General features: G+C 48.5%; 4 protein-coding genes across 4 annotated transcripts; 3 read left to right on the top strand and 1 right to left on the bottom strand.

Annotated features, from left to right (window-relative positions):
• The first annotated feature begins 6,412 nt into the window (after positions 1–6,412).
• RAD54L (RAD54 like) lies at positions 6,413–33,111 on the top strand. Its single transcript, XM_036754830.1, has 18 exons — positions 6,413–6,494; positions 6,625–6,711; positions 9,531–9,650; positions 14,280–14,340; positions 15,658–15,793; positions 20,600–20,669; positions 20,822–21,110; positions 21,426–21,550; positions 24,802–24,952; positions 25,648–25,774; positions 26,735–26,809; positions 27,326–27,456; positions 27,988–28,098; positions 29,870–29,993; positions 30,815–30,893; positions 31,635–31,814; positions 32,091–32,254; positions 32,470–33,111. The coding sequence occupies exons 1-18, from the start codon at positions 6,492–6,494 to the stop codon at positions 32,669–32,671; spliced, it is 2,235 nt and encodes a 744-aa protein (XP_036610725.1). The 5' UTR covers positions 6,413–6,491; the 3' UTR covers positions 32,672–33,111.
• LRRC41 (leucine rich repeat containing 41) lies at positions 33,041–44,687 on the bottom strand. Its single transcript, XM_036755454.1, has 11 exons — positions 44,478–44,687; positions 44,106–44,385; positions 40,989–41,075; positions 40,644–40,714; positions 38,884–39,880; positions 35,190–35,441; positions 34,500–34,664; positions 34,288–34,386; positions 33,911–34,033; positions 33,748–33,823; positions 33,041–33,659 (listed from the first exon to the last, which is right to left on the bottom strand). Exons 1-11 carry the CDS (start codon positions 44,685–44,687, stop codon positions 33,434–33,436), a joined length of 2,586 nt encoding a protein of 861 aa, XP_036611349.1. The 3' UTR covers positions 33,041–33,433.
• Positions 44,083–51,570, top strand: LOC118846374 (cytochrome b-c1 complex subunit 6, mitochondrial). The gene is made up of 4 exons (XM_036754829.1): positions 44,083–44,736; positions 49,944–49,991; positions 50,517–50,678; positions 51,335–51,570. The coding sequence occupies exons 1-4, from the start codon at positions 44,686–44,688 to the stop codon at positions 51,365–51,367; spliced, it is 294 nt and encodes a 97-aa protein (XP_036610724.1). The 5' UTR covers positions 44,083–44,685; the 3' UTR covers positions 51,368–51,570.
• A 2,019-nt stretch (positions 51,571–53,589) lies between these two features.
• Positions 53,590–62,889, top strand: NSUN4 (NOP2/Sun RNA methyltransferase 4). The gene is made up of 6 exons (XM_036753324.1): positions 53,590–53,844; positions 55,536–55,912; positions 58,484–58,638; positions 60,125–60,276; positions 60,787–60,911; positions 62,184–62,889. Exons 1-6 carry the CDS (start codon positions 53,746–53,748, stop codon positions 62,458–62,460), a joined length of 1,185 nt encoding a protein of 394 aa, XP_036609219.1. The 5' UTR covers positions 53,590–53,745; the 3' UTR covers positions 62,461–62,889.
• Positions 62,890–106,873: the final 43,984 nt, after the last annotated feature.

Below are 106,873 nucleotides of genomic sequence, written 5' to 3'. Positions count from 1 at the left end.
TGTATCCTGCTAAAAGGCACCATAAACAATTAAGCAATATCAGTATTTAGTATATATGCACCAAGTAGTATAGCATGCTAATTCTTAGAGGGAAAGTTAAGGGAGTTACAGGAAGAAATAGACAGCAAAACCATACTAGTGGGGGAGCTGAACTTCCCCCTCTCTGAACTTGATAAATCTAACTTCAAAATAAACAAGAAAGAAGTTAAGGAGGTGAATAGAATTTTAGAAAAGGCAGATATGATAGACCTCTGGAGAAAACTGAATGGGGATAAAAAGAAATATACTTTTTCTCAGCGGTACATGGCACATAGTCAAAAATTGACCATGCACTAGGGCATAAAAACCTCACAATCCAGCACAGAAAGGCAGAAATAATCAATGCATCCTTCTCAGGTCATGAGGCAATAAAAATTATTTGTAATAAAGGACCATGAAAAGACAAACTAAAAATTAATTGGAAACTAAACAATCTAATCCTAAAGAATGAGTGGGCTAAAGAACAAATCATAGAAACTATAACTTCATTCAAGAGAATGACAATAATGAGACAACATACCAAAACTTATGGGATGCAGCAAAAGCAGTTCTTAGGGGAAGTTTTATATCTCTAAATGCATATATGAATAAAATAGATCAACGAAATGGGCATGCAACTGAAAAAGCTAGAAAAAGAACAAATTGAAAATCCCCAATTAGATACCAAATTAGAAATACTGAAAATCAAAGGAGAGATTAATAAAATTGAAATCAAGAAAACTATTGAATAAAACTAAGAGCTGGTTTTATGAAAACATCAATAAAATTGATAAACACTTGGTCGATTTGATTTTAAAAAAGAAGAAAACCAAATTACCAGTGTCAAAAATGAAAAGGGTGAATTCACGTCCAATGAAGAGGAAATTAAAACAATAATTAGGAATTATTTTGCCCAATTGTATGCCCGTAAATTTGACATCCTTAGGGAAATGGATGAATATTTACAAAAATAGAAATTGCCCAGGTTAATGGAAGAGGAAATAAATTACCTAAATAACCCCATCTCAGAAAAAGAAATTGAGCAAGCCATCGATGAACTCCCTAGGGAAAAATCTCCAGGGCCAGATGGTTTTACATGTGAATTCTATCAAACACTTAAAGAACAATTAATTCCCATACTTTATAGACTATGTGGGAAAATAGGTGAAGGAATCCTATCAAATTCTTTTTACGACACAACTATGGTACTAATATCTAAACCAGGAAGAGTCAAAATGTAGAAAGAAAATTATAGACCAATTTCCTTAATGAATATTGATGCAAAAATTTTAAATAAAATATTAGCAAAAAGATTGCAGCAACTTATCAGGAGAATAATACAATACAATTAGGTAGGATTGATTCCAGGAATGCAAGGCTGGTTCAATATTAGGAAGACTATCAGCATAATTGATCATATCAATAACAAAACTAGCAGAAACCATATGATTATCTCAATAGATGCAGAAAAAGCCTTTGACAAAATACAACACCCATTCCTATTAAAAACACTAGAAAGCATAGGAATAAACAGAGTCTTCCTTAAAATTATAAATAGCAACTACCTAAAACCATCAGCAAGCATTATATGTAATGGGGATAAGCTAGATGTATTCCCAATAAGATCCGGGATGAAACAAGGATGTCCGTTATCACCCCTATTATTCAATTTGGTACTAGAAATGTTAGTTTTAGCATTAAGAGAAGAAACAGAAATTGAAGGAATTAGAATAGGCAAAGAAGAAACTAAACTATCACTTTTTGCAGATGATATACTTAGAGAATCCTAGAGAATCAAGTAAAAAATTACTTGAAATAATAAACAACTTTAGCAAAGTTATAGGATATAAAATAAACCCACATAAATCCTTGGCATTCCTATACATTACTAACAAAGCCCAACAGCAAGAGATAGAAAGAGAAATTCCATTTAAAGTTACTATAGACACTATAAAATATTTGGGAGTCTACCTGCCAAGACAAACCCAGGGCCTGTATAAACACAATTATGAAACACTTCTCACACAAACAAAGACAGATCGAAATAGATGGAATAACATCAGTTGCTCATGGTTAGGCTGAGCTAATATAATAAAAATGACAATTCTACCTAAATTAATTTACTTATTCAGTGCCATACCAATTGAACTATCAAAAAATTATTTTACAGGGGTGGATAAAATAATAACAAAATTCATCTGGAAGAACAAAAGATCCAGAATACCAAGGGAATTCATGAGAAGAAATGCTAGAGAAGGTGGCCTAGCCATGCCAGACTTCAAACTGTACTATAAAGCTGCAGTCATCAAAACTACCTGGTACTGGCTAAGAAACAGAGTGGTGGATCAGTGGAATAAGTTAGGTACACAAGATGCAGTGGTCAACGATTATAACAATCTGCTCTTTGATAAACCCAAAGAATCCAGCTTCTGGGTTACAAATTCACTATTTCACAAAAACTGCTGGGAAAATTGGAAAACGGTAGGGCAGAAACTGGGCATAGACCAGTATCTTACACCGTATACCAAAATAAAGTCAAAATGGGTTCATGATTTAGAAATAAAGGCTGATACTATAAGCAATTTGGGAGAGCATGGAGTAGTTTACCTATCAGATTTATGGGAAAGGAAAGAATTCATGACCCAACAAGACATAGAGAGCATTACAAAATACAAAATGGATAACTTTGATTATGTTAAATTGAAAAGTTTTTGTATAAACAAAGCCAATGCCACAAAGATTAGGAGGGAAGCAGAAAATTGGGAGAAAATTTTTACAACCAGTGTTTCTGATAAAGGCCTCATATCTAAAATATACAGGGAACTAAGCCAAATTTATAGGAATAAAAGCCATTCTCCAATTGAGAAATGGTCAAAGGATATGAACAGGCAGTTTTCAGAGGAAGAAATTAAAGATATCTATAGGCATATGAAAAAATGCTCTAAATCACTATTGATTAGAGAAATGCAAATCAAAACAACTCTTAGGTACCACATCTCTCCTGTCAGATTGACTAACATGACAAAACAGGAAAATGATAAATGCTGGAGACAATGTTTGAAAATTGGAACATTAATACATTGTTGGTGGAGTTGTAAACAGATCCAGCCATTCTAGAGAGCAATTTGGAACTATGCCCAAAGGGCTATAAAAATGTGCATATCCTTTGACCCAGCAATACCACTCCTAAGGCTATATCCCAAAGAGATCACTCAAGTGAGAAAGGGACCTGTATGTGCAAAAATATTTATAGCAGCTCTTCTTGTGGTAGCAAAGAATTGGAAACCAAGGGGATACCCATCAATTGGGGAATGGCTGAACAAGCTGTGGTATATGAATGTAATGGAACACTATTGTGCTATAACAAATGGGGAAGATACGAACTTCATAATAACCTGGAAAAACCTACATGATCTGATGCTGAGTGAGAGGAGCAGAACCAGGAGAACATTGTACACAACCACAGACATATTGATTCTGTGATAACTAACTTTGATAGACTTGGGTTTTCTCAGCAATACAAGGCTCGAAGATAGCTCCAAAGGACTCATGATGGAAAAAGCTATCTACATCCAGAGAAAAGAACTCTGGAGTCTGAATGCAGATTGAGGCAAACTATTTACTCTCTTTTTTGGTTTTGTTTCTTCTGTCTCATGATTCATTCCATTGGCCATAATTTTTCTTTACAACTTGACTGTTGTGAAAATTTGTTCAATTTGAAGGTACATATAGAATCTATATCAGACTTCATGCCGTCTTGGGGGCGAGGGGGAAGGGGAGGGAAGGGAAGAAAATTTGAAACTCAAGAACATGTAGAACTGAGTGTTGTAATCTAAAAATAAAAAAATCTAATTAAAAAAGAAAATAAAATATATCGATACAAATCTATTTTTAAAGAAACATATCGATATCTTTGGATAAGATCTTTGGTAAATGTTTGATTTATTTCAATCTTTAATCCCTTCATCCAGAGGATGACAATGTATAAGTTAGAGTCATGGAATAATAGATAAAAAGCTGGAAGAACCATCCTTCATTTTGCAGCTGGGGAAATTTTGACTCGACATGTGAGTAAACTGAGGCACAGAGAGATGTGAATTACCTAAGGTCATAAGGTGACAAGTGCAAGAACAGGTATTCAAAACCAGGTGCTGGACTGAACAACTGTGATGTCCAAGAGAATAAATAGGGCAGGACTCAGGAGGTGGTAAAAACTAACCAGTACTCTGGTGTTCTCAGAGTCTGAGACCCCTGGCAGTCCCCAAAGGCTTACAGACTTTCAGGAGTAGCACATGTACAATAGAGTGGAAGCGCAGCCTCAGGTAGAGTCATCCAGGGAAGCAGATTGACTGCAGTCGTCCTGCTTTGCTTCTGGGAGATGTTGCAACATAAGTCTAGAAGCGGAAAGAACCTTAGAGACCACCTAGTCCAATCTCCTCATTTAACAGATGAGGAAACTGAGACCCAGGGAGGTGAGGTGATTTGCCCAAGGTCACACAAATGGGATGTGTTAGTGAAGGGACAGAACCCAAGCTTCTTTCCAGGTAGCCCTGCCTCTCACGTGTTATCCTAATTGTCTCCCTAGGGCCCCCATAATTGCCTGGCAAGGGGACAGGAGGGAAGGGCATGGAAAGGAAGGAAGCCTCTGTTTTCTGTCCCATCTGTGGTGCGAAATAGCGGCGGCGAACGTTCACAGGCCCGATTGGGCCAGCAGGCGGGTGAGCCTCTCTGCAAGGACGCTTTCCAGTCTAAGTCTTCCCGCTCCTCCTTTGGCCATAGACTAACGGGAGTTTCCATCTGCGCCTGCGCATTGGCATCCCCACGGCTCCACCTTCGTCCTTAGCTCCAGCGCAGAGCGCCTTCGGCCCCGCCCCCAGCCGTTACGTTTGCTGGAGACGCAGCCAATAGGCGGACGCGCTGGGTAAGTCGCCACCCGATTGGCCGGGCTCGGCGGGGACGGGAATTCGGCCTCTGGCGGGTTCTGCGGCTTGAAGCGGTAACTAAGGGGTGCGGGAGCCGGAAGCGCGGGGCGCGATGACCCCGGGGTCAGGGCCGGGCCTGGGAGCGGACCCAGAGCGGGACCAGGGCTGAGACCTGGACCGAGACCGAAAGCAAGCCTTGCTTGGCTAGGGCTGCGGGCACATTTTACAGAGAGGGAAACTGAGGCTGCAGGGTGAGGGAACGTCGTGGGGGCAGAGGTCATCGAGACCCTCCCCCCTTGCTGCGGAAACTGAGGCACTGAGAGGGAAAAGAGCCTGATAGCTGCTTAGTGTCAGAGGTAGGATTTGAACCCAGGCCCCATCCCCTCCTTCTACACACCACCTACCCCTGCCAGCGCCCTAGACCCTGGTCAGCCTGAAGGCCTCAAGAGTTGCCCCAGCCCCCGGGGCGGGCAGGACCCTCTTCCCTGAAAGAGGCCGACAGTCTGCCTACAAGCCCTGATTAACCACCTATTGTGTGCCGGGCACTCTGTTAAGGGATACAAAAACAGGACCTGCCCTGGAAGCGTTTGGGATCTAATGGGGACAACATTGGAACACCTGTGTACCTATAAAATATGCAGGACAAGTTGGGGGTGCTAGAGTTAAGGGGGATTTTAGCCTAGACTGGAAGGAAGACAGGAGATGGAGGGACGGTGCTTCAGGCAGGGGGCACAGCCAAGGAAAATTCCTGAGCTTGGAGATGGAGAGTCCAGGATGACTCTTAGGCCGGGAGCCTGAGGGCCTGAGAGGAGGGAGTCTTGGACACACCAAGTTTGAGACGTCTTTAGGACACCCAATCTGAGATTCCGAGCAGGCAGCCCCAGCTTAGGGCTGGATAAATAGACCTGAGGCTCTTGCGTATAGACATGGGGGGCTGATGAGATCACCAAGTGAGGTAGATAGCACAGAGGGGAACCATGACCCGAGACAGAACGTTGGGGGATGCCTGCTGTTAGCCAGTGTGACCTAGAAAAACAGTAGGTGCTTGAGAGCATTGGTTTTTCAGTCAGAACATCTGAGTTCAAATCTTGCCTTTGGTACTACCTGTGTGAGCTTGAGCAAGTCTCTTAGTGGATTAACTAGCAAATATTCAGTGCCTTTTATGTGCCAGATACTGCCCTAGGCATCAGGGATACAAAACCTCCAAGCAATTTGCATTTATCTGTAAAATTAAGTGTCTGGACCAGGTAACCTCTGAGGCCCCTTTAGCTCTGAATATCATAATCCCAGGAGCCTTAGTGCCTGTTCATTGATTGGTTGCTGTCCAGTTTGCTGATAACTCAGGAGCCAGTGATTCTTCCCCGTCTTCATCTTTCCCTGCATTTATTTTTCTCTGCCCACGGTGCCTGAATGCATATCTCCTTAGTGGGATGTGCCTCTTGCCAGCCACCGTTGTCATCCCTTCTTGTAGGCCCAGATCTGCCAGCACCTAGACTCCTCAAGGCCGTCAGATCCATGGGGACCTAAGGGTCCGCTGAACGTGGAGTCAGGATGGTGAGTATTGATCATGCAGGTAGCTGCCCTGTCTTCCCTGGAGAACCTGAATTCATCAGTTTCCTTGCCTTACGGTGACTCAGGCAGAACCTGGAGCCTTGTGTAGACCGATGTCCTTTTCTCCTTGCAGAGGAGGAGCCTGGCTCCAAGTCAGCTTGCCAAGAGGAAGTCCGAGGGCAGCGCCTCTGATGAAGAAGACTGGCACCCGGAGTCGGTGGTAAGGCCTAGCTCCTTTGTGCCCTTCTCACAAGTCATGCCCTGGGCATCTGTGAACATCCACAGGCTGTGCCACCCTGTGCCACAGAGTCAGAAAATCCAGTCAAGATAGAAATTCATTAAGTGCTTACTTTGTGCCAGGCACTGTGCCCTCAAGGTGTTCACAGTCTAACGGGGGAGATGAAATGTAAATTCTGGCAGAAGTTTGAGATAATCTTAGACTGAGGTACTGAGACTAAAGGGGAATGGAGAAGGCTCCTTGTAGAAGGACGGAGGGACTTTACTTGGAGGAAGCCGGGGAAGCCAGGAGGCGGCAGGAGCAGGGAAGGCATGCCAGGCATGGGTACTGCCTGAGAAAATGCCTGGAGTTGGAAGGTTCCGTGTGCCAGGAAAAGCAATATTTTCTGAATATTTCAGAAATTTTTCAGTTTCTGAAAGGCATTGCAGTGCGGTGAAAGAAGAACTGGACTTTAATCCTGGCCCTCAGTCAGTAGGCATTTATTAAGGTATTGTGCCTGGGGACACAAAAAGAGGCTAAAGACAGTCCCTCCTTTCCAGACACTCGCAGTGTAAGGGTAGACAACATGCAAACACCTTCATAGAAACAAGCTATGGACATGATTGTGGGCACCTAGGTGTTGAAGTAGATAGAGCTCTGGGGCTGGAGTCATCTTCCTAAGTTCAAATCCGGGCCTCACATACAGACTAGCTGTGTGACCCTGGGCAAGTCACTTTAGCCTGTTTACCTCAGTTTCCTCATCTGGAAAATGAGTTGGAGAAGGAAATGGGAAACCACTCCAGTACCTTTGCCAAGAAAACCCCAAATGGGGTCACTAAGAGTCAGACATGACTGAACAGCAAGCAGCCACCCAGACAGGATGAACTGGAAAGGGTCAGTGGAGGGAAAGCATTAGAATTAAGAGGATTAAAAAAGGCTTCCTGTAGAAGGAAGAATTTTAACTGAGACTTGAAGGAGGCCTGGAGGCTTGGCTTGGGTGAGGGGCAGCCGAAGAGAATGCCTGGAGCCAAAAGGTGGAGGGTCTGGTTTGTGGAACAGCCTGGAGACCAGGGTATCACTGGATCTGGGAGGTTGTGTAGGGGAGAAGACGGGAACTGGAAGGGAGGGGAATTGGGTGATGGAATGAAGAGCTTTGAATGCCAAACAGAGGGTTTTACATTTGATCTTGGATTGAGTAGGGGTGATGTGGTCAGACCTGTGTCTTAGGAAAATCATTTTTGTGGTTGAGTGAAGGATGGATTAGAGTGGAAAGAGATGTGAGGCCTGGAGACCCTTCAGAAGGCTGATCTTTGTGAACTGATGAGGGCCTAACTCAGGCTGATGGATAGAGAGAAGGGTTCGGATGGGAGAGATTTGGAGATGGCAGGATTTGGCACCTGATGACTCTGTGGGGGGAGGGGGAGGGAGGGCTCTAGGAAGGGGGAGGGGGCAGAGGACTCTAGGAGGTGGGGAGGGAGGGAGGGCTCCAAGAGAACACAGGGTTTGTGGAGCCCAGAGCCTGGAAGGATGGTGCCTTTGGCAGAAGAGGAGAGAATTGGGGAGGAAGGAGAATGTGTTCAGTCTGGACATGTTGAATCGGCTCTACCTCCTGGATGTCCCATAGCAGCTGGTGATAGTGGGACTGAAGGCCAGGCAGAGGCAAGGGCTGGCTGATGGGGATACAGAGAATGGGTAAAGAGGAGGCCTAAGGCCGAGCCTTTGGGAACATGCCTGATGAGGGGCTGTGATCTGGAAGATGAGCCAGTGAAGGGGATGGAGAAGAAGCAACCAGGGAGGGAGGGCAGGAGGTGCCCTAGGAGTCAGGTGAAGCATCTGGGAAGGGCTCAAGGCAGGAGGCCTCGAAGGATGGTGAGAGCAGAGGAGTGGGAGGGCATTGCAGGCAGGGTAGACTAGAAGAGGCACCAGGGGAGGTCCAGCCTGGGTGACTAGTGAGGACCAGGAGGAGAGCTTGGGCTAGAATGGGGATGTGGTCCAGGAAGGGGCCAGACTACAGAAGCTCCCATCTCTCCTGGGCTGTTTGTACTCCACCATGGACCCCACTAGGCTTCAGGATTTGGGCAATCTCTTGGTCCCTGCTTCAGCATAACCCTGCTCACTGCAGAAGCTGCACAGTAGCCATGGGTTGGGTTGACTTGATTCTGGCCAGCTTGAAATCGAGGCAGCTTTAGGTTCTGGCTGGCACCCACACCTGGTTTGAAATCCCTGGGATGTGTAGGTGGATCACAGATTCATGAACTCCATGCCAGGAAGAGGGCTGGGCTCTGACACTCAAGAGAGGTGCATTGATGAGAAATCCTATGGGAAAGTATCCTGTATTTCCAGGAGAGGGGGGCAGCCTGTGCAGAGCAGAGCACCTCCATGGGGCAGGTGCTAAATAAAGGGTGAACTGATGAAGGAACGTGGCCTCCTGGAAGGCTGAGGCCCCTCCTGGGCATGTGTCGTGACTGTCGGGGATCCAGGCAGCCCTCAAAGGGAAGCTGCCCCCCTCAGCAGCTGGGCAGTGCCCCCCATCCCCACCCACCCCCAGCAGCCGCTGCTAGAACTCAGGGCTGGACGGGTGGGTGAGCATGGAGTCCTTGTGGATGCCTAGAATGAAGGCCCTTACTCTTATTTTCTTGGTTTAGATCTTGTTAACTCTGATTGATGTCCCTGCCCCATGGAGCTGACAACAACAGATAGGGGAACCCAGGGCTGGTGCCGACCATTTGTCCCCTTCTGGCAGCTCCAGTTCCTGACTTGCTACTTATCGAACATCCCAGTCATACACCGGGCCCATTGGGGGCCTTGATTTCCTCTTCTAGACTCCCAAGAGGCGGAAATCGAGCAGTGAGCTGAATAGCCGAGACTGTTTCTTGTCACCATTTCGGAAACCCCTGACCCAGCTAACTAATCGGCCGCACTGCCTGGACAGCAGCCAACATGTAAGTCATTTGGGGAGGGGCTTCTGACTAGGCCACAGGCAGGAGCTGGGGGAGCAGAAACATGAGGACCTTGGCTTTTTTATCGTGTGTGTGTGTGTGTGTGTGTGTGTGTGTAGCATGTATGTAGCATGCATGTGTGTGTAATGTGTGTAGTGTGTATAATATGTGTGTATATGTGTTTTGTGTGTGTATGCACATGCACATGGGAACATGGGGACCATGTGTATGTGGTATGGGTGATGTGGGGTGTGAGATGTGTAGGTGTGTGTGTTTGGGCCAGGGGTGATGTGTATAATGGTAGCCCCCTGGTGCTCTGTTTCAGGGCTGATTGGGTACCATGTTGAAAGACTGCCTGCTCACGTGCCTTAGTGATCCTGGCCCGGAGCCCCTGACTTTGTCCAGCGGCCTGGCCAGTGGCTGACAGTGATCTGACTTTGCTGCATTATCATTAGACTTGTGACCAATCGGGGCTCCTGAGCCCTGACCAGGGCACTTCCTTCCTGGGGGCTTGGCCTTCTCTGCTGTAGTTTAGTGAGAAGGGCAGGAGGCAAGGCTGAAGATGTGCATTGGGCACGTCAAGCCTAGACAGTACCTGCAGGTTCTTCATTCAGAGACAGAGGGATGCTATCTATGCCTGGCTCCCCCCTAACCTGACATGCTGAGGGCCTGAGAGAAGGGCTCTCTGGGAGTCCCCCATCCCCCTAAGCCAGGACGGCCCAAGCACTCTGCCATGAGAGCTCCAGCTCCAGGCGCCAGAGCTGTCCTTCATCCCTCTCCTTCCTCAGACCTTCCCAAAGCTGTCACCCTCATTACTTCTACCACCCCACGCGGGTGTCTCTCCCGTCATTGTGCTGATGAAATGAGGAAGTCACTCAGGAGAGTTGTGATCCTCCAGTCTCCCCTGGATGCTTGTGCTGTGTGACTTGCCCAAAACTCTTCCCTGTTCCAAGATCTCTGAAATTTCCCCTTCAGCACTCAGCAGTAACAGTGCTTCCCCTGTCACCACACCCTGAGCACCAGCCCCGCTTTTCGTCAGCTGGCATCCTCCCTGCCTCTCTGCAGCACTCCATGCTGTTGGCCTCCCCTCATTCTTCAGGCCGCCTTTCCCTGCTTGGTTCCTGGATCCTTGGTCCTCAGCTCCCGTGGAGCTAACTCTCATCTCTACATGTCTGGTTCCTAATTCTGTATCTCATCCTTTCGGTCACCCATGTTCATATCCTAGGAGTTGTCTTGGACACCTCTCACCCAACCGGCCCCTCCAGAACCAAGCTCTTGCCACAGCTTGTCCTTTCTACTCATACCACGAGGTCCCTACGTCCTCCTCTTAGGCCTCTCTCTAGTCCTGCTTTCCCTTCTTAGGTCTGTTCTCTGTGAGCTGCAGGCTGACCGTGGCACTCCTCCCCTCAGGAAGCTCCTCATAGGTCCCAAGGCAGGGCTTGCCATCCTGGGGTAGGCGCACTCCCAGAGGCCACAGGGAAGATTAGGAAATAATTCTGTTATCCTGTGGAAATCCATCTCGATTTCTTTTGTGCATAGGTGTGGTAAAGTGAAGAGTTTTCTTCCTCTCACTGAGCAGAGGATGGGGTTGGGTTACTGAAAACTGAAGAGAGTTGGCATCCCTGCCTTAAGGTCATATACAAACTCTCCTGCCTGGCACTTAAAGCTCTTCTCTTTCCAGGCTGATCACCCACCTCCCTTGTTCACTCATGCTCCAACCATGCTGACCTCGTTGGTGTTCTCGTCACATGACGTGCTGTTTCCTCACCTCTTTGCCTTTGCTTGCACTGTTCCCCCTACTTGGGATGCTTTCCCTTCTCATTTTTGCCTGTTGGGACCCCTACCTCCCTTTGACACTCAGCTCACCTTCCCTACTTCCCCCCAGGAGTTGTTCCCTGTGCCACCCCTCCCTCACTGCACTTATTTTATATGGGTCTGTTGTTTTCTCAATGCAGAATGTAGGCTCCTTGAGGGCAGGGGCCGAGTCCCTCTTGCACTGAGCACAGTGCCTGGCATGCTCACCCCATGCTTGCTGATTGGTTGCTGCTGGTTCTTAGTGTTCCCCGGCAGGACACTGATGGACTTTGGCACTGCTTGGCCACAGGGCGGTGAATCTGGGGGCTTGACCTTTCTTGAGGAGCATCCATAAGTCATAGGGGGCTCAAAAATCTGTGTTGTGGGGAGGGCCAGGTGGAGGAGCCCCCTCCCTGCACCCACAAGCCCGGAATCAGTGCCGCCTTGGCAGGCCTGCAAAGTTAAAATGCTGCTTCTGAACAGGAAACGTGAACCGTGGCCAGTGGTGGCCAGATTGCAGGGGGATGGCGCCCCCCCCCCATTGCTATTCATAATCTTAGCAATCATGTTAATTTCCAGAGCGAGCATTCTGCCCTCCCCACTCCCCTTCCATCTCTTAGTGAAATATATTCATGACTTTGCAGCAGCCGTTTAAAATGCATTAGCTTACTAGAAATTCATGAAAATCAGCGCCTGTCTGCCGAGAGGAGGGCTGCAGTACAAAGGCAGGAATTCCTCTGTGACACAGGCTCACTTTGCTGTTCCTGAACTACCCTCTAGCCGAGAGGAGTTTTTTTTGCCTATTACCACTCTGGACCATACTTCATTCTCCTTAAAAATCACTCTTAGGGCTTCTGCTCCCAGGTCTTCCATTACCGGCTGGTTGACGTGCTGGAGCAGGGCTCCGCTTCATTGAATATTGTAATTACCCCTGGGGTCAGGGTGGGCACAGAGCCAAGCCCTCATTTGGAGCTGCTGCTCCTGGAGAGGCTCCACCTGGTCCCAGTGAAAAATCTGTGTCTTGGGGCAAAAGGTGGTAATTGATGTGCTGAAGCCTGGCATATCAGGAATGGCAGCTGCTAGACATGGAGCCAGCAGGGGAATCTGTGTTAAACCAGCCGTGCACACTGTTTAAGAAGGTTTATGGGCCAGCCCCTACCAGCTTGCTCTTCTCTCGGAGGGTCCTTGATTGGAAGTGGAGAACTTGGTGGGGAGGACAAGGTTGGGATTTGCAGATGTGTGCTTCTCTTCCAAAACTCCTGCTGCTCCCCCCCCCCCCCCAAAAAAAAAAACGGAGTAGGGTGAGAGGTCAGACAAAGCCACATTCTCTTTCCATCTTGCATGTGAGAAGAATGTGGCCTTGACCTTCATGGCTGTAGCAGAACAGGTTTGGAAGGAGCCTTGAGGAGTTGTGGAGGGATGGAGCTACAAGCAGTGAAATTGGATGGATTCACACAGCCTGGGAAGGTGCACCATGGGAGTGAGTAACTGAGGACTAGCCCTTCCAAAACCATGTCAGGTTGTAGAAACCAGCATTCCCACCAGCCTTTCTGTCACTGCTTCTATAGAGTCACTCCCATGTGCCCATGGACGGTGCCCATCTCTGGCAGAAAAGGTCCGGGGTGCTGATGGACAGTGCCTATCTTCCAGAGAAGAGGTCAGGGGTGCTGATGGACGGTGCTCATCTTCCAGAGAAGAGGTCAGGGGTGCCGATGGACGGTGTCCATCTCCCACAGAAGCGGTTGGAGGTGCCAATGGACAGTGCCCATTTCCTGCAGAAGCGGTTGGGGGTGCCAATAGATGGTGCCCATCTTCTGCAGAAGAGGTTTGGAACAGGGTTAGGCCAGACCAGGAATTCCATAAGTACCTACCGATCACCATCAGGTGAAGCATGTTAAGCACTTTGCCAGCGTGGGAGCCCATGTGAAGGGCAGGCAGCTGTTGTGCTTTGTGTCCCCCTGAGAGGTGATGCCATCCAGGCATGGCGAGGAGAGGGGGAGCAGGGCTCAGCAGGGTCAGCTACCTCCCAGGGACGGAATGGAGGCAAGGAGAGGCTGAGTCGGGCTCTGTGATGGCTCTGCTGCCTCCTGGGGGGCCTTGAGCACATCTCCCCTCTGTCAGATGCCGGGGCCGAGGTCCCTTCCCACTCTCACCTTGAGAGGTTGAGGAAGCCACCTCTGGAATACTCACTTATTTGTTGAGTATTATAAATAATAACACCAGCTAGTATTTACATGGCCCTTTGTTGTTTCTCCTTCATTCTTGAAGAGGACTGTGACGTCGGAAGGTAATGTCATGACTTGCAAGTGAATTGGATTTAAGTGAGGGAGGGCTGTGCAAAGTTACCAGCCTCACTCTCTCCTCTGGAGCCACCTGGGTCTAGTGGCCAGATATAGATCAGGAGGATTGAAGATGGCCCTGGATTACGTGGCACTTTAAGGTTTTGCAAAAAGCCTAGCAAATATCTCTTCCAAGCCTCACAACAACCCTGGGAGGTAGGTGCTCCATTTTACAGATGAGGGAACTGAGGCAGGCATCAGTAAGGTGATCTGCCCAGGGTTACACAGCTAGTAAGCATCTGAGACTAAATTTGAGCTCAGCTCTTCCTGACTCCAGAGCCTTCGCTTGGCTCCTTGCACCATCTGGCTGAAACATGAAATACATCGAAGGTCCCGGAGAGAACCAGATATGTTTGCGTTTGTCATTGCATTTTGCTGGTGTGCTTGGAAAGCCGCAGCTTGGGCCAAATTCGCCTGGCCTCACTGCATTCCGTGCCCCCTTTCAGGAGGTAGCTGTGACCAACCACTAACATGCCGTGTGCTCCTCTTCCCCCTTCAGGAGGCGTTTATCCGAAGCATCTTGTCGAAGCCCTTCAAAGTCCCGATCCCCAATTACCAAGGTAAACTGGAGAGTGTGTCAGGTGTGCTGTGTCTGTCATGTGTGGCTAGCACAGATGCACATGTGTGGGGACCCTGCCTTTGTACTGGGCTTTTGTCATGCGAGGGTTGTGGTAAGGATGCCGACTGTCCTGCAACTGCCTTTACGTAGCCGTGTGTCCCCACATTCTGTCCACACTGTAATGTGCTGGAAGCTTTACTCCTCCCCATTTGAGGCAAGAGTGGGAAAGAGGAAGGAGGCTTGGGCTCACAAAGACCACAAATCCTGCCCTGGATACTAATTAACTGTGTGACCCTGGGCAGGTGGTAGTTTACAAGAGGGTTGTGCATCTAGAGGTCATTGAATCCAGTCCTCTTGTCTTACTGGGGACAAAAGTGAGGCCTAGACAGGGTAGGAGACTGGCTGAGGATCCCACAGTAAATCACAGAGTAAAGACTTGAACAGGGCCTTGGACTCATTAAAACCTTCACTGCCTCCAATGAACTCAGTTTCCTCATTTGTGAAGTGGGGATAATAATGATACTGCTGACTTCCCAGGGTTGGTGCTGAAATAGATATTCATGTAAAGTCATTGCACATTGACCATACCTGTATTCAGGTGGAAGGAAGCACCAGCCCACCTCCCAGAGGCCTCTCTGCTGTGGCTGAGGAGAGTCACGCCCACTCCCCTTGTCCCTTCTCCCATGTACAATGGGGCGGGGGCCGCCACCCCACCTGTGCCTCTTCCCCAGGGTTAGCTCGGCGTTGGTGGGCCCCTCCTTGGCCCTGGGAGAGCCTGGGGGGAGGGGGCAACACTTTCCTCAAAGTGAAGTGAGGGTGCCTGTTGGCATGGGAGAACAATGGTGCCATCCTCCTGTAGCCTTGGGCGTTCTTTGTCCTTTCCCACTGTTGGGCATATCCCAGCCCCAGATCCTCCAAAATTATCATGGCCTCCCATTTTGTGGTAACAAGACACAGGAAACAGGGAATGCTGATGAGTGGAAAATGGCAGACTGAGGGGTGATGAGGCCTGTGATAACGAATGCAGGGAATCCCGTGAACCTGGGAAGGGAGGATGCACATGTCTCTGTTGAGAGGTGAACTGGGGCTGCTCAGTGTTGCATAGACCTTAAGTCCTGTGTTGATTTGTTTTTCTTTGTTAGGAGGGAGAGCACCATGATGGGGGGTGGGGTGGGTGTGCAGATACTGGGGAGGTAACTGATACTGAAACCAAAGGCACGTGTGAAATGTTAAAGGATGGCTGCTGGCCCAAGCCTGAGAGAAGCCACCAAAAAGCCTCCCTGCAGAGTTGGTGAGTGTGGACTGTGATTGCTTGCAGGTCCTCTGGGTCTCCGGGCCTTGGGCATCAGGCGGGTGGGGCTCCGGCATGCCCTTCATGACCCATTAGAGGAAGGAGCTCTGGTCCTTTATGAGCCACCGCCTCTGAGTGCCCACGACCAGCTGAAGCTTGACAGGTGAGCCAACAGGTGGAGAGGGCGGGGCATGGCACGTAGTGGGGTGGGAGCCCATGATGAGAGCCATGGTGTTTGTTGGGCCTCTGCTCTCTGAGGCCAGGGCACTGATGCTGGGGCCATTGGGTGGCCTCAGGGTGTTCCCACTCTGTGTGTGCCCTCTGGGCAGTCTGGCTCTTAGAGCTAGTCCTGAAAGCCTCTTTGACCTTCCCCGGGGGTCTTATGCCCCTGTAACGCATGCTGGTCCCTGACTAGAGTGCAGCATCTTTGTGTAGACACTTCCTTGCTGCCTGGGAGCTCCAGGGGGTGGGGGCCATGACCTGATTGTCTCCCTAGCACTCGGCCAGCTGCTCTGTCTCCACTAGGCAGAGAGAGAATCAGTGGATGAATGATGTGTGTAGTGGCCAGGACTAGGGAGGACTATGAGAGGGGGAGGGGCTATCTCAGAGGATGGGGGTCCTAGAAGCAGGCCAGATACCTGCTTTCAGGAGAGTCCTGTGTGTGCAGCCTGATGCCACTGAGGGCTGAGACTTGGGTTCAGAGGGAGGTGGGGTGACTTTTATACAGCATGTGGACCCTGTGGCTTCCAGGCTCCCAGTCTGATGGGGGAAAGAACCACAATAAACAAGCCATAGGCAGGGTAAAGTGGGGGTAATAGCAGGAAGGCACTAGAATTAAGGGGGATTGTAAAAAGCTTCCTGGAGAAGGGGGGATTTTAGATGGAGACTTGAAGGAAGCCAAGAGGTAGAGATGAGGAGGGAGGGCATTCCAGGCAGGGGGCACAGCCAGAGAAAATGCCCAGAGTCTGGAGATGAAGTGTCTTGTGGGAGGAACAGCTAGAAGGCCAATGTTACTGAGGATCTCTGAGTATGTGGTGGGGATGTAAAGTGGAAGAAGACTGGAAAGATGGGAAGGGACCAGGTGATAAATGGCTTTATAAGCCAAACAGAATTTTCTATTTGATTTTGGAGGTGGAATGGAACAACTGGAGTTGATTGACTGGGTGAGAGTGGGGAGACAAGGTCAGAGCTGAGCTTTAGGGGGATCAGTTTGACAGCTGAGTGGAGGATGGCCTGGAAGGGGGAGAGCCTGGAGGCAGGCAGGCCCCCCCCAGCAGCCAGTGTACTAGCCCAGGCTTGAGGTGATGGGGGCCTGCGCCGGGGTGGGGACCGTGTTAGAGGAGAGGAGATTTTACAAAATCTGGTAGGATTTTGCATCTGCTTCCATATGGAAGGCAAGAGAGACCAAGGAGTGGAGGGCGACTGGCTTAGAGCCGGGGCTGGGAGGATGGTGCTGCCCCCGCCAGTCACAGGGAGATCAAGAAGAGGGGAAGGTGTGGGGGAAAGTTCAGTGTGAGGCATGTGGCGTTCAGGATGCCTGTGGGACAGTCTGAGATGCCCAGTAGCCAGTTGGAGACTGGACGTCCGGAGAGAGGTTAGGGCCTGATAAGTAGGCCTTAGAATCGTCTGTGTTGAGACAATCATTGAATCCATGGGAATGATGAGATCCCCAAGTGAAATAGTCTAGGAGGAGAAGATGGGGGGGTGATTCTCTGCCTGTCCCCGCCCCCCCAGTTAAAGGAAAGGCAGCAGAATGGCTGTATGCCACCAGGATCTGGCCAGGCAGCAACTGCATGTGGTCTGGGGAGTGGCTGGGGGTGTGCTCTCAGCCTGCTCAAGAGGGGCCGGGGGGCAGGGATGACGCAGCGTCTCCTGCCCAGTCAGGGCTCTGGGGCTGTGACTGAGAGAGGACGGGAGCCCAGGGGAAGGCAGGTTGGTATTTTTTCACTTTCCAGCCATTAGTGCAGTGCCTGGCACACAGTAGGTGCTTAATAAATGTCTACTGACTATTGACAAGTTTGAAAAGAATTTATTTGTATCAGGGTCTTAATACATGTGATTTTTAAAAATTCAATTTTACCTTATTTTTAGATCTCTATTCTACCCACACACACACACACATACTTCCCTCTGTCCTCCTTCAAATCCATTGAGAAAGATGGAAAGACAAAACCCTGGTTACAAACGTGTGTTGTCCAGCCAAATCAGTCCCTGCCGTGACCGCGCCCCAAAGAAAAGCCCCTCAGCTGTCTCTGTGGAGGCGGAGGCGGTGGCGGGTTCCATCAGGAGTCCTCTGGCTGCCCCTGGGGTGGATGAGCGCCACTGAGTCTTTCAAAGATGTTTGTGTGGTATGACTGAATGATCATCGTAGTGGTAACAGTAAGCATTTGTATAATCATACTACGCCTGTGTACATACCATGTAATAAATATGTAATATATAATCATATATAATACATTCATATTATATATTAAATATATATCCTAATAGATAATCATATAATAATCACAGTAATAATAGCCAGCACTTATACAGCACCTACTATGCGCTGGCCACTATGCTAAGTGCTTTGACAATTATTATCTCATTTGGTTCTCACAGCAGCCTTGGGAGGTAGATGCTGTTATCTCCATTTTACAAATGAGGAACCCGAGGCAAACAGGGTCACACAGCTAGGAAGTGTCTGCAGCCTGACTTGAACTCAGGTCTTCTTGACCCCAGGCCCAATACGCTGTCTGCTCTGCCCACCTAGTGGCCAAAGTGGCATCGGCTCCTTTCAGTCTTTCTGGGTCTCTGAAACCATCCCCTTCCTCACTTTTTTACAGCACATTCACAGGCTGTCACTTGTTCAGCCCCTCAGTTTCCGGCTTTGGCTACCATGAAAAGAGCCGTCATCAATATTTTTATGCAGATGGCTCATTTCCTTCTTTCTTTGGTCTCTTTGGGGAAGCGGGGCTCACGAGCTTTGGGGCCAGACCGCTTCCCAGCTCCGCCAGCGGTGTGTCGCTGTGCCTGTTTGCCCACAGCCCCTCAGCATCTGTCTGTTTCCTTCTCTGTCATCTTAGCCAATCTGAGGGCTGGGAGGTGGTGCCTCAGAGTTGCCTTACTTCTGTAATTATGGGTGACTCAGCATTTTTTCATACGGTCACTGATAGCTTGGATTTTAAGATTTAAGGCAGGGACAACTGGATGATGAGAATGTCAGGGGAATACAGACCAGAAATCGCAGGTTAGGCTTAGGTGGGGAGGAAGGCCTGACATGGATAGGGAGGAGAGAACCAGGAGGTTTAGCAGGAGAAAGAGCTTTTTACCTTGTTAGATGGGGCCTTGGAAACGTAGGCATTGATTAAGGAAGGAGGATGTAGCACCACCGTTTGGTTGGGGCTCCTCACGTCTGGGGCTCTGAGACAGCAGGAGGCATCCAGTGCTTCTCTCTCAGACTCCAGGAAAACTTTGGTGACTGGTTTCCCCAGGGGGTGCAATCGAGCTCACCCTTCGCTCCGGTTCCCTTCTCCTTGCATGATAGCAGGGAAATCTCCCAGCTAGAAGTGACTGTGTACCTGGAGAGGCCCTTGACTCTTGCATATGAGCCTGGAGACAGGGTACCTGCTGGCAGTGAGTCCTGGCATTTGGGTACTTCATGGTTTTGGACTTTTCTCAGCTGGTTCAGTGACTTAGGGGGTTATAAGGTAGTGTCTCCACATTTGGCAGTGGGTGCTGGAGAGGTGAGGTTTCTGGTCCATTCCCTGGGCACTTGGGTCAGGAAGGGGTTGGCTGGAGCATTGTTTGGACACCAGGACAGAGGAGATGCCACCTTCAATCTTCTTCCTCAGAGGCCAGCTGGCCCCGTTGTGCCAGATGCTGCCTGTGTGTGTCACTGGGGGGTGTTTTGGGAGAAGGTCCCAGCCCTGTTTTCCAGTAGGGAAGGGATCTAGTCCAGTGACTGAGAACAGGAGGAAGCTCTCTATGCCACCCACCAAAGGACAGTCCTGCAGGAACTCTGAGCTAGGAGCAAATGCTATGGGCTCTGTCTGTCCTGGGGGAAGGAAGAACAGAACGTAGACAGCTCAGCTCTGCGAACATCTGGGCTGGAGAGACCAAGGTACACAGTGGCCCAGGCCCTGCCTTCATGGAGCATACAGTCTAGCAGGCTTGGTCATCAAGGCCACAGTCCCAGGCAGAGGGTAAGTGGCCAGAGGAGTGGCAGTGAGCTGCCCAGAGGAGGCCATAGCAGGCACAAGTTTCAGCACACAGTCATGTGAGGAGTATGTTTTAGGTGAGACATGGGCAGGGGTTGACCGATCCCCTCCAGTGAGGCTACAGCACGGAGTGGTAAACAGAACCAAGATGGGGCAATGGAGTCAGACTGAGGGAGTCCTTGATCACCAGGCTGTGCCATCAAAGTTCATTCTGCCTTATAGGCAGTAGTAGAGCTTACCCAGTATTCAAGCAAGAGAGCTATGTGGTCCAGCCTGTGCCTGAGGAAGATGAATGTGCCAGTGGTGGGAACGATTTTGACTGAGGGGGGTGGGAGGAAGGCAGCCCAGGCATCTGCAGAGAAGCAGTGAGGGCCTTTAGCTCTTGGTGGGAGTGTGAGAGGAAAGGGGAAAAAGGATGGGAAAGAGGTGGGTGGGGTGTGGTCAGTAGTGTGAACCTCATCCCCTTTGTCTTCAGTCGTCAACGGGAGGTTGCTGTGGGGGCAGGAGGAGGGAGTGGCTGTCTTAGCATCAAAGCTCCTCAGTTTGCTCGATGCTCTGAGAGGACACTGGAGCAGGATGTAGCCTGTCACGTAGCAGTGACCAGCCTTCCTCCATTCCATGGGAGAGAGCCTTGGATAGGGCATGGTCAGTGGCCAGGGTGTTGGGCAGCCTTGCTCGGGGGCCTCTGGAGCAGTAGCCATGAGAACTCATGGAGGCTTCTGGCCCTGCTCACATCCTCACTCTGTATTTTCTTTGACCTGTTTTCTCAGGGAGAAACTCCCTGTCCATGTGGTGGTTGATCCCATTCTCAGTAAGATCTTACGGCCCCACCAGAGAGAGGTGAGTGAGGGGAGGCTGCCCTGGGCCTGGGAGCTGAGTCTGGGAGGCCCGCTGGGATGCTTGGGAGTGAGAGGTCCCCATTGCAATGCTCTGCTTCTGGGCCCTGGCTCTTGTTTTGAGCAGCCCAGTGACAGGGCGCCCATCTTCCTCAGGGCGTCAAGTTTCTCTGGGAGTGTGTGACCAGCCGGCGTATCCCTGGCAGCCATGGCTGCATCATGGCGGATGAGATGGGCCTGGGCAAGACCCTGCAGTGCATCACACTGATGTGGACCCTTTTGCGCCAGAGTCCAGAGGGCAAGCCTGAAATCGACAAGGCTGTGGTGGTCTCCCCCTCCAGCTTGGTCAGGAACTGGTCCAATGAAGTACACAAGTGGCTGGGGGGCCGGATCCAGCCCCTTGCCATTGATGGGGGCTCCAAGGAGGAGATCGACCAGAAATTGGGTATTGACCGAGCACATGCGGTGCGGTGTGAGGCTTGTTCTCCCAACTTCCACACATGCTCTTTGACTGGATGTCCCATCCCTCTTGTTTGGGAGGTGGGGGTGGCAGCGTTGAAGGTGGGGAAGACTACAAGGGGAAAGAGGGATTCTAGAAACAAGACATTCTCACGCTAAACTAGCTCTCTAGCAGTTTTCCTGTGAGGCTACTTTGACACGAGGACAATGGGCTGTCCATGAATCTTCTAGGATTCACGTTGTGCTCTTCCTCTGACTGTACCCTCTCTCTCCTCCTTTGCTCCCCACCCCCCACCTCCAGCCAGCTTCATGAACCAGCGGGGCATCAGGGTCCCATCTCCCATCCTCATCATTTCCTATGAGACATTCCGCCTGCATGCTGAAGCCTTGCAGCGAGGAAGTGTGGGGCTGGTGATCTGTGATGAGGTAGGTAACGCTCTCTTCCGGATGGTATCGCGCTTTCCAGACCCCTGCTGTCCAGGGCCTGGGTCCAGGGCTGTCCTCAAAGAGTGTACGGGCTGAACTTTGGGGGGAGATGATACATGACACAGCAGGGAGTGACATGACCATGCCTAAGGGACATCTGTTTGACAGCTGGGTGGAGGGTTGTTGAGCAGAGTTGGGGGTGGGGGCAGTTATGAGGCTCAGATAGTAATGGGTTAGGGTGGTGGCTCAGCGAGTGAAGAGAAGGGTTGGCAGGTGACAAGCGATGTTGAGGAGGACTCATGCATAGACTTGAATAATTGGGACGTTAGAGGGGAAGCTGATGATGTTTGCTTTGGATGAGCTGAATTTGAGATGTCTGTGTGGCATTATGGGCCTGGATGTCAGAGGCATTCAAGGGGTGGATGTGTAGATCTGGGAGTCTTCCTCAGAGATGAGACTTGAACCCGTGGGAGCTAAGGAACCCGCCCCCCCCCCCCCCCTTGCAGGGGAGAGGCCTGGGTCACATAGCTCTTGAAGGCAGGAACCATGTCCATGTTGGTATTCCTCTGGACCCTGAACAGGATGTCCTGTGCAGAGAAGGCAGATTCCTAAGAGATGTTGGCATGGGTCATTTCCCACCATTATTCAATTAGAATAGAATGTTTTTCCCCCCAGTAAAATTCCTGCCAGAATAATTTAGCAATCTCACTTTTCCAGAATGGGCTGGGTCCAGTCCAGTCCTCCCAGACCTGGGATTTCCCTGTTTGCTCCAGGCCTTCTTCTTGGTTGGCTGGACGTTGGGTGCTTGATCCAAGGTGCGGGGAAGAAACCAGGTTGAGTTTGGGGGGTTTTAATGGGAGGTTCCTGAGCCAGTCCTTGGCTCCAGGTTTCCTTTCCAGCTCTTGTCACATTGAGCTTAAAACCCCCCAAATCTTGTTTCAGTTGAACTGAAACCTTCCTCGACTTATTTTTTTAAGTTAATTTATTTTTAGTTTTCAATATTTATTTCTATAAATTCCCACCCCCCCGCCAAATTGGCCTGCAATCTGTTATAGGCTGTTCATATACATTCCTGTTAAACATATTTTCATATTAGTCATGTTGCATAGAAGAATTATAACAAATGGGAGAAACCATGAGAAAGAAAATAACAAAACCAAAAAAAAGAAAATAGTCTGCTTTGCTCTGCATTCAGACTCCATAGCTCTTTCTCTGGATGTGGATGGCATTTTCCATCATGAGTCCTTTGAAATTGTTTTAGGTCCTTGCATTGCTAAGTCTATCAAAATCAGTTATTGCAGACTGTGGCTGTGTACAATGTTTTACTGGCTCTGCTCACTTCACTCTGCATCAGTTCATATAAATCTTTCCAGGTTTTTCTGAAGTCCACCTCTTTGTCATTTCTTAGCACAATAATATTTCATTACATTCATATACCACAACTTGTTCAGCTATTCCCCAATTGAAGGACATCCCCTCAATTTCCAGTTCTTGGCCACCACAAAGAGAGCTGCTATAAATATTTTTGTACATATGGGTCCCTTTCCCATTTGTGTGATCTCTTTGGGATAGAGTCCTAGAGGTGGTATTGCTGGGTCAAAGGGTATGCACATTTTTATAGCCCTTTGAGCATAGTTCCAAATTGTTCTCCAGAATGGTTGGATCAGCTCACAGCTCCACCAACAATGCATTAGTGTTTCACCTTTCCCACATCTTCTCCAACATTTATCATTTTCCTGTTTTGTCATGTTAGCCAATCTGACAGGTGTGAGGTGGTACCTCAGAGTTGTTTTGATTTGCATCTCTCTAATCAATAGTGATTTAGAGCATTTTTTCATATGACTATAGATAGCTTTAATTTCTTCCTCTGAAAACTGCCTGTTCATTACCTTTCACCATTTATCAATTGGGGAATGACTTGTATTCTTGTAAATTTGACTCACTTCTCTATATATTTTAGAAATGAGGCCTTTATCAGAGATACCAGTTGTAAAAATTCTTTCCCAGTTTTCTGCTTCCCTTTGGCTTTGTTTCCCATTGGCTTTGTTTCTACCAAAGCTTTTCAATTTAACGTAATCAAAATTATCCATTTTGCATTTCATGATTTTGCATCTCTTTTTGGGTCATAAATTCCTCTGTTCTCTATAAATCTGACAGATAAACTATTCCTTACTCCCCTAATTTGTTTATAGTATCAACCTTTATATCTAAATCGTGTACTCATTTAGACTTTATTTTGGTATATGGTGTAAGATGTTGGTCTATGCCCAGTTTCTGCCATACTATTTTCCAGTTTCCCCAGCAGTTTTTCTCAGTTCTTATCCCAGAAGCTGAGGTCTTTGGGTTTATCGAACAATAGATTGCTATAATCACTGACTACTGTGTGTTGTGCACCTAACCTTAACCTATTCCACTGATCTATCCCTCTATTTCTTAGCCAGTACCAAGTAGTTTTGAGGATTGCTGCTTTATAAACAACTTAAGATCTGGTATGGCTACGCCACCTTCCCTAGCATTTCTTTTCGTTAATTCTCTTGATAGTCTGGACCTTTGGTTCTTCCAGATGAATTTTGATATATTTTTCCTAGCTCTACAAAATAATTTTTGGTAGTTTGATATGGCACTGAATAAGTAAATTAGTTTAGGAAGAATTGTCATTTTCATTATATTAGCTCAGCCTAACCATGAGCAGCTCATATTTTTCCAACTATTTAGATCTGACTTTATTTGTGTGAAAAGTGTTTTGTAATTGTGTTCATATAGTTCCTGGGTTTGTCTTGGCAGGTAGATTCCCTAGTATTTTATAATGTCTACAGTAACTTTAAACAGAATTTCTCTATCTCTTGCTGTTGGGCTTTGTTAGTAATATGTAGGAATGCCGAGGATTTCTGTGGGTTTATTTTATATTCTGCAACTTTGCTAAAGTTGTTTATTATTTCCAGTAGTTTTTTCCTTGATTCTCTAGGATTCTCTAAGTAGATCATCATATCATCTGCAGAGAGTGATAGCTTAGTTTCTTTGCCTATTCTGATTCCTTAAATTCCTTTTTCTTCTCTTATTGCTATAGCTAACATTTCTAGGACCAAATTGGATAGCAGGGGTGATAATGGGCATCCTTGTTTCACCCCGATCTCCTTCCCTGTCTTAGGAAGCTGATTTTTTAAAGCCCAGTATCAGACTGTACATTTGCCCCAGTCTTTGTTTTTTTCCTGAATTGGCCCAGTGTGGAGAGTCACCCGCTTGTTTTTCAGGGCCACAGACTCAAGAACTCGGAGAACCAGACATACCAGGCCCTGAACAGTTTAAACACCAGCCGGCGAGTGCTCATCTCGGGGACCCCAATACAGAACGATCTGCTGGAATACTTCAGCTTGGTGCACTTCGTGAATTCTGGCATTCTGGGTAGGTGCCTTGGGCCCTCCCATAACTCCCTCTGGCACAGGGACCCAAGTGGCTGTGCCCAGTTGCCACCAGTTCCCTGGCATAGCTGGGCGAGGAGGAGCAGAGGAAGGGTACCGGCCTGCATGGGGCCTTGGCCTCCTAAAAGCACGTATGCTCTCTGTGCTGGGGGCCTGGCCTCAGAGGAAGGCTGGCTGCCTCTCCCGTAGTGGGCCCCTAGGCCCCTGGGCCAGTCTTGGTGGCCCTCCCACTGGAGTGTAACCTCTGACCAGCTCACTGTGTGGTTGAGGGAAAGGGCATCAGAGGAGCGGAGCTCAACCCTGTTTCTGCTTCTCGCTTCTGTGGGCTTAGGCAAAGCTTATTTCTCACCTGGAGGATGAGGGAGTTGGCTCAGGCTTTCAGGTTCCTTCCCATCCTCTGGTCCTAAGAAAAGGAAGGCCGCAGGGGAAATCTCAGAAGGGTTGTGGCTTCCTGCACCTTGCTGCTGTTCTGATGGGGTGCCACAGGACTTGGGGCTGTTCTTGTTCTCCTGGGCTGTGCATTGATGGTTGAGAGGGAGGAAGAGGATGGGATCTTGTCCAGTCCTGCTGTCTGTCTGTCTGTCTGTCTTCTCAGAAGCCTGGGGCTGAGGTGCATGTCAAGAAGCCCCTTCGGGGCCCCCAGCTGACGGGATTCATCCTGCTCTCCCCTGTCATTAGGGACAGCCCAGGAATTCAAAAAGCACTTTGAGCTGCCCATTTTAAAGGGCAGAGATGCTGATGCGAGTGAAGAAGCCAGGCAGAAGGGGGAGGAACGTCTCCGAGAGCTTGTCAGCATCGTGAACAGGTGATGTGCCTGGGCCTGCTCACCGGACCCAGGCAGGGGCCGAGTGTCTGTCGTCTCTGGGGGCACCTCCTGGCAGGGTGGGCCAGGGTGAGCATGGGTGGTGTCCTCCTGAGGGAGGAGTAGGTAATGCTCGAGGCCAGGGTGAGCCTGGGCGCCATCCTCCCTGGGGAGGAGCAGGCTTGGGGAGGCTCTCCATGGCTAGAAGTGAACAGGTGTTGGCAGAAATGCTGCTAGAGCTCTCTGGCCTGGCCTGCCTTGTCTTCCAGATGAGGGGTACCGGGGCAGTGGGATGACCCTCCCCCTGCCCTGCCAGCCTGGGCTGTGTTCACTGCCATAGCACCATCTCTCTCGAGCTGGCCCAACCCCCTCATTTCACAAGTAAGGAGACTGAGGTCCATTTATTAAGTGCCTGCTGTGTGCCAGGCACTACAGGAACTTCTAGCGGGGCAAAGAAAGGCAAAGATGGTCCTTGCCCACAGTCTGGCAGGGGAGACAAGGTGGAAACAGCTCTTTATCTGCCTCAGCAGGTGGTGATCTCAGAGGGGAAGGCACTAGCAGATGGGGCCTAGAGAGAACAGGGGCTTTAGCAGCTCCCAGCCCTGCAGACGTGGCTTTTTTGGATGGCAGTTGGGGCAGTGTGGGGTGGTGGGTAGTGTGCTGGACTTTGGATCGGGGGAGACCCAGGCTTGGGACCTGCCTCAGTGGCCTTAGTGTCTCAGGCTGTAATCTCTCTGAGCTTGGGCTTCTTCATCTGTAAAGCCACAGGGCCTGGAGTGCCTGTACTGGGTGCTTTGTGAGGGTCAAAGTTGATAAAGGCTGGGGGTGGTGCCCTTTGTCGCTGTCACTGGGGAAGGCTGAGCTCTGGGGGCTTTGATTGTCCCAGACCTGGGGCAGCCCTGGAGCTGAGGCAGAGGCCCCCCACCCTGCTGCTCTCTGATGGTCCTGATGTCTCTATTGTAGGTGTCTGATCCGGAGAACTTCGGACATCCTCTCCAAGTACCTGCCCGTGAAAATTGAGCAGGTGGTCTGCTGCAGGTATGCTGTGTGCCAGGCCCCTACAGCCCAGGCCTGCTGTCCTGGAGCCCACAATCCAGGGGGCTCCTTTGTGCTGCAACCTGGGGCAGAGTGCCAACCACTGTGGGCTGGGATCGCCAGGGCTCTGGAGTCCAGGCTCAGCCATTAAGCTGGTGACCATCCTTGGCTCCAGCTCTCCATCCTATGGGCCCAAGACCATCTTAAGAAAAAAACTCTGCTCATCTCAAAGTCTAAACACAGATACCAGTGTCTGTGAATGATGGAAGAGGGGGTAGAGGGTTCTCGTTCTGTGCTGTGTGGCTGTAGATCTCTGTGCCTCGGTGTCCCCTCTCCAGTTCACCAAGGCTCTCGCCAGGCCCCTGGGCACAAGGGGCCTTTGCTGCCCTCTGCTCCCTGAAGGCACGGGACTGGGCCGCCAGGCTCCTGGAGGCCCGCTGGTGCTCGGGAATGGCTGCTGTGGGGAGACCAGGGCACCACTCAGGATCCTCCCCAACCCCGAGCTCTCCTGCGCTGCAGGCTGACTCCGCTGCAGACTGAGCTGTATAGACGGTTTCTCAAACAAGCCAAGCCCGTGGAGGAGCTGAGAGCGGGCAAGATGAGCGTGTCCTCCTTGTCCTCCATCACATCCCTGAAGAAGCTGTGTAACCGTGAGTGCGCCTCCTGGCTGTCCCTGGCCCGTGGCTCTAGTTCAGCCTCCCGGCTTCACGAGCCCTCCCCCCATTCAGTACAGATCTCAGCAGCTCTAGCTTGCAGCCCTTTCCCTCTACTCCCATAACTGCGGCCTCAGCTCAGGCCCCCATCACCTCCTGCCTCCAGCCTCCCTCCCCTCCAGTCCATCCTCCACACTGGTGCCACAGGGATTGTCCTTAAGCATGGTTCTGAGTGTGCTGTTCTCTCCCTGCCGCCCCCTTCTCAGTCAGTGCCACTGGTTCCCTGTTGGGCCGCTGAGGTGCCCTTGGCAGAGCTTCTGTGTTGGGGAGACAAGTTTGAGCCACAGAAAACACCTTCAGTGGCACCAGATGGGGTGGGGCTCAGGGCTTGGGGCTGGGGCATGGCAGCCAGACTCTGAGCACTGCGGGCCTCCTGATGGGCCTTCTCCAGGGGCAGGGGGGCTGTGCCTGTGGGCACCTGCTGAGGGGGATGCTTCTGAACACTGGGTTGGTGTTCTGGATTCTCAGACCCAGGCCTGATCTATGAGAAGTGTGTGGAGGAGGAAGAAGGCTTTGCGGGAGCTCTCGACTTGTTTCCCTCTGGCTACAGCTGCAAGTCGGTGGAGCCACAGCTCTCAGGTAAGTGCTCCCCTGTCCCCTGTCACCTTGAGGAGGCCTGAGGGGGCAGGCAGGGGGCAGCCTTGCCTTGCATCATCCACTTCAAGGACTGTCTTGCTGAGCAGGAAAACAGGTAGGGTTGAGGCCTGGATGGGGAGGCAGCTGGACAGAGCCCTCAGTTCAGATTCTGGGGGCCTGGGTTTGATTTCCAGCTGTGCCCTGTGTGGTCTTTCCTTCCACCTCCTCTCCCTTCCCCCCACCCCCAGCTTCAGGTCCTTTTCTAAAATGGGAGGCTGGACTGGGTGAGTGTAAAGGCTCATCCGGCTCTAAGTCTGAACCTAATCACTGGCCTCCTTGGCTTTGCTTTTTTTTGCGGATGCTTCTGAGTTTTTGAATGAAAAGTCCTTAGATTTTGAAATGCCTGAACTTAAGTCCCTTCAGAGAAGAGGCTGGTACAGTTCCAGAGACAAGGTGCAGGAGGGACTGGAGGGAGGGGAGAGGCCATTGCTACAGAGGGTACAGAGGTACCACCCCCAGGAGACTCCTCAGTGCCCTGAGGCCTTGACTGCTGGAAGGGGCTTCTTTGGCCCTTGGGGAGTGGGGGGTGGGGTGGACCCTTTCGTGGGCATCACTGCCAGCCATTGTGGGCAACTGGCTTGAAGGCTTGCTTAGAGAGAGCCTCAGGGGTAGCACAGCTCAAGCCTAGAGCCTCTTGCATGGGCTGACCTTGTATATGCTCCTGGGCTCAGCGCTCTGGTTCAGACCCTTGTCCCCTCTTGCCTGGATGATTGCATTGGCCTCCTGAGTGGCCTCCTGTCCTGCATTCTCTCCTATCCCAACCCATCCTCTGCTCAGCTGTGTAAAGTGCAGGGCTGACCTCCAGGGACTCCCTCTTAAATCTCCGGCATCACATATAGGGGCCTCAGTTTAGCTTTTAAGGCCCTTCACAGCTAGGCCCCTTATTACGTGTCACTGTTCTTCCTACATACCCAACTGGCCTTTTCTCTGTGCCTCCTACACAACCATTCATCTCCCGACTCCTGGCTCTGCCCTCCTCACCTTGGCCTCCCACAATCCCTCACTTCCTCTGAGCTGTAGCTCAGGCACCACCAGCTCGATGAGGCCTTTCTGTGCCCCCAGATGCTAGTGCCCTTGATCCCTACCTCATCATTCTGGGCCTGTACTTACGTCTCCCTGAGGGCAGAGACTGGAGTCTCCCTTTTGGCTCTCTCCTTCACATCAGCCCAGCACTGGGCCAGCACACAGTAGGTCCTTAATAAGTGTTGGTTGATTTCACAGCGGAAGGTACTTTAGCGGTCCTCCGGTTCAGGAGTTCTTAACCTTTGTGTCCTGGGTCCCTTTGGCAGAGCAGCCTGGGAAAGCCCAAGGGACTTTGAGCAGAATCCCATTTGTAAATGCATAAATACTTGAAGGCAATACCCAATTTCAGTTGGAGGTAAGTGACAATAACGAGGTGACTTTTTTCCCATCCACATTCATGGGCTGCCCTCCCCCTGCCCCATCTATCGATGCCCTGACCCAGGCCAACAAGTTATTCTATAGATGAACAACTTGAGCCTCAGGCAGCCAGGAAGGGCGAGGTCATGCAGCAGCCAGGTGATGGCAGAGTGGGTGTGGGGCGCATGCCTCCCGATGGAGGCTCTGGCTTTCCTGCTGTGGTTTTCCTGAAGTTAATTGGAAGTGTTGGGTCTGGGCCCTGGACTCCTCCGCTATGGGGGCCTGGCTGTACTTGGGACCTTTTCAAGTTCCCCTGGCTTGGGTCTTTCCCCAGGGAAGATGCTGGTCTTGGACTATATTCTGGCTGTGACACGAAGGACCAGCAGTGACAAGGTCGTCCTGGTGTCCAATTACACCCAGACCCTGGACCTGTTTGAGAAGCTCTGCCGGCTTAGGAGGTGCGTCCTGGAATCCGCCTGGGCCAGGCCTGACCCAGTGGGACCAGCCTTATGCGAGTTAGTTTGGAATGGGCCCCTCTGAACCCTTGGTTCCAGGGCTCAGACCCTTCTGTTTGGCAGAACCCACTATTGTGTGTCTCATAGAGCCCATGACTGGACAAAGTGACTTCCCTATGGTCCCACTTTGCCCAGAGCGGGTCAGGTCAGGGTCCTGTGATGCCAGGGCTACATGGCCCTTCCCATCAGTGATCAGGCAGGGTCTTGTGACTGGCATGGAGCCTAGGATCTCAGGACCCACCATATCTCAGCTCACCATGACACCTCCTTCCCGGGGCCAGAGGCTCCCCAGTCTGCGTGAGCGCATTCCACTGACAGGCAGCACCTTCTGTTGTAGACTATCTGAAACCTACCTCCCATTGGTTCTGGGGCCAAGCTGAGCCAGTCTGCTTGTTCTGTGACTGCCTCAGACACTTCAGAACAGCTTTTATTTCTGGAGAGACCTCCCTGTTCTTCAGCGGCTGTTCCTGTGCCCTCCCTCTTATCGCCACACTCCTCCTCTTACATTTCTGCTTTCCTTGTGTCCTATCAGTGAAGAAATGGCAACCAGTGTCTGTGTCACCTGGCAGAGCTAGGATCGTTTATACCCTCCCAGCATGGGAAAGGACCATACTGGGCAACACGGCCCCCCCCCCCCCCATCCCTATGTGATCACAACCCGGGCAGGCTTGCCAGCCCCGGGCCAGGGCTCCAACCCCGGCTTGGGCTCTGGGCACCTTCCCTTGATGAGCTGACCTTTGTCCTTTCCCCTGCCCTGGGCACAGGTATCTCTATGTTCGCCTGGATGGCACCATGTCCATCAAGAAACGAGCCAAGGTTGTGGAGAGGTTCAACAACCCCTCGGTGAGTGGGCAGGCAGACCCACCTGGAGCTGGCCCCTTGGGGGCAGGGGGCAGTATGCCTCACCACCAGGGTGCTACAAGGGAGAGCAGAAATGTGCCCAGGCTCAGGGGCCTCCCCACAGGGACAGAGATGGCCTTGAGACAGACTGGGGGGTAATGAGGGCTGAGAGGCCAGGCTCATTCAGTGTAGTCCCAGGCTGTGGCCACTGTGGGGAGGCCAGGTCTGGGGGCATCTTGTGACTTTGTTAACAAGGCTGCAAGTGGGTGCCTGCATTTGGATCCACATGGAGTCTTTCTTGGCCTCCCCAGCTACTAGGACCTACCCCCAGATCCCTTGGTCAGGAAAAGACTGGAAGAAGATACTTGGGGGGAGGGGGCAGGGAAGACATGCAAGCTGCCTTTAATATCCAAAGAGATGTCATGGGGCAAGGGGAATCAGACATGTTCTACCTGGCCCTAGAGGGGCAGGTGGAGGCTTCATAGAGCTCTGTTGTGAGGTAGTGAGCTCCCTGTCATGGAGGGCCACAGTTGCTCTTCAGGTAACAGGTGGCTTAGATGGGAGCCCTTCCTGCTTGCTTCCAGCTGAGGGAAGGCTCAGGGGGGGATGTGACTGGCTGTGTGCTATGTTTCTTCTGTGGCGGTTGAGCTTTCTCTAGAGGGCCTTACTAGCTGTCAGTGCACCTGTGTCCAGAGGGCTCTGCAGCCCAGCATGCTGCAACAGGCCCTTCCCCTGTCTCCCCAGAGCCCAGACTTCATCTTCATGCTGAGTAGCAAGGCTGGTGGCTGTGGCCTCAACCTTATCGGGGCCAACAGGCTTGTCATGTTTGACCCCGACTGGAATCCTGCTAATGACGAGCAGGCCATGGCCCGTGTGTGGCGTGATGGCCAGAAGAAGACCTGCTACATCTACCGCCTGCTCTCGGTGAGCTCTGCCTGGCCTTCAAGGCCTCAGCCCTTGGGTGGGGAAGAGCTCTGGGCTAGGAGGCTGGGAACGCCTTGTATCAGTGTCCTCTTCCTTGGTGCCATCATGTTCCCTCTTGGCCATGAGTTCTTTGCTACTGCCCAGGCTCATGCCATCTCTGGCTGCCCTGTGGAGGTCACACTTAAGCCTCTTGATGGCCTCTGTCTCAGCAGACGAGACCCCCAAATGGGTGGGGATGGATGAAGAGGTGACTCCCCCTGCCCCCTCTACTCCCAGGCTGGGACAATTGAGGAGAAGATCTTTCAGCGACAGACTCACAAGAAGGCTCTGAGCAGCTGTGTGGTGGATGAAGAGCAGGATGTGGAGCGCCACTTCTCCCTAGGGGAGCTTCGGGAGCTGTTCACCCTCAACGAGATCACACCAAGCGACACTCATGACAAGTAAGGAGGTGGGGAGAGGAGGAGAGCCTGCCGCCTCCTGGGAAGCCAGGTCTGAGCATGGAGTCAACACTCCCCACCTGGGCCTGGGTGCAGGGAAGCCGGGATGTGCTCCTGGGGGTTGTCTATAGTCTGCCACAGGCCTGGGCTGTGGTCGGGGGTACTGTGGGCTGGGGAGGCCAGAGCCTAGCTGGTAGCACTGCATTGTGTCTTTGCAGACTGCGCTGTCGTCGCTGCGTGAATGGGCGGCAGGTCCGGCCTCCTGCTGAGGGCTCTGACTGCACCTCTGACTTGGCCCAGTGGCACCACAGTGCAGACAAGAGGGGGCTCCCAGATGCTGTGCTGCTGGCAGCTTGGGATGCTGCAGTGACCTTTGCCTTCCACCAGCGCTCACATGAGGAACAGCGTGGGGTCCTTTGAGCCCTGGGACTGGGCCTGATTGGGGCTGGAAAGCTGAGTGGCTGGACTGGGCCTAGCTCAGGGCTGGACTGGGGTTGGAGCTGGGACTGGATTGGGCCTAGGTCAGGCTGAGGCTGGAAAGCTAAGGGGCTAGACTGGGCCTAGTTCAAGGCTGAACTGGGCCTGGGTTAGGGTTGGGGGGCTGGAGCTGGGATTAGATTGGGCCTAGGCTGGGGCTGAGGCCAGGGCCAGGCTGGTCCAGTCCATTGAATGCCTACAGCCACCCAGGCTAGTCTGAACAGAAAGCCTATGCTTGCTGCACCAGAAGCCAGAGCTGCCCAGCCTAGACCACTCCTGCCATCACTGCCCAAAACTGGAGGAAGAGTCAGCTAGGCAGAATAGATTTTTTATTTTTAAAAATGTAAAAAAGGCACAAAGAAATAATAAAGGAATTAAAAACTCTCTAGTGGCAGAGTCAAGAGCAGGGTGTGGGCTCTGGGTGGATCCAGGCCACAGTCAGGTACTCCTGGGGAGGGAGGGTGGCTCTGGGGGTCACTTTTCTCCTTGATCCCTGAGGTCCTCTGACCCTGAGCACAGCAGGGCCTGCCTGCTTTCTCTTTCCCTACTGAGGATGAGGTCAATCTCCTGGGCCAGAACTTGGGTCTCTGGTGCCATACCCTACCCCTCAAGCTCTGGTGTGAGCAGGGGTTGGAGAGAAGTGTTGCTGGAATCCTATGGGCCCTAATCTAGGTTAGGGGCCTTTATATCCCAGGAAGGCCATAGTCACATCATACCAACATAGTCGGCAAAGGCCTGGGAGGAGTCCCACGTGTCACTAACCACACTGAATGTAGCCCGTAGCCGGCCAATGGCCTCCTGAGCTATGCCAGGGTCCTGATCCAGCCAGTTCTGGAAGAGGCAGAGGTGACCGAAGGTCCCACGGCTTGGGTGACTCTGCTCCAGCTGCTTGGCAAATTCAAGAAGTCCATCTGGCTTGATGCAGTTGGAGCTGGGATGGGGAGGAGAGGATTGGAGTCAGGGAGGGAGCCCTAAAGGAAGGGGAGGTGGGGCCTGCTTACCCTGCTCCCATCACATACCTGATGTCCAGCTGGCAGAGGGAAGAGGAGGAGTCACTGGAGAAGATCTCAGCCAGTGCCATGAGGCCTGAGCTCCCTGGAGAAGGAGAGAGGCCAGGTCTCCCAGGAGGTCAAGCCGCCCAGCCCTTCCTGGATCAGCCCTGGTCAGTCCCACTACACTCACCAAGGCGGTTGCCTGGCAGCCGGAAGCTCTTCAGAGTGGAATTGCTCTTCATGGCTGTGACCAGCTTGGGCAGAAAGTGGGTCCGGCGCTTCTCTAGCAGACGGCAGAAGGATAGGGTGAGCTCTGTGGGAAAGCCAGAGGGACACGTGGGCCAGCCTGCTCTCAGGCCACAGCTTCTTACCCCATTATACAGAGTAAATTTAGAGCTGAGTCCAACCCATTCATTTTACAGATGGGTAAACTGAGGCACAGAGAGGGTGATTTGTCCAAGGTCACACAGCTAATAAGCATGTGAGGTGGGGTTTGAACCCAGTTCTTCCTGACTGTAGGTCCCATGATTTATCCCCTCTTGCCCTATTCCCGGTTCTCCAGCTCACCTTGGAGGGTGGGGTCCTGGAACAGCAAGAGCACTTCCTTCTGGCAGTCAGCAAGGTTCATGTCGTGGAAGCTCAGCTTCTGTAGGGCTGGGTTGCATTCTGGAGGGTAGAGGCAGAGGGCAGGCAGCCTGTGGGGCTGAGTAGGGCAGCCCACGCTGGGGACCCTGAGTCCTCAGCACCCTGTCCATCCCCTCCCCCATGCAGGGTGATACCTCGCAGTGTCTGGAGCACCAGCCCCAGTTCCCTGGGAGAGGTGAAGGTAGCACTGTCTAGGGCCAGCTGCTGCAGGGCAGGCAATGCCTCCAGGACCCGGCACAGGCACTTGCTGGCCTGCGGCCTTCGGGGAAAGCCCAGCTCCAGCTGCTCCAAGCAGTTCTCTGCCAAAAAGAGAGGAAGGGTGGAGGGCTGCAGCCAGCAGCCTCTGCCTCCAGGACAGTCGGCCTGCAGCCCAGGACCTCCTTACACACGGGTTGGGGGTGGGACAGCACCTGCCATGTGGGCCCCCCAGGACAGTCCTGAAGCTTGGACCCTGCAGAGTTGTATAGGGGCTTAACTGGCAGAAATGATCATCAAATCACAATCCTCCATCCAAGACAACGGGGTCCCCAGACCCAGGTGGCCACCCCACCTTAGAGGCATGGAGTAGGGCACAGACCTCCCCAGGCACTGCCCCTTCAGCACTCGGAAGCTTGTTTGCTTATCTGCCAAGGGTCCTACCTGACAGCTTCTGGGGTCCCTTGTAGCTCTGGGTCTCGACTTTCCAACCATATCCAGCATTTAACACTAAAAGGGGTCTCTTGAGGGCAGAGGTCACTGTGACTCACCTTACTTGTCCTTGGTGGTGTGTTGAGGATCAGAGGCTTCTGGCCTGCCCAAATTCCCCCATTTTACAATCCCCTCACCTGGAATGTCCTCTTGCCCCGTCCCAGGACTGGAGTTCCCAGGGGCTCGGGGACTGTCATCCGGGCTCAGATGGTCAATCCGGATGGCTAGGGAGCGCAGCCTGGGCAGGACCCTGAGGGTGGTGTGGGCCAGCTCCAACACAGACAGAGGAGAGAAGAGGTCAGTGAAGTGGAAGGAGCGGAGGCAGCAGTTGGCCTGGGCTGATAGGGCCTGCAGACCCTCCAAGAGGTGGAAGATATTGGAGCCTAGTCCTGCAGTGGAAGGAAGCATTAAGCACCTACTGTGTGCAGGCCAAGCACTGTGCTAAGCACTTTACAAGTATCTCATGTGATGCTCAGAACAACCCTGGGGGGTAGGTCCCATTATCATCTCTGTTTCACAGTTGAGGAAACTGATGCAGTGAAGTGGCTCGAAGGGTCACACAGCTCATAAATGTTGGGTCTTCCTCACTCCAGGCCCAGCATCCTATCTCCTGCACCACTAAATTGCCTCAGCTGGCACCAGAGGCAAGGGTCCCAGTAGGGATCCCTTCTCTCCAGGTCCCTATGGCTACTATTGCCTGATCTGAGACCCTGATAGGAAGCATGAATCAATAACTTATTTATCCGGCACTCTGAGGTTTACAAAGTACTTTCCCCCAAACAGCCCTGTGAGGTAGGTGGTACAGCTGTCCCCATCTTACAGGTGAGGAACTGTGAGACTCAGAGGTTGGGATTTTCCCAAAGTTCACAGCCAGAAAACACTGGAGGCAGGATCTGATCTTGGCTTCTCCCTCCAGGCCCACAGAGCAGTGTCCCAAGAAGCTTCTTGGCTCTAGTCGGGCACTCTTGCCCACCTAGGATGGCAGGGATGGTCTTTCCAGGGCTTCTCTCTGAATCAGAAAGCCACTGGCCCTCAGCTCCTTGGCTGTCAGCATCCCCTCCTCAGTGATGCTGGGAGTGTCTGTGTCTTATCCACGCCCTGCCCCCCCCCCCCCCCATACATATCCCAAGCAGCATGGAAACTCCCTCAGGGCTGAGGAAGTTTTCTCTTGTGGGTTTTTTTTTCATACACCCAAAGCAGGCGTTTAATCTGTGCAATGCAAACTCTCCTTCAGGGTGGGGATCTGTGCCGAGCTTCCTACAGCCAGCTTGGAGAACCCTGCGCACGGGACCACAGAGACATCCAAAGCTGCCTTTTCAGTGTGGCACCAAAACAGACTCCTATGATCTAGCTCACCAGGCCTAGAGCTGGCTGCATGTAGGGGAGACACACGACCACCCACTCTGTGCTAGATCCTGGGGAGACCGGTTCAAAACTCAGGCAACTCACTCGGGGAACTTAAATTCTAGTGGGGAGCTGGCAGGTGGAGCCAACAGGTATCATGCCATGGCAGCCACCACCCAGAAGTCCTTATTGCCACTGTCTGAAAGAAGAAAAGTCTGCAGTGGCTGACCAAGGAGCTGTTGGGTGTGCAGGAAGGGTAGGCCTATACTTCCAGAAGAGAAGGGGGAGGAACTTGAGAAATGCCTCTCACCTCTCCAAATACTCAAGGAGAATGGAGAGCCACTTGAGTAAAGAGATGGAGGATGGACAGAGAGGGCAGAGAACTGGGAATAGCTCAGCTCCCCAACACAATTCCTACTCTGAGATGAAGGACTGAGATCATTAGACCAAGCCGTGATCAAGAAAATCCAAGAATTAGTCACAACGTGTCACCTTTCTCAGCAACGGAAGACAGGCCTATAAACACCAGGGTCAGGATCTGGCCGGGGGGCGGGGGCATTCCAGTGTGCAGGAAATGAAAAAGGACTGAGGCCATACCCCAGACCAAGAGGGTCCAGGCCCATTCAAGGGGAAGCTCGTGTAGGCTATGGGGACAGGACCAACTGGCAGCTCTTTTGTTCACTACTCAGTTCCAGGTCCAGACCCTAGGGGGACTGAAGGGGAGGGAGAGAGTATACCAGGGGAAGGAGGGATGACAGGCTGGACTGTGAACTGAGGGAGGAACAAGCTCAGAAGCCAACAGTGGCTGTGGGGCTCCCAGCCTCCAGCTCAGTCTGTTCTGTAGTAGAACACCCAGGGCAAGAATTCCAGATTGGGGAGGAGCCTGTGGTTTAGTCCCATTGAACTGGCAGAGCTTTCTAATCAGCTGAAAGTGGTTGAATCCAGCAGTAGTCTACTGGGACTTCCAACTAGGGGCAAGCCCACAGGAGGATTATGCAGACCCAACTCAGGTCAGACCAAGAGGGCAATAATTTGACTTTACTTCTAATGTGACTACCACTTTGGGAGCATGGAAAACCTGCAGGTCCCCAGCCTGAAGCCGTCCCTGAGTCCCTAGAGTAACATGAGACTCAGTATCCCGAGAAAGAAGCAGCAGGATAGTGCAGAATTTTCCCCAAACTGGGTAGAGCCCAGGCCTAACATCAAGTCCAAAGTCAGTAAAGGTCCATTATAAGGAGGATGATTGGATCTTGAAAGTCTCACTCATCAGTGGAATGAGACCCATCACCTGCATGTGGCTTTGGATGGGTAGATCTTAATCCAAAGGGACCAAACAGGTGAAGGGGGCAGCTCTGTCCAGTCCCTTCCATTCATTTTCACAAACATTCATTAATCATATACTGTGGCTGGTTCTGTGCCAAGGGATATGTGGACAAAGACAATAACTGATTGGTCAATCATGCAGACCCCTCTGACAAATCCCTTCACTTCTCAGGAGTTCCTGGCAATCCTCTGAGGCTACAAGTTGCCGGAGAGGTGCCCCCTGCATTACTTGGCAGGGGGGTGTCACCTCCTTAGGAGTTCTCTAAACTAGTGAAATCACAAGAGAAACAAAGTGGGGCTTGTTCTCAGGACCTTATTCTACTGGGAACTACAACCTAGACACAGATGAGTCTTATTTATTTTTAAAGGCAGGGTGAAGTGGAAAGCACCCTCACTCCTGGGGAACTGACTCCTGAACTGGGCCTTGAAGCAAGAGAAGAAAAGTCAGAGTTTGCTTCTGAGAGGTCATCTAACCTAGTGAAGAGGTCACCAGACTTGGCCTCAACCCACTCCCTGCCCCCTCGGAGCCTCCACTTTCTGTACAATGGGGCTAACCATACATGTTTTCCCTGCCCCGAAATCTCCCGGGGGTGGTGGGTGGGGTCGAAGGCACTCCAACCCTCAGAATGCTACAGACATGGGTGGGTCAGGCCCACTCAGGGCCTGGAGGGAGGTGAGCCAGGAACTAAAAGCAGAGAAGCCAACAGGCCCCAGACAAAGTGGTCTGACAGAAACAAGGTCTGGACCGGCATCTGGCAGCACATACTGAGACATGTCCACAGGGATGCACGAAACTTAGACATGGAGGGTGACACCATAAGCAGTGGAAGAAACAGCCTTCAGGTTCATGGAAGGAGAGCCTTAGGATCAAACGGGATGGAGTGACCCTAACCTAGACTGAGCACCCCCTGCCTTGATCATCACTGAACTGCTGCAAGAGACTCTCAGGGCCAGGGGCAGGAGCCAGATGCTGGTTCTGCTGCTTCAGCTCTTCCTGACCTGAGTGTGGGCAAGTGAAGACAGGGAGGGTTATCCCAGGGAAGGCCCTTTGAATGCTCCGGCACCCCGGAGTGTGGGGGTCCTCCTTGTGTTCTCTGCCAGCCTCCTGGGGCTTGGTTTATGACCAGTGCTCCACAGAGCATCGGCCCTGCCAGAGTGCCTTACCGTTATAGGAGAGGGTGAGTTTCTCCAAAGACACCCAGGAGCGCAGCAGGTGGCACAGGACACGGGTTGACTCTGCGGACAGCGGGATGGTGAACAGCTCCAGAGCCGAGATACTGCGGAAGCGCTGGGCGGAGTCTGGAGATGGAAGGTCCCACAGCCCAGAGGGCACAGGGTTCTGCTTCTCCTCCTGCTCCTCCCTTTCACTGCCAATGAGGAAGACAAAGTCATAGAGGTCGTCGGGCTCGGTACCTTGCCCTTGCCAGGGATGAAGGCAGGGACTTTTCCTCCTGGGAGCCACCTGGGGCTGCAGGGCTGAGCTGGCTGTAGTCCGAAGGCCTGATGATGGGGCAGCAGGATTTCCGGAGCCTGCTTCACTCAGCGTCCGGCTCTCTTGAACAAGCATGGCCTGTTCTTGAGCCTCCCTGGCCTCACTCTCCCACCGAGTGGCCATCAGGGCAGCCGCTGACCGCTCTGCAGTATCCCGGTGTGGCCAGCCAGGCCCCAGAAGGAAAGCAGGCTCATTGAGAGCTGAGGCTTGCGCTGGGGAGTCCTCCTTACACAGACTGCAAGGCCCATCACAGGGGGCTGGCTGCCAGAGCCCTGCACTCATGGTGAGGATGAGTATGAACAGTGCGGTCTCAGGCACAGGCCAGGAGTACATGGACACGTGCTGGACAACCCCATGGTGGATGAGCCGGTGCAGCAGCTTCCGCAGGGCCTGGTGAGCAGCCCCATCAGAAAAGAGCAAGTGCCGGAACTTGAGGGTGTGCAAGGAGTGGGCCAGGGTCTGCAGAACCTCCTGCTGGGCCTGGGCCACCAGCTCCCCCACTCCCTGCAGTGCATTGCAGATGGTGAGCTGAGTGACATAGGGTGCGCTGTGCTGGAGGGCCGAGAAGCGGCTGTCCTGGAGGCGCCAGTCACACACAGGGTCCAGGGTCCCTCGGAGCACGTGGCAGAAGAAGGTCTCCAGGAACTTGGTCCGCCAGCAGGGCACACTCTGCGGCCAGATGGGGAGAGACAGACAGGTAAGGTTGAGCCCCTATGGACCAGGCTGTGCCAGACAACGCCTGGCTCCCAGGGTGGGGCCACCCAATCTAGCCCCTTGCCCTGGCGCAGATCCAGTCTTGAACCCCAGCTCTAACACCTGCTGGTCTGGGCCAAGGACCTCAGTTCCTTGAGCCTCAGTATCTTCATCTGTGAAATAGAGGAAACACTGCTTAACACTCCCAAGGCATAGGGTTGTTGGAAGGAAGAGACTTTTGAGTTTGCCCTCTCCCTGAGTTCTGCTGGCTTGGACAGTGGCCCTCAGTTAAAAGCCTCAGCCCCAGCCCAGGAGTCCGTACTGGGCACAGCAACATCTGAAGCTGTGCCATGGGGCAATGTCAACTCGAAGCTCTAACAAGCTCTCATTTCCTAAAGCAGCTTCTGACCCAAACCCATGATCTTGGAGCTCCTCTGCTCATTCTCAACCCTGCTGTGTTCCCAGCCCATTGTGCAGGGTGCATGAGGCTGCCATGCCTTTGAGCATGGCCCTGGCAGTGCTGCCTTGCTCTCTCAGGGATGGATCTGTCAGTGCCCATGACTGGAGCAAAAGTATGTGGAGGAAGGGGCCTGTGTTCCCTGGAAGCTGCTATTTGGATGCATCCCTGCCCTGCCCTGAGCTGGGCTGTCTCCCTTAACCATCATCAGGCCAAATTTAGTTGGCATGGCTCCATACCACATCAGTGCCAGGAGGGGTTGGCAGAAGACCCTCCCCTCACCTCAGAACGGGGTGGCCTTGTCCTCATCACATCGTCCCAGAGTTGATGCCAGATGGCCTGTGTAGATAGGCCTGTTGGGAGCAGAAAAGCCATGCATCCTGTCACTCCCAGAGGCCCCTTAGACTTGGGCGGGCAGCTATCCCTGGTGTCCAGTGCCACTCTCTACCCACTCCATGCCCCTGCTAGTGCCTTTTCTCAGCTCCCTCCTGGGGAATGGCTATAGGGATAGCCAGGTCTGCCCCATCCATTCCAACAGCCTCATGTGCTACCCAGGAGAAGAGTATGGCTGTTACCTGCCAGAGGACAAACCCAACCTTTCAATGTGGGGTGACAATGACAGCTCACCTTTCTTCTGGGCTGTGTGCTCAGCCCTCTCCAGGTAATAGATATTGAGCAGCGGTAAGATGCCTTGAAGTATGGGACCTGGAAGAGCTGGGAAAACCAAGACAAAGTGCTAGGCTTGGAGGCAGGGCCCCTTTCCATGCATCTTGCTTCCACACTTGCCTGCTTTCAGGAGGGGGCGCCTTAGAGGGGAAAGAGCCCCGACCCTGCACCCACCTCTGCACTTGTGAAGCACCTTCAGAGGTGTCAAAAGGGGACGCTTGGCCAGAGGCCCCAGGCCCCATCCCCTCTGAGGTTCTGCCAGTCATCCTCCTCCTAGAGAGACTGCTGAGTACATCTGCACCAGCACTTTGAGCACCTACTGTGTGCTGGCACTGGGGTCATAGGGACGAAAACAAAAAGCTGCTGTGGCCTCTGCTCTCAAGGAGCTGATATGATGTGTGAACAGACACGCCAAAGCAGCTTCCTGCTTTTCCCCTCACACAACTTCCTGTCTCCTGCACCCAGTGTCTGGAATGCTCTTCTCCCTCACCTCCAACTCTCAGAATTTCTAGTTTTCTTTCGAGCTCAGCTCCAGCACCACTCCTGCATGAGGCCTTCCTTGATCTTTCCAGCTCTGGAGCCCCTCCCAGCCATGACTATCATGAAAAGCAAGAGAAGAAGGTGACTACTAAGGCCAAAGGCCTCCGCTTGATTAAGCAATCAGTAACTTCTCAATGACTTTGGGGAGAACAGTCTGGGTTGAAGGATGAGGCCAGAAGCCAGACCCAAAGGACTTAGAAGACAGTGAAAGGAAATTGAGGAGCTTAGCCCTAAAAGGATGGAGAGATCATGGGAGGGGGTTTCAAGGAGAGGGGAGACACGGCCTGTTTGTGGGCAGTAATCAGTACACAGGGAGAGACTGAAGATAAGTGAGAGAGGAAGAGGTGGGAGGGAGCAGAGTCCCTTGTGGGGGCAGAGGAGTTTGCTTTAGCCGGGAGAAGGGCCCCATCTCTGAGAGAGGTGAAGGAGACAGTGACAGAGGCATCTTTGTAAGATTACGAGGCAGGGAGAAGGAACTCTTGGTGAATGACTTCAATTTTTTCAGTAAATAGGAGCCAGGATTCTCAGCTGAGAGGATGAGGGGAAGGGGGGCCAAAAGAGGTTTGGAGGTGTAGTAGGACTGCTGAGCAGCAGGTAGGACTCAGCTGAGCTTATGTAACATAAATCTGTAGTGGACCCACTCACTCCGCTTTCATGATTTTCTCCAGCTTTGTTCAGCAACATATGAGTAGCAATAAAGCCAGTGGATGGTGGGAAGAATCCCAGTGGTTAGGGTAGGATCTCCAAAAGAATAAAGGGGCAAGGGACTCAAGAGAAAAAGTGTGAACTGGAGCACTAAGGGGTCAAGATAGGGATAGGAAGAGAGTAAGCCAGTGCAGGTCTAAGAATCAAGAGACTGAAGGACTGGAGGTATGGGAGAGGGAATCACAACAGATTATGATCGATACAAGAATTTCAGAGTTCACAAACATCACTGCCAGGTGATGGTGACATCAAGGATGTGACTGTCTTTGTGTACGGCTGAGGTGGGGTGGAGGAGGAGGGCATGGGAATTGAGTAAGATGAGGAAAAGTGAGGTTAGGGTATTTGGGAGAATATCAATACATACATTAAACTCTCCTAGTTTGAGAGCAGGAGCTGGGGAGGAAAGAGACTGTGAGGCCGGCACTGAGCTTACTGAAGAGTGGAGTATAGTGGGGTTCTGTAGACAACAAATAGCAGGATCTTGATTGGGTGACAGATATTGATTGAACGAATCTCAAAGAAGGAGATGTTACTGAGTGATGACAAAAGAGGAAGAGTGGCAAATGAAAATGGAGAGCAGGGAATATTCAGTCCCCTACCAAGACCAGTGTTGGGAAGAGATGCCAGGAAGGCTGTATAATTAGCAAGAGGGACCCAGATCTCAGTGAGTGCACTACAAGATAGGGGAAAAGATTTAAGACGAAAGTAAGTTTATTATGTAGGGAGCAGGCACAGAAGGGTTGGGGAGATTCAGAGGATGAAGTTTGGGTTGAGGGGAATGGGAATAAGAGAATGTTTAACAGAGGATGGAGAAGGAAGTTTTAAAGAACAGCAGTTGGAGGTTCAGAATCACTTTAACGGGAAAGGTATGGCAAGATGGAAGTGATGAATGAGTTCTTGTAAATTATTATCCACAGGAGCTTCTCTGTGCCTGCCTGGAGCTAGATGGAGGGTGTAGGCAGGCAGACTCAATGCTCTAGAAAACTTCTAGCTTATAAGTTACCAAGAAGGGGAAGGTGCTCTCCTGGGAGTTCCAAACACCGATGAAATCAGGGGTCCATGGCTAACCCAAACACACACATATGAAATATCCCCTCCATAGAACATCAGCTCCCTGAGGCTTCATGATTTTCCCCAGTTTTGTTCAGCAACATGTGAGTAGCAATAAAGCCAGTGGATGGTGGGAAGAATCCCAAAGGTTAAGGTAGGATCTCCAAAAGAATAGAGGGGCAAGACACTCATTCCTGCCTTTGTCATGGGGTCCTTTTGTCCATCTCTCAAACTCTGATTTTAGGACGGTCCACCCTGCATCTCAGTAGGAATCACATCACAGTATACTCAACGAGTGACTGTATTGCCTCTGGAGGCTGGGGGCTTACCCCCTCCCCAGGTAGCATCTTCCCTGCTGGGTTGGCTCTCAGGGAGGGGTCTCCCTGGAGCTTCCCCACCTTCCTCCCGGTCCTGCCCCCGGGAGCCCGGCTGATGCCCTCCTCCCCAGGGAAGTCTGCCCTGAGTCTTCTTTCCCAGGCTACACTGTGGCTCCTCCTACAGAATGGACTCCAGGCCCTTCCCCTGCTCATCAAAGCCCTCCTTTAACGGGGGGGCGTCCTGTGCTGACCACGAGCCTCCACAGCGGGAGGCCTCTTTGGCTCTTCTTGCTGGCTCCAGATTCTGGGCTCAGTCTCCATGGCAACAGTGCCCGCACTCGACACTGGCTCCAATTGGGTCGCCTCTTGTTTCCATGGGAGCGCTACTTGGAGCCCCTCGGAGGTCGCCGGTTTCCATAGTAATGGGCCATCCGTTGCCCCTCCCCCTCCCCAAGTCCTCACTCACCCCACACCCCGCTCTCCAGGACGCCCATGTTGGCGCTCACGGCCCAGCCGCATAGGACGAACAGCGCTGGGGGGCCGCTGGGCTCTAAATCGGCCGTGGGTAGCCTTTCCCCGGAAGAGGCCTCCATGGCGGCCGCCGCTACGGACTCACGCAGGTCCAGGCTTGCGCTGACGACGCGAGGCCTGGGGGCCGCCATATTGAGCAGTGGCTCGCGGCTGCGCAAGCGCGGAGCTGCCGGCCGCCATCTTTGATGAAGTTGGGGCGTACCACGGGACGCACTCTGCGGGGAGCGGGGAGCAAAAGGCCAGTCCCGCTGTTCGGGCGGCCACGAGCCTGCGAGCTCGTTCCTGGCTAGCAGGATCAGTTAGATACTCTGTTATACGTGAAATCCATCCTCTTCCTGCGCAGGGGGGGCCCCAGAAGCAGAGTCGGTCGCGTCGTCCACCCCTTTGAGCTGTGCCGTTGGAAAAGGCCACTTTGCTTCCGGTGGCGGACTGGATTTCCGGTCCGTGACCCTGGCGAGTCCTTCTCGGCCAGCAAGGAGGAGTCGGGCTTGCTGAAGCTCAAGCGGACACCAGACATGGTGTGGGGGAGTGATAAGAAGGCGCTGGAAGGCGGGAACCCCAAGAAGGTGAGGGAACCCTGCGGGCAATGGAGCCTTGGGGTTGTGGCTCAGGATCCTCATCACTGAAAGGGGTGGAATTGCACCTTTGCCAGAGCGCTTTGAGATACTTCAGGCCGTCGGCCTCTCTAACGGGAGGGACAGCCGAGGGAAGGATCCGAGGTTCTGAGTGGCCCCAAGGCGTGGGGGAACAGTTCACATTCCCCGGTCGCCCTGGCAGAGGGTCTAGGGCTCTCTCAGCCCATAGGGTGGGGGAGGGGAGAGGGCGGGGCTCGGGGCCCACAACTTATTTGGGGATCGTCCAGCCCACCTTCCCTCGCCCAGAGGCCACACAAAGAAGGCGCAGGTGGCAGAGGCGGGATGTGGACCCAGGGCCCTATAGAGGGGCAGGACGGTGAACACGGGGACGCGTGATTCGAGGCCGCGTGTCCGAAGAAGATTTGGGGGTCCTAGCAGACTGCAAGCTCAGCAGCGGGAGTGTGAGTGATCACCTTTCCCTCCCCCTCTGCAGCTTTTGACCCTGCTGACCCCGCTCTCCTCTGGGGCTCCCCGCGTGACCTTCGCCGAAGGATCTTCATCCAGGCCCTGGGTCCCTCGGGGCCCGCCCGCCTGCTGCTGCTGCTGCCCCTGGCTCCCCTCCCCCTGCAGCCCCGCCCCCACTGCAGCCCCAGCTTCCATGCGGGGGCGCGTCCCGACCTTGCCATCCCCCGCAGCTTCTCGTGCTCGTCCTCACTGGGTCCCCCGTGGCCTCTCCCCTTCCCCTGCTCATCTCCCCCGTTGTGGCTTCATTTCTCCGCCGGATTCTCCCCTGCTCCCCGTCATTTTACCATCCATCCTTTTCCCAGTCGCTGTCCTAGGTTCCTCCCACCGTTCATTTCTTTTATTTCTGAATAGGTTAAAAAAAGCCGCCTCCCTCCTAACTAAGTGGATTATGCTGCAGATTTCTATTCTGCGGTCCCAGCCAGCCCCTGCTCCCTGATTGATTCTCTCTCGCCAGCAGCTGTTCCCCGGCCTCCTCTTTGTCCTCCTTCCCACTCCACCCGTCCTCCCCACCACCAGCTGATTACCTCTCCCTCCGCTTCATTGAGAGCATTCATTAGGCTCTCCACTTCATCTCACAATCCCTCCACGTCATCTCCCATTCATTCCCTCCAGTTGCTGAAGAAGAGGTGGCCTTTCTGGTGGAGGCCGACCCTCTGCACCCTTGAGCCCATTCCCTTCTTTCTTCTCTGCAGCCCCACCCCCACTCATCCCCTTTCACCGCCGGCCCTTCTGCTTTTCCTCTACTAACTCATTCTCTGCTGCCTGAGTCTCCCCTGTGCTTAACCCTTTCTAGACCATGGTAGAGCTCTCAGCTATTACCCTGTGTGTCTCCTCCCTTTTGCAGTCAACTCCTAGAAAAAGCTGTCTGGGCTTGCTGCTTCCAGCCCCTAGTGGTCTGCCTCTGACCTCTTCACTCGGCTGCTCTCTCCAAGGTTCATGTTTTCTCAGCCAGATGTCTCCTGTTCCCTTAAAGGCATTTGATTCAGAATGGTATAGTGCAGGGTTGGGGAGCGCAGAGACGGTCCACAAGCACTGATTTAGGCACCTGCTGTGTGCTAGAGATTGCTAAATGCTGGAGATAGAACTGCAAGACAAAGAAAGCCCTTGCTCTCAAGGTGCTTACATTCTAATGGGAAGATAGCATATAAAAGGAGGCTGCAGGATGGGTTGGGGAAAGTACCTGACTGGCATCAGGGCAGAAATCAAGAGAGGAAATGTTGGCCTGGGGCCTTTCCTCAAAACGAATTTTAGAGGAAAAACTCCCTCTTGGGGGAGTGGGGGGGGGGGGCAAAGCTTAGAAGGCTTCACATGCTGAGGGCAGTTACAGAATGAGTCAGGATCTGGGGTCAGATGCCAGCTCTGCTCTTGAATGTTTGGGCAATGCTGTTTCCTTCTCTGGGCTTGAGGGTTTATCTGCAAAGTGGGAGATTGACCTTGAGGGCACTAAGTCTGTGCCCCCAAAAGTTGCTGCAAAGATCTGGGAGTTCCTTTAGGAAGCCTGGGCACCAGGAGCCTCTCCTGGATTGGTGCTGCAGTGCTCTGGGAAACTGCCTGAGAAGGGTTGGGGGTGTCCAAGATAACGCACTGGGGCGAGAGCCCCCGGTGGAGGGATTCTGGCCACACCAAGCACTGCTTGAAGTGCTGTCGAGGCTGTCCCCATGTTGGAAATGCTGGCTACACCTGGAAGCTCATCCGGGGAAGGTGTTGGTGCTGCTTCCAGTGTCTCCCCTCATGTGTTCTCCATGTCATGGGGGTGCCAGCATCATCTTGAGGCCTCCTGGTTGCTCAGAAACAAGCTCCCCAGGCTGGCCTTTTGTCTTTTTTTGAATCAGTTGTCTTGTTTCTGCTTCACATTGGTTTCCAAATATATCTCCCTTTCCCATAAGTCTTCTGTCATTAAAAAGGGGGGGCAGCAATTCCGCAGAAACAGCTTGTCAGCCCATTTGTGCAATATGTCATACTCTCGTTCCCTCCTTCTGCAGTGAAGGGGGAGGGACGTTCATGTTCCCAGTTCTCCAGAGCCAGATGGCCATGAAAGTGACTCGGAGTTCTCGGTGTTCTGGCAGTTTTAAATGTTTATAGATATCACCTTCCTTCCCCAGTGAGCCATCCTTTGTAACAAAGAATTGAGAGGAAAACAAGAAAGCAGTTCAGCTCAGCATTACTCCAGTCAACGAGTGTGTCATGTCCCCACGTTGGAGAGTCAGAAAGGAAGGCAGTGCAGTGGTTGTCTGGTCTGTTTCTCCCTCCCTCCCCCCCACCCCAGGCCTCCTGCCTCTTGAAGATCTCCCAGGAGAGCCCAGCCTGATTTGGGGCACCTTAGCCTGAATGAGTCTTTTTGGAATTTCCCCCCATGGCTTCAGGGTCTGCCCTCTGGAGCCAAAGATTCTTCTCTGATGGCCCTGCCAGTACTTGAGGACACTTGTTACCTTCCACTTGTCCTCGTGTGTCATAGACCTTCACCATTCCTGGTTGTCTTCTCTCCCCTTGTAGTTTGTCAATATTCTCCTAAAACATGTGGTGCCAAGAACTGGACCCAGGGCTCCTGATGAGATTTGATCTGATCAGGAGAGCTCAATCCCTCTTCATGCAGCCCAAGACTGAACTTGTGCTTTGGGTTTCCTCATCATACATTCATCGAGCCTGTAGTTAATTAAACCCCCAGATACTCTTTAGAATGGCCACCATCTTATTTGTTTAAAATTGATTTTCGTACCTAAGATTGACCTTCATCCCTATTGAACTTCATCTTAATAGATTTAAGCCTGTGCTGTGGCTTGTTGTCCAGTTCTGTTAGCTCTCCCAGCTTTGGATCATCTACCAGTTTGAGGAGTGTGCTCCTTAGGCTTCCCTCCAAGTTACCAATAAAAATGAGAACCTGTACCCTGGCATGGAGGGCTAAACCATTGGATTGTATTGTCTAATCCTTAGCACTTCATCTACATGAGAATAGTCTGAGATACTTTCTGGAAAGCTTTGCTAGAATGTAGGTGAAGCAACCTCCTCATCTCCCAGGTCAGAAATGAAGTTAGTCTGGCAGCCCGGAGCCTCGCTGGGAACAAGCTGGTGATTCCACAGATCAGATTCTTTCTATTTCATGGTGTTGTGGTCACTGCATAGTCTCTCGTGTTTGCTTTGTTCTGCCTTAGTTTGGGTCTTGTGCTTCTGTTTTTCTGTTCATCTCCTGTAGCACATTAATATTCCCATACCTAGAGCTACAAACAGGTCATATTGACATAATGATTTAGAGTTTGCAAAGCACTTTACAAATGTCTCATCTGATCCTCACAACTCTGGAAGATAAGTGCAGTTATTTCTGTTCTACAGTTGAAGTGACTTGCCCAGGGTCACACAGTAAGTGTCAGAGGCCAGATTTGAACTCAAGAAGATGACTCTTCCTGACCCCAGGGCCGGCCCTCTTTCGGCTCCACCACAGCTTTGTTCAGCCGGGCCCCCACTAAATGGGCATCGTTTTTCCTTTGTGGTTCTTTGCTACATACAATGGTAGCAGGCTCTCTAGATTGGTTGTTTCATCTTCTCTTCCTTGTATTGCCCACTCTTGCCACGCTAGACCCTTCGACATTCTGGCACTCAGTGCCAGAGTCAGCTGTTGCGTGGGGGGCCATCACTTGCTCCTCATCCTGCCTCTCAGAATCCTCCCTTCAAGGCTGACTTTGGTGCTGCATTTCTTGATTCTCTCACTTGTCCTTTGTTCTCTCTGGCCTCAGACCACCCCGTGCTTCCTGCCCTGTCCCTAGGAGAGTCTAGGTGAGGGCATCCATGGTCTCATTCTTGTCTGTACCTCCTTGTGTGTGGTAGGCCCTCTTGGGCTGAGTTTGACAAATGCTCTGGACTTAGGTTGCTTTGCGATAACTGTCACTGCCCAGAGCCCACCCTTTGGCTTATTCCACACACCCAGTATGGATGTTTGTCCATCCATTTTTCTACATTACCCATCTGCTTTCTCTTTGCCTGACAGACTTCTGGGCCTGGAGTCAAGAAGATCTGAGTTCAAATTTGACTTTGGACAAATGTGACCCTGGGCACTTCATTGCCTAATCTTCCTCGTCTGTAAAATGTGTTTAGCAATAGCACCTGCCTCCCAGAGTTGTCAGGAGGATCAGATGAGTCGATAGTTATAAAGCGCATGCCACAGTGCCTGGCACAGAGGGAGCACTGTAGAAATGTTAGCTGTGAGCATGGTCACGCCTTTTCCTTAAACCTCGTTTTTTACAGGGCCTCAGGAGTCAGCTTGGTTGTTGGCCTGTGTACTAGGCAGCCACTAGCTTCTGTTGAGTTTGGTGGTGACTTTGTGGCATTTGTAAATTAACTGGATACACACATTTCCTGCTCACTCACATTTCTGGCCTCTGGGCCATAGTGTCTGCCTTTTGGAACACATGTTAATGTCTGATGTGGAGGTTGTCATGGCGCGTGGTGCCTTCTGTGGCAGTGGCGGCGGGTGAGGCTTCGGGCTTTTTGTAGGCAAGAGCACAAGCTTGGGGGTTGGGAGTCAGGACCCTGGGGCTGTAGGCCTCCTTTTTGTGACTGGTTTGGTGACCAAGGATGGTGACGTGTTGTTGTGAGGAGAGTGATCTGTGAACTATAAGGTGCCATGGCAGCAGGGGCCCTGTTGAACTGTCTGCCACTGATGGCTCTCCTTTCTCTTGTAGAAAGATGAAGAAGAAGAAGAAGAGGAGGAAGAAGAGCAAGAATTGGTGGTAAGAACCACTTTACAATTGAAACCATCCCTGTAAAAGCTAAAGGTTAAAGCTGCAGTAAATGCGTTTTGGAGAGGGAACCCCTGGTGCTGCAGGGGAGAATCCTGGGAGGAAGTGTAAGACCTTGTGGCCCTCATAGCAGAACAGATGAGGTGCCTGGTGTGGGAGGGGGGGCACATGGAGCTGGAGAACGCTCGGCCAGCTGGGCCGAGGGGCATTGCCCCGTGCCAACTGCTGCTAGTGCAGCGGCTGAGGCCCCAGAGCCTACCGTGGTCAAAGGGAGCCCCAAATCCAGAGGTAACAATAACTCCAGCCCTTCCTAATAGTGCCTGCTCTGTGTAACGGACCTTGGGAGGTCCCCACAGATGGGACTGACACGCTCTTGTAGATTCTACCACCTCTGAGTAGCAGGAAGGGGAGTCCTAAATGAGGTCTCCCACCCCCGTGCTCTAGGTGAGGCCAGGTTGAGGGTGGTGGGCTGCGGGCAGCAAGGGACCACTGACTCTGCCTCTCGTGTCTCCCAAGGACCCCCTGACCACCGTGAGGGAGTACTGTGAACAGATAGAGAAATGCGTTAAAGCCCGAGAGCGGCTAGAGACATGCACGAACCGAGTATCCTCGAGCCCCCACACTGAGGAGGACTGCACCGAGGAGCTGTTTGACTTCCTGCATGCCCGAGACCACTGTGTGAGTGACAGATCCTAGCCCCTTCTCAGTGGCCCCATCCCAGGGGCTTCCTGCTGCCCCAGCCCCTCCCTGGGCCTCAGCTTCTCCCCCTGAGGTCTCTAGAACTAAGGACTTCCCTGGAATTCTGGATAACCAGGAGCAGCTGGAGCCAAGGAAGAGCTCAGGAGATGCGTGCCTGGGGAGCAGAGAACCCAGATCACACCTGGGGGGGGTCCTAGGTCTCAGACTTTTAATGTCAGCAGCTTGAGGGGCAGTGCTGCTTACTTGGGTTTTCACCTGTGTCCTTAGTGCCCAGCAGTGTCTGGCCCCAGGTAATGCTCAGTGCTGCTGTGTGATTCAGTGGTTAGAGCACTGGACTTGGAGCCTGGAAGACCTGCCTGAGTTCATATATGGCCTCAGCTCCTCTACCTGTGTGACCCTGGGCAAGTCCCCTGCCCTGAGCTTCAGTGTTTTCACCCATAAAACAGGGGTCCACATCCCAGGCACAGCCTGAAGGTCGACCAGCCTAACTTTAACTATCATTGTGTGTTTATGTGGGGTGGGGGGTCATTCCCACTGTGTGTCGGGCACCTCCTTTGAAGCACTGCCCAGCCTTGTCTTTGGAATTAGGTGCCTGTGTGGGAGCTTTGCTCACCTTGCCCCTTTCCTCCCCCCAGGTGGCTCACACACTCTTTCAAAGTGTGAAATAAGCATCCGGCCGTGCCAACTGCTCCAGGCTTTGCCCCGTTGCGGGGTGACTCAGCGGCATCATTTCCCATCACAATCACCCTGGATTGCAAACACTGCTGTATGTGTGTCCTGTTATTCTGCATGAGGCTTTGTGGCCTAGGCTTGGGCCTGGAGCCCATGTGACCCACAGAAATTCCGTTGGAATAAAACCCAGTCATCTGTGGAAGCGTCTCCTGTTGTCTCTGAAAATGGGCTCAAACCCTGGGCGCTGGCTACCCTTCCTAGGGTTCAGAGGGGGGTACGATTTCCCATAGAAACGAGAGGTCATAGGAGCATGTGGTGGGCGACATCCCCTGATCTAGCCCCAGGGAGGGGAGCAGTGGCTCCAGGTCACCTAGCAGCTGTTCTGAGGAGGCTTCTCCTGCTGGTGGCCTGCCCTGTCCTAGCTCCACCCTCCTGGGGCTTCTCTCTGACCCTCTTCTCTGCCTCTAGGCTCTCTCTCTTGGACTCCTGGACTTCAGGTCTAGTTTCCTGGGTCCCATTATCCGGGTTAATAAGCTCAGAGTTAGTGCTGGAGTGGGGAGTTAGGGAGGCCTGGGTTGGAATCCTGTCTCTCAGATACTCCAGTGGTCTCTGGGCAGTCCCTTCCCCCCATAAAATGGGGATCACGATAGCACCTGCCACCCAGGGTCATGGTGAGGATCCGCCCACATGTTTGCAAACCTTTAACATCTGAGCTGCCATCCGCTGTCTCCACAGCATCCCTCTTTCTCCATCCCCCTGGCTCCTGACCTAGGTCAGGCCCCTGTAACAGAAGCCTGACCCAGGGCAGCCACCATTTGATGAGTCATTTTTAGAGGCAGGGTGGCAAAATGGGAAGAGTGCCTGGCTGGGGATCAGCCTCAGACACTCACTGACTGTCTGACCCCAGGAAAGTCACTCCCTTGCCTCAGTTTCCTCATCTGTAAAATGGGGTTAACAATCCTGTAGAGTTGTGATGCTCAAATGAGATCTTTGTAATGCACTTAGCACAGTGCATGGCACACAGTAGGCACTAAATAAATGTCTGTTGCATTGTGTGCACTGCAGCACTCCCAGGCTTTCCTACTTGACCTCTCTTTGAACCCTTAGCATCATGGGAATGGAGTCTCCTCTGCATGCATAGAGAACACTGGGAAGGCAGGAAGGATGAAACAAGTAGTAATCACCCACTGTGTGCCAGATGCTTTACACATAATCTCTTACACATCTTTAAGGCCCCCTACTACGTGCCAGGCTTTCCCTTGATGCTCCCAATGCTCCTGGGAGGCAGGTGCTGTTATCCCCATTTTACAGGTGGTGAAACTGTGTGGGTCAGAGACCACTACTCACATTAAAAATAGAGGACGTCCTTGAGAAAAGGCAAAAAGGAATTTCTTGCTTTCTCATGAGAAATGACATACCTCAGTGTGGTCCAAGATATTGCCTGTGGGTGGGTGGGTGTGTGTGAGGCACGCTGCATACAGCTCAAAGCAAGTTACATAGAGCCTGACACAGAGTTCCCCCACCCCTTAATGGTGCCTCTTCCCATTGACTGGGTTTGCAGCTCACATGCTAAAGGCGGGATCCTTTCCCAGCAACAGAAAACAAAGAACAAAAAGGCAGGCGGGAGACGGGGGAGAAGGGAGTGCAGGCAGAATAACAGGACCCTGCAGGTGTCTGTCCCTGATGTAATTTGTTGTCTCTACTTTCTCAGCAGGGCAGTTTCTAAAAATACAGAAGGGTGCAGGGTGGGGGTGGATGGTAGGAGAGGTGAGGGCTTGCCCCGCGCTGAGGGGGCTTCGCTAGTTCAGCATTCCACTCAAACCTGAGGCACAACAGCATGTGGCCTGCCCAGGGTTGCACAGCATTTGAACTCGAGCCTTCCTGATCCCGGACCCTGTGCTGTGTCTACTGCTGCGGATTTACTAGAATCTTGGCTGCATTTTAGGGGCCCTGAGACACCGTCCCTGCCCTCAGGAAGCCTGCGGAGACCCCAGAGGGCACGTGGCCCAGGGTCTCCCTCTGAACCTCAGTTTGCTCATCTGTGAAATAGGGTCATAGCTGCCCTGCCTCCCGAGGCTGGGAGGGGCTGGAAACCGGTGGGCGTGGGGAGGACAAAGAAGACTGCGTCGGCGGCCGCCGCCTTGGTCCGCGGTCCTGACGTCATGGCCGAAGACGTTCCTCCCGCCACTAGGCGTCACGTGGGGCACGATCCTGCCCCGTGGCGCCCCCACTTCCGGCGTGGCGGGCGCCATCTTGATGAAAGCCCTCGCTCCCCGGCCCGGGCTCCAGCCAGGCCGGAACCCCTCGCGGCGGCCGACGCGCCTCGCCGGAAGCGGACGTGGACGGACGTACAGACCACGTACGCGCAGCCGACATGGAGGCGACCTGGCGCGTCCTGGCAAGGGCGCGCCAGCTGCTGAGGCGGCCCGGGCCTGAGCTGATTCCACGGAGGCTGCGGCACAAGGAGAAATGGGTGAGTGACGGGCCCCACCGGAAGTGTCCCCTGCCCGGAGGTGGACGGCCTGCACCCCGACCGGAAGTGCGCCTGCGCCTTGTCCGGGATGGGGGTGATGTGCGCATGCGCCGGGACCTCGGCGCGAACTTCTTCGGGGCTTCTTTGTCCTTGTTTGAGCGATGAACGAGCGGATGATTCGTGGTTTCCTTGGGCCTCGTGCGGAAAAGAGGGGTGGGGCCTGGAGGAGGCCGGGGGCCGTCTGCTGATCAGTAGCCACTAGAAGGGCTCCAGACTGGGCCACCTACTTGGGGGGAAGGCCTCCCGCCTCCAGGAGATCACGTGCAGCAGCATCACGTGACCCGGCAGTCCTGCAAGGGGGGAGCCCCCCGCCCTGGGCTTCGTACACCGTGTGTTTGTTGCGGACATTCTCCCCAGCTGCTCAGAGGCCTGGAGGTGCTCCCTCCTCATCTCGCCGCGGCCCCGCCCCCCCCCCCCCCCCGCTCTTCCTTCGAATCCCCCCTTAATGTGGTGCGTTCCCTTCCTTAGATCCAATTTGTCCCGGATTTATTTACACTTTATTTCTACAGAGCCCTTGACTCGTCGTCTGTCCCGAGAGACCGGGGGCTTCTTGAGGGCAGGGACCTTTTGTCTTTCTATCTCCCGCAGTCGGCACAGTGCCTGGCACACAGTAGGCCCTCAGTCAGTGCTTACCGACTGATAATAAACATTTTGCTGCTGTTAGGTCATTGTGACCCCATTTGGGGTTTTCTTGGCAGAGATACTGGAGAGATTGGACATCTCCTTCTCCAGCTCATTTGACCGATGAGGAAACTGAGGCAAACGGGGTGATGTGATTTGCCCAGGGTCACACAGTAAGAGTTTGAGAGCAGGTTTGAACTCAGGACTCCAGGCCCAGAGCTTAATCCACTGCATCACCTAGCTGCCCGGAAACAAATGCACAGCCATGTAAATACCAGACACCCCACAGGCTCTGTCGTGCTCTGGATTTCAGAATTTTCACCCATCATGCAGATAGATCAAGTCTCATCATCCATTATTCTTACCCAGACGCCATACAAAGTGGATACAGTGAAATTGGGAGGGGGGAGGGGGAGGGACTTATCTGTGTGAGGCCTTGGGGACCGGGATGGGTTCAAGTCATTAAGCACTTCCTGTGTGCCTGGCACTGTGCTAAATGCTAGAGATAAAATTAGGAGTAAACCACCGAGTCCCTGCTGTCAAGGAGTCTACACAAAACATAAAAGTTTCCACCAAAGAAGGATGGGGAGAGGGAACAGGAGCCCGTGGGCATGGTGAGGGCTGGGCCCATTGCCAAGTAGGGCAGAAAGACCTAAGGCTGGGAGCTGGACCTGTATTCATTGGTGTAAGGAACTGCTCAGGAAACTCCAACTGTCCTTCTGTCTTAGAGCGCTGCCCAGGGCACTCAGGTTTCTGTGCGAGGTCACAAAGCCAGCGCCTGGGCCCGGGTTTTTCTAGTTTTCGCTTTACCGAGTAGACAGAAATGCTTGTTGAATCGAACTCAAATTTCTCAGATTGCTTCACTTACTTGATTAGGATTTAGCACAAAAGGCTGAATTCAACAGCTGGGACTGATGTATATGGGAATTGTAAAGGGAGCATGGGCGGGGTCCAGGATAGACCCTGGAGACCTGCCTAGAGAGCCTGAGGACCCTCTCTCACCTTCGCAGGCCTCCACCGAGCCAAAGTTCTCCTCTACCCGGCTGGCCCTGCAGAACTTTGACATGAACTACAAGGTCCAGTTTGGAGACCTGTGGCCGTCCATCAGGGTCAGCCTTCTCTCGGAGCAAAAGTACGGGGCCCTGGTCAACAACTTCTCCACTTGGGACAGAACCACCTCTGAGTTAGAGCAGCTCAAGGCCAGAGATTTTGTGATGGAGGCGAAGAGAAGGGTGCAGCAGCAGGCCTTTCCTGGAGAACCCAGTGCTCCAGTCCTTCCTCCAGAGCTGGAGACACACAGCCTCCCAGAAGCCTCCTGGCCCTGTAGCCCTAACCTACGCTGTTACACGTTTAGCAGAGGGGACATCAGCCGCTTTCGTCCATCCAGGTAGGTCATTTGTCAAGCGTCCTGAGCCCTGCTCGGGGAAGGCAGGGGCGAGGACTTCAGCACTGGGGCCTCCTAGCAGCTCTTTGAGGGGAGGACATATCCTTGTCCCCATTTTCCAGTTAAGGAAACAGACTGAGAGAGGGAAGGTGCCTTGTGGCCTCTAAAGCCCATCCCCCATGTGCTGTCATGGAAATGGTGCCAGATGGATGCTGGTTTTATGGGAGTGGCACTGAGGCTCAAAGGAGGGTGTCTGGCTGGGGAACTGGCAGGTTAATTCCTAAGGTCTCTGAAAGAGGGGAAAATGCTGAGAACAAGAACATGGCTGGTGTTACTGCCAAAGAAAAGGACAGAGAGGACAGTTGGGGGCACAGGACTAAGAGCTGGAAGAGACATCAGCCTAGGTTGAGTTCAGCCCCTCCCCTTTTGTTTGGTTAGAAACCTCAGGTCCAGCTGGGGGGTGACTTGCTTAGGCCTCAGGTATTAATCAGCAGAGCTGGTAATCACACCAGGCCCCTGACGCCCAGTAATCCCTTGTTCTTGCTCCTTCTTTGAGCTCCTTTGGAAGGCCAGGTTTAGAACCCTGCTCCCCACATTCTCAGCTCAAGGCTCCACCTCTCCCTCCTGTCCAAGATTCCTGCAACCCAACCACTGGTCCTGTTTGTGGTGGGCCTGAGGCCACACATCTGAGGACCCACAGGGGTTCCTGAAGACACTCCAGGGATCCCAAGTGGGACCCATCAGAGCTGAGCTGCCAGGCCTCCTGGCACCATTGTCATCTCTCAAGCTTTCACAGACCATCAGCCTGGCTGAAGCAGCAGGGCCCCTGAGCAAGGGACAGGAGGCAGGGAAGGCACCACCGCCCCCTTGACTACTGTTCCTCCTTAGACTGTGATGGGGACAGCCCAGGACACTGAACTCGGGGCCTTGGGAATAGCAGTGCTCCGAAGATTACCAGAGCTGTGTCCAGCCAAGAGCCCCCCACCCTTTGGGAGGGGAGAAGTCACTCTAGAGAAAGAAGGGCCCCACCTTCTCATTGCCACCAGCAGCAGCAGCTGACCAGCTGCCACCAACAATCACATGGGAACAGGAGCCTGGGGTATAGCAGCATCTCCCAGACCACCGTTCTGGGGAAGTCAGTCCTATGAAGAAGGGGTCAGTCATCCCCACCAACTGCCAACCAGATGCAATCCACACGAGGCAGCTTGGCTGAAGCAGCAGCATCCTCAGAGAGAGACATGAGGCATCATAGGGCCAGGCAGGTCAGGCTGCTGCCTCCACCACCACCTTGATGCCAGTGGAACAGCTCCAGACCCAAGAGCCTGAGGAGCAGCCAGGCTTCCAGCGCCCTCTGCTGGCCTCCTGGGAAGCAGCCCCTGGGAAGATGCAGCCACAGCTACTCAAGACCCAGAACAGAACAAAGTCTGGGCTCTGTGGAAAGGACCTGAAAGAAGAGGCCTGACCCTCTGCTTGGCTGCTGCACCCTCAGGACCAGGGGATGTTTCCATTTGATGTGCAGCTGAAACCTTCCCCAGGGGGCGTCTCCCCATTAGACTGGGGGTTCCTAGGGGGCAGGGACTATCTTCTCTATTTGTATCCCAGCTACTTTTAAGCCAGGAGGTGCTGGAAAAAAACAAAAAAAACAAAACCATTCATTCATGATCAGCAGACTGGACATGTCTTCCTCATCCCACAGCATGGAAGAGCTGGAGCCCACAGTGATGGGTGTTGAATATGGAAAATTCTTTGGTTCCTTGGAACAGAACTCTGCTGGGCTCTTGATTGTAGACCACTGTCACACAATTAGGATTATACATGACCTAAAGGACCATGGAGATTGGCCTGAGCATGCTGGCCAGGGAAGTTGGGCTATCATTTAAGGAAGGGGAGAGGCATGGCTGTTGAGGGGCAGCTGCCTTGGTCTCCCCCCTGGGGAAGGGAAGGAAGGACACAAGGTGACAGCTGCTCTTTGGGTATTTCCTCCACAAAAGATATATGGGAGGGTGTGGGAAGAAGTCTTCCAGGTAAGAAGGCATCTGGTTATTTATCTATTAAAGCTATGACCTTTGATTCTTTCTGTAGAAAACTATAGCTGAGGATCAGCTGAGCCCCTGTGTCCTTTGAAACTGATATGAGTCCACCCAAGCCTTTATCTCTATGTCAATTTGTGGCCCACCCTGAGATCCCCTGAGCCTCTTGGCAGTGTCCTGGGGCCCAGGTCTGGTGGTCCCAGCTCCCAAGAGCAGCATGCAGACGTGGAGACATCTCCTTAGTCCTGTTACTTATTAAGTGACCTCAGAGAAAGAACATAGATGACCCCAGGGTGTATCCACACTGCCCTGCATGGAAATTCTTCTACAATGGTGGCCATCTGGTCTCTGCTGGAAGACCTGGAGGGAGATGGAATTTTCTGCTCCTCACAGATTACCCATCTTCCTCTGGGTCTTCTGGCGGGGGGACACCCTGCTATCTCGGGGCACTGCCCACCTCTGGGGAGCAGAGCTGGTGGCTATGGGTCTTGGCCTCCTCAGGCTCCCATTCTTACTCCTGAAGCCCCTCGGCTCTGTCTTCTAGGGTCAGCAGCCTAGGTGTTCTCGACTACTACCTCATGGATGCTTCCTCCTTGCTGCCTGTGTTGGCCCTGGGTGTCCAGCCGGGTGACACCGTCCTTGACCTATGTGCTGGGCCTGGTGGGAAGACGCTGGCGCTGCTCCTGACTGGCTGCTGCCGTAAGTAGAGATGCAGACCAGTCGAGAGCTCTTCATTCCCCACCTGTTTTGGGAGCATCAGGGTCCCCTTGGGAAGGGTGGGGAGCAGGTAGATTTCCTCCTTGCCCCAGCATTGATGCCCAGGGCTCATGAGATGGGAAAGATTGGTGAGTGACGGCTCTGGTGGGACTGTCCCCCAAAGCAGGGAGCGATTCTTCCCTGGGGAACAGAAGAGACTCAGAAGGGCATCGTGGGCAATGGGTCAGAGGATCTTAGAGCTGCCTGGGAGGACCGGAGGCAGCCTGCTGTGGGAGAGAGAACTCTGAGTGGAGGTGCAAATCTTGCCCTGACATTTGTCACTGGCATCACAGAACCTTAATTTCCTCCTTGCTCGGTGATGAGCCCTGTGTGATCCAGGGGGGCCAGGGCAGGAGTCCTGGTTGGACCACACCTGGAGTCTTGGGCAGCTGGGAGGAAGAGACACCTCAGGGGGTCATGTGAAAGGAGGATTAGCTTTGTTCTGTCTGGCCCCAGAGGGCAGAACTGGGTGGGGATGGAGGGAATGGATAGGGACAAGGAGACACACTTAGGCTGGCTGTCAGGAGGTGTTTCTCTCTATAGGGTGTTTCTAAAGTCTGGACACGTAGGCAAAAATGCATATTTTCAGGAAATGAAATGAATGAAATTTTCAACAACATCTTATTTAATTGGAATATTAACAAATAACATCTTCGATATGATTTCCATCATTTGTGATGCAAAGGTTGATGCGCTTTGCAAGATTCACATGAACTCGATGCGATAACTCTACATTGCCATCAATTTTAGCACATTCACTCTTTATGCATTCAATCAAGTGTGTTGCATCTGTGATTTTCGTTGAGTATACCTTCTTTAGCATACCCCAGAAAAAGAAGTCAAGGGGGCTAAGGTCTGTTAATATTCCAATTAAATAAAATGTTGGAAATTTCATTTATTGCCTACGTATCCAGGCTTTAGGGACACCCTGTACCCAGCAGAGCCCTTCCAGTGGGAGAGACAATCACACAAGGGAAGGAACTGGAGGGTTCTGGAAACTTCCTGGTGTCACTTGAAGGTCAGTGGTTTGAAGGGTGGCCTTTGCAGGGAGGGGGGGAGAAAAGGTAAGACCCCTCCCCCCCTACAAGATTAGGAAGCTCCTCCAAGATAAGAACTATCCTTCCCTTGTATTTCCCAGAGTGCCTAGGACTGTGCTGACTCCATTTAACAGATGAGGACAGAAGTTCAGAGAGTTGTATTTGCTATAGCCAGATTATGGATGGTCACCTTCCTACCCTCAGTCTGTGCTCACTGAGCCAGCAGATGGAACCTAGACCTTCTGCTTCCCCTGGGGTGGGGGGAGGGGGTCTTTGGCTTGGCCTCAATATCTGTATCTGGGGACTGGGCCCAGCACACCACTCCTTGGTGAGGCCATGCCTGGCCAGCTTCTTCTCAGCAGGCTTTCTTAAGTCCACTGTCTTTTGCCCAGGCCACCTGGCAGCTAATGACATCTCTGGCTCCCGAACCCAGAGACTGAAGCAGGTTCTGCACAGCTATGTACCCCAGGATGGGAGCCAGGTGCGAATCACGTCCCAGGATGGTAGGAAGTGGGGAGACCTGGAGAGGAACACCTATGACCGGGTAAGTGACTGGCTCCCCAAGACCCCCATGTCCCAGGATACCCAGATCTAGTGAGGGCTGGGCTGCGTGTGAGCTGGGTGAGCTGGGCCTTGGAAGAGCAGCTCCCTCTGCCCCTTGTGGGGAGTCTGGGTCAGAGTCAGCTTGGGGCCCTAGGCCCTAGGCCTTCGAGTTACAGAGCGGCAAGCCCACTCTGCAGGTTTTCCTGGGACCCTTTGCTGCATGCCCCCTTTGCCCTTGCCCTGTTATGCTTTGCTTTATAGTCATTTGTGTTTGTGTGTGCTGTGATTGTTTACTATGCTGGCTGGTGCCTGTGAGGAGGAGGGAGGGAAGGAAAGAGAGGCCTTACAGTTATCTCCATTTTATAAGCAAGTGGAGTGCCTCGCCCAGGGTCATTATTGCTTCCAGCCTTGGGCGGATGTCCCCAGCCTTTGTCCCTGGTGGTGGTGGGGGCGGTTAGGCTGAAGTGGCAGGTGGCCCACTGCTTTCTAAGGCTCTTCCTCCTTGGAGCAGGTGCTGGTGGATGTGCCCTGCACCACTGACCGGCACTCTGTCACGGAGGAGGACAACAACATCTTCAGGCGCTCGAGGAAGACTGAGCGCCAGATGCTGCCCATGCTGCAGGTGCAGCTCCTGGTGTAAGTGAGGCATGCTGGGGGCTGGTGCTGAGAGCTCTCTGGAGGGGAGGGAAGGAGAGCTTCAGGAGCTGGAAGTGCTGGACAGACTCGGCATGCCGTGTGTTTGAATCTGCCCTCTTCCAAGCTCTCCTTCTGTTCAATGTGGCCAATGGTTCCAGTTTGAGGACATGGGCAGTACAAATTGGAATGATGCTGCCCTATCTGGTGCTTGGCTTATTCTCATTCCTCAGGCCCTGGCTGTGTTTTCAGGGGCTTCCTGGGCAGCAGACAGGTGGCCTGCACTGAGCTGAAATAAACCACTTTTGGCCCTGTTTGAACACAATTTCTCGGACACCCCTTCCCCCGCAGTGGGAGCTGGGTCCCCAGCAATGGGTTAGAGACTGTTAGGTTGGGGCCTGGAATTGGGCAGCCACTGCTCCTTCCTTTTCCTGGGGAAAGACGTGACTCTAGACATTTTCCAGTTTGTCCTGAATGGGTAGAAGGTGACTTTGGGTTGGAGCCGGACTGAGGAGGCCTTGATTGCTGGGATCAGTATTTTATCCAATAGTCACTGATTATTCTGAATAGGGAGTCATACTTGAGCCTTAGCAAGACTATTTTGGCAGTGGCGTAGAGAGTAAGGGGGCATCGAGGTGGGTAGAGCATTAGGCTTAGAGGCAGGAAGACCTGACTTCAAATCTGATCTCAGACACTTCCTAGCTGTGTGACTCTGGGCAAGTCACTAACCCTGTTTGCCTCAGTTTCCTCATCTGTAAAATGAGCTGGAGAAGGAAATGGCAAACCACTCCAGTACCTCTGCCAAGAAAACCCCAAATGGGGTCAGGAAGAGTCGCACACAACTGAACAACAACAAAGAGTGTAGGAGGAAAGGGGTTCAGGGAGGCTGATTAGAAGACCGTATAGTAGAGTCCAGCGAAGAGCTGATAAGGACCCGAGCCAGGCAAGAACTGCGTGATAGGTGCAGGCGGGAATGGCCTGGGTTGAGTCCCAGGCCTTGGCAGTTTATTGGATGTGAGGGATGAACAGGCTTCAGCTGTGGATGGGGCTCCACTCCTGACAGGCCCTGCCCCTCAAGGATTGAGCCAATGCATGGAAAGGGAACAGACTTTCGGCTGCTTGGTGAGCTCTCTCCACTCTGGCCAGGGTCTGGGAGAGGCTGGAGATGCCATGGGTAGGGAAAGCTGGCTGCTGATCTGAATCAATCTAGGAGAACTTCCTGGGGGAGGAGAGCCTGCCAGGCTGGGCCCTTCATCTCTCTTTCTTTGCTTTCAGGGCTGGTCTCCTTGCCACCAGGCCTGGAGGGGTGGCTGTCTATTCCACCTGCACCCTCTCCCACCTGCAGAATGAGTACGTGGTAGGTGGGGCCATTGACATTCTGGCCAATCAGTACCAGACAGATGTCCAGGTGGAAGACCTGAGCTGCTTCCGGTATCTCTTCCAGGACACTTTCTCCTTCTTCCCATCTTGCCGCGTGGGCGAGCTGGTCCTCCCCGTCCTTTGGGCCAACTTTGGACCCATGTACTTCTGCAGGCTACGCAGGCTAACTTAGCAGCTCGGCTTCCTGAGCCCCATTCTGCAGCGCTCCTGTGGATTTCCAGCAGAGTCCCTAGGAGGGGCTGGGAGGGATGGATGTGCTTTGTCCAAGTGGGTGGGAGAGCTCACACCTCCCCAGTAGTGACCTGGGTGTGATTCACTTTGGTGGCTCCTGTAGATGTGGGAGCAGAGGCGGGGCGAGACCTCTGCCCAGGCAGAAGGAGGCTTTGGCAGAGTGGCTACCTCTCTCCATAGAGGCAGCTTTTCGGTGTAGGACAGAAGGTGGCCTTAGGGCTCCTTAACCGCTCCTGGCCCACTGCAAAGTGGGCTGGAGGTGCCGGCAGGGCAGGGGTTTTAACCTTTGTTTCCCTGAAGTTCATCCCTGGGCCTGGCTTGCAGTAGGCATTCAATAAAAGCATATCGATTGCTTTGAGGCTTCAGTTTTTTATGATTTTCATCATCTACTTTAGCTTATGGGTACTGAGTGTCTACCCCTTGGGCAAACACCGTGGGGTACAGGAGCCCACTTTGCAAGACTTGGTGGGGGGGGGCACTTTCCTCTAGCTGGGAAGTGTAGCCCTGTTCTGATGTAGGCAGGTGAAGTTTGGGCTCTAGCTGCTCCTCCCTCCCTCACAGCCTAGCCTGGATCCTTGTCATGGCAGCCCCTCAGGTAAGGATGGGGGATTCCAAGCTCCAATCCTGCCTGAATAAGAGTCTCCCACCAGCATCTGGGAAAGGTAACTGGAATGAGAAACTTCATCTCAGGGTTTGGGGGAAGGTTTCCTTCTGCTGTCTGGAATCAGACCAAACAAGCCCATCCCTCTTCCCTTTTGGTGTTCTCCAGACTTCGGTTCACAAACCCCATGAGAGAAACATGTTCCTGGTAGAAAAAATAAATATTTTGTTCTTGCCAAAATACTATAAACAATCCTATTTTTAGTAAGAGCAGTGTGACAGCATAGGCTTCGTTGTTTTTAATCTAGATTCAACTCTTTTGATGCAGCAATTCAGAGGTGTGCTTCTTGTATTTTTCACAGGTGGGTTCCTAAGGCACTGAATCTTTTCGGGGGAATATTATAGAATGGGTTAGAAGCTCTGTTTCCAAATTCTTAAGTGTACAGGTGTGAGTTTTTATTGGCAACACACAAAGACCGTTTTCAGCACCCAGGACCGAGTGGGTGATAGGCAGTTTCAGAGGCCGAAGAACAGTTGAGGAGGATGAGGCCTAAAAAAAGGAAGCAATTCAGCAATTAGAGGTCACTGGTAGATTTGAACAGAGCCCAGGAATTAAGGATAATGAGGAAGTGGTGAACCTAGGAGACTAGAAGGATGATGGTGCCCTCAACAGAAAGAAGTTTGGAAAGGGAGGGTGGGCTTGAGAGGAAAGTTCTCATCATCTCCAGTGCGGACCACAACCCATCCATGCCTGCACATTCCATGGTATTCCTACTGAGAAAAAAAGGTGTGGGATGGTATATTAGGAAGACAGAATTTATGATTTCAAAGAGAATCTCATATGTGCCTAAAAGGTCCGGAACCGCAGGATATAAGGAATTCCCTAGGCAGAAGGCAGGAGAACTAAAGCATGTATTTACACTCCACAGTAACAAGCCCACAAACCAGCGTCCCCGTTTTGATATTTTCATCAAAAGCTTCCAGGCCCAATAAGTCCGCCTTACAAGGGTAACCAGGAGGCCACAGAGAAGCGAGATGGTATAAGGCAAAATCGTATACATGCTTCCCCTCTACGGTAAGAAGATTACCCACTAGCCTCCAGTCAGCTCTGCTACCGGCAGCTCAGCTTCGGCTGTAGGCGTCTCTGGCTCCAACCGGAAAAGGAAGAGAGGATCTTCAAGCTGTCCTCTCCCCTCCTATAGAGTTTTTGACATCATCAAGCACCGCCTGAACGACCAGGGCCGATTGGTTCTTGACTTGGCCCCTCCCCCTAGCGTAGACCAGGTTAACATACCTCCCCTCAGCCAGCCCCATGACTCATCACACAGGAAGTTCTCTGATTCCTGGCATGGTCACTGGGCTTCCTGCCCCGGAAGAGCAAGCCCCAGTGTCCAGGGAAGCTCAATGAGGTAAGCTGAGTCATTCAAAGAAAACAAAGTCCATTCTGGTTACAAGTGGGGGTCTTTAGCTCTCCCTCCCTGCCTCCCCATTGCCTCGGGACTCCATGGAGGCCACTGACTGAAGGACTCCCCAACCTCTTTGAAACGGTGCCTCTGCCTGGGTGTTCCTTACCCGGATCCACTCAGGTTTAGGGGGGAAGTGATTGGTTGTGACTTTGCTCACTACGCCATTTCATCAAACGGCTGTACTTTGTACTAGTTGTGTCCTCTGGCGAATTGTTAAAGATAAATGCATCCAATAAAATCAACAAATATTGAGGCTACTCTGTGCTAGGCCCTGAGCATGCAAATACAAAGAATGAAACAGTCCTTTTTTGTAAGGAGACTGACTAGGGTGTGTGTGTACACACACATATATATACCAGGTAGCCAACGTGTCCTGGAAGTGGGGAGGACCTCTGGTCAGCAAAGATGGCAACGTGAAAGGTTCCAGCCAAGATGAGCTTACCTGAAAACCACCTCAAAAGATCAGCATCATTGAGAACCTTTATTCATCCAGGACTGTGCTAGGAGACGTCTAAGAAGAATAGACAACTTTCAAGCATTTCTATTGTAAGAAACTAGGATTGGGTAGAATCTTTGAAATACAAACACAGGAGGGAATTAATAAAAAGAAATTCAAGGGGAGGTGGCCTAGCAATACCAGATCTAAAATTGTATTATAAAGCAGCAATCATCAAAACTACTTGGTGTACAAGCTGAGAAATACAGTGATGGATCAGTGGAATATGTTAGGTACAAAAGACAAAGTGTCAATGACTGTAGTAATCTACTGTTTGATAAACCCAAAGATTCCAGCTTCTGGGATAAAAACTCAGTATTTGACAAAAAGCTGCTGGGAAAACTGGAAAACGGTATGGCAGAAATTAGGCATAGGCCATCATCTTACACTGTATACCAAGTTAAGGTCAAAATGGGTACATGATTTAGACAAACGGTGAAACTATAAGCAAATTAGGAAAATAAGGAATAGTTTACCTGTAAGATCTATGGAAAAGGGGAGAATTTAGGACCAAACGAGATAAGAGGACATAATGAAATGCACAAATAAAGCTAATCCAACCAAGATTAGAAGGGAAGCAGAAAGGCTGGGAAACAATTTTTACAACCAGTGTCTCTGGTAAAGGCCTCATTCCCAAAATATGTAGAGAACTGAGTGAAATCTATAAGAATACAGGTCATTCTCCCATTGATAAATGGTCAAAGGACATGAACAAGCAGTTTTAAGATGAAGAAATTAAAGCTATCTATAGTCATATGAAAAAATGCTCTAAATCAATATTGGTTAGAGAAATGCAAATCAAAACAACTCTGAGCTACCACATCACACCTATAAGATTGGCTAACAAGACAAAGCAGGAAAACGATAAATGTTGGAGAAGATGTGGGAAAATTGGAACACTAATGCATTGTTGGTGGAATTGTGAACTCTTCCAACCATTCTGGAGAGCAATTTGGAACTGTGCCCAAAGGGCTATAAAACTGTGCATACTGATAATCATTGATAATCATTTTATATAATTTTTGTAACTTCAATAAGGTCCAGAGCCTGAACTGATTAACCAGTTGAACCTAAGCTTCTTTGTTCTCTGAGTAAACTTTTCCTATGTCAACAAGGCCAGATCAGGCTGACCTAGGAGCATTCTTTCCTCCATTAGCCATTAAGGATGAGACCCTTAACCCTAGAAACTCTCTTGCTTAATATTTTATGGGCATATACTATGTTATGGAATGTTAATGGTAAATTAAAGAAATGCTGGGTTGTAGTTTCTACTGACCCTTATCAACTCTCTTATTGTATTTACAAGCTATTCCATTAAGGAAAATCCTTTCCTTGTATCATGGTTAAACATACATGGGGATCATAAAAGTGAAGTAATGCAGGCATGCTGAATTGGGACTTTAAAAAAATGTATTTAAGCCTTTCATTTCTTTGTTCAGGCAGTCAGACTTTCTCTGGCTCCAAACATGTATGTATCCGCTGGCTTTAAGGGACTAAATGAATAAGTAATATAAAATTTTCTAGCTTGTTGCTTCCTTTAACCAAACTTTCAGGTCGACAATACCCTTTGGTCCAGCAATACCACTACTAGGTCTGTATGTATCCCAAAGAGACCATAAAAAATGGGAAAAGAACCCACATGTACAAAAATATTTATAGCAGCTCTTTGTGGTGGCAAAGTATTGGAAATTCCACCAATCCATCCATTGAGGAATGGCTGAATAAGTTGTGGTATATGAATGTAATGGAATACTATTGTTCCATAAGAAATGGTGGACAGGCAGACTACAGAAAAACCTGGAAAGAATTACATGAACTGATTCTGAGTGAAGTGAGCAGAACCAGGAGAACATTGTTCACAGTAACTTCAACATTGTGTGGTGACTGACTTTGACTTCACTCTTCTCAGCAATGCAAGGATCTGAGACAACTCCAAAAGACTCGTGATGGAAAATGCCACATTCACATCCAGAGAAAGAACTATGGAATTTGAATGCAGATTGAAGCGGACTATTTTCTCTTTCTTTTGTTGCTTTTTGTTTTTTCTTTCTCATGGTTTTTCCCTTTTGTTCTGAGTCTTCTTTCACAACATGACTAATGTGGAAATATGTTTAACATGATTGTACATGTATAGCCTCTATCAGATTCCATGCCATCTTGGGGAGTGGGGAGTGGAGGAAGGGGGAAATTTAGAACTCAAAATCTTATAAAAGCAAATGTTGGAAACTAAAACTAAAATTTAAAAAGGAGTATAAAAAAGAAATACAAACACAGGAGATGAGAAAACTAAATGAGTGCATTTGAGCTATTTGAAGGGGCTAAATAATGAATTGCTTACTTTCTACCAGAAAAAGAAAAGACCATTGTCCCTTCAGAATCCAAATAGGAACAGGAGGGGAAGGGAATAAGCATTTATATGACATCCACTGTGTGCCAGAGCTTTTGACATTCAGATTGAGGGTGGGGGCGGGGTACCAGAGAACAAGACCTCAATCCAATGTGATTGGCCATCAAGGCTGCACCAGACAAAGGCCAAGGCCATTGTGATTTGTAATGCTGGGGCTATGCCCAGAGAAAAGCCTTGGCAAGCATGATTTCCACTTTAGGAGCAGCCAGATGAGACTGAAGCTAGGAACTTCAGTGGGGGAGCCAGGACCAGGACCCAGTCCTTCTAGAGCTACAGCAGGGTGCTGGCATCCGGACTCAAGGGGAGTGGGGCCACACCTAGTATTGCAGCAGAATCTCACTCTGGGACTTCAGAAAGGGACAGGGTCTCAGCCTAGCCACCACATCTTAAACTGTAGAAGGGAGCAGAGTCTGGCACGGTCAGAAAGTACCAATTCAGGAACAAAGGCTGCATACATGAGTAAACAGAAGAAAACTCATATAGTGGTGAAATAAAATGAGTTAAGGGGATCACAAGATGAAATTGCAGAAGACAGCTCTTCAATAATAACAAGTAGAACCCAGGAGGAAAGGAGTGGACTCAATAATGGACTGAAGAAATGAAGGAAACATTTAAGTGAGAGAAAGAATGACATGTTAGCATTGGGAAGGAGAAAAAACAGAAGGTGGAAAACCTTAGATACCCTGAAAACTAAAATGTAGAAAATAGAAGTTCATTAATAAAACAAGAGCATGAGCTATATCTACTATCATAGACAACTGATCTGGGAAAGAGAACTACAGGAAATAATTCAATAATCATTGGACCCCTGAAAATCATTACACAATAACTTGGATATCATATTTCAAGAAAATCAGAAAAGGAAACTTCCCAGAGGTATTAGAAGCAGAAGGTAAAGTGAAAATAGAAAGAATTCACAGATCACCACTTGAAGAAAATTCCAAATTCAACAGCCCTGGAGATACTATAGTCAAACTTGAGAACTTCCAAGTTAAAAAAATAAAAAAACAACTGCAAGCCACCAGAAAGAAATAAAAGACCAAGGAACCATCGTCAGGATCACTCAAGATTATATAACAATTAAGAGAAAAGAAAGCCTGGAGTAACCACAAAGCCACATGAAAAAAGATTGTTGTTTTTTATTTGTTTCAATCATGTCTGACTCTTTGTGACCCCATTTGGAGTTTTCTTGGCAGAGATACTGGAGTGGTTTGCCATTTCCTTCTCCAGCTCATTTTACAGATGAGGAAACTGAATCAAACAGGGTGAAGTGACTTGCCTAGGGTTACACAGCTAGGAAGTGTCTGAGGCTGGATTTGAACTCAGGAAGATGAGTCTTCCTAACTCCAGGCTGGGCACTCTGTGCATTATGGCACCACCTAGCTGCCCCAATAACTAAGATTAACATCCAGCAAAGTTGAGTATGATCCTATGGGGGAAAAATAGACCTATAATAGAATAGATAATTTTCAAGCATTTCTGTTGTGAAAACTAGCATTGGGTAGACTCTTTGAAATACAAACATAGGAGGTGAGAGACCAAGAAAGCTAAGTAGATGTATCTCAGCTATTTGAAGGGGCTAAATGATGAATTGCTTCCTTCCTAATGGAAAGAAGAGACCATTTCCCCTTCAGAATCCAGCTGTTTCCAAGGGGGAAGAAAAGGGAATACGCATTTACGTGTCATCCACTGTGTGCCAGGCACTGTACTAAGTGCTTCACATATTCTTTCATCTAGTCCTTGCAACCAATCATCAGAGTAGGTGCTCTTATTATCCCCATTTTCCAGTTGAGGAAACTGAGGCAAAAAGAGGTTAAGTGATTTGCCCAGAGCACACAGTGAGAAAGTGTCTGAGGCCACATTTGAACTCAGCCCTTCCTGACCCCTGGTCCAGGACTTTATCCACTGTCACACTAACTCCGCAGTGGCCAGTGAAAGAACAAAGAACAACACTCTTAAGGTCTGCAAAAGATTTTGCTGTTTCTTGTTTTCTAAAAGAATAAGAAATGAGAGGAGAACAGAATGCAATAGAGAGTAAATATTTCTCACAACTGAGGCAGAAGAAGAAGAATATATGAACAGGGAGGTGATGGGGTCATGGGGAACAGCCTCTCATATGAGCCTTACTTGTATCCGAACTTGGAAAAGAAAAGTTGAACAAACATACTGAAGAGGTTAGTGTGGAAATACATTAACTAGGTAGAGAGAGAGAGACAGAGACAGAGATACAGAGATGGAGAGAGAAGGAGAGAGAGAGAGAGAGAGAGAAAGAGAGAGAGAGAAGAGGGAGGTTTTAAGACTGATAGAGCCGGAAAGGGAATAGTTATGAGCAAAACATTTTCAATTATAGAAAACTGATTATATATTGTTCTGTCATTTCTTTTTATGTCATTATTCATTGTTTCTGATTTGTTCTTTGGCCTACTCATTATTTAAGATGTAGAAGACTGATTACAAAGTGGTTAGCATTAAAGGGGGAGAGAGAAAGCGTAATAGCCATTGATGTGTGTGCGTGTGTGCTTGGTGAATTGAGGAAGAGCAGAATAGTATTAGATCGCTCTAATTATCGATCATCAATATTGAGCTCCTTTCTTTTCTTTCCCTATGTTTTTCTTTGTAAAGAGTGGAGAGGAAGGGCAAAGAGAGGAAAACATAATATGTTATAAAGGGGGAAAACACTTAACAATCATAACCAGGAATATGGATGGTATGAATTCACCCATAAAATGTAGAACTATGGCTAAATGTGTTAGAAAGCAGGATTCAGCCTCAATGTCCCCACTCCAATTCATCTTCTATGAAGTATCAAAGTGATATATCTCATTATGTCAAACACACACACACACACACACACACTCACACACTCAATGTCAGTGACTCCCTATTATCTCCAGGATCAACTATAAAGTCTTCTGAGGAACATTTCAAGCTCTTAACCTGGCCTCTTTTGACCTTTCCAAACTTCTTCTTATCCCTTCTCCCAGGTACTCTCTGATCCAGCTATGCTGACCTCCTTCCTGTTCCTCTCATACAATACATAATCTCCTCTTTGTGCTGGCTGTCCTTCCTGGAATGCCCTCCTCACCTCCAGCTAGTGACTTCCCCAGTTTCTAAACTCAGTTCAAGTCCCAGCTTTTGCAGGAGGCCTTCCCTGTCCTCCCTCAGTTTCTAGTTTCTTCCTTCAGATTACCTTTCATATACTCTGTAGGTTTCTTATATGTACCTATTTATTTACGTGTCATCTTCCCCATTAGAATGTAAGTTTCTTGGGGACAAGGTCTGCTTTTACCTCCATGCCTGGAACATAGTAAGTGCTTAAAGATGTTTGTTGAATGACTGAGATGCAAACTGCAAACAACCATATGAAAGAATGTTCCAAATCACTAATAAGAGAAATGAAAAAAAGAAAAGAAAAGAAATGAACATTAAAATAAATTTAAGGGTTCCCCTTGCGCCAATCAGATTTGCAAAGGTGACAAAAGATGACAGTGACCATTGCTGGAGAAGTCGCAGGAAGACACTGCTATGAATACAAATACAAAGAGAAAGATAGTCCCTGCTCTCAAGAAACTTCCATACTAATGGGGGAAGCCCACACACAAAAGGAAGATGAAGAATTGGGGTGGGGTATGTGAAGGTACCTGGCACAGGAGACGCAGTGTTTAAATATGGAGAGTAAGAAGCACATCCGGAAAAGGAATGACAGTTGGCCGGCTTGGGACCCTCCCCAAAATGGAGGCTCCTGAAGGAACTCACCAATGGGACAAGGGGGCCGGCATAGCAAAGAGATGTTCCAGGGTGACAATGCTACAGGAGATGATTAATGAGAGGAGGGGGAGGGTGAAAAGGCCCCCGTGCTGAGGGAGGTCCCAGGGTGAAGCATGGTGTTGAAATCCAGAGAGAAGCATTACCAGGAGGGGAATGAAAGTTGGCTGGCCTGGGCCTCTCCCTAAAATGAACACTCCGGGACAGGCATACTAATAGGCTGTTGGTGTAGCTGCAAATTGTTGCAGTCATTCAAGAGGGGGATTTGGAACTCCTCCCCAAAACTCACTAAACTGTATTCTTTAATTCTATAATGCCACTACTGGGATTACCTCGATGGAGGGAAACAACCTATAAGTGTAAAAATACAGCAACATTTTTTTCTTAGAGCAAAGAGCTCAGAACTAAGGGGTTGTGCATCAGTTGGGGAATGGATAAACAAATTGTGATCTATAAATGTGACAGAATATTATAATGGCATAAAAGTGACAAATAGGAAGGATTCTGAGAAATGTGAGAATATCTGGATGAACTGATACACGTGGAAATGAGGAAAACTAGAACAGTTTAATAGCCACCATAATGCAAAAGGAAAGAGCTTTGAAAGACTTAAGAACTCTGGCTTAGCCCATTGGCTGAGATGGTTTACTGGGGTGTGGCTGCGGCATGTGCTACTGCTTCTTGGAGTCACAGGTGAGAGTTGGGTGTGTGGAAAATATTATACTATTTTATATGATTTTTAATTTCAACTAGACCCAGAGCCTGAATTAATGAGTAATTGGATGAAGATCCAGGACCTGGGCTTCTTTGTTCTCTCTAAAAGTTTGCTCAGGAAATACCCTTACCTCTGTCAACAAGGCCAGATTAGACTGACCTAAGGACATTATCCTAACCCCAAGAGAGATTACCTTGCTTAAAATTCTACAAGTATATACTATGTTATGGAATGTAATGAGACACAGAGACGCTGGGCTCTAGTTTCAACTGACTTTTGTCAACATCCTTTACAACTCTATTCCATTAAGGAAAATCCTCTTCTTGTATCATGGTTAAACATACATGGGGGTCATAAAAAATGAGGTAATACAGGCTTGCTAGGTCTGCTAAAATAACGTATATAAGTTTTCTCATTGCTTTGTTCAGGCAGCCAGAGTTTATGCTCTGACTCCTTGTACGTACAAGTAAGCTAGCTTAGCTATGCTTTAAGGGAAAATAATAAACAACATGGATTTTTCTATCACCTAGCTCTGTTGTTTCCTTCAACCAAATTTTCAGGTTTAACAGGTGACAGGTGGACACCAAAGGTGGGTGAGTGATACCTCTCACACCTGAATAAAGATCACTAGAGGAAATGGGCGTGTTTAGCCTGGAGAAGAGAAGATACAGCTGGGCCATATCTTCAAGTATCTGAAGGCCTATTTTGTGGCTTAGGGAGTAGTCTTGATCCATGTGACCCCAGAAGATAGAACCCGGATAAATAGGGTAATGCTTCAGAAGGCCTAAATTAGGCCAGATGGTCATCCCCTCGATCTCCTCATTGTTCACAGGGGCTTCACTTTCATGGTCAAGAATGCTGAAATTTCTCTGTCTGGTCCAAAGGTCCTGTCCCCCAGGGAACTCAGTCTTCCTAAATCAATAGATTACTGTCCTCTCCTGCCTCACCCAACCCTCCGTGCTCAGGCCATCACCTCCCTCCTTCCTCATCTTAATACTCCACTTAATCAGTACGACATTACTCTGTCTTCTCTGCTTAGGTCTCTTGTCCTGCCTTTAGTCAACCACGACTTGTCACACTCCAGTCTTGATTTACTCTCCCACCCCCATTCCAGCTGCCTTTTTTTGCCCTCAGTGTGCTGCTGAATGGGGAAGGCAATCCTTTTACTCGTCCCCAATTAATTCTCTCTCCCCCTTCTCTACCCCAGCAGCTGTTCCAAATCTCTCTTCAACCTCCCACACCATCCCTTCCCACTCTCTCAGCAGAGGACTTCATCTTCCACTTTACTGAGAAAATAGAGGCCATTGGCATGCATCTCCTCTTCTATGGTATATCTTAGAGCCCCCTTGGTAATGCCCCCATCTTCTTCTCTTTTGTTCCAATCACCTCAACACACCCATCAAACGACATTCCAAGGCCCGGGTCTTCCGTACTCAATAAGTGTCTGTTGTCAGTGTTGGGGAATTCTTCAACTCAGGTTCTAAGATCCATCTGCCCCAAAGGATTGCTCCTGCTACACCTCATAGCCAGCCTCCTCCGGTAAGGCATCACGGACTAATACCTTGGGCCTCTCATCTCCAGCTGGGTGCAGCATGTCCTCTGAGGAACAGCCTCTAGGGGCTGGGCCAGGTGTCTTCCCATCTGCCCCCAAACCACTTTCATCTGTGCCAGCACAAGACAATTTCTGCCTCCTGCTATCAGCCCATTGTCCTGATTGGGATGTGGAGAACTTCCTATGCAAAGAAGAGCACTCCCCTCCTTTGACTTCAGGCCTTTCCTCTCCTGTTGCTCGCGTCCTTCGAGGATAGAGGATTGTGCCCTCCACTCAATGATGAACATTCTCATACCTGCTCGTACCCTTCATATCCCAGCATCCCTTCGCTCCTATAGATCATCAGCCAAACCCCCACCACCCAATTCCTCATCCTTATCTGCTTCAACTCTCCCACCCCAAAGTTTCAACCTAGTCCTTCCACTGTGCCCTCTAGAATGCCTATTCCATAGGCAACAAACTTCCCTTCATCCTAAATCTTTTCCTCTCCCATTCCTTCCATCTACCTGAAACCTGGCTCCCCTCTGGCAACACAGACTCCCTGGCCACCCTTTCCAGTACTGGCTGAACCTTCACTCAATCTCCTCATCTCACTCCTTCTTCCCTGTTGCTACTTCCAGGATCTCTCCCTTCCTCCATCCCTCAGTACCCTCTCTTCCTTTGAAGCTCATACTATTCACATCTATCATCCAATCAAAATCCTGGTAGCTGTCATCTACAGATGCCTAGGTCACTCCCTCATCTCCTTGGAAACCTGGCTCACAATTTTTGTCTCCCAATTATAAAACAATCTTTACATAAATAAAGGCATATCTAAATAATTGGAGAAATATTAATTGCTCGTGGATAGAGTGAACCAATACTTTAAAAATGGCAATATTATGTAAATTAATTTACTTTTTCAGTGCCATGACAATCAAACAAACCAAAAGACTACTTTTTAGAGCTAGAAACAGTAATAACAAAATTCATCTGGAGGAAAATAAGGTCAAGGATTTCAAGGGAATCGATTTTTAAAACAGGAAAAGAAGGAAGCCTAGCAGTACGTGATTGTAAACTATACTATAAAGCTGTAATCATCAAAACAATTTGGTGCTGAGTGAGAAATAGAGAGGTTGGTCAGTGGAACAGATTAGATACATAATATACAGAGGCAAAGAGGTGCATTAATGTAGGGTTTGAAAAACCCAAAGATCTTGGCGACTGCGGCAGGAACTATCAATTCAACAAAAACTTGAGAAAACTGGAAAGTCTGGCAGAAGCTAGGTATAGACCAGGGCAGCTAGGTATAGACCAGGGCAGCTAGCTGGCGCAGTGGATAGAGTGCTGGGCTTGGAATGAGGAAGACTCATCTTCATGAGTTAAGATCTGAACACATAATAGCTGTGTGTCTCTGGGCAAGTCAGTTAATCCTGTTTTCTCACTTGTAAAATGAGCTGGAGAAGGAAATGGCAAACCACTCCAGTATCTCTGCTGGGAAAAAGGTTGGATGAGGCTGAAATGACTTAAGAAACAAAAGTGTAGACTAACACGTCACACCACATATCAACATAAGCTCCAAATGGGCACATGATTTAGGCACAAAGGGTGGCATTGGAAATAAATTAGAGCAACATGGAAGAAATTACCTGTCAGATTTACAGATAAGGAAAGGTTCATAATTAAGAGACAGAGAGGTTCACATGAGGTAAAATGGATAATTTTGATTTGTAAAATCAAAAAGTTTTGGTATAGACCAGTGCAGCTAAAATTAGAAGAGATGGAAATAGGGTAATATATATATATGTATACATGTATGTATGTGTATCTATATGTGTAGGTGTGTATGTATGTGTGTACATGTGTATATATACATGTATTATATATGTATGTATATACACATACATATATATATATACATGCATACAGATATATGTATAACTGAGCCAAATTCCTAAGAACAGGAGCCCCTAGGTGGCCCAGGGGATAGAACGCTGGGCCTGGGGTCAAGACCTCAGTTTAAATCTAGCTTCAGTTACTTACTAGCTGTATGTCACCAGCCAAGTTACTTAACCCCTGCTTGCCTCAGTTTCCACGTCTATAAAAATGGGATAATAAGAGCAACCTTCCTGAAGAGTTGTTGTGAGGACTGGAGCTCTGTGTCTGCTGCCTAGGGCTCTGGCACCCACATTCCCTAAGTGTCCAGCATCTGGGAAAACTTCCCAGCACTCAAAGACTCCACCTCTCCCTTCCCTTCCCCAGCCCAGCCCCAAAATGTTCAGCACTTTAGGTCAGACTTGGAACCAGGAGCCTCCTCCTGTTACACCCAAACTGAAGCCCACCATTTGAGCCCACCATTAATTCCCTTTGAGCCCACCATTAATCCCCTTTATATTCTTGTCTTTGTCTCTGCCCTACACCCTGAAATGGCTTGAAACTGCTTAAGGCATCATTCTGGGTACTGCCCAAGGCTGGTCCCCTGACCCCCACTTCTTCATGATTCAGCATTCTGTATATTCTCTCTGCATCAGCATTATGTGCAAGGATCAATTGCTAGGGTAAGATATGGGTGTATTTTGGGGAGGAGCCCCCCTGTTGCCAGGTGGCCCCACACCCTGGGTTATGGTGCAGCTATTCTGCTGACCAAGCTAGATCCCTTCACCCAGACCATAGCTGATCAAGTAGAGGTTACTTTCTGGGAAATTCCACCCTGAACCCTCCACCCAGTTATAGAAAACCTGTTACAACCCAAGAGGGTCACCCATTCTAGGAAACTGACCACCCTGTGTCACAGGATGGTCGCACCCCTGAATCTCACCATATTTCCAAACTAGCTCTGAGCTGATGAATTCAACCAATGGCTGATCTTTGCTTCTGTATGTCATTGCTACTGCTAGCGACCCTCCCTAGTTGTGTAATTGTGGTTTTTGCCTTTATGAGCATTGCAGTCCCTCAGTTCAGGACTGTCTGATTTGAGTTTATTTTGAGTATGTACTCCAGGTAGTCACGCGCTTGGCCAATAAATCCACATTCTAAATTTACCATTGTGGAAAATATTATACTATTTTATATCATTTTTGTAATTTCAATGAGACTCAGGGCCTGAACTACTTAACCAGAAGAAAAGCCTGATCCTAACAGTCTCTTTGTTCTCTGAGTAAGCTCAGAGATATCTCTATCTTATATCAACAAAATCCAGATGGAGCATTCCTTGCTCTGTCCATGGCCATTAACGGTGAAAACCTTGACCCCAGACACTATCTTGAATTATGTGACTTTTCCTTATCTTAATATTTTATGGGCATATACTATGTTGTGGAATGTTAATGGCAAATTAAACACAGAGATCCTGGGGTTGTAATTCCAATTGATACTTTGTCAACTATCTAATTTGTTGTATTTACAATCTATTCCATTAAGGAAAATCCTCTTCTTGTATCATGGTTAAACATACATGGGGGTCATAAAAATGAGGTCATACAGGCTTGCTAGCTCTGCTAAAATAACGTATTTAAGTTTTCTCATTGCTTTGTTCAGGCAGCCAGAGTTTATACTCTGACTCCTTGTATGTACAAGTAAGCTAGCTCCGCTATGCTTTAAGGGAAAATAATAAACAACATGGATTTTTTTATCACCTAGCTCTGTTGTTTCCTTCAACCAAATTTTCAGGTTTAACACCATGAACCCAGGTCTCGGCTCGCTGTTGTTTTCTACACAACACTCCTTCCTGTTGGAAAAGACTTTCCTCCTCCTCCCCTGCCCCACACACCCAGACTGCCACTGTCTTTGTAGCTTCCATGGGTGCCTCCCCCCTTCAAATCTCATTTTCTAGGAGAGGAAAAAGAAATCATTTAAATAAAGTTGCCTTCCTCAAGCACAGGGCTCAAGCCTTGACTAGAACCCAAGCCCCAGAGCTGGCTGGTGCTCACCACATTACTCCATCCATACAATTCGGGGCTTGATCTAGAGGTCATTCCCTGCTCTAACTTTTTGATTTGATTCTCAGTGGGTGCATTTTGAGGGCTCCAGTCTGTCTCCTTCTCTGATTTCACCCCACCACTATACAGCCTGCTATCCCTTGGCAGCTTCCCAGGTTTCTATGGGGCCAAACTTTTCCCACAAATCAGTTATTTCATTTTTTTGATGGGTTACAAGTCACCCCAGACACAAAGTCATTTGTTCCTTTGCTAGTTGAGAGTTCTCACAGCCTGCTGGGCAAGGGAAGGGGAGATGGAACCCTGTCTGAGCCCTGTCCCCACTTCAGAGCTGTCAACAGTGGGCTGCAGTTAATACAGCCGAGGTCCTGAGTCTGGAGTCTTCTAATAAGCAACCCCAAGCCTGCCCCACTTCGCTCGCTGGGTCTGTGTACTTCTATGTCAAGTGACAGGGACCTCAGCCCTGAGGTCTGTATCAGCCCCACCATTTCAGGATGCCCCAAATCCTCCAAGGCCACACCCACTGGGTTTCTCCTTCGCCTTTACTCTCTACCTAGTATATTTATGTGTGGGCATATTGTATCAAGAAGGCAGGGTTGGCTTCCTTCTTTCTCCATTTCCCAGATGCTCTGCGCCATACCTGGGGCTACACAGCTTGTATTTAATAGTTGTGTGTGGGTGGAGTGCCCCCAATTCACAGGTTCTCCCTGAATCCCTCCAGGAGAGGCATCTTCCCATCCCCCGGTTCAGCTGCTCCAGCTCGGAGGCCTTGGCAGCATCACTGGCTAAAAATAACCCAGCCCAAAAATCAGTTTTGCCTCCAATAGTGGGAGGACATGGTAGCTCATGAGAATGATGATTCCTGACTGGCAGAAGCAAAGCTTTATGGGACCCTGGGGATTCAGAAAACCTGAGCAATGGAGCGGGCCTTGGAGACCATACAAGATGTCAGGGATACAAAAAAAAAATTCAGTTAATGAGCATTTGTTATGTATGTCAGATGCTGTATGTCAGATGCTGTGCAGAGAGTGGGGATACAAAGAAAGGCAATGACACAGTCCCTGCCCTCAAGAAGCTCATGTTCTAAGACAGAAGTTGGGAGGGGGTTGGGTTGTGTTTATGTCCCCCTCCCTCTTCCCTCCTCAGTCCTCCTCCTCTTCCGGTTGGAGGCAAATCTGCTTAGCCAGCTGGACTGGGCTGTGCTATTTTTAGCTAGTGGTAAGCTGAGCAATCTTGAGATAGATAGATAGAGTGTGTATATTTGTTATGTATGGGATATGCAAGTTATATATAAATGTATGTTTTATATATAAGATACATAGAAATTTTATGTTATACGTAAGATACGGGTTATATATTATATATATAAATTTGCTATATGTAAATTATATAACATATATAAAAATGCATATGCTATATATAAGATATACAAATTGTATATAAAGTATGTGTCACATGTAAGTTATATATATGTTATATATAAATTTGTATAAGTTATGTATAAACATTTAAAGCATAAGATACATATATATATATACACACATTATATACATAAAATAAATATGAGGTGATCGAGGGTGGGGGAATCACAAAAGACCTTACACAGAAGGTGATGCTTGATCTGAACTTTGAAGAAAACAAAGGGGGAGAGGTGAGAAAGAAGATCATTCCAAGCCATGGGCACAGCTTGTGAAAAGGTCTGTCAAGCCTGAGTAAGGAGAGCAAGAAGGTCAGTCTGGAGCATGGCATGCAGGAAGGACCACGGGATTCAGTAATACATAACAAGGCTGGGAAAGTAGGTTGGAGCCGGGTTGTGAAGGGGTGTAAATGCAAAGAAGTTTGTATTTAATGCTAGAGGCAGCAATTAGTGCTTTAAAGTTGGCAGACTGCTTTATAATTATTATCACATTGGATCCTCACCACAACCCTGGGAGGTAAGAAGGAAGGAAGAAAGGAAGGAGGGAGAGAGAAAGAGAAAGGAAGGAAGGGAGAGAGGAAAGAAGGAAGGAAAAAGAAAAGAATATTCTTCAATCTGCATACTGAATCCATAAGCTCTTATCTGGAGGTGGATAAAAAGTTTCATCAGGAACTCTTTGGAATTGTGGTTAATCATTTATGTCGATCAGAGCAACCAAATCTTTCAATCTTTGATTATCTTTATAATATTATTGTTATTATATAAATTGTTCTCCTGGTTATGTTTATTTCCCTCTGCATCAGTCCATGCAAGTCTTCCCAGGTTTTTCTGAAATCTGCCTGCTCGTTGTTTCTTCTAGCACAATAATATTCCATTACATTTATATACCACAACCTGTTCAGGCATTCCCCAATTGATGGGCCTCCCCTCAGTTTCCAATTCTTTGCCACCACAAATAAACCTGCTATAAATATTTTTGTACATGTAAGTCCTTTCCTCTGTATTTGATCTCATTGAGGGTATAGACCTGATAGCAATATCTCTGGGTCAGAGGGTCTGTACAGTTTAATAGCTTTATGACTGGGCCAGTGAACAGCTGCACAATGCATCAATGTACCTGTTTTCCCACAGCCTCTCCAGCATTTGTCATTTTACTTTTTCGTCAACTTAACCAATCTGCTGGGTGGGAAGTGGTAGTACCTCAGAGTAGTTTTAATTTGCATTTTGCTAATTATTAGTGATTTAGAGAATTTTTTTCATATGGCTATTGGTAGCGTGGATTTCTTCCTCTGAAAACAACCTATTTATATCCTTTGATCATTTGGTCATTGAGGAATAATAACATTAAAAATAACTAATATTTATATAGCACTTACTATATGCCAAACACTGCTAAATGCTTTTGTAGCAAGTTTCTGGGGTGGGGTGGGGGAGGGAGAAGTGGGATGTTAGAGTGCTGGGAAGTCTGCCAGATGCTCAGAGCTTGGCGAGTGTGGGCGCCAGAGCCCCAGGCAGCAGAGACAGAGATCAAGTCCAAGTCCAAGGTCAGCCTCCAAGGTACTAGAGCGATGGCAGCCCAGGGAGAGCCCAGACATTCCTCTGATCATTCCCAGCTGGGCCCTTCCACTATTGTCTGCTGAGCTAGCTGAGGTCCTTGACTTTGAAATCCAGAGACTTTGGCCCAGCCTCAGCTCTGCTGCTAACAGTAACCTGAGTGGCCTCAGTTTTCTTCTCAATAAGCTGAGGTTGAACCAGATACATGGTGCCTGTTGGCTCTGACATGCTTTGACTCTGCCCCTCTCCTTAGCCAAGTGAGATCCTTCCTCACTGGCAAAATCCTGCCCAATTTCCCCTTCCAGGGAGTCTTTTCTGATTCTTCACCTCTCTTCCATTCACTTCAGAAATAATAAATTCCATTTCTTTTTTAAAAAAATAGATTTTTAAAAAATTTATTTTTAGTTTTCAACATTCATTTCCACAAGATTTTGAGTTACAAATTTTCTCCCCATCTCTACCCTCCCCTCACCCCAAGATGGCATGTATTTTGATTGCTCCTTTCCCCAGTCTGCCCTCCCTTCTATCACCCCACTCACCCCCCATATCCTCTTTCCCCTTACTTTTTTGTAGGACAAGATAGATTTCTATACCTCATTGCCTGTATATCTTATTTCCCAGTTGCATGTAAAAACAATTTTTTTTAACATTTGTTTTTAGAACTTTGAGTTCCAAATTCTCTCCCTTCTTCCCTCCCCATCCATCTTTCTTGAGAAGGTGAGCAATTCAATATAGGTTATACATGTATTATTATGCAAAACACTTTCGTAATAGTCATGTTGTGTAAGACTATATTTCCCTCCATCATATTCTGTCCCCCTTTATTCATTTTTCTCCTTTGACCCAGTCCCTTTTCAGGTGTTTGCTTTTGATTACCTTCTCCCCCAATCTTCCATCTATCATCTCCCCCCCATCCCCTTCCTCCCTACTTTCCTATAGTGTAAGATACCCAACTGAGTGTGTATATTATTCCCTCCTTAAGCCAAATCTGATGAGAGCAAGATTCACTCATTGCCTTTCACCTACCCCTCTTCCCTTTCATTACAACAGCTTAAAAATAGATTATTACAGATATTTTTACATCACCTAGACTTCTCCCTGTATCCCTCCCTCTCTCCCTCCCAGAGTGCCATCCGCTATAACAAAATTTTTTTTAAAGAAAAAAAATCAACATCATCTCAAGTCTCTCCCTATCCTTCCTTCAGCTGTTTGCTCACTCTGAGGCTGCTTCCTCCTCTTTATATGAGGGAGTTGGAGTAAGGGGCCTTGGAGGCCGCTGCCAGCTCTGAACCCTCTGACTCTTGTTGTTTTATAAGGCAAACAGGGTGAAATGACTTGCCCAGGGTCACACAGCTAGTAAGTGTTTGAAGCCAAATTTGAATTCAGGTCCTCCTGACTCCAGGGCCAGTTGCTTTATCCCCTGAACCACCTAGCTGCTCTGAATCCTCTGATTCAGAGGTTCCCAAACTTATTTAGCCTACCACCCCTTTTAAAAAAATTATTCTGCATCCTCCTGGAAATTTATTGTCTTTAACCCTTTAACTTTTTTTTTTTTTAACAATTTTCATCACTTCAAAAAATAGAAAATTTTTTTTTTAAAAAAAACAAGAATCTTAAATTCAATAATATTGTAAATTTATGGTTTTTCCCCTGCACTGAAATTTTGATCATGTGATATTGCATCATGTAGCCATATGGTATCATATTGTAAACAAACCACTACACGCACATATTCCTGCTGATGCATACTGGACTTCCAGACAAGGTGCTACACACTCACCTGCCCACACTTGCTTGTTAAGACCTATCAGGGGACTTGACCAGTGATAGGTTATAACTTGCATTTTATGTGTGTATTGGAAAATAATGTAATCCCTATGTCTTTAACTCTGTTTCACAGAAGATGAAACGTGTATGAATGGTTTTTCAAAATTTTCTTCTCTTTTTTCCTTGTGTTTCCACTGCCTCCTTACTTTTATTCAACACCCCCCCCCCCCAATTGCACTGGTGGCTACTGCTGCCTCCTTGAATCAGTCCAGTGCCCCCCAGGGGATGGCATCACCCACTTTGGGAACCTATGTCTGACTTTTGATTTCTGGGAGCCTTCTTGATCCAAATAAATTTGGACATAAGGTACTGTGTCACTTGCCCGAGGTGGCCAGACCTCCAAGTCACTTCCAGTCACTCCATGTCATGTCCTGTTTGGCATATCATCTCCCCTCTCCCTTTCTAAAATCACTTTATGGTGGTCTTCCTCCATCAGAATGTAAATTCCTTGAGGGTAGGGGACTCTTCTGTTTGTACTGGTATCTCTTCTAAGCCCTTAACAAATGCTCTATCTAAGGGTCAGCTAAAGGTGCGGTGAGTAGAGCACCAGCCCTGGAGCCAGGAGGACCTGAATTCAAATCCAACCTCAGACACTTGACACACTTACTAGCTGTGTAACCTTGGCCAAGTCACTTAACCCCAATTGTCATGCCTTCCCCCCTCCAAAAACACCAAAAAGAATAAATGTTCTATCTGCCTACCCAGATTTCTTTCTCTTCCTTCCTTCCTCTCTTTTAATTTTTTTAATTAATTAATTTCTTTAATATTTTTAGTTTTCAGCATTGATTTTCACAAGAGTTTGAATTACAAATTTTCTCCCCATTTCTACCCTCCCCCCACTCCAAGATGACATATATTCTGGTTGCCCCGTTCCCTAGTCAGCCCTCCCTTCTGTCACCCCACTTCCCCTCATCTGTCATCCCGTCTATCTGTCTGTCTCTGTCTATCCATCTATTCATCCATCTGTCTCCCTATCCGTCTGTCTGTCTATCTGACTGCCTGTCATCTGTCTGTCTCTGTCTCTTTCTCTGTCTGTCTCTCTGTCTTTCTCTCTCTCTCTCTGTCTCTGTCTCTCTGTCTCTCTGTCTCTCTCTCTCTCTCTCTCACACACACACACACACACATTTACCTTTTCCCTTACTTTCTTGTAGGGCAAGATAGATTTCTATGCCCCATTGTCTGTATATCTTATTTCCTAGTTGTATGCAAAAACTTTTTTTTGAACATCTGTTTTTAAAATGTTGAGTTCAAAATTCTCTCCCCTCTCCCCTCCCCACCCACCCTTCCTAAGAAGGCAAGCAATTCAACATAGGCCACATGCGTATCATTATGCAAAACCCTTCCCCAATACTCATGTTGTGAAAGACTAACTATATTTTGCTCTTTCCTATCTTATTCCCCTTTATTCAATTTTCTCCCTTGACCCTGTCCCTTTTCAAAAGTGTTTTTGATTACCTGCTCCCCCATCTGCCCTCCCTTCTATCGTCCCCCCTTTTTTATCTCCTTCCTCCTTCTTTCCTGTGGGATAAGATACCCAGTTGAGTGTGTATGTTATTTCCTCCTCAGGTTAATTCCAATGAGAGCAAGATTCACTCATTCCTCCTCACCTGCCCCCTCTTCCCTTCCAACAGAACTGCTTTTTCTTGCCACTTTTATGCGAGATAATTTATCCCATTCTCTCTCTCCCTTTCTCCCTCTTTCAATATATTCTTCTCTCATCCCTTAATTTGATTTTATTTTTTTTAGATATCATCCCTTCATATTCAACTCACCCTGTGCCCTCTGTCTATATATATATATATATATATTCCCTTCAACTAGCCTAATACTGAGAAAGGTCTCATGAATTACACACATCATCTTTCCATGTGGGAATGTAAATAAAACAGTTCAACTTGCTCCAGTCTAATTTTTAAGGTGGTATTTTCTTCAGTGATCTTTTGGAACTCCTTTTCCATTTGGCTAATTCTGCTTTTTAAGGCATTCTTCTCCTTATTGGCTTTTTGGAGCTCTGTTGCCATTTGCGTTAGTCTATTTATTAAGGTGTTATTTTCTTCTGTATTTTTTTGGGTCTCCTTTAGCCAGTCATTGACTTGTTTTTCATGGTTTTCACTCTCATTTCTCTTCCCAATTTTTCCTCTACTTCTCTAACTTGCTTTTCCAAATCCTTTTTGAGCTCTTCCATGTCCTGAGACCAGTTCATGTTTTTCTTGGAGGCTTTTGATGTAGGCTCTTTGACTTTGTTGACTTCTTCTGGCTGTATGTTTTGGTCTTCTTTGTCACCAAAGAAAGATTCCAAAGTCTGAGTCTGAATCTGAGTCTCTTTTCGCTGCGTGGCCATGTTGCCAGCCAACTCACTTGACTCTTGAGTTTTTGTTGGGGTGTGACTGCTTGTAGAGTATAGAGTACTTTGTCCCAAGCTTGAAGGGCTGTGCTGTTGTTTTCAGACCTGTTTCTACACAACAAGCTCTGCCATACCAGTGCTACTCCTCCCCCAAGAACCACCAACCTGGACTGGACTCGGATCTAAGCTGGCTCTGCACTCCCTCTCAGATCCGCCACTTAATTCCTCCCACCAGGTGGGCCTGGGGTTGGAAGCAACTGCAACTGTAGCTCTGTAAGCAGCCTCAGAGCTGCATCACCTCTGCTGCCCCTGGGGTGGTGGCCAAATTGAGAACTCCTTTCACTCTATCCCAGCAGTTTTTCCCACTAACCTTCTCTGTTGTCTTTGGTGTTTGTGGGTTGAGAAATCTGGTAACTGCCACAGCTCACTGATTTGGGGTGCTAGGGCATGTTCTGCTGGGCTCCTGGTCTGGTTCGTCCAGGTGTGGCTCACGCTGGGCTCTGTTCCACTCCACTCCCAGCTCTGTGCGATAGACCTTACCCAGTGACCATCCAGGCTATCCTGGGCTGGAGCCTTGCTTCCCTCTGCTATTTTGTGGGTTCTGCAGTTCTAGAATTTGTTCAGAGCCATTTTTATAGGTGTTTGGAGGGACCAGATGGGGAGCTCACGCAAGTCCCTGCTTTCCAGCCGCCATCTTGGCTCTGCCCCCTCCTTCCTCTCTTTCATCTATCTCTATCATCTATATCATCTTTTTTTCTATCATCTATCTATCTGTCTATCTCTCTATATATTTGTCTATCCATCTATCTGTCTGTCTCTGTCTATCCATCTATTCATCCATCCATCTCTCTATCCATCTGCCTATTTATCTGTCTATCTGACTGCCTGTCATCTGTCTCTGTCTCTTTCTCTGTCTGTCTGTCTTTCTCTGTCTCTCTCTGTCTCTGTCTCTGTCTCTGTCTCTCTCTCTCTCTCTCTCTCTCACACACACACACACACACACACACACACACACACACACACACACACACATTTACTTAAGGTCTCCCATGGAATTTAAGACAGGGACTGTCTGGTTGTTTGTCTTTGCATTCCCAACATGGAGCAAATATGGTTTAAAAGCATAGTAGGGGCTAAATAAATGTCTGCTGGATTAAATTGTCTTCAGTCTCAGTCCCTGTCAGGGAACGATAACGGGGCCTTTGTTTGTAGCAGGTGGTTAGTAAGTGTCTAGTGAACTGACTATTAGACATTTAGTGGCAGGAGCCTGTGTGAGGTTTCCTGGGCTAGGGCCCCTCTGGCCAGGCCTCATTTGGTAGGTCCTTTCACTTGGCACAGGGTCTCCTTGAGACCCGCTGATGCTAAGCTTTCCTAACCAGATGGCAGATGAGACCTCTGGCCTGGGCTCAGACCCTTGACCTTCCTGGCCAGCACAGACAAATTTCCTCTGACACTCACACTCCTTCACTCCCCAGGAACCTGTGGTACAGGCAGCTTTGTTTCCAAAAACCCCAGAGGGCAGTCCTCTATTTAGAGCAGTTACTGTGTTTACTTTGATTTTCTTCATCCTGCTTAGCCCAGGAAATTCCTCCAGAATTGGGACTTATTTCTCCATTCAGCCAGCCCAGTGCTGTGGAAAGAACGTCCTCTGGACCTGAAATCAGAGGACCTGACTTTGAATCTTATCTCTGTCCCTGACTTGCTGTGTGACCTTGGTTGAGTCAATACCTTTCTCTGAACCTGTCTTCTCTGTAAAATGTCACTAAGATTCCTTAGGTCTGTGATTCTACTGCTCCACTGGCCCTCCTCCCTTCACTGCCTGTGATCTCCCAGGCACCCCTGTGAGGAAGCCAGAGTAGCTATTTTTGAACCCATCTTACAGAGGAGGAAACTGAAGACTACAGGACTTACTTAAGGTCACATAGACAAGAGCTATGGTTAGAAACTGGTTTACACAGCTCCTAGTTCATACAATTGCCAATGTGAGCCTGAGGGGAAACTGAAGAAGGGAGTTCCAATTTTCTTCCTGTCTCCTGTTTATTTCTTGGGGGGAGTGGGCTTTTGGCCCCATCCCCTCTCTGAGGCTCAGTTTCCCTGTCTGTAAAATGGGGCCATTGGTGTGGTCTGGACTCTGGATGGTCCCATTCTATAAATGCCTTCTTCTTCCCTACCCAGTTCCCAGGAAGCAGCTGCACCTCCCCCATCCCAGGCCCCCAGCCAGGCTCCATCCTGCCTCAAGGCATCCCTCCCCTTCTTCCACCTCACCACCCAGACTGGTTACTCCACTGGACTCAGGAACTTGAGGTCTCACAGTCTGGGGCTTCATGGCGAAGCCACCTGAATGGCGTCCCCACCTCTTCTTCTGGGGCCTCATCTGGCTCTGACTCTTCCCTTCGAAGCCTGATGCTCACTCAAGAGAGAGAGGGTGAGTTGCCCATTAGTGCCTGGGTCACTGTCCTTTTCCTTCTTGGGGGCTGAAGTGTCTCACAATCATAGGATACAAAGCTAGAAGGGCCCTTAGAATTCATCTAGCTCCTCATTTTACAGGAAACTGAGGCACAAAGGACATACCTTGCCTTGCCTAAGGTCTCATAGCTAGTGTCAGGGTTTGTGGCTTTCCTGGCCACTCTGGTGGTTGGACCCAGCCTTTGACATCCTGACCCTCCCCCTCCACTCCAGGCAGAGCCCTGAACTAGGTACTTTGGGTGGGGAAATAGAGGAAGCTTAGCCTCTGCCTCCAGGAAGCCCTGGGTAGGAAGGGGAGGCATGGAGGGAAAGCTGGCCCTTGGCTATCCCTGTGGGTGGCGGGGAGCAGGGACTCAGGCAGCTGATGAACATCCACATTTGGCCTGGAAATGTGTTTCGGGTAGACACTGTTGCAAGCAAACCTCTTATATGGATTTCTGTGTTTGAAAAAAGAGCCCCCACAAGGTTGCCCTTGTTGCAGAGGTGGCCAGGGGCATTTACAATTGTTTCTAGATCACAAAAAACTCCACTTTCTAAGGAGCACAACCCAGGCCTCAAATGAAGCCCACAGTATCCTATTTGTAGTGGAAGAGTCCTGGCCTTGGAAGCAAGAGCCCTGGGTTCCGATGCTGACTTTGTCCTATCCTCCCTGTGTGACCGAGGGCACATCTCTTCAGCTCTGCTTGAGTCTCAGTGAAAATTGGGAGTCATAGTCCTTGCACTTCTGGCAATCACTTTCATTCAATTCAAGAAACATTCATTTTCTTATTAAATCAGGAAGCTGGGCATTGTGGACGGAGGAGGGCTGCCTTCAAAGTCCTGTGTCTGGCACTTGCTGTCTCAGGGCACATGATTCAGTGCCCTGAACTACTCAGGGGATCCTACATCTACAGTGAGAAGGGACCTCCAAGCCATCAGCTCCTCATTTTAAAGATGAGGAAACTAAGGCTAGAAAGTTAAGTGGCTTGCCCGTGGTCACACAGCTGGTAAGAGTCAGAGCCAGGATTTGAACTCAGATTCACATTCAGTCCTCCCCTCCCTCCCCAAGCCTCTCTAAGCCTCTAAGCTTCAGGGCATGTGCCTATGGTAAGGGATGACTGAATTTTGTTTCCACCGAAATGGTATGAAACATGATTTGAAGTCATCCTGATGGATAATATAAGAGATAAAACTAATTGTAATAGAAGTCTGTGGGGGATTCTGGCCACCCTGTTAATCAGCATATCTAAAAGCGAACTCCTCTTCTTTTGTTTTAAGGAGGCCTTTTTCCTGTGTATCAAAAACCGGTAGGACCAGGTGTGGTTCACCGGATGAGGTCCATTAACCCAGACTCTGTCTTAGATAATGGGACTTTTTCTCATGGATATCCTGGGCTGAATCTTCAACCCACAACTTTTGTCAATTCTCTTAGCAATCAAGAAGACCTTTCTCTTACTTTGGAGATCATAAATCTGAATGATGCTGACATCTGGAAAGAAAGGATTATTCTAAAACGTATAAAGAAAAATGCTGCATAGACATGAGGGAAATGGGCAATGTAAACCAAGGGCCGACTCCCAAGGGAGTGGGGGGGTCAGGCAGTTTTTTGGATAGGTTGTAAACTCTGTACTATGCAATCAATTGGGGAATGGGGGGGGCAGGGATTTGTGCTCGGGACAGGGAATAAAATAACCGTATTTTCGCATGGCAGAGTTGCCTATTTTTTTTAGACACCCAGGTCTTGCAAGACCGTAAATAAAATTCTATTTCCTGGCTTCACTAGTTTGTCTGTGGAGTTCTTACACTATCACTCTGTGTTAAGAGAGGGAACTTCGTTCCCAAGGAGTCCCCTATGCCAATGAGATCTTCATCAGTGCTGGGGCATTGTGCTGGGGGGAATCACGGGATCATAGGATTGAAGAATCAAAGTTAGAAAGGACCTTAGAAGCCATCAAGTCATTGTCGCCGCCCCCCCCCCCCCTCTTTATTTTGCAGATGAGGAAACTGGGCAGGAAATCCAGAGTTCTGACTGGGAGTCAGGCTTGAGGCAGAGGATGGATGCTTCATCCAGGCACAAGGCTCCAGCCAGAAGGAGGCAATTCTGTGGCGGCCTCAGTGTCCAGCCCCAGCCTGCAGACCTCCAGTGACAGGGAGCTCACTATTTAGAAGCATAGAATTTAGAGCTGGGGCAACACCCTCAGAGGCCATCAAGTCGGATGCCCTCCAGTGACAGGGGAGGAAGCTGAGGCCCAGAGAGGGGAAGGGAATGACCAGTGCATCCCCAAGCTGGGATCTGAACCTCCGGCTGCTGACTCCAATGCCTTATTCTAAGGCCAGTCACTACAGAGCCTGCCCTTTGCCAGAAATCTTGCTGAATGACAGGCATTTCTTCTGGGTTGCTGTGGAGTCTTTGCCCTTGGCCTCGGGGTGTAAAACCTCTCTTGGTCTCTGCCACACACGGGGCTCTAAGCACTTCAATCCTCCTTCCCCCTGAGCCTGCCTGGCTTCCTAGCCTCAGAGACTGGCTACCCATGAGCCCTCATCACCTCTCTCCTTCTGCTGCTGGCCCATCCCTGAACATCCCCCCCCCCCCCACCAGGTCCCATCTCCCTTTTGCCTTACTATGTCCAAGCCCTCCAGGCTTTGAGCTGAGATATAATTTAGAAGGGAACAGAGACTATCCATTCAGAGATAATGGGGGGAGGGTCAAGCCCATCGAAAATTAGCCATCATCACGAAAGAGTCCAGCAAGGGAGTCAGGACCAGTCAGGATCAGCGTGGAGGATGGAAATGCCCTAGGATGTAACTAAGCATGGTAGTGATTTTAACATGTTTGATTTGTCCCTCTTGCTGTGGCTACAAGTGAAGGACTGCATACACTCGGTGTTTGGGTAAACAGCCCAAGTCTAGGGAAATATATGAGCGCAGGAAATGTCTTGTTCTTTTGTTACTGTAACCCCACTGCTTAGAACATTGCTTGGTACAAAGTACTTAATCAATGCTTTTCTACCTACAGGCCTACCTAGCTATCTATCTACCTTCTTTTTCCTTCCTTCCTTCCTTCCTTCCTTCCTTCCTTCTCCCTTTCCCTCCCCCACCGCTCCTTTCTCTCTCTCTCCTCCCCTCCCCCCAGGTAACCTGATACAAGATACATATGCCACATGTGCAAACACACACACACACACACACACACATACACACACACACACACACACACACATCCTAGAAAGAAGCAGAGCTAGAGATGGAGGTAACCAGCTCTCAGAGAGCCAGGGAGAACTTGATGGTTCCCTAGAGGAACCTCTGGTGTTGGGTGGAGCATATAGCTTCCAGTATAAGCATGAGATTATAAACAAGTGGCAGACAGCACCCCTTCCAGACTAATAATCTTAGAGCTACAGTTCTTTAGGTCAAGCTTGGACAAGGAGCAGTGGGTGACAATTGCAAAGATGCATGTTTAAACTTGATAATAAGGAAAAACTTCCTAATAAATTTAGATCTGTAGAGGACCTTAGAGGCCATTGTGTCTAATTCGTCATTTTACAGGTGAAGAAACTGAGGTCAAAAGTGATTTGGGGCAAGTCATTCACTTTCTTTTTTTTTTTTTTTGGAGGAGGGAAGACAGGGCAATTGGGGTTAAGTGACTTGCCCAAGGTCACACAGCTGGTAAGTGTGTCAAGTGTCTGAGGCTGGATTTGAACTCAGGTCCTCCTGACTCCAGGGCCAGTGCTCTACTCACTGTGCCACCTAGCTGCCCCAAGTAATTCACTTTCTTGAGCCTTAGTTTCCTCATCTGTAAAATGGGGTGTTGGACATGATGGCTTCTGAGACCCCTCCTGGATCCAGAGCTAGGCTCCTGGGACTTGTCTAAAGTCAGGTGTGTAGGAAATAACAGATTCAGGATTCAAACCCAGGACTTCTGACCCCAAATATAGAACTCTTTTTTTCATATATCTTGTCCAATATAGTTTTAAAATTTACAAATTGCAATTCATGGCTGGCTGCTGGCCAGGTGTGGTGCTTCCTGGTGACTGCTGGACTTTGGGTTTTCCACTCATCACTCGCCAGACTTCTCCTCCAGAGGAGCAGCCTTCTCACTCTGGGCATACCGCCTCCCTGTGGCCTTCTCTTCTAATTGGCAAGTCCCTGGACACTAAGGATCACCACTTTGCAGGCGCCTGGGGTATACTCACTTCATTTCTGGCTCTACTTTTCACTCTTTGGTCTTCTCCCCATCCTTACCCCCTTCTCAGATCCCATCTATGTGTTCTCTTCCTCCATTAGAAAGTAAGCCTCCTGAGGTTTTCTTTCCTTTGGCTTTTGTTTGTATCCTCTACATTTAATGCCAGCCTCTGGTGCGTTTGGCTCAACTCAACCCTGTCATTGTATCCTTCACTTGTGCTACCTCCTGCAGGGATTAGGCCTTCCAGCAGCCTGATCACACCTGGACCAAGAAAAAATGGGCACCATATGGAGCTGGCCAGTGGACCTGGAGCTCACTCCTGCCTGACAACGATTGTGATTGGCATTGATGAAGTAAAAAGAGGAGCACAAAGAACTCCATATAGCAGCCTCTGGCCCCAGGGACCCAATTTGAGAGAAGGGAGGGGGAAGAGCTCAGGCTGGAGTGGAGTAGGTGGACTTGAAGGATGTAGGACATCTGAGTCCTCACTCAGGTCCTCCTGTGCTCTAAACCCTGGCATCAAGGTTTACAAAGCTCTTACAACCATTCTGGGAGGAACAGAGGGCAACTGGGATGGGCAGCCTTCATTTTATGAAGGAGGAGACCAAGGTCCAGAGATGGTAAAGGACTGGCTAAGTCACACACAAGTGTGTCCGATGGTCTTTCCACTGTATCTGTCCTTTGAGTCTCTCTCCCAAGGGCTGAATGACTCTTTGACAGGTAGGCTGCAGGGACAATCCTTGCTTGGGAAGCTACTGATGTCCATGCTAGCTTAGATCCAAGGTACATGGCAGTCTGACCAAGGCAGTCAGAGGGATGGAGTGTGTCTGTCTTTTTTAAAATTTGTTTATTTAACATATTTAGTTTTCAGCATTGATTTTCACAAGAGTTTGAATTACAAATTTTCTCCCCATTTCTACCCTCCCCCCCACTCCAAGATGACGTATATTCTGGTTGCCCTGTTCCCCATTCAGCCCTCCCTTCTGTCACCCCACTTCCCTCCCATCCCCTTTTCCCTTCCTTTCTTGTAGGGCAAGATAAATTTCTACGCCCCATTGCCTGTGTATCTTATTTTCTAGTTGCATGCAAAAACTTTTTTTTTGTTTTCGAACATCTGTTTTTAAAACTTTGAGTTCCAAATTCTCTCCCCTCTTCCCTTCCCACTCACCCTCCCTAAGAAGTCAAGCAATTCAACATAGGCCACATGTGTATCATTATGTATAACCCTTCCACAATACTCATGTTGTGAAAGACTAACTATATTTTGCTCCTTCCCAACCCATCCCCCTTTATTGAATTTTCTCCCTTGACACTGTCCCCTTTCGAAAGTGTTTGTTTTTGATTACCTCCACCCCCATCTGCCCTCCCCTCCATCATCCCCCCCTTTTTTATCTTCTTCCCTCTTCTTTCCTGTGGGGTAAGATACCCAGTTGAGTATGTATGGTATTCCCTCCTCAGGCCAAATTTGATGAGAGCAAGATTCACTCATTCCCCCTCACCTGCCCTCTCCCCTCCTCCCACAGAACTACTTCCTCTTGCTACCTTTATACGAGATAATCCACCCCATTCTATCTCTCTCTATCTCCCTCTCTCAATATATTCCTCTCTCATCCCTTAATTTGATTTTATTTCTTTTAGATATCTTCCCTTCATCTTCAACTCACCCTGTGTCCGATCTCTCTCTCTCTCTCTTTCTCTCTCTCTCTCTCTCTATATATATATACACATACATATATACATGCATGCACATTCACTTATATGTATATATATATAAACATATATATATATATATATATGCATATTCCTTTCAGCTACTATGATATTGAGGTCTCATGAGTCATACACATCATCTTTTTATGTAGGAATGTAAACAAAACAGTTCGACTTTAGTAAGTCCCTTATGATTTCTCTTTCTTGTTTGTTATGTATGTTATTCCCTCCTAAGGTCAAATCTGATGAGAGCAAGATTGACTCATTCCCCTTCACCTGCCTCCTCTTCCCTTCCAACAGAACTGCTTTTTCTTGCCACTTTTGTGTGAGATAATTTACCGCTTTCTATCTCTCCCTTTCTCCCTCTCTCAATATATTCCTCTCTCATCCCTTTATTTTATTTTAATTTTTTAGATATTGCCCCTTCATATTCAACTCACCCTGTGCCCTCTGTCTATATATATGTATACCCTAATACTGAGAAAGGTCTCATGAATTACACACATCATCTTCCCATGTAGGAATATAAACAAAACAGTTCTACTTCAGTAAGTCCCTTAGGATTTCTCTTTCTTGTTTACCTTTTCATGCTTCTCTTGATTCTTGTGTTTGAAAGTCAAATTTTCTATTCAGCTCTTGTCTTTTCACTGAGAAAGTCCTCTATTTTATTGAAAATCCATATTTTGCCTTGGAGCATGATAGTCAGTATTGCTGGGTAGGTGATTCTAGGTTTTAATCCTAGCTCCATTGACCTCCGGAATATCGTATTCTAAGCCCTTCGGTCTCTTAATGTAGAAGCTGCTAGATCTTGGATTATTCTGATTGTGTTTCCACAATACTCAAATTATTTCTTTCTGGCTGCTTGCAATATTTTCTCCTTGATCTGGGAGCTCTGGAATTTGGCGACACTATTCCTAGGAGATTTCTTTTTGGGATCTGTTTGAGGAGGTGATCGGTGGATTCTTTCAATTTCTATTTTGCCCTGTGGCTCTAGAATATCACGGCAGTTCTCCTTGATAATTTCTTGAAAGATGATATCTAGGCTCTTTTTTTGATCATGGCTTTCAGGTAGTCCAATAATTTTTAAATTCTCTCTCCTGGATCTATTTTCCAGGTCAGTGGTTTTTCCAATGAGATATTTCACATCATCTTCCATTTTTCCATTCCTTTGGTTCTGTTTTATAATATCTTGATTTCTCATCAAGTCACTAGCTTCCACTTGCTCCAATCTAATTTTTAAGGTAGTACCTTCTTCAGTGGTCTTTTGGACCTCCTTTTCCATTTGGGTAATTCTGCCTTTCAAGGCATTCTTCTCCTCATTGGTTTTTTGGAGCTCTTTTGCCATTTGAGTTAGTCTATTTTTCAAGGTGTTGTTCTCTTCAGTATATTTTTCAGTATTTTTTTGGGTCTCCTTTAGCAAGTCATTGACTTGTTTTTCATGGTTTCCTCGCATCCTTCTCATTTCTCTTCCCAATTTTTCCTCTACTTCTCTAACTTGCTTTTCCAAATCCTTTTTGAGCTCTTCCATGGCCTGGGACCAGTTCATGTTTTTCTTGGAGGCTTTTGTTGTAGGCTCTTGCACTTTGTTGACTTCTTTAGACTATACATTTTGGTCTTCTTTGTCACCAAAGAAAGAATCCAAAGTCTGAGACTGAATCTGGGTGTGTTTTCGCTGCCTGGCCGTATTCCCAACCAACTTGACCCTTGAGTTTTTCAGCAGGGTATGACTGCTTGTAGACTAAAGTGTTCTATGTTCCACGTTTGGGGGGACTGCGCCAGCTCTGCCACACCAGCACTCCTCCTTCCCCAAGAACCCCCAACCCGGACTGGGCTTAGATCTTCAGCAGGCTCTGCACTCCTGCTCTGATCTGCCACTTCATTCCTCCCACCAGGTGGGCCTGGGGCGGGAAGCAACAGCAGCTGTAGCTGCCCCACCTCTGCTGCCCTGGGGGCGGTGGCCGAACCTCAAACTCCCTCCACTCCCACAGCTTTTCCCACTAACCTTCTCCACAGTCTTTGGTGTTTGTGGGTTGAGAAGTCTCGTAACTGCTGCAGCTCACTGATTCAGGGCACTAGGGCCTGCTCCGCCTGGCTCCTGGTCTGGTTGGTCTGAGCCACTCATGCTGGGCTCTGCTCTTCTCCACTCCCAGCTCTCAGCTCCCAGCTCCCAGCTCCCAGCTCTGTGTGGGATAGACCTCACCCAGAGACCATCCAGGCTGTCCTGGCCTGGAACCCTGCTTCCCTCTGCTGTTTTGTGGGTTCTGCAGTTCTAGAATTGGTTCAGGGCCATTTTTTATAGGTTTTTGGAGGGACTCGGCAGGGAGCTCACGCTAGTCCCTGCTTTCCAGCCACCATCTTGGCTCCGCCCCCAGAAGTCTGGAGTGTGTCTGTCTTGAGCTTTCTTTTCCTTCCAGATGCCAGCTCTAGGAAGGTCTCTGGCCAGAAGACTAAGCCTGGAACTCAGCTTTAGGGCTTAGCCTGGTGTTTGGGGCACAAATTGGAAGCATCCATGTGTCTTCATCTATCCACAGCCCTCCAACTCAGCTGGAGGCTCAGGTGAGGGCTGGAGATTGGGGCAGGAGGGCAGGGGCTGGGGACCATGGACGCAAGGGTCTGGGGCTCTAGCCTTGGCCTTGGGAGCCAGTGTGAAACTCCCTAGTGGAAACTGGGGTGGGAGGCCTGGGGAAGAAAGGAGGCCATATAAGTCAGGAAGTACCCTATCCACAGCTTTGGTGGCAAGGCAGCCTGCAGTACTGGAAAATAAAACACTTAGCTAGATAGTTACCTAGCTAGGTGAAGGAGATGGATGGATAGATGGATGGATGGATGGATAGCTAGAGATAGAGAGACTTGTGTAGACAGATAGATGGTGCATTTATTAAGCTCCTACTATGTGCCAGGTTCTAAGTGCTGGCTATGCAAAAGAAGGCACAAACATGGTGCCTACCTCTAGGGGCTGGCACATATATGTGATAGACAGAGGAGATCGTCCACTTTAGGCTTTAGCACCTGATGATTCAATTCACTTAAGAAAAAAATTATTAAGCACCTAGTATGTTACATTGGGCTGGGCTCTGAAGATATAAAGGAGGTTCTACATAATTTTGAGTTCCAGATTTTCTCCCTTCCCTCCTACCTCCCTCCCCAAGACGGCATGGAATCTCATATAACTACCATGTATAACTTCGCATTGAATTAATTTATACACTAGTCAAGTTGTGGAGAAGAATTATGACCAATGGAATGAATCATGAGGAAGAAGAAACAGAACAAAAGAAAAACAACCCAAAAACAAAAACAAAAGAGAAGAAAAAAATGTGAGCATGAAGTGTGCCTCAATCTGCATTCAAACTTCATAGTTCTTTCTCTGGATGTAGATAGCATTCTCCATCATGAGTCCTTTGGAGTTGTCCTTGTACCTTGTGTTGCTGAGAAGAGCGAAGTTTGTCAGGGTTGGTCCTCACGGAATCCATATATCTGTGGTTGTGTACAATGTTCTCCTGGCTCTGCTCCACTCACTCAGCATTATGTCGTGTAGGTTTTTCCAGGTTGTTATGAAGTCCGTATTATCCCCATTTCTTATGGCACAATAGTATTCCATTACCTTCATATACCACAGCTTGTTCAGCCATTCCCCAATTGATGGGCATCCTTTTGATTTCCAATTCTTGGCTACCACAAAAAGAGCTGCTATAAATATTTTTGTGCATATGGGTCCTTTTCCCGTATGTGTGATTTCTTTAGCATACAACCCTAGAAGTGGTATTGCTAGGTCAAAAATTTTAAAAATTAAAAAAAAAGAAAGAAAGAAAACGGGACAATGAGGTTAGGCCGAGCTAATATGATAAAAATGACAATTTTAAATAAAAAAAAGAAGATACAAAGGAGGGCAAAGACAATAGCCCCTATCCTTGAGGTGCTTGTTTTGCTGGATTCCTCAAATTTCAAGTGCATTCTGTGGCCCCAGGGCCTCCTTCACCCCAAGTTCTGGGGTCACACAGACTGAATGCAATCTCAAAAACAACCAAGAGAATAATTTTCTCTTGGCCTTTTTCCCCTGCCTAGGCTTCTGTAGCTACAGGTCAAAGAGATCCCAGCTCGTGTACAAGCACTCAAGGTAATAAGTGCATGTTGAGTAGAGAGTAACCTTTATTTCATCTAATAGAAAAGGTCCAAAAGATTCTGGGAGCCTGTCAATGAATGCAGAAAACACATAAGGCACTCAAAGAATTCACAGGACCCCCAAAATTAATACAAAAATACATAAAGCACTCATAGTAGTAGGGACCTTTGGAAGGAACTGAACTTGGGATTTCCAACAATGATGTTATAGTGACTCCCTAGTTATTCCACAGGGGCTTTGGGATTGCTGGAGAGGCAATCTTCTTTCTCCTTCATTGTATGGCTCTTAAATTTCTGCTGCTTTCCAGCTGCAGGGGTTATATGGTCAATCCCATTCCTTTTCAGGAACTCTTTCTCTCTCCTTCCCTCTCTCTCTTTCTTTGTCTCTCTTCTTCCTCTTTTCTCTGTCTTTCTCTGTCCACCTCTGTCTTCTTTCTCCATCTGCCTCTCTCTTTCTCTCTGTCTCTGTCTTGGACCTGCTCTTGAGGTAACCCCTAAAACTGTTGTTGTCCAAGAAATCTTCCTGCTTTGGCTAGAGAGTTCAATGTTGGGATCATGCTGCCTAGGGAATCAATATTCTTCCCACCTGTGTGCAAGGAGTTAGAGCTCAGGAACATTGCCCACCTATCACCTGCCTGCCTTCCATCTTTTCTGTTTATATTTTGTATATCTCTAGTAGTTTACATGCTGCATTAGAATGAAGAGAATCCTCCTTCAAGTGAGAGACTGTGTTTTTGCCTTTCTTTGTATCCCCAGCACTTGTTCCTTGCACACAGTAAGCACTAAATAAATGCTTGCTAACTGACCTGAGTGAAAGCCTCTCTTGAGCCCCTTGGGTGTGCACACATCTATCTCTGCCATGTGCTTCTGCAGGAACTCCCAATGGACCCAAAACATCATTTCAGAATCCACTATTACAATAGCAGGCCAGCCCAATGGTGGAGCTGTTCTAGCCAAGCCCACAAAAGAGAGTTCCTTGGGAGGTTTCAGGGAGGGGAGAAGGAGAGAGTCTCTGACTAAATCTGTGTGTTTCAAAAGGTTGGAAGAGTTGGACTTCTTGTTGGCATCCATAGCAGTGATCCTGGAATAGCGGTGGCCAATGAGAGGGTCTGTATGGTGAGCAACATCAAGGAAAGACAACCTCATGGCTCCACAAAGGCAATGAATGACCCTCAGAGCTCATACCAAGGGGAAACTTGATGTGGAGAAGAGAACCCCAGAAATCAGGAGCTGGAGATTATTCCTTTGCTCCCTGTGTCTCTAAGCTTGAGCCCACTTTCCCCAGGACTCTTGTTTGTATTTGTGGGAGAGGATGACCTTGAGTTTAGGGGGGGATTGTTTCTGCAACAACTTGTAATTCCTGTTCAGTAAATGTCACTTTCTTTTTTTTTTTTTACTTTATTATACCCATTATTTTTAATTAATTAATTAATTTTTAGTTTTAGTTTACAACATTCAGTTCCTCAAGTTTTTGAGTTTCAAATTTTCTCCCTCTCTCTCTCCTCCTCCCTCCCCACCCAAGAAGGCATGCAATCTGATATAGGCTCTACTTATACCTTCACACTAAACATATTTTCACAGTAGTCAAGTTGCAAAGAACTACAACCAGGGGAATGAACCATGAGAGAGAAGAAACAAAACAGAAACAAAAAACAACAACAAAAAAAGAGAGAGGTAATAGTTTGCCCCAATCTTTATTCAGACACCATAATTCTTTCTCTAGATGTGAATCACTTTTTACATTATGAGGCTTTTGGAGCTGTCTTAGAACCTTGCGTTGCTGAGAAGAGCCAAGTCTATCAAAGTTAGTCATCAGAGATACTGTGTATCTATAATTGTGTATAATGTTCTCTGATTTTGTTCCGCTCACTCAGCATCAGATCACATAAGTCTTTCCAGATTATCATGAAGTCTGTCTGCTCCTCATTTCTTATAGCACAATAGTATTTCATTACGTTCATATACCTCAAATTGTTTATCCATCCCCTAATTGATGGGCATCTCCTTGATTTCCAATGTTTGGCCACCACAAAAAGAGCTGCTGTAAATATTTTTGAATACAGGTCCTTTTCCACTTGTATGATTTCTTTGAGATATAGCCCTAGAAGTGGTATTGCTGTGTCAAAGGGTATGCAAATTTTTATAGCCCTTTGGGCAAAGTTCCAAATTGCTCTCCAGAATGGTTGGATCAATTCACAATTTCACCAACAATGCATTAGTGTTCCAATTTTCCCATATCCTCTCCAGCATTTATGATTTTCTTGTTTTGTCATGTTAGCCAATCTGACAGGTGAGATGTGTGTTTCAACAATTTGGCTAGCAGCTGCTGTGGGGGTGAAAGACCAACACAAGCCCAACAACAAGAACACTGCCAGCACTGGTTCTTTTGATCTGCTTTACTAAGGAAAGTAATGTTAGGGGGTTAACATTCTTATTTCAATCCAACATACAAATACCATTTGCTTAGTTCAGGGGAAAAATCCAGCACCCTGAACTTCAGAGCAAATACAAACAAATTACAAACATACATTATAGACAGACCAAATACAATTCACAGTTACCAAGAAACCAACAACACCTGTGTTGACGAGCCAGGAGGTTCTTAGAGTGGCTGCCCAGAGTCCCGTGCCAACACTCCTCCGGGAGTGAGAGCCTCAAGCAAATAGCTCTGTTCTCTCTTTTTATACAGTCTTTGCATGTCATCAAACACCATCTGAGTGACCAGAACTTAGGTGCCTACTATTGGCTCTGGTCTTAGCAACTCCCCTTAGGATCCTGAGGGCTTTATGCCCACATAGGCTTAGCACCTAGTAATTAGGGGTTTGGGCCTGGGGCTTTGCACACTTAATTAATTTAGAATTCTGAAACAGTAAAAAAGTCCCATCTTAATTAATATTACAATGTGGTACCTAAGAGTTGTTTTGATCCACATTTCTCTAATCAATAGTGATTTAGAGCATTTTTTCATATAACTATAGATATCGATAATTTCTTCCTCTGAAAACTGCCTGTTCATATTCTTTGACCATTTATCAATTGGAGAATGGCTTGTATTCTTATAAACTTGACTCATTTCTCTGTATATTTTAGGAATGAGACCTTTATCAGAGACACTGGTTGTAAAAATTCTTTTCCAATTTTCTGCTTCCCTCCTAATCTTGGTTTCATTGGCTTCATTTGTAGAAAAAACTTTTCAATTTAATGTAATCAAAATTATCCATTTTGCATTTCATAATGTTCTCTATCTTGTTTGGTCATAAATTCTTCCCTTCTCCATAAATCTGACAGGTAAACTATTCCTTATAGTATCAGCCTGTATATCTAAATCGTGAACTCATTTTGACTTTATTTTGGTATATGGTGTGATGTATATTTTGTGAATATTCATCCATTTCCCTAAGATTGTCAAATTTATGTGCATACAATTGGGCAGAATAATTCCTAGTTATTGTTTTAATTTCCTCTTCATTGGAGGTAAATTCACACTTTTCATTTTTGATACTGGTAATTTGGTTTTCTTCTTTCTTTCTTTTAATCAAATTGACCAAAAGTTTATCAATCTTATTGGTTTTTTTCATAAAACCAACTCTTGGTTTTATTTATTAGTTTAATAGTTTTCTTGATTTCAATTTTGTTAATCTCTCCTTTGATTTTCAGTATTTCTATTTTATTTTTTATTTTATTTTTTGCTTTTTTTTTTGGCAGGGCAATTGGGGTTAAGTGACTTGCCCAAGGTCACACAGCTAGTACATGTGTCAAGTGTCTGAGGCTGGATTTGAACTCAGGTCCACCTGACTCCAGGGCCAGTGCTCTACTTACTTTGCCACCTAGCTGCCCCTGATTTTCAGTATTTCTAACTTGGTATCTAATTGGGGATTTTCAATTTGTTCTTTTTCTAGCTTTGTCAGTTGCATGCCCAACTCATTGATCTCCTTTTTCTCTATTTTATTCATGTAAGCATTCAGAGATATAAAACTTCCCCTAAGAACTGCTTTTGCTGCATTTTGGTATGTTGTCTCATTATTGTCATTCTCTTGCATGATTGATTGTTTCTATGATTTGTTGTTTAACCCACCCATTCTTTAGGATTAGATTGTTTAGTTTCAATTAATTTTTAGTTTATCTTTCCGTAGCCCATTATTACATAAAATTTTTTATTGCATTGTGATCTGAAAAGGATGCATTCCTATATTTTTTTTTGGAGGGAGGGAAGGCAGGGCAATTGGAGTTAAGTGACTTGCCCAAGGTCACACAGCTAGGAGCTGTTTAAAGTGTGTGAATCCAGGTTTGAACTCAGGTCCCCCTAATTCCAGGGTGGGTGCTCTACTCACTGCACCACCTAGCTGCCCCACATTGACTGTTTCTGCCTTTCTGTCCTGGACTGTGAGGTTTTTATGCCCTAGTACATGGTCAATTTTTGTGTATGTGCCATGTACCACCCATTCGGTTTTCTCCAGAGGCCTATCATATCTACCTTTTAAAAAATTCTATTCGCCTCCTTAACTTCTTTCTTGTTTATTTTGAGGTTACACTTATCAAATTCAGAGAGGGTGAGGTTGAGGTCCCCCACTGGTATAGTTTTGCTCTCTATTTCTTCCTGTAACTCCCTTAACTTCTCTAAGAATTTGGATGTTATACCACTTGGTGCATATATGTTAAGTAAAGATATTACTTCATTGTCTATTGTGCCTTTTAGCAGGTTATAGTTTCCTTCCTTATCTCTTTAAATTAGATCTATCTTTGCTTTTGCTTTGTCTGAGATTAGGATTGCTACCCTTGCTTTCTTTTTTACTTTAGCTAAAGCACGATATATTCTACTCCAGCCTTTTACTTTTACTCTGTGTGCATTCCCCTGTTTCAAATGTGTTTCTTGGAAACAACATATTGTTGGATTATGGTTTTTAATCCATTCTGCTCTGCACCTCAGTTTTATAGGAGAGTTCATCTCATTCACATTCAAAGTTGTGATTACTATCTGTGTCTTTCTCTCCATTCTATTTCCCCCATTTATGCTTTGATTTCTCCCTTCTCCCTTCCCCCTATTTTGCTTTTGGCCCTCAATTTTCCTTTCCTATCAGTCCCCCTCTCTTATCTTTTCCTTTTCCCTAACTACTTCTTCCCTTCCTTCTAACCACCCCCCTCCCTTTACTATCCCCTTTCCCCTCCTACTACCTGTAGGGCAAGTTAGATTTCTATACTTAACAGCACCTCTTTGAATCAAATCCAGTGAGTAAAGCTGAAACAGTGGTGCTCATCTCTCCCTTCTTTCCCTCTATTATGTTTTCGTGCCTTTTCATGTGATGCAATTTACCCTTTTCTGCCTCCTCCTTTCCTCGTCTCCCATTACAATCCCTTTGTACTCCTTAGATTTTTTTTATCATCATATCAGTTAATTTATACCCACACCCTCTATCCATGTATATCCCTCTTAAATGTCACAATAAATATACAATTCTCAAGATTAAAAAGTATCATCTTCCCATATAGGAATGTAAACAGTTTGGTCTTATTGAATAACAAGGTTTTTTTTTTTTCTATTTTTTTTCCTGTTTACCTTTTTCTGCCTCTTGAGTTCTGTATTTGAAGATCAAATTTTCCATTGAGCTCTGGTCTTTTCATCAGGAATGTCTGGAAATCCCTTATTTCATTGAATATCCACTTCCTTGCCTGAAAGATTATGCTAAATTTTGCTGGGTAAGTGTCACTTTCTAAAATTTAACTAACTCTAGCTGGCTTATTGATAATCAATGGAGTAAGTGGACCTCACTGGTTTGGAAGATCATGAGGGATAATATTAGAAACCTCCCCCACCCCCACCCTCAGCCACAATCCCACATAGAACCCTGAGGGAAAAAGAAGTCATCTTTTTATAGGAACTCAACCTGCTAGTACAGTATGAGCTGGGAAAGTGAGCTCAGTGTGGGTGCTACATAATCAATTCAGCAAACTGCTTTCAAACCCATCCTGCTTGTCTGTATTTTCTTCTGGACTTCCTTCTGTTCTCCTCTGAGCATTTAAAAATGCTGCAGTGATCCAGAGGTTCCCAAAGTGGGTAAAACCACCCCCTGGGGGGTGCTAGAATGATACAGGGGGTCAGTACTAACCTCGGGTGCAATTGGGGGGGGTGTTGAATAAAAATAAGGGGGTGGTGGAAGCATAAGGAAAGAAGATAAGAAAATTTTGAAAAAGTGTTTGTATGTGTTTCATCTATTGTGTAACAGAGTTAATGTAATGATTACATTATATTCCAAATAAACACACAAAATGCAAGATATAACTGATCACTGGGTCAAGTCCACGGACAGGTCTTAACAACCAAGTGTTGGCAGGTGAGGGTGTCACACATTGTCAGGAAGTCCAGCATGCATCAGCAGGAATATGTGTGTGTAATGATTTGTTTACAGTATGATACTACATGGTCACATGATACAATATTGCATCATCAAAATTTCAGCACGGGGAAAAAACCATAAATCTACAATAAATTATTAAATTTAAGATGCATCATTTAAAAATGTTTTATTTTTTTTTGAAATGATACAAATTAAAAAAAACTGTTAAAGCGTTAAAGAAAGTAGATTTCCAGGGGGGTGCTATGTAATTTTTTTTAAAAGGGGGTGGTAGCCTAAATAAGTTTGGGAATCTTTGAGTGATTCTCTCTCTCTCTCTCTCTCTCTCTCTCTCTCTCTCTCTCTCTCTCTCTCCCCCTTTATTCCTTCCTTCCTTGTTCATCCCTTTGTGCACTATTATTACTAATTCTCACCTTCTGGCAAATTTCCCTCCCCTCTCCGCATTGAGAAAAAGAAAAACAAAACACTTGTAGCAAATAATACCTAATCAAAACAAAGCAAACCAATCCACACATAGGCCATGCCCCTAAAATGCACGCCACCTCCTTCTTTACTTCGACTCCATCAGTCAGGAGATGGGTAGCAGGATTCCTCACTGGTCCTCTGTAATTGTGGTTGGTCATTACATGGATCAGAATTCTTAAGCCTTTCCAAGTTGTTTGTCCTTACGGTATTGATGTCAATGTATAAATCATTCTCCTGGCTCTGCTCACTTCACTCTACCTTACTGTACAGAAGCTGTTTCGTGTTTCATCATTTCTTTTGGCACCATGCTATTCCATCGTATTCATCTGTCAGAATTTGTTCAGTCATTCCCCAGTTGGTGAGCACCTCCTTAGTTTCTAGGTATTTGCTACAACAAAACAAGCTGGGCATAGGGGCCCTTTTTCTCTTTCTTTGATCTCTTTGGAGCTATAGGCTTTGTAGTAGTTATTCCTATGTCCAAGGACATGCAGTTTGGTAACTTTGGGGGCAAAGTTCTAAACTATTTTCCAGGATGGCATCAGACCAACTTCCAGCTTCCACTAACAGTGCATTAATACACCTGTTTCCCCACAGTCTCTCCAACAATTTACTTATCATTTAGGAAAGCTCCATTTATTCCCATGCTTCCTAGTGTTTTTAGTAGGAATGAATATTGTATTTTGTTAAAAACTTTTTCTGCGTATGATTTTTGTTGGTTTTGTTTGTTATTGATGTGGTCAATTATGCTGATGATTTTCCTAATATTGAACCAGCCCTGCATTCTTGGTATAAATTCTACCTGGTCATAGTGTATGATCTTTGTGATATGTTGCTGTAATCTCCTTGCAAGTATTTTATTTAAAATTTTTGCATCAATATTCATTAAGGAAATTGGTCTATAGTTTTCTTTCTCTGCTTTTGCCCTTCCTGGTTTAGGTATCAGCACCATATTTGTGACATAAAAGGAATTTGGTAGGACTCTTTCATTGCCTATTTTTCCAAATAGATCGAGTACATTTTAAATGCATGTGATCCAACCCCAACCCCATTGTAACAAAGCTGTCCAATTTTATTTCTCCCTAATTGATTCCCTATCTCACTTTCCATGAAAGTTTTTTCAAACCTCCTCAGGCCTTCCATACTTCCCACTTTCCCCTCTCAACTGGTCTCCTATGTGACTGAAAAAAATTAAGACCATTTAACAGAACACTGTCTTTTCCCTTTCTTATTATCTCAGACCCTCTGGTTAGGGTCTCTCACTCTCTCTTCCTTTCTCGAGCAAAAAGGTGACTTTTCTCCTTGGGCATGTCCTTGATCCCATCTCCTCCCATTTTCTCCAGCCACTTGATACCTCAATCATCCCCCATTCCTCTCTTGAATCTTCAACCTCCTCCCTCTGTACTGTGAGGAGAAAATCAGCTATTATTTATTACTTGGATTTATTTTTAGTTTGATTATAGGATTAAATTCCTTTTTTTAGGAAGAGCTAAGCCAGACTAACAGATAGCTCCTTAAGTCTAGGTTACCTACAGATTTAGTGAATAGACAGATTGAGAAGACATTATCATTTAGCAGCTTATAATTTAGAAGAATAAAATAACCATAAGGTTTTTCAAAAGGCTAAGTCCCAAGGGGGATTGACCAGAAACTAAGTTCTCCTTTCTGGCAGCTGGAGAAAGCTTGGCCAGAGGTTGCTAATTTTTTCCAGTCTTATTGTACAAGCTCCCTTTTTTCTTGAGCTAAAATTGAAGTCAGGTCATGGACTCTGCTAAGGAATATGGGGGTGGGGAGGAGGCGGGGAAGGGTGACTGCTAACCACTGACACAAGCTCCTCTCTCCCAGGACACTTTCTGGTTACAAAAGGCACCACCTGGAGGAAAGGACTCTGGCAGAGGATTAAGAAAAGTCTGGGAGAAGCTAACTAGTCAGCTGACCTGCCTTGTCCAATAGAGTCATGTTCAAAACAAGTTTTTGTCATTTTTCCAGTTCTTCTTTTTTGGTTATAAAACCCATCTCTGTAAATCGCTCCTTGTCTCTGACCTCCAAGGGGTCAGAAGAGCTGATTTAATGTGCAAATGCTAGCTTTGCCCATTAAATCATACATGGTTCAGTAACTCGGGCTTCAGTTTCCTTGTTATTTCAGATAATCACTTTTAACAGCTGGTTCCCTCCTTACTCTCTTCATCTGTGCCCAAGTCTGCCTGGCCTTTAGAAGTCTTCATTACACCGTGTCCACCCTTTCCACAACCTATTGTTCTCTCTTCTCTTTCTCAGCGAACTGAGAGAACTGAGAACTGAGTCTTCACTTTCTCCCTCTTCTTTCTCTCCTCTCACACATTCATCTCTCCAAAGTTATCGGTGATCTCATAATTGCAGAATCTGCTTGTCTTTTCTCAGCTCTCATCCTCAGGGAGCATGCATAAGGTGCCTAATATATGCCAGGCTATGTCTAGGGATATGAAGACAGGGAAAAACATGGTCCCTGCTCCTATATTCTATGCAAATAACCCATACATACAAAAATACACAGTGTAAATGGGAGGCCATCTCAGAGGGTAAGAACTAATGTAGGAGGGTCTTGAAGAATTCTCTAGAAGAAAGTAGGATTTGAGCTGAGTCTCAAAGGAAGCCAAGGAAGTTAGGAGGCAGAGGTGAGGAGGGAGAGCACCCCAGGCATGGGGCACAGCCAGGGCAAATGTGTGGTGTTGGGAGATGGAGGGTCTTGTTAGAGGAACCCAACCTGTGGCTGGGTCATAGAGTACAGTACATGCTGGAGAGTAAAGTGAAAAATCCCTGGGAAGGTTTGTAAATCCTAGAGGTCTCCATCCTCTCCCACCTAGGTTATTGCAATGGCCTATTCCCAGCTTCACATCCCTCCTCATTCTAGTCTATCCTCCGTAAAGCTGCCATGGAGATTTTTCACACTACACCATTTGACCACACCTCTACACCTCAAGGCTCCCTTTTATCTCTAGAGTCATCTGAAGCTTCTCTGTTTGGCCCTACCCTACCTTTCCAGCCT

Source organism: Trichosurus vulpecula, chromosome 4 (genome assembly GCF_011100635.1).
Source record: "Trichosurus vulpecula isolate mTriVul1 chromosome 4, mTriVul1.pri, whole genome shotgun sequence".
NCBI lineage: Eukaryota > Metazoa > Chordata > Mammalia > Diprotodontia > Phalangeridae > Trichosurus > Trichosurus vulpecula.
The sequence above is the reverse complement of the archived record's forward strand: the minus strand, read 5'-3'. Positions and strand labels throughout refer to the sequence as shown.

Bases quoted from the DNA above. Each gene is read 5' to 3' on its own strand.
- RAD54L (XM_036754830.1), top strand. The intron at 14,341-15,657 runs GTAAACTGGAGA...GATTGCTTGCAG, and splicing joins CCCGATCCCCAATTACCAAG to GTCCTCTGGGTCTCCGGGCC. The intron at 32,255-32,469 runs GTAAGGAGGTGG...GTGTCTTTGCAG, and splicing joins CCAAGCGACACTCATGACAA to ACTGCGCTGTCGTCGCTGCG.
- LOC118846374 (XM_036754829.1), top strand. From the start codon at position 44,686: ATGGTGTGGGGGAGTGATAAGAAGGCGCTGGAAGGCGGGAACCCCAAG. The intron at 49,992-50,516 runs GTAAGAACCACT...GTGTCTCCCAAG, and splicing joins AAGAAGAGCAAGAATTGGTG to GACCCCCTGACCACCGTGAG. The intron at 50,679-51,334 runs GTGAGTGACAGA...TCCTCCCCCCAG, and splicing joins TGCATGCCCGAGACCACTGT to GTGGCTCACACACTCTTTCA.
- LRRC41 (XM_036755454.1), bottom strand. From the start codon at position 44,687: ATGTCTGGTGTCCGCTTGAGCTTCAGCAAGCCCGACTCCTCCTTGCTG. The intron at 39,881-40,643 runs GTGAGGGGAGGG...ATCTGGCCGCAG, and splicing joins CAAGGCCACCCCGTTCTGAG to AGTGTGCCCTGCTGGCGGAC. The intron at 33,824-33,910 runs GTGAGTGTAGTG...CTCCTTCTCCAG, and splicing joins GCTGCCAGGCAACCGCCTTG to GGAGCTCAGGCCTCATGGCA.
- NSUN4 (XM_036753324.1), top strand. From the start codon at position 53,746: ATGGAGGCGACCTGGCGCGTCCTGGCAAGGGCGCGCCAGCTGCTGAGG. The intron at 53,845-55,535 runs GTGAGTGACGGG...TCACCTTCGCAG, and splicing joins TGCGGCACAAGGAGAAATGG to GCCTCCACCGAGCCAAAGTT. The intron at 58,639-60,124 runs GTAAGTAGAGAT...TCTTTTGCCCAG, and splicing joins GCTCCTGACTGGCTGCTGCC to GCCACCTGGCAGCTAATGAC.